At 40.1% G+C, this 144,179-nt stretch overlaps 1 protein-coding gene across 3 annotated transcripts; it reads right to left on the reverse strand.

The window, feature by feature from the left end:
• Positions 1 to 32,146: 32,146 nt before the first annotated feature.
• PPARGC1A (PPARG coactivator 1 alpha) lies at positions 32,147 to 97,308 on the reverse strand. Of its 3 annotated transcripts, XM_041466822.1 has the most exons (14): positions 95,983 to 96,543; positions 93,462 to 93,496; positions 91,791 to 91,970; positions 61,801 to 61,995; positions 60,714 to 60,836; positions 59,615 to 59,819; positions 55,595 to 55,640; positions 55,413 to 55,486; positions 46,627 to 47,539; positions 45,949 to 46,053; positions 45,430 to 45,550; positions 36,234 to 36,355; positions 35,728 to 35,879; positions 32,147 to 32,873 (listed from the first exon to the last, which is right to left on the reverse strand). In XM_041466822.1, the coding sequence occupies exons 1-14, from the start codon at positions 96,074 to 96,076 to the stop codon at positions 32,770 to 32,772; spliced, it is 2,469 nt and encodes an 822-aa protein (XP_041322756.1). In that variant the 5' UTR covers positions 96,077 to 96,543; the 3' UTR covers positions 32,147 to 32,769. The 3 variants fall into 3 exon arrangements, with proteins under 3 accessions (XP_041322756.1, XP_041322586.1, XP_041322672.1); XM_041466652.1 differs by lacking the exons at positions 93,462 to 93,496; positions 95,983 to 96,543 and adding an exon at positions 96,972 to 97,308; XM_041466738.1 differs by lacking the exons at positions 91,791 to 91,970; positions 93,462 to 93,496; positions 95,983 to 96,543 and having other exon boundaries at positions 61,740 to 61,861.
• Positions 97,309 to 144,179: the final 46,871 nt, after the last annotated feature.

Raw genomic sequence — 144,179 nt, forward strand, 5'->3', positions numbered from 1 at the left:
CAGAAAAGTATATGTATTTGAAAGCAAAAAACTGTTCTGAATTTTTAAAGCACAAATGCTCTTGTTAGGTACTCGTTACAGTCAGTCCTCTGCGTGTTGCCTACATCAGATACGTGCTACTGCCCAGGAACCTAGGACTGAAAGCCTCCTAAGACACAGTTCATGTCCCTGCTATTACAGGCTTCATAGCAAACAATTTTTCATAGCAAATCAATCTCCAGTCTGACAATAACAGATATTTTTTCCCATCAGACAGATGGTTCTGGAATAGAGCTCCCCCACTTACTGACCTGGCACCTCTTCCACTTTGCATTAATCTTTCTCAAGCATGTTTTACCAGGGCTGTGCACACCACCCCCCATGACATGGCCTCCATATATGCACTGACATTTGCAATTACTTCACCTCAAACAGCTTCCAACTCTTTCCCTCACGTACTTTACAGAGTGTTCCTGTTGAGTGATCCTGCTGCATCACTACCAGACAGAAAGCAGTAATCTGTGGTGTGGAGACAGGAATGTGTGCCTTGTGAGACGTGGGAAAAGAGGGACAGAAAGAGAAAGTACTGACAAAAAAAAACCACAGAAGGAATTTCATTTTCCTGCACACCAATAGCCAGAGAGTAGCCCCAAGTCTTTGCCTTCTCTTCAATTGTTTCCAAAATATAGGCTGACAGTCCTTGGCAGAAGTTGTTGTTAGTCTGTGACTGCATGACCTTGAACTTTTTGCTATTAAACTTCTTCTATTTCTTTTTACTTCAATCCTTAGTTACCCATCTCATTCACATGATATTTTGATCCTCCTCTACACAGGCAGTGTCACCCAGCATTGTGTCACCAGCATAATTTTTAGTTCACTGCCACTTTTGATGCTCAATTTAGAAGTAAAAATACAAAACAAATACCTTGTTTTTTTTAGCCACATAACCTTCCAGAAGTAACCTCACTCCTGCTTGCCACTACCTCTTCAACACTCAGTAGAGACATGTGCACTTCAGTGAATTTTTACCTTTTGTGTAAACTCGATTCCTTCCTCTAGTTTGACTGATCATTAGTCAGTGAGAATGCATAAAAAATTAGTTGGATAGCTGTTATATTGGTCTTAATTATACACAGTTTTTGAACAACTTTTAAAGTAAAAAAAATTGGCGGTGAGGAAATTCATTTATTTATAAAGAGATTAAATGCAACTTCAGCCAAGAGAGATTGCTCCAAATTCATTTGACACTGCTCTTCAGTGGAAATTTTTTTTTTTTTTCCAGGAAAAGAACCCCAAACAATCAATGTCATTGGCCTGGGCTTCAGTAAAAGGACAGCTAGTGAAGACAACTTAGCCTGTGGAGTTTAGGCAGGGAAAGGGCAGAGAGAGTTAGCATAACTTCATACCAGTTAAAAATAACTGTTGGAACTGAGAGTGACTGCTTGGTTGAGTGATGCCATTTACCACAGCTTTAAATTACTGTGGAATGGTTTAGGCATTAGTTAACTGTCTACCATGAATCCCATAATGGATCTCTTAAGTCAGGGTTAAGGAATGGTTAACCATAGCCTGGTTAATTATTACACAAGCTGTTCTTCACATCTGATTAGTTTTTTGTCTTTCTATTATTGTAATAATGTGATAATTAACTTAATTAATTTACTTACTTTTTTTTTTTAATTTATGTATTTTGTGATTTTAGGACTAGCAGGTTTTTCCTGGGAAAACTCTTTTGTTACAGAGCTGCAATCAATTGGCTGCTTCTGTAGAGCTTATAGTCTCAAATTTTCAACCCAAAAATAATGTATACTTAAACTTTTCCACTGGAATAAAGTACAATGGCAGAATAGGTACAGTGTTTGATTGATTGGATTTACCAAGAAGCAATGAACAGTTAAGACAATATACCACTGAATGTTAACTTAAAAGAGAGGACCATAACTCCTTGAAAGATAATAATTTTTACTGAGACATTAAGCATTAAAGAAGATTGTACAAGACAACTGGAAATATTGATAGACACAAACCAAACAACTGCTTGTAAGAGGTAAGGCATTAAAGATGCTACGGATGCTGTTTGGTATTTTGGTAATGTTTTGCAGTGTCAAGCCTGTAGGGAACACCAGGACCTTCTGCCATGCTGATGTACCTCACCCTGCTCTTTTAATCACTTTCTTAGGAAGCGGCAGAACATGACAACCCCACTGACAAATATAAACACAGGAGTCACAGACTAGAAGAAATCACCAACTACCACAGATCTGTGCTTTGCTGCATGAACCCATGCACAAACTCTGAGTTTGTTACTTGGAGAAAGAAGGAACAAAACGTGGAGAAGAAGATTATGTTGAATATATATCTTCATAAACTGAGATGTATTTCAGAACTGACATAAGCAAAGACATAAAGCCAAAAATAGGAAAGTTTTTATGGTTTAAAGTTGTTTCCTTATTTTATGCAAACTGTAATTCTGGGAAATTGTTATTCAGAAAGTGAGGTACATTTCAAGACACCCATGGCCAAGAAAATAAGGTTATATAACAACAAGTGCAGAAAAGAATCACTGACATCATCGGGGGACTGGGATGATTCATTCTCATTGGTATACCAAAGGGAGTGCTTTATTTATTTATTTGTGGTAAAGCAACAACATACAGTAAAAAAATCACACAGCATTTTGAATTAAAAATGTAAATAAAACTTCTACCATAGGTATACAGAAATGGCTGCACCAATCCATCAAAAAAAAAAAGTTAAAATATTTGAAGGCATCTCTTATTCCATTAAAAGCAATTTCACCTGTTAGCAGGCATTAGATTTATTATCATGGGAAAGCAGAAAGAGCAAGTCTGTGAACAGCAGCTGATACTTTTATTCATTTGGGGATTTTTAGTGCAAAAGTCAGATAAAAATTATGAATAAATACAAATTTCACCTGATATGCATTTACCCAGAGCTAAAATTTCATGGATAAGCCTGTTCCTCTTCTGCCCACTTAAAAAAGTTCCAACAGTGAATCTTTAGTCTGGCAGATCTAATGTGCTCCTTCAGCTCATGGATTTATGCAACCATTTGAGTGCTTTGTAACAAGCTGCCTATAAGTGTTCCTAGCATGTGATGCTAAGCTATGTGGGTCCAGGAGCAGCACCAGCTGTGTCATCCAGCTTGCATGGCATGGTGATAATCCAACAGCCCCAGTGCTCCCCTGGGAAGCAATACCAACAAGCCCACAAGCAGGCCATGAACTTTAACTATGATATTGAGCAAGAAAATATTTCAAATAATTGTCACAGAAAATCACTGAGCCTCAATTCTGGTGCAGCATGTAGGGTAAATTGCAGGAGCTTTTGCTATATCGCAAATCTTGCTATATTGCTATATTGCTTTTGCTATATTGCAAATTACACAGGGTACAGCTGGTTGGAATAGTTTTAGAGAGACTCTCAATTGTATGACCAGCAGAAAGGGGAGATCCTCCCTAGATACACACACACCCCTTCTGTCATGATGCTCCTGGCTGTGTGTTGTCACCATTTACCACCAGAGCTTGTCTGAGCAGACTTGGCTCCATGGCTCAAGAAAAAGACAAAGTAATGGAGTTATCTGCCTTACCTGTTAGTGGGTAAATCCACCCACAGGAAAGACCAAAACCCACTTGACCCAGTGGAAGGGAGAGGTCAGGATGAATGCAGCTGTGTACAAAAGAGGGACAAGGAGACAAAAGAGAGAACAAGTGAGAGCTCTTGTAGCCCTGCATGGTTAGGCTCACATCTGTAAGCTAAAACCATAATAATTATTGACCTCAGACTACTAATACCAGTATTGAAAGAAATGCCCGGTTATGTGAAAGTCTACCATGATATTAGGTGGAATTCAAGAAACCTTTTGGTGATTGTTTGAACTTTCAAGACTATTTTAAGAGAGTCTGTGAGGTCTGTAAATGTCAAAAGCTCTGGACTTCAAAACTCAGCAGATCTGAAAGCTGGACATCTGCAGTTCAGTTTGTTGCCTTATACTACCAAGGGAGAAACAAGTTCTATTTTTAGTTCACCTTGTGCAAGAAGTGAAGTCATTACAAAGATGAAAGAATTGGTCTGTACTAAAAATAGTATGCAAATGAGGCAGTGCTTCCTACAAGCTTATCTTTTCCTTTCACACTCGTAGCTGTGGTCAGTAGCAAACAGTTTTCCTGAAAATAGCCATGGCATAGACACAAGTATTGTTAGTGTTCTCTGCACTCATGAGGAGGAAAAAGGAAAAAAAAACCCCAAAATGACAAAGCAGTGTCAATGGAAAATACAAATTACATGTACATTTATTTAAATGAAAGATAAAATACATCTGCAGCTTCAAAGAGTCTCTTACTTTGTAGACCAAGGTCAAAATAAACATTCTGAAGAAAAATCATTCTTTCAGCCATGAGAAGGACTTCCCTGGTTTCCAGCATATTGTATCAAACCACAAGTTAAATACTTATATGGTCTCTTATGCTCTTTCTTGTCCCTTTCTACCTGAGGAGGAATTACCAGCAATATGAAATTTTCAACCTCGGTGCTTTTTAACCTATTGATTGTCCATCTTTTAAAAGAGATTGAGAAAAAAAGTATATTTCTAGAGAAAATTAGTGTCAGGATGGAGAATAATTGTATTTAGCTTCATCTTGATTATACAAATTAGAATGGTCTTGTTACAAACATCTACTAATAAAACAGTGTTTGGCATAGAAATATTGACACACGCTTGACTATAGTTCTGCTGGCAGTGCCATTATAATAAAAGACTAGGATACAATGTAAAAATGGAAAAGAAAATTAGCATAGGCAATTTCTGTTGTGTTGGTTGGCTGCTGAATAGCTGCTTTAGAGATTGACAGAACAAGATGGGGCTTTTAAATGGGACAAAGACAATTCAATAGAGAAGCAATACAATACAAAACAAAAAATGGAATTCTGTTCATTTACATGCAAGCTAGTAAGTGGGTGAAATATTAATCTTTTTTCCTTAAATTTACAGCTTTACAGAGAAATTTTGGGTTTGCAATGTTTTTTTCAAGTTGCTATCATTTTCTACTTTTTCTTTGAGATTCAGAATTGTGCCCACTTCATTTAGAGACAAAACAAACTGCCTGAAATGGTGAGCTCTTATGTGCCCAAGCTTTATCAATCCTCCTCCATTATTCTTTCTGAACTCAGCTGAGTCAAGAAATGAGTCATAGTTGTGTCATATGGCTCAGCTACTTCTGAGGACATCTCAGTTCCAGAAAGAAATGCAAACTGCCCTTGACATTCACAAGCCAAAGAGAATACTGAAATATGGACAAACTCTTCATCCCACTGGTGTTTCACTGAGAACACTTCCTGGGAAATCAGTATATACCTACACCATGGAACTTCAGTTTTCTCCTTAGTTATCTATTGTTTTTGGGACTCCCTTTTAAATTTGTAATCTGGCATCTTGAATTATTTCTTCCAAAAGTTTGGCCATTCCTGTTCTCTGTATTCTGACTTTAGTTATTTAGCAGATTCTGTGCACTAATGAAGTAATTGAATTTTGTCTCTGATATCAACAGCGAAGGAGTCAGGCCTTCAGTGAAGTGAACCACTCTAAATTTGCTTGCTTGAGTTGTCACCAGTGCTGATACATGTGATGCTGTGTTAGATTAGAAGAAGAGATTGAAATAAGTAAGGGGAAAGAAATATACAGAAAATTATGTATTTCTAGGCCTAGGAAGCAGGCAATTTTCATTTTCAATGAGAACATCAGGAAAGAAATAGGTGTTGTCACTGTAATAAATGTAGCACATAGCCCCTCGCAAGGTTTCAGGTCTTTGTGAGACAGATCTGCATGATCAAATAGAGTACCTCAGTGATTTTCCAGGTATAAACCTATGCCCTTCACACTTGCATTCAAGCTTACATCATTATCAAAAGAGATAAGGCAGCAGCAAAGGAAACAGGATTAACCATGAAAGTCATTAGGTTTTAAATTACTGAAGTAAATAAACCTCACACACTGTGACCCAGAATATCTAACTTTTCCTTAAAAACTGTTAACACAGAAAACTTATCAGTCATTTTAATACTTTCTTCCATCAGGCCTAGAGTAAGCACCAAGTGCAACAGCCTGATGCCTAAATCTCTAATTCAGAGACTCATTCACATAGATATATATTTATATATATACAAATCTGCAGTTGTCACTGTGTCATTGCATTCAGTCTGGAGGAGAAGAGCAGTTGCCCATTCCATGGGGAAAAGGAGGAATGGCATGCTGCAGTCAGTGACCAGAATGATCGTGGTTGAATCTGCACCCTTGCACTCATGCATTTCTCACCATCAGTCCTACCCACCACCAGTCCCTCACTGTGTGACAAGACACACAAGGACTCACATCCATTATACAACTAACACACACAGCCCCCCTATCCCCTTCATGTCATATAGCCTGGTACATCCAAGTTGTTTTGCATTATCAAATAGCTTCATGTCCTGGGAGTCTAGTTCAGAGATATAAGAAGGCATAATCAGTGTGTCCAGCCTTGTCCTTCATGTCCAGCACGTACTTATAGGTGGTCTCTGGTTTCTGAGTTCAGGTGAGTCAATCTTTTCTTGCATGAGCATTCCTTGAGCTCAAGAGCATAACATTCATTCTCTCACAGCCACTGCTATATTAGTACAATGCTGCTATATTTCCATTTTTATTTCTATCCCCTTTGGGCTTTCAGTTCCCTGCAAGCATATGAAAACATTAAGAATGATAAAGCTTAGTTCTTATATATCATTTTCCATGTTTAAGCATAGAAACTAATGATGCTGTAAGTCCCTACAACAGTGCTTTTTAGAGAGTAGTAAGGCAAGAACACCTTATTGGAGAACCAAGAAGGTGTGAAATGACATTTAGTTAAGAGACTGTAGTGTAGATTAAAGAGACATTAAAGTGCTGGTTTTCAGCTAAGAGCAGAATCTAAATTAAAATCCCAAGTTTGCAGGGGAGAAAACAGCACTAATTTGATATATATAAATGTAACTATAAAACCAATCCACTAGGTACTTATAGCAGCACTGCAGTCAAGCCAGTAGTTGGAATATGGCAGAAGGCATAAAAGACCTAGCATTTATATTGTGAACTTGATTAAGAAATGAACTCAAATGGCTTTTTGTGAAGCTCATCCAGCCACTTCATTGGATTCTACCAGTCTGCTATGATGTACCTCCAAGTTAGGTCTCTGGACTTGTAAGCTTTCCTTTGTGCCTGGATTGCCTCCAGCCACCATTTCTGGGTCTAATTCATTCTCTCAAACAGAACATTATGGGTTTCTTGCTTTACTTGTAAATAGGAGACAGTCTTACAAAAGAGAGCTCCTAAACTGATTAAAAACACCCCTTCCCATACCTTTGTTCTTGCGGGCCATTTCACTTTTAGTCTAAAGACTTCAAGCTATTGGAATCAAATAGACAGTACTCACCACACGATTTTTATGTATTTTGCATAGACCAAGAGATACACAGTTTTATGCAAAACATGCAACATGCAACATCTCCACCCTGTTCTTCAGAATCCCAAAAATCTTACTGACCTTTGAGTTCCAGGTTCCTCCTGCTGGAATGAATTACCCAGACTGAGTCCTTTAAATGCTGCCCATTATTTCTTTCACTTTCTGCAGTGTTTCTGTTATCTTGGAAGTACTTAACTAAATCTATTCCTGTATGACTCCCTGCTTCTCAAGACTTTTTTTAAACTTAGCCCTGCCTTCATATGTTCTCTTTCTTTGTTTTGAGTTCCTTAAAACTCTAGATTGTCATCTGCAGACAACTGGAGAAAACCTGTTTTGCTGTGATGAACACCTGGCATGGTTTTGGTTGGAGAAGAGTAATTTTTAACAACACTTTTAATGCTCATATTCAAACCCACTATCCTGCCTCCTTGATCCCAAGGAGGAAGTAGAAAGGGTATTTTGAACTTCGGTGCAAATATGTTGCAAGGCCACAATCCAGAACAGGATTTATAAATGCAGAGAGAAATTCCCAAATAAAAGTAATATTATTATTCAGTGTGGTCATTCTGAAACAGGAGCTGCTCTATAGTACTAAGTATTCAATTGTTTTCTTTCACTGGATTTTTGTTCATTGACAACAATGATGATTAATAACAGTCTGGCCAATAGTGTACTTACACTCCAGAAGATTAAGTGCTACAACATCTAGCAAAAGAGAACAAAACAAAAACACAGACATATGGGTTGTTAAAATGGTATTTTATTCAACAGTTCTGATACTTTAACAAGAAGTACATCCTCTGATTGTAATGGATAGTCAGATGGTTGAAACAATTAATCTGGGTTCCCTGTATAAAAATGAAAGGGCCTGATGCACCAGAAATCATTAGGATTTAAAGTAAGTAAAACCTTCTCTGTTTCAGATTTCAAAGGACAAGGGTGTTTTTCAAGCTGCTAAAATAGCATGGGTTGTTAATACTGCTAAAGACATCATCAGCCTTCTTGTTCCCTCTAAGCTAAAACACACATTTCCTGCTTAGTTTCAGACAAAGTTTCATGAGTTTCTATTTTTCTGGGAACTTAAGATAACTCTTCTGGAACTCAATTTAATTTTGACATCCTATTCATCTTCCCGCTTATTTCCCGTCACTGACCCTGATCTTATTAAAAAAAACCTCAGAGAATGTCAGCAATTGCAGGGTGGGGTTTTTTGACAAGTTACTCTGGAATGTGCTTAATGCCTTAAAATTGTCATTGATTGAAACTAGCAATTCTAAATGAGCAATTGAAAACTAATTTCCCTCTATTATTTATTTCTGTTTCTCTCCAGCCATATATTTGGCACTCCTGGGATGATTTCAAGATGGACAGCCCAATGCCCATTAGGGACACATCTTTCTTTATCCTAGTGCCTGATTTAGCCTCTTTCAGGTTACAAGATCAGTGGATGCTTCTATGGCACAATGGACCAACTAGGGCCAACTGAGCATAGCTCCTGTGCTATGGAATAAGGGCACCACAAGGAAACACAGTCCTCTGCATATGTGTGTGCCCTGGGTTTAATATAAAACCCAGGGAGGAGTGTCAGGACAGGATAAGCTAAAAGCAAATATCTAGACAGTGGTGTTTCCCTGTGGTAAAGTCATTCACCTTCTAGTGACCTTCAGTTTGGACTTTTCAAGACTACTCTTGAGGTAAAAATCCTGGATGATTTCTTTCCATGAGTTTGTCAGGTGCTTTCTGAGCATATGCAAAATTTGGCAGTAACCACATGGTCCGCCTGTGACAATGACGTCCACAGTTTGACTGTTCACAGCATCCCAAAATTTCCTCTTTTTGTGTCTGAGATACCCTAGACAGTTAGATTTTATGTCTTTTATTTTGGTACTATATTACTCAGTGAATAATAATTTTCTACCTATCTCCTCTTTCCATTTATTTTTTCTTCATATCCATCACATCTGTCTTCCTTAGGTCTACAGGCTAAACTGTTATTGCCAATTTTAGTAATTTTTCATGCAGAAGTTGGTTGTCCTATAATCTTTTCTCTATCCATCCTTTTTTATGCTGTGATATATTTTTCAAAACTGAGGCCAGAGAACTCCATGTAATATTAAAGTTGTGGTCACAATAGTTTAAACAATGATATAAAGAAGTTTGCTTCCTTTTAGTGCTTCCTGCCATCCATCTTATTTGTTTAACCAGCACAGAGAATTGAGCTAACATTATGAATATTATGTCTAGATATTTTTTTGAAACACATGTCAAATTGCATTTATAAACTTCAAATATATCTGCAATTTTATTGCTGGTGGAATTGACTCTGTAGAATCCCCTGGCAACAGTCTGCCATTACTCTGGTCTTCCTTAAACTGAATAGCTTAAAATCCTCAGCAAATTTAAGTTAATTTCTAGAGCTTTTTATGCATATACTATGAATCATAGGCAATTTTCCCTTTTTGACACAGATTCTCTTGTGAACTCCGCTTTTTTCTTATTTCTCTTTGTTTCTCAGTCTATGGAAGGACTGTGAAATGCCTGTGAACATAAAGACAGTGTTAGGAAAGTCAAAGCTCACCTGGAGCCAATGCTTACAAGCGACATCAAGGGCAGGAAGAGCTCCTAATGCTGCATTCATAGTTATAATAGTAAAAGGCTAAATTAAAATAATGTGAGGTTTCCACCTTTTAACTATTCACTTTTAATTTTCAATTTCTGTTGTATTTTTCAGTTCAAATGAGGTTTTTGAATATAGGTACATCATAGGCTTCTGTGCTGGTTTACTGGTAGCAAAATTTTGAACCATATCTTCTGGTAGTACAGAGCTGCTTTTCTCCTCTGGGATGTCTGGCTTTCTCTCCACTAAACAATCATTCATTACATCAAAAAACTTAACCTTGGCATCCTATTGTGTCTGTGACATCTTAATTTACATCCTAATTTACTACTGAAGTATCCTATCATAATAGCCTCTTGGATCTTGCTGTTTGTCACAATGAGGTATTATAACTAACTTGAACAGGTGGCTGCTGCCAACAGGCAGTGCAGACATTTTTCTGTGTAGGTGCAGGGTAAATATCTGTACAGAATCCATACTATCTGTTGATAGGCTTAAATTAATCAGAAAATTTAACTCCTTAAATGCTGTCACATACTGTACCACTACTTGCTCTCCAGGAAATGCTTTATCTTTGCTGCAGACTTTGCCCCCTGACAATACATAGCTCAAGCACAAGTCTCATGAGGAGCAGCTGAGGGATTTGGGTTTGTTTAGGCTGGAGAAAAGGAGGTTCAGGGAAGACCTTATCACTCTCTACAGCTCCCTGAAAGGAGGTTTTAGCCAGGTGGGTTTAGTCTCTGCTCCCATGTAACAACAGGATGAGAAGAAATGGCTTCAGATTGCTCCAGGGGAGGTTTAGATTGGACACCAGGCAAAATTGCTTCATGAAAAGGGTCACCAAACATTGGAACAGGCTGCCCAGGGCAGTGGTTGAGTCACCCCTGTTTAAAAGGTATTTAAAAGACATGCAGGTGTGGCACTCGGGGAAATGTCTTGCAGTGCACTTGGCAGTGTTGGGTTTACAGCTGGACTCAATGATGCTAAAGGTATTTTGTAATCTAAATGAGTCAATGACACTAAAATTCTACTTCTTATTCTCCTATAAAGTTTATGATATGCCAAATTCATGTTTGAAGCAAAAAACTCCTCTTTTTTTGGCTTCTAGCATTTGTAAAGCAGTGACAGTCCTTAGTTCAGTTGCCACTTTTCTGGGATGTATTTAAATAGGAAATTATTTGGTCACCTGACCTTACTGATAGCTGGTTTAATTTTTTTCAGCTTTTAATACATTCTAGCTTTAAGATTACAGCATCTCTATGATTTCAGCTGGAAGAACATATCCAGAAACTTGTGATTTTCTACAAATTTTATAATTTTTTTGTCTTTATTTTAAAATCTTCCCAGTCATCTTTCTAATTTTAAGTGCCATTTCACTGTTTCAGTTTTGTTTTTAATGAAGTCATTATTGCTTCCAAAATCTTAGTTATTCAGTGGATATGTGCTAATGATAATATTTTTTACCAGTGGTGAGCCCATATGCTTGCATTGTTCCCAATTAGAAAATAAAGAGCAGCTTACTTAGAAACACAGCTGCAGAGGAGTAGCCATGTAGTATCTGCTTTCCCTTATTCAAAGAATGACATGCTGCCAAAAGGAGACTGAGGATGATAAACATTCAAAATAATGGAGAGAAAAATAAAAAAAAAATAGCAAATCAACATACTTACCTGTAAATTTCATACTGATTCCTTATGGCTTTTGTGTAGTCAAAATCCTCAAAAAGACTTTTCTCTTTCAATTGCTTATTGAGTTTTTTGACAGGGCAGGAGTGTTTCATCTGAAGTGCTAGTAGAAATGTGAGTTCTACTATAGCAGTTTCATAGTTCTTTTACCTTACAGAAACACAATCAAAATCAAGAAATGTGTCTAAATCATTCCCAAACATCAATAAAGGTTTGTTTCCATTTAACTTCTTACAATGTGCAAGAAATTCTTTTGTCTGGGCTGCTTTTTCTATCCAGGATTTTCACTATATCTACCTTTGAACAGAATATTTTGGATCTGCATGAATTATTACATTCTCTTTATAATTTGAACAGACTTTTCTCATGGTATTAGGTAGCAAATGCAAAAGCATCAGAGAGAACATCTTATTAGAAGCTAAACTTTAATCCTGTGTAAATAGTTAACTGCAGAGCTGTGTGTATTATTTTGACAGATATATATACCATGCCTCAAAGCCACCGTTACTTGAAAAATAGCAACATAAATCCATCCCTCTGAATACTTCCCATATTATTTACAGCTTAATACAATACCCAAATGCATTCTGTGAAGTAGGTCCATGCTGTAGCTAAGGTTTATTATTACAGTTATACCACACAGGCATACCCCAGCTATCTTTCAGGTAGGGAAGCTTCAGCAGAAAATATGTCTGCAGGGGTTCAAGGAAACAAGTATCTGAGGATGTATTTTGACAGTAAAATGGCATTGATGCAGCTAGACTGCTAGGCAGACTCTGCAGTTAAAGGTAGACTGGATAGGTTATATCTTAATGTCAGTGCAGATAAACACTAAGAAATGAAAATAAAAGGGAGGAGAAAGAAGGATTAACTAGTGTGGTAGCTCTTAATATTTTTTCCCCATTAGAGACGCATTGATTTTCAGAAATATCTAAGGACTGGCTTACAGGCTGCTAATGGCACCTGCCAACCAGCAATGACAAGAATTGCTTGCATGGACCACCAAGAGCTTACAGACCAGCAGCTAAAAAGCAGTGAACACACGCTGAATCAGGAATTAGTCCAAGGTCTGGAGCTTCATCTTTAGCCAATGCTTTCTGTTCTTCATGTTTATATCTCCTTCAAAGCTGTTGAGGGACGCTTTTCCAACCCTTTTATTTCCTCTTACTTTTTCCTCTGAAAAGAAAATATTGGTCCTTTCAGCATGGGCAGCAGATTCTGTGTCCTTAAAGGGACCCATTGCAGCAGAAGCTCCCCCAGTAGTGCCACAGGATGCCAAAGAGAAATAATTCTCAAAGGCAAACACAGCATATCACTACATGAAGAAAGGAGAGGCTGTGAAGGGACATTATCTGAAATACATTAAAGAATATGTGCACATATGTTAAGAGGAAAAAGAGGGGTTTCCTCAGCTACCCTGTACCAGCCATTCCAATGATCCATTGTTTTGACCTTTCCTTTAAACATTCAGTATATTAACATCTGAGCCCTTTGGTTGTTTTGTTGGGTTTTTGGATAGTGTTTTGTGGGGGCAAACGCTAAATGTTGCAGCTAAAAATGTTGCATCATACAAAGACAGATGAGAGCAAGCCAGAACAAAGCTGAAAGTACTGGGAAGCTCAAAGGAAGTAATAAAATGGAGTATTGGTCTTTTTTTTTTAATATTCACCTTGGGGCCAAAGAGAATGATATTCCACACACACAAATTCACTGTTGAGTCAATGCCATGATGAAGCAAAACTGTCTGATGCTTGTATCTCTTCACAAGCTTGGTGTATACCATACTGTCATTTGAAATGTTGACTTCAAGGACTTTAAAGGTGGATTGATAGTCAAGGCAGGGACTTCTCTAAAGATTAGTGACCTTTCCTCCAAAACCTCCCTTTCACAGTATGACCTAGAGCACTTATAAGAGCAGAACTCTGCTTTGTGCATGAAAATTTTATTAATCAGATCTAAACTAACTCCTACATTCATTTGGAAGTAACTGCATGGCCAGTGGTATATGGCTACCTCCAAGACTGAAATCCATGGATGGGAAAGGGTGCTGGTCAATAACAAAATTCCTTAAAGGTCAGTTGAAATTTTATTATATGATGCAGACTTGTGACAGAAGTTAGCTGCTCTGATTTTTGCAAGATTTTTCCAACCATGAATATTTATCACTAAAGGTTCTATTCTAAGACCATAAGGTCTCTTAGGTCATAAGCTGTGGCTTTCCCTTTGGCAGGGGGTAAGATAAAGGAGAAAAGAAATGTCTGAAATGAATTATAGGAACATTAAAAGATGTATTTATGAGTTATCATTAATAATTATTATTTTGAGTGTTGGGAGTAAACACTCCTTTAAATGCCACTAAACCCACATTTGCAGGATGTAATTCTGGTCTGCTTTGCACTATTCAACTTTAATTTAGCAGAACAAAGTTACTGTCATGTACACAAGAGCAAAAGTGCAACTACCTCTTTATTCCTTAAAAAATCCTCGCTGCAGGGAGACACTTTCATAATAAAGCAAATTGGTATGTCCATTTGTGTATGTATCATAGGTGATCTGTTTATCAAGAAATGAAAGAACATTTCCTTCCAGTTTCTGTTTTCCTTGTGATTGATATTAATTAGGTTTTCTGCAAAGCATGGCTTATCTTGAACTGAACCCAAAGCACATGAATATGTTTCTATGCAGTAAGATTTTCTTTTCTTGAAATGAAGAATGGGATGAAGATGCTTATCTGAGATCAAACAGCCTTCAGGTAGAGTTTACATCAGCAGCACTTTGAAATTCATTGTTAGAGTGTAGTTGGTATCAATAAGGAATGAGAATGGTATCCTGGATTGTGACTGCATTTATTAACTTATTTCCAGCAACTAAAAAGGGAAAGCTGTCACATACCTCCAGTCATAATCTTTTCTTCCTGAGATGAAAGAGGCAAGTATAGTTCATAATGAAAATTAATGGAATCCCTGAGAAAAAAAAAAAATCACTGTTAAAAATAAAAGCTTGTGAATTTTGAGGTCTAATGCTGGTAACAGAGTTGAACAGAAGTTTGCAGTGTAAGGGCTGAGGGTTTACTCCACTGCCCTCTTTGCCTCCCGTCTGTATGCCACGGACAACTGTTCTACAGCAATGCTCTGAGCAGCCAGGGCTCAGGAGATCACCCTGGTGCACCAGCCCAGGTGCTGAATGCCATCCCTGTGCATCCCACTGCCAAGCTACCAGGCCCCATTTCTCAAAGTGGAGCACCACACTTAAGACTTTTCTAGTATTTCATAGAGCCTGTTTATACCTAATGTTATAGTACAGTCTTATTCCGAGCCTTATGTTTTAGGAAGGTTCTAGGTACAGACGCTAAATCTGTATTTTCTGTAGTATTAGCCAATATCCTCTGATGGAGTATTGTGAAATAGATCCAGTGACTTAATTTAATTCTCTCTTTACACCTGATGTAGGTTATTTTTTCCCCTTCAGCTTCCCTCTAATCCCCTGCTTAGTGGTTCTGCAGCTCCCTTCACCCCTCACTGAGCTCATCGTGCCCACACAGCCCATCCAGCTATTGCCCTCTCTTTCCTGTGCTCCTGTGCAAGCCCTGGTATTCTCAAATCACCTCTCTGCTAAAGCTTCACCACTCTACCACTGGCAAAATAGTTTACACTACTCTGTTGTGTACAAGCGCAGCTTATTCCAGTAGTGACACATTCAAATCCCAGGACAGCTAAACCCTTCAATAGTTTGGTCATGTATGACATGTAACTAGATAGATGTATTACCCAGCAAGCATTTCTCCTGCTCCAGGATTCAGAGAGAAAAGCTTTTGCCAGCTTGCAGCATCATTGCTTTTCTTCTTTGGCATACTTTTCCCCTCTTCTCTTTTTAGCAGCATCCATTTGTACCAGTACCAGTATTTTCACCATCACTCTGCCACTTATGGTAGTTACTAATTTCTTAATAAAAGAGAATAGCTGCAAATTAGGGCTGCCATATGGCTTTTATTACTAGAGAGTGAGTCTTTTCCTATCCCTTATTTTTATTGTACTGAAGAAATGCTGAAAAAAAGAAACAATATTGTTTGTGGTTTGTTTTTTTTTTTTTTTTTTTTGTCACAGAGTCCCAGAAAGGGCCACTCCACTTTACAGATGAAAGAAGTGATTTGCTTTCCATGCTAAATCACTCTTCAACTTCTCCTAAGCATAGACAGCCAATTGTGCCTAATCGTGTGTGGTAGTTCAGTGATATGGACTACTGTTCATTGGGGATTGAGCTGCTCATTTTAGTTAGGACCACAAATTGAACTCAAACCAAGGTCCCAAAGAATAAAACATGTGTTTTATACATTAAGTCATTCCTCCTTTCTTACTTGGCCCGTGAAATGAATCAGGGAAAGATTATTTTCTGGGTAAATTGGTAGTAAAACCCTGATGCAGACAGTTCCACAATTTGATTGCAGCCTGACTTCCACTTATTGAATATCACATCAGGCAGTGGTTCAAGGGTTTCATATGACAGCTTTAAAATCTGCAAAGTTTTCAGAGGTACTTACTACATTGTGATCAGGTCACAGATCTAAATGTCAGTATTGTATGCTTGATTTGCACATTTCAAAACGATTTGGTAATTTTTTCATTTTATCTGCATGCATGAAGTGATTTGGAATACAGAAACAATTTGGAATCATATTTAGTTTGTAACAGTTCAATTAACGTAAGTGCTGAAACATGCTTCTTTCTTAGTAACTAGTTTAATTGGTTACTATTGCAAGAATAGGTTTTGAAAGAATGCCTAAAAGGCCAGGGGCAAAGTAAAGCCCACTCTAGAGAATCCATGTTCCTGCATAGGCATGTGTGAAAAAGAAATAGCAAACAGTCTTTGGGGCCACAGTGCAGTGTATGATTGCCAATGGGAAAAGGACACATAGCCTGAGCAAGAAATGGACCTCACAGCAACGGTTTTTCTTTGACATAGTTACTAGCATAACCTCAGCTCCCTTTGGCAAGTTTTATTACTGTTTAATAAGCAAGAATGGTAGAGGACAACAAGGTTACAAAATCTTAATCGTTCATTATTTAAATAATATATTTAAACCTTTATTTGAGCAGTAAATACAAAGATGAGGTAAAATAATATAGTAGTGTGATTTATAGGACATTTCCACGTGCCAATGTCAGGAAGCGTTTGTCAAATTAATTTAAGGAAACATCTGCTTTTCTTTTGAAAGTCTGACTTTTATTTGCTAGAGCCAGAGATCTATTTTTTTTTAAAGTATTTGCACTTTGAAGCTTTTTTTGCTTAGGTTTAAAAATAAAAAGGACATGACTCTTCAGAGATGGTAAATCACTATGAACATTAATTCTCTTCTGTTACAGATGAATAAGGAAAAAAACTGCATGGAAACCTCTATATCACTGCAAAGGAGTGCCTGGGATTTTGGGGAGATTTTAAAACTTTCTTTCTCTCACAAACCTGCGTCATAGCTCAGTGCAATGAAATAATGAATGTCTATGCTGGATTCTGGGCAGAAGAGAGGACTTGAGGCTGCATTTCTGTGTTTCAAACTCTTTCAGCCACAAGGTTTTGCTGCAGTAATCCAGCTGCAGTTTGCTCAGAGCACTGACTGTGCCCACATTGCTACAAGGAAGAAGTGATGTCTCAGATTCCTCTCTGAGATCCTGGGAAGGAGGAACAAAGAGTAATGTCCTTCTCTACAGGGTGGGGACTCCACAAATCAAAACTTCCTTTGCTGCTTTAAGAATGGGCAAGTTATTGAGTGTCATTTTTCATCACACAGAAGACTCATGTTTATTAAATAAATGAGCATGTGTTCTCCACTTTAGGTAATGGCAAACACAGCTACTGCCAGGGGCTGAGGTAAGGTACACCACAAGAGCAGGTGTCATTACGTCTGATTTCATCCGTCCAAATGTTAGGTCTCTAAATCAGCCCGTGTCCTTCCTAAATAACTAGTTAAGAAAAATCAGTACCACAAGTGACAACCATTCCCCCCAAACATTGTAAAAGCTGCATGGGCTGTGGGAGCTGGAAAATGGCACAGAAAGTTCCCTGACTGAGGGCAAGTCTTGGAACCCAGCTAGACTTGTTCTTGTACAGACTAGGTGAACTACAGCCAGTGTACAGCTATACATTCTGGAAGTGTATAGGCTATACACTCTGCAAGTATATAGCCAGTCATTCCTTTAAATGAGAGGATATCTTGACAAAAAAAGGAACCAATATTGTTACCATAATCAAAAGTTAGGTATACTCTGGGCTTTCAGATAGTATGTTAATAGATGACAAAAATGTAATGTTGTAAAGATGTGGTATAATAAATGATGTGGTATAATAAACGATGTAGGACAAACTCAAATTTCTACTAAATAAGCTTGGAAAATGAGGATTATATAGTATGTGTACTTAATTCACTACCAAGACTGATAAATTCAATATACAGGTATTACATTTTCTTAATTCAAGAAAATTAATTAAGAAACTTTATTGTGAATAGGTATTAGCTGTAGGTTGCATCTACATCTGATGAATTTAACTGAAATATCAGTAACATAATTTTGGATATTGTTTTAAAGATTATTTATCTTTTCATTCATTAAAGAAAAAGTTGAGATGACTCTCAAGGAAAAAAGCTTTTTTAAAAAATGAAAGTCTCCTTTTTTAAAAATGTTTCTTCTGTGGTAAGACACAGCTTCAAGAAATCTGTTGGTGGGCTGCCTTTAGGTGATGGTTTTGATCATGAGACTGAGAGAAGTAGGCTTTGGTAACTGGAGCTGCAGGGCTGGGGAGGAGCAGAGATGGGCCTGTGGGTTCACCAGCAATGGTGGGAGCTTCTTCTTCTTCTTCTTCTTCTTCTTCTTGGGGAGACGCTGCAAAACTGTCAACACAGATATACCCAAATGCACAAGCTCACACTGAAAACTGTTATCGACCAGTGGTATCAGTTCAGTTCCCAGCTCAAGGCACAAAGTGAATCCAGAAGCCAACTAACCCAGGAGCAGTGATCTAAATTGGACCAGACTGAAAAATCTGTCCATTCTTCAAGAGAAATAACCCCACCTATTCCATCAGGGGCTGCTTTATGAGATGGGTCAAAAGAGGAGCATTAGATGAGAGCAACAAAGTGCCTGTAGATAAATCTAGGCAAATACCTGATGAATAAGAAGCTCTTATGACCCCAAAGATGAAGACAGATGTCATACTCCAAACAAAAGGCAAGGAGAAAGTGAGGAAGAAATGAGCAGAGAGAGCACTGCAGGTTTTCTCAGCCTGTGGTCCAGGAGCCTCTCAAGTTACTGTGGCCATAACTCTGGGGGATAATTAAGGATAATAAGTAAACATGTAGTGGGTTACATTTAGTTACAGAGGTGCCCACACCTCCACTGGAAAATTCTGAGGGACTGAAAGTTGGCAAAAGCTAAAAAAAAATTGCTTTAGTGAATTTATGTTCCAGCAGCCTACTTTCTCCCATAGCTGAACCCAAGTTTTGATTGTGCTCCTTGGCCTAATATTTGGCCTTTGTTTTCTTATGTAAATCAGGATGTTTAGTACAAATTAGCATTATTGAAAAACAATTGCCATCCAAATTAAAATTCTGCCTTTCATTTTACACCAAACCTGCTGGGCTTTTTTAGATAAACCCTGCATCAACTTAGCTATAGTGTTTATGACTAAATGGATTCATTTTTTGGCACAGTAGCCTTGATTCTCCAATTGCATAATGCCAGTCGCAATTCATATCTATCAGACCATCCTCAAGGGACATCTGGGGTTGTTCCTGTGAAAGGTATTGAGCAGCTCCTTCCAGAATTTGTTCCCCTTATTCTAGCTGGGAATATTTTCAATGTACAGATACATGCACATATAATCACACATATGCATGTGTTCATATATACCTCTGTGTGTGTGTGTGTATATATATGTACCTACTGTTAGGATGTGCCACTAGACACTACTAGTTTTATTTTTGTTTACTTTGTTAATTGCCTCCATTTATATATCTGCAATTTACCCAGATATTATTGGAAGGGAGCACTGCATAATTAGGAAAGTACAAAGAAAGGGAAAGTAAAACAATGTATAAATACAAAAGGATGCCATAAATAAATCCAGAAGAGGTTTTTAATTTCAGATATCCAGCCAAATGGGCTGGCTGGAGACCATGCTTTGCCCCGGTACATAATTGCTATGAGGTTCAATGAGGAGGCAGGAAAAGTCCTTTGTTACATATGCCCTAAGAAATTATGTTTTAAAAAAATTATATAAATTATGTTTTTTTCAAAGTAATATGATGAAAATGATGATATTTTAACTCTGAAGACTTCTGATGAACATTTTATCCTCAAAGAGCACTTAATTAACAAAGGAACATCTCTCTAGTAAAGCAACCCAAAGCCTTGAAAACAATATGAGCATTTGCAAAGATTTTGTAGTATCACCAGAGAGGTTTAAATATGTAGACTGCAAAGCATGAACATCTTTGGAACAAACTTGTCTTTGGGATCTCAGATAAAGCACTTTCCCAGAGCCTGTTTTTTCAGTGATTTCATCAAGGAGGTGATTTCATCAAAAGCTGAAGGAAAGCTAGTGCAATGCTGAAGTGATAAAAACACAAGGAAGAAATTGTAAAGCCATTGAAGAGTGCAGCAGGGCTATCTTCAAATCTTTAAATACTTTTTTCCTTAATAATAGGCAATCAGTAGAACTGAGCAATTATCTCCCTTTACTGATCTGAATAAAAAGATTTCTTAAATGGAAGTAGATAGAGCTTATTAAATAAATAGTATAGTGTCACATATTGTAAATGCAAAGTCAGACATCAACAAAAATGACATATGCTACTTACTCCTGAAGGGCCATGGTACTAACACCAAAAATAGACAGGGAATTTTCAGTGCAGAGCCTGTATGCAGCACAGTACAAAATTTAGAGTGTTACTGCAGTTGTCCTGGGCACTCCTGCATGACCCAACACGCTCCCACCATTTTCTCCAAAGCTGTAATGACTTAAGGTGACCTCAGAAGGCTGTATTGAGAACCTACCCAATGTTGCTACATGTAACATGAACCATTTCAGTTTAGATACACTATTGAAAACAAACAATCAAACAAATAAATACATTCTTAAATACAGGAGCTGAAATAAAGTCTTAAAATGTCATCACTTTTAACTGAATGGGTTGAAGGAAACCATGTACTGGTTTAAGACCAGGGACTGGAAATGGCATTTAAAATACTGCAGCCAGCTATAAATTTAATCACAAAGTGAACATATGAAAATGGGGTAAAAAAATCAACCCCATTTTCAGTTGTCAGATATGGCCTTGTATGAATGGAGAAAAGGGTTCATAGCAGTTTGTTAGCTAAAAGTACCTCTTACCAGTTCACAGATCTTGGACTGGCTGATACACCATCCTAGATTTAAGGAAATGACAATTTCCTTCATGTTGAAGTAGTCCCTGATTGTACCAGCATCATGCCAAGCCTGGGACTAGTTGGACCCTCCGGCCAGTTTCCGTTCCTCAGAAGAAGCCAAGATGGTGTAGAAGTGCTTTGGACTCTACAGTCTTGGGGACTAAGGATATTTGCAGAGTAATTTCAGTGGATGCTAGTACAGTGTGAGTGAAAACCGGGCACTGCTGCTTTCCATCTTCTAGCTGGTCATGGGCTCTTTGGGTTAAACTCGGAGGGTCTCAGTCTACCCATTACTAATAGTTCAAAGAGCACACAAATCTGTTTCTAAATAATATCTCAAGGAACAATTATTTCTTTTTCAGGCAGCCCTGAATTCAGTTACTGTAACTGCAAAGCTATAGACAACTGGTTTGAGACAAATGATTAGAAATCTCAAATTACCACTAGTTAAGCCAGCACTGTGTACTTCTTAGCAGTTTATGAACAATGGTGAGGACACAGTGAGCAGCCATGACCACAGAGCCCAAAGCATTCCCTTTGACTCCACTCGTGATGGTTATCCAGTCAGAAAGGGTAACTTTATTTAATAAGGAAGTATTTTTGCAATACTCTCAGCCAGAGCACAAGCGAAATCAGAACTTCTCGCTGGCCTGCAGGACAATTCTTCTGCAACATCAGGATGTAGGCTATGTCCTTGTTTGGAGAGAAAACTATTATTGTAGTCCATGCAGTCTATGTTTTATAGGTTGTAGGTGACAAATCCCAGATGAGGGGGTCTACATGCATATATACATTTTATATATCAGGGTAATGATATGTATATGTGCTTATACATAATCCTGCTGATCTGGTATGTATGCAGGCATGTGCATATGTTGGCTGAAGAGCAGGCATGACAGAAGGTTTCTGAAGATTAAACACACCTTAAAAGATTAAATGTTAAACAAGTCTTACAGCCCTTGTAAAGGAACCAAAGATCCATAAGACTTTCAGTTTGACCAAAGGAATATTTTCCTTGGCATTACCTGAACCTGTGTGAGAAAAATGGAACAATGAAAATATTGCTCAATGTTTCCCTCTGCACACAAGAAATAAATAGTTTCAAGGACCAGATACTGCCCATGGCAGTATAATATAATAGAGACAGATATAACCAGGAGAGAGAGAGAAAACATCTTCTGCTCCTCTGAGAAGAGCCACTTTAACAGGACTTGACAGTACACTTTCTCACGTTCAGAGGTGCTTGAATTGGCAATATTACCTTTCTGTGGCAAAGGACATAAACTCTGGCACTGACCATACTCCTGCTTCACTATGTCCTCATTATCATCAAAAGCTATGACTGATTCCTCTAGCTGCTCCACTATCCAGCACAATAACAGATGCATTTCCATGCTCTCCATTACTCTGCATCTTTCAAAGAGCTTCAGATTATTGCCTTGACCAGTTAAACCCAGCTTTTTTTTCCTCTATCATAAGCATTTTGGAGTGCTGAACATACTAATTTCCTGTCTTGTAGAGCTGTCCCACGCACACTGTGGCAGAGAAAAAACCCAACCCTAAATCTAAATACAAATAATGAAATCCCTTAATTAACATTACTATTAGAGAATAAGAATAGCATCTGTGTTAGATAAGATAAATGCAAATAAGCCAGAAGAATCTCCAGTCTCGTATTAAGATGTAAATCATCTATTTATTACTTTGTGTATAAATGTTCCATTGCTATTTGCACAATGATTAAGAGTAGTTTTCAGAAAAATAAATCTTTTTCTTAATAGTGCAAAGAATGAGAAGGATGGAGAATAAATGGGAGTTTAAGGGGATGCTAAAGTTCTCCCATGAGCTTGGATGAGATTTATGTGCAATGTGAATAAAAAATGTATAGGACAGCACAGGATTCACTTTGTTGTTGGTTGCTATTCCATTTGTCTAGTCCAACTGTATTCTTTGCCTCCCAGACATATAGTGAGTCTGGCATTGTTGAGCAAGTGAGGGAATAAACTGCCAGTCAGCAGCTATTCGAGGCAGCTTAACCTCATCCAATCTCATCAGACCCAACATTGTGTAGCAAGACCAGTGCCATGAGACTTGGAGTAAAAGCATAAATGCTACCTGCAAAGCTGCTTCTGCTAGGAAGAGGCATTCTACGACTCTCCCTACTGAGCACTTTTTACTGCTATGCCTTTTCCATTTTTAAATGAGTATGCAATTTCTTCAATTATATATCAGCTTCTGTACAATGTCAACCGCTTAGTAACAGAAGCAAGAGCCGGTGGGATTGTGATACACGTCTGATATGGCTCTCCATGCAGTTTCAGAGCTGTGAGACTTCATGCTTGATGCTTGATGTCCATTCTCTATCTACTCTCTTTAATGTTTACACATAAATCTCTCTACAGTTGCCCAGTTGCAAATATGCAAAGGTCCAAATCTGAAACTACTGCATTTGTCTAACAATATCTGGGGGCTAGGAAATAATACCAATACTATTGAGCCATCATAGTGGAGGTTTATTCCATTTCCTGAGAGGATGGGGACTCAGGTGCTTCTGCTTCCTGCCTGTGTTGTTTCCTCCTGGCCCCCATTCTCCAGTATTGTCTGACCATGTCAACCCACTTAAAGAAAAATTTGGTAGCAGGGTAGAAGACTTCAGCATAGAGCGATCTAGCACAGCACATTTTATTTCAGGAAATCAAGGGAAGAGGTAGAGGCAGCAACACTCTCCATTATGGCTGCTACAGAGCCACCTCAGATTATTACAGATCAGAGGATCCACACAGGAATACCACATAGTGCTGCAGTAAATGAGCCTGCACATGATCTACCTCTCAAGGAACTACTTGTGGAAGAAAAATAGTATTTTTTAGCCACAGAATTATTCCAGCTGTTGACTGGGCGTAGAACAGCCATTCCATGGTGTCTACCATGGTTGTATGGCCACCCTCCTGCCAGGGTACTGGCACACTCCACCAGGCCCCTGGAAACCCACAAGTGCCTCATGGTTGCCTTGTGCTCCCTGAAAAGAAAAATGTCATGGGTTGCTGCAGCCAGCTTTGCCATGTTTTCATGGCACAAAGATGCAAACCCAGGACTTCCCATCCACTCCAGAGCAAGAAAAGGCCTTTTTTGCCTACCCAACCCCAGGTCACCCTAACCCTCTAGCACCTCAAATTTCCACAGCTTGGTTGATGAGCTTGATCAGCAGGGCCTTAGTTTCACACGGACAAAAATAGTAGAGATCCTGCCTGGACAGTCAAAGGACTCTGTCAGAGACCAGGAAGGATTAGAGGTTACTGTTCTGCCAATGGTGCTGCCAGCCGTGGCCCCAAGAACCTTGGGACAGCTGTGGCCAAGCACTTCTTGTTTTCCAGATAGCAGGAACTGAGAAAAACTAGATATTTTTCCCCCTAGGATTCAGAAGAGCTGCAGCTTTAGGTTTTAGAACAGCACTTCTGAAAGCTCTTCTTCCTTAGACCACACGAAGTAAAATACATGGCAAAACTTTGATTCCCTGTGCACCCTTCCTAAGTCAGGCAGGTACAAACACAGGCAGGGATATTCACTCCATACAGCAAGTGAACTCCTCACCTTGCAGGGAGGAACTGTATCCCAGCTTCCCATGAAGAGGTTGGACAGGTGTCAGCAAACAATTCCACTCATACAGTCCACACACAATGGGAGCCAAGTTCCTCCCAGAGTTTGCCATCAGGTTTTCACAAGACAACTCTGAAGTTGAGACTGGAGGTTCCTAAAGAAGCCACCAGACTATTTTCATCCAAAATGTCAGCACTACAGAAAAGCAATGGCAGCACTTCAGCCTTGCAGTGACGTTTTGTACCCTCTGGCACACAAGGTATGTAAATAAATGGGTTTCTGTCTAAATTCCATTGTGTGCAGATTTGTACCAAAGAATTGTTGTGATGTGCATCATTATGTCTCATTATGTGATTGCAAGTAACCTTTTGTATAGCAGACACAATCCACGTAACATGCTGTGTGACCAGTTTACAAAGCAGGGCTCCTTCAGAAGGGTGAGTAATTAATCATTATTCAGCAACAGCACTCACCACTCCACACTTGCTGGCAGGAGTGTATAACCCAGGGCATGCTTAGCTATGACAATAAATTATTCATGCAATAGAAAACTAGTTAGCTGTGGTGTTGTTCCAGTAAATGGTTAAAACAAGAAAGCACTCTGTTAGTTTTCAAGTGTGGGGCTGATTTTTTTTTTAATAAATTAACTGCAAACATATTGCATAAACAAGCGTAGGCCTGAGCTGCAAATGCAGTAGGAAAGAATTAGTATAAGACACCAATGTGTGCTTTTCACAATGCCAAAGTCAATAATCTGAGGATGAGAAGATCTCTTGAAGGTATAGTGCAGTAACTTTATGGCTGTAATAATGTTATTACTTTATCAAGTACTAATTTAGTAGAGAATGAAACACAGATTGTCTGTAATAAATAAACTGCAGCAAATATTTTATTTGATGAAAAGTCATAAGAGAAATTTGCATATTCTGCTCCTTAGGACATGTTTTACTTCATACTTAGCTTTGGCTTTCATTTACATTACACCTGGCAGACAATCTATCATGACGCAAATAAGGCACATGAGATTATTTGCCTTTGATCACTGCCCACTGTTTACACAAGCCAGGGTTAATGCAAAAGGCCGATGAGGGTTAGAGTTTAATCACTGATTTTGGAGAGGCTGGAATAGTACCTGTTTTTTCTTCTGTTGCCTTTTCTCAGGGCAGCTCAGTTCCTCTCTACTAACAAATAGCAGAAGAAAAGTCAGTATGAAAGCAAAAATCCTTCTATCATCCTGTACTTCACCATGCATGTCTACCAAAGGTAGATTTCATCTCAGATCTCACTGTTTACCAAACCTGTGAGTATAATTTTTTCAACTGAGCCATTAGTAATTTTTTACAAAAATATTTCCCTTTATATGAGAGTATTTTTCTCCCAGTTAATTCCATTTGAATTAGGAAGAGCTTAATTCACCAGGTCCAGTCACATCATTAAGATTATAGACTTTTTTTATAATAGAGAATCAGAAATGCCTTTGCAAAACTATTATTCCAGAAGACTGTGGAAAGGAAGCTGTAATAATTCAAAGGAATCTCAGAATCTAAACATGTTTTGAGGAATACGTTTCCAGCTGCAGAATAAGTATGTGTAACTTCACCAAAATTTGTCACTGAAGAAAACAACCTTTCACTTTGCTTGGGGTTCATAGGCTACTAAGATTTTGGGTTGAGGTTGTTTGACAATAAGAGCATAATTTGAGGAATGAACACCAATCAAGTGCAACATTTAAGATTTATATATGCATTCCAGCTGGTTTCCTTAATTGCATTGCACAGGCACCAGCCGTTCAGCAGAGCACATCACGTAGCGAAGGATGAGTTGGCTTTCTCTTTTTCCCAGCAGAGCTGTGTAAGGGGAGCACAGCAATGGGAAGCAGAGGACATACTCACTTCCTCTCATGGAGGATTTCATTTTCTTCTTTACTGAGAAGACTAGTCTCCTTTGCCCTGAAGTATTAACAAATATACCAGCTCCCAGTGAAGACAGGCTGCCCTATATCTATCAATAGAATCTATATAGAATCTTTTCCCTTAGGGATTAATTCAACTTTTGATTCAATCTTTCTGAGCTTTAAATTATGATGTTACAAACCTCCAAGGAACTACTGTACTATTTGTGACCTTCTTTATTACTTTCTGCTGTTTGATAAAGTAGAGAAAATTGATTTATAGATTAGTTTGCTTGTGAACATTGAATATCAATGGTGAGAACGTGATTTGCAGAAAAGCAGAAGCTGGCATTGGTTAAAGTTTAATATAGCAATTTATTAATTAATGGTGAAGGACAATAGAATAACTGCACATTAATCTTCAAAGAGATCCTGGAAGTGCAACATGAAATAATAGCGATGAATCAAGGCATCTTGCAAGAGTTGAATTTAAAGTTTTCAAAATATTTTCCTCAAAGAATAATTCTGTCCATCGCTTCCACTTCTCTCCCCTAAACCTCTCTCTCTTCCCCTTAAGACCTGATGGTCGTTTTTGTGTTTTCTGTAAGCATTAAAGGTTAAAGGTGGTAGGAGAGGCAGTTTTCCAAATGGAGCCTAAAATTAGGTGTTGGTTTCTGTATTTGGAATCTCAGGCCCCAATCCAGGAGTCTATTTTTATTCAAAGCAGCCGAGCACTTGACTTCAATGGATCTAAAAACACTCGTGCTTAAGTGCTTTGCTGAATCAGGACAGACTTAAGCACAAATGTAAACGCTGTGCTGAATTGGGGCTCTATATATGTGGCTTGATTTTTAAAAGTGCTGAGAGACAGCAGGTCTAATTGAAGTCAATGGGAGCTGCGAGATGCTCAGCATTTCTGAAAATCAGGCCACTCATTGAGGTGCCTGAATCTGATTTCAGGTGCTCAGCTTGCAATATTCAACATGGGGAAAAATGGTGACCCAGGATAAGAGGCAATGGAAAGCCTTGATTTTATGCAATAGACCTTAGTAATGTAAAAATGAGGAGATGGGAGGCAATAGTTTCCTGGAAATCTAATGTGGAGCGCTTTTTTTGGCAAGCATCAAAAGTGCTATGCAAAAATATGAAATGAATAAACAAATGAAATTAGAAAGCCTAGTAACTGGAGAAATATTGGGCTAAATTCATTCCTTGAGGAACAGCAGCAAGACTGCTGAAATAGATCAGGAATGATTTGGCCTACTACGTTTTGAGCATTAATTTGATCAGAGAGTCAACAATGCAAACCCCGCAGAGTGAGGAACTTCACTCTACCACCCTTGCGAGAGCCAAGCAGAACAGTTTGGATTAGTAAATGGTAAAAATGCAAAAGCTAAACATTTTTGCAAGTTACGGAGCATAAATTAAACTGCAATGTTAGGAAGAGAGATGAGGTGGAGGCTGGTTGAGAAAAGCAATTTTTTCAAGTGAATTCAGTAGTCCTCTCCTTAAAAAGCACAGCCAGGCTGTCCAGCAGCTGCCCTGTGCTGCTCCTCACATCACAGCTGGGTCCCTGCCGAGGTGACATCCAGGAGAAGACTCAGCCACACGGTGCCGTGCTGTGAGCCCCCAGAGAAGGCTGCTGTCACAGCAGAACAGGCCTGCAGCCAAAAAATGGCTACCTGTGAATGAACCCTGGGCAAACCAAACAAAAGTCATTCTTCCCCTGTTTCTGTGCATGCAAAGGAGAGGGGTGTGAATACCCTCTGCCATCCCCAGGCCTACCTGTTGCGTGCCCGTGGCAATGCTGCTGTGCAAGCCCATAGGCTGCACACTGTATCGTCCCCAAAGGAGTCAGGAAAGCCACACTTGTCCTGCCACCTACCTGTCTGCTTCTCCTGATCTGTCTGCTGAGATGGGCTGGCGAAGAACTCTCATGACAGGCTTACTCCCAGAACAGGTGTTTATCATCTCAGGATGGAAGATGCCAACCATTTTGCACTTCTCAGTCCCTACAACCTGCACTGGGATCCAGCATGGCCAGATAGAAAAGTCCTTACATTCCCCACCCCCCTCTAACTCAAACCACAACTCTTAAACTCCACTGAGAATGTTTTGAAAGTTTTCTTACATGATTTATGGCACGGGTCTTCAACAGACTTGGGTACTCATGGCAGAAAGGTACCACTTTCTACCATTAAATATATCAAAACTGGTGATGCTGTGCCCTGTACAAAGTACAGTAATGCAGGCATGCTCTGGCCAATAATGTGAAATAAATTACAACCACTAGAAAGAATAACAGAAAACCCACTACACAACCAATTGCAGGGGGAAAAAACCTGTAATAAGAATGAGAAACAGAAAGGAATTTGAAACATTCGTTTCCCTTTATTTTCTCAGTGAGGCTGATGTGTACTGCACATTAAAAAAAAAGAAAAAAATCACAGGAATTTTCATACAATGAATTAAACCACAAAAGTACATGTAGAATCAGCAGGTGGAAAATAGCCCAGCTTGGGCTTAACTACTATCTCACTTCCCCTGTTCAGCATAGTCCAACCTACAACTTCACATGTTCACCTACTGTACAAATCTTACAGTAGCTCCATCAGGTCAGTGGTTCACATTATTGAAAATGTCTGTCACATAGGTACAAATTTAGAATCATCACATTATATTACATGGCTATTCTAGTTGATTTATAGATCAGATCTTATACTATAGTGATTGAAGTTCTCATTACAGCCATTAAGAAGGACACATAATCATTACCTACTGTAAGCTTACATCTAAAGGGATGAGAAGGAGGTGTGGTTGTGTTTCTTGGTTTTTTTTTTTTTTCAACTGACCCAAGTATTATTACCCCAGAGGCACAAACTTTCCTCTCAGTGCTGCTCATGGTGATGGCAACCCAACTGATTTTCAGAGTAGCTTAGCACTGATATTTTTCTTCAACTCTAGACTCCCTGTGTTTGGATTAGTATTTAGATCATTTTCCATTCTGCAGGAATTACTCAGTTACAGCTCTAGGAGAGACCACAGTTCCTAAGTACCAGTTCTGTTACCTGTATTGTGGATGTGGTACTTACCACAGCATGAAAGCAACAGTACAGTCTTCTTATAAAAGACACACAGAGCTATACTGCAATTTGCCTCTGGTGACAATGTGGCACATGTGCTAATTTGAAATGTTCTTGGGAAAGAAAAAAAGAAAAGTAAACACTGAGTTTATATTTTGATGGATTTCCTACTACAGTGTCTATGAAAGATCCAAATAGCTTTATTTAGCAATCCTAGCTCTATTAATTTCATATTTAATTTGTAAATCCACAGAGGAAAGCCATCTTCAAGATGAAAATGTTTGCCAGGCCAGTGAAAAAAAAAATTTTTACTCACTTCATTATGCCTGCTTGGTGAAAAATAAATAATGCCCCCACATAAGCCCCACACCAATTTCTTAATGTCAGCAGTCTAGGGCAAAAGAGAACATTTTAAAATTTAATGACAGAAATGTAAAGGCAAAATAGGTAATGCATCTGGTCCTTGAACACATAATATGATATACTAAATATTGATTTCTTAAAAATAATTTATTGCTTTTAATATTTTTTTTTTACAACAGAAGATACTCAAAATCCAGAAAGAAAAATTGTAAACTTTTAGTTTGGCATTCACACAAAGTTAAAATACCTGCATTTTTAACCTACAGAGCAACAACAAGAATTATGCAGAGTAAAGGATGTTACATTTGTAACACAGAACCTCCAGAAGAGTTCTTGTCTTTTTTTTTTTATTTTATTGCTATCTATCTACTGAGAAATAAGAAGCCAAAAAATCAAGCAAGCATCCGACAGGACAGACAGTGGAATCTCTCAGAACACAATATGCTGGTGATAAAATGAATGCAGCCATCAAAATCAACTGCACTGGTATGGGGGTAGAATCAGTTTTCTAAGATTTGGAGTGGGAAGGTAGATTAAATAGTTAGGTGTGCCATACCTTTAAGAAGAGTCATGAATGCCAAAGAGTAATAGAATAAGAAATCTATACATTCACAAGCAAATTCCAAACTTTGCTGATTCAGTAGAGACTCCGAGTTCAGATGAAATTCTGATGCTCAGAATAGCAGTAGTTTATACTCTTGTGGTTTTTTTCCTTCCTGAAATTTCTATTTAATTTAACAGAAGCAATGTCATCAGCAACAATGTCATGGGCACATTTGAGGCCATGCTAGTGCATAGTAAAAAAAAGAGGAAAAAACCCAAAACCAACCCACTGCTTCTGCAAAAGCAGAATTTCCAAACAAAGCACTTGCTTACTCCAAACTGACAACCATCATGCATCCTAGGTATAAAATTTCCACTGGCCTTTTTATTCTTTTAGTCATCTCATAATTTATAATAAATAGGATAATTATAACTGATAAATATGTCTCTTTAGTAAACAAAGGAATGAAGGATTGGTATTTATACAGGATGCATAACTGTAAAAAATATAGATAAATACCATCATTAAACTCTGCCAATGAAAAGATTACTGGCTTCAAGAACAGTGTTTAGACACAGAATTACTGTAAAAATCATACTGTACTTAGTACCTCAGCATATTTTTATCAAACTAAAATCACAAAAATTAAAACAAAATAGCATTTCAAAAAGATTTTTGACCTCTAGTTCCAAAACTACCGTTGATACATAAAATAAAAACATTTCTTAATGATTACCCATTTGAGAGACTTTACATAAAATTATGATATTTTCTAGAAAAATTTAGATGAGAAAATTTCATTCCCCTAACAAATTCAGTGTATAAAACTGCAAAAGAAAATCAAGCAATGAGAAAAATGTGGAAAAATACTGCAGAAGGTGGTTAATATCTTTTGGGCTAGGATAATTCTTGACAAAATTCTTATATAAGCTCACCAAAGAAGGGATGAATGTGTATAATGCATTTTTGCACTCAGACACACATGCACACATATGCACACTCACACCCTCACCCACACGCTTTTCTCTTTTTTTTTTACAATCAAATATATATAAGCGTAAGTTCAGCTTTCTACATATGTTAGTGTACAATAATTGTTTCACCTCATATAATTACATTTGAGTATTCTTGATTAAGAAAAATTGAGCAGTTTTTGAAAAGAAGGCTGCATTTACAGTGCATAGCTGTAACAAAAAAGAACGTCATACAGTATGTACATAAATAAAAATACTCCATTTAACATTTGTAAATACTCAACTACTTTAGAGAATGTAGCAAATAAACTATCTGTGCACACACCCAGATAGTTATATCCAACTCTCATTAATAATGTAACACCACGTCCGCTCATTAGAATAAATCGCTGAACAAGCTGCACATTTGACCATTAACAAGGCTTTGAAAATTTTGCTGTGGAAGATCAATGTTGTAGACATTTACATGGGTGTCAGAATTAAAAGATGAAACTTCAAAATGTTAGGGAAGCTTGAGCCTTTTAATTTTCTTTTCTGCAAAAAAAAACCAAAAACCCAAAAACCCAAAAAACAAACCAAACCAAAAAAGAACAATCTTAAAACAAAGCTAAGACAGATTGCAGGCTTCTGGGACCTGTGGTTTCTTCTGGATTGTCATATTATCATCGTGAGAAGAAGCTTCTTTACAAAAAAAAAAATGCAGTGTCTGATCCCCAGACATCAGCAGCCATAGTTCTCACACTGGGGTTTTTTTCTGTTTGTTTTTGTTCTTTTTTTGTTAAAATGCAATATGTACAGATTTTGCAGTTCATCGTTGTACGTGTATCTCTGTGGAACTGCTGCCATGTCTCGTGATTTGCATTGAACGCGCAAGGAACGCCCGGCTCCCCCGCCACCGCTCACCGGCGAAAGCGCAGCTGACACCCATGGACATGCATGTGCTTACTGGACAGCATCCTGCCCCTCCACTCCTCGAGCAGCTGTGTTCATGTAAACCATGGTTTTGAACAGAGAGTGTAAAGTAGGAGAAATTCCTAAGTACGACTTTTTAGTTGTCCGTTATTGAAGGACGTGATGTCCGTGAGGTATTCGCCATCCCTTTGTTTTCCTCGGATGACATGCTTGTTACCTACGCAGGCTCCGCTGTGCCTCTTTGAGTAAACTATCAAAATCCATGGAGTCATACTTGCTTTTAGTAGAAGCAGGATCAAAATCATCTGAGTTTGAATCTGAAACCCAAAGGATGCAAGTTTAAGTAAGAAGCAAGAACTACTTATTTTCTCTGTACATTGGTACAAACAAGACACTGAAGAAACACTCCACTTACAACCACAACTTTATGGGATGATAGAAGCATAGAAATGACCATCACAGAAGCTTTAGGCATTCCTGGTAGGAAGTAGCACCTAACAAAAGTGGTACACATCGTCAGCAGTGGGGAAGAGCCACTAATTGCATAAACTTTTAGAGCAGGTTAACTCAAAACAGTTTCCTCAAGGACTTGAGCACCAAGACACTCGTGTATAGGTCTCAAAGTAGTCCAGATAATCTTGACAGATGCCTTAACCAAAACTCCACCTTTGTCTTGTAATTGTTGTTCTGTAACATGTCCAAGACTTAATTTTCCTAAGAAAGGTTCTGAAGAAAGCCAGGTCAGTCTGTGAGCAGCATACAGAGGACAGAGCCCACCTTGCCTTGGGGCCTTGTGGAAGTCTTTACACCTGCCAGAATCTCTGGTTTTGCTTCAGTTTATCTTTTTGGGTTTGCTTGTTTAGAGTGTGAGCAATTCTGGGCAGGGCCCCTGCATGGCTGCATGAGCAGTCTCAGGTGGGCTCCTCAGCTTTCTGCATCACACGTGATAAGCCACAGCAGCAAGAGCAGCCCAGCTCCTGCAGCCTGGGATACCTGTTCCAGCCTTGTCAGTTGCTCAGGCACGGACATCAGTCTGTTCCCAGCACAGAGGAGGGATTGTACATCTGTGGCCACACAACTCCAGCACAATTATTGACATGGCTGCAAGCAATGAATTTCCTTTTGGAGTCAACCCTGCTTAACACTGACTCTCACCAGTTCCTGTGTCACAGCTCCTTTATGAGAGTGCCCTTTTCTTGCCATTTCTTGTGTTGAATTAATCAGAACTCCCCATCTACCACTATAAGACACACTGCGCATTAAATGTTCATTACAAGTTCTGTTAAGACAATATCTTCTCACAGAGGAGAGGTGTTAAACTTCTGACTACTATTTTCAAGTGTTTTCTTTCTTCTGTACTCAACCCAAAGCTGATTAATTCTCTCTGTCCTCGTACCAGCTCATGAATTTTAAAGTTCATCCTGCCATTTCCTTATGCTGCTCTATCAGATATTCTGCAAAATACAGGGAATGCAGTCTGAAGTACAGAAGCCCAAGCTGTCAGCAGGACAAAGTGAAAACAGTCTGCTCACAGATACTCTGGGAATCCCTCTCACAATGGAGAGAGTTGACAGGGAATACTCCCAGTGACGAATAATGTTCAAGAGGGTTCCCTTCAGACAACTTACTTTAAACCCCAGATTTTCTGAGATACAGAGATGACCTTGGCTTCCAATGCTGAAGATAAGTCAAATCAAGGCAAGACTTTAATCTGGTTTTACTGTTTTTATCAGCCTACATTTCAACAAATGCCTTACTACCTTTTATATTTTCTACATCAACCTTGCATCTCTTCAGCAGTCAATTGCCTTTTCTTAGCTTTACATTATCTGTTTAGCCACTGAAGTGAATTATAGCATATTCATTGTGAACAATGCATATAATCTTCATAATTCATTATGAAAAGAGATCAATTGGTTAGGAAAAATATATCTGTATTCACTTCCTGCATTGTACAAAGCTGAGGGCAGCACATACAAGATTTCATTAGCACTGTGTTACAGGGTTATGAGAGATTTTAATGACTGTGGTCATTTATTCATTAAAAAATCCACAATATCTGATTAACATAGATTCAACAGCAAAAATGTGCCTTGCTATGTAATTCAGAAAATAGTATTTTCCATGCCTTTAGTCTATTTATACAGATATTAAGAAAGGTTTAACATTTAATGAATACTTTACATTTTAAAAGGTAATTAAATAAGAGGTGAGTTTATCCTATATTGTAATATTACAGAGGCTGTTTTGGTAGTCTGCACAGTTTCTTTACACATATACTTAACATCAGTATTCCTGCTGGAAGACTTTGAACTTCTCCAAAAAGCCTTGCAAGGGGAAGAAGCACCACAACCTGACTCGGAGCATAGGACAGAATCACACATTTTTGTCCAGGCAAGACTCAGACAGACCCAAGTGAGCTGTCACAGCCAGCATGCACACTTGGGATTGGAGTTATCACAGCAAACTGGGGGCTGGAGACTGCTGTGCATAAAGCCCCACATCATTGGAACTGCCAACACCAAGAGAATTGCTGAGCTTTCCACAGGTTGGAGTCTCTGACATCATGGCTGGAAGGCCCTGCAAGGAGACACCTTCATACACATAGATGCTTATGCATGGTTTTAGAATCACACTAAGGGTCAGATTTGGCCACAAGCTCTTCTAGCTTTCAAACTTAAGCAACTATGAATTGTGTTAAATGAGTGCCCCTGGCAAATTCTGCCCATTTACAGTATAACTCATAGCAAAGTAAGAATCATAATGAAGTTTTTGGGTTGAGGCCTCTACTTTGTCCTCTGTTTATCTCTCATATACGTAAGTGAGGTATTGGAATCAAACAATTATAGCAATAAATAGTAAAGCATATGGGAGGTTTCTGTGGTGCTATCTTTTCAAATCAGAAATGTATTATTGAATACTGGGCACTTATTTTTGATAATGATGCAAATGGGCTTTAAAAGAATATTCACAGTTTGGAATATCTGAAAGAAACCAGCTCAGAATGCTAGACTTTTAAACGTCTTACAGCAGGTGAAAAACACTTTCTTCAACACCCCTCCAATCATTTAAATGGTATCAGCAGTAAACAAAAAAGAAGCAAACCCTAAATTCTCATGAGTTACAAGATTCCTGCTATGTACTTCAATTCACATAGAGCAAAATACCTACCTAGATCTGCATAGTTAGACTTGCAAAACTGCTTGCGTCCACAGAAGTACAGCTCAAAATCAGGTTCATTTGACCTGCGTAAAGTGTATCCATTTTCAAGAGCAGCGAAGGCGTCACAAGTATAGCGGTAGGTGATGAAACCATAGCTGTCTCTGCCATTGAAAAATACAGTTGTGAACAAAAGCTGAGAAGAGTTAACACACATTAGTGTAACCCCTTCCTGAAAGCAAAAACTTGCTGGAGACCTAGCAGTGGAAATGCCAGAAGTACTGCATCCATTTATCAGCATGATTGTCCTGTCATGCAGCTAAATACTTATTTCTGGGACAGGAAATTTCAACTAGCAAGATTAATAAATAAGGATGAAAGAAAATAAGTAAGGTTTTGAACTCAGCATGTCATCTGTCACAGGACTTATACTGGTAACTCCCATACCAGTAATCTTACTGCCATAATTTTTTACATATGGCAGCTCTCAAACAAGAAGTAATCTCAAAAGTTCCTACCCATCATCCCGCAAATTTACTGTGCACTCCTCAATTTCACCAAAAACTTCAAACCGGTCCCTCAGTTCTGTTCGGGTTGTGTCAGGTCTGATTTTACCCAGATAAATCACACGACGTTCTTCCTGTTGATAAAGAGCAACCGGAAGGAGTTCTTTTAACAAATGTGTAATAGAGATGAATCTGTACATACATGCACGCAAAGACACACACGGATGTGCAGAGGATGCAAAATTATAGAAACACTCTTTTCTGGAAGGCCTACCGCATCTTGCACATACATGAAATAGTTCTCTGCTGGAAAGCATCTGAGGTATTTAAGTGACACTACATTTGTCAGGAGGTGTGCTCCTGGAAGGGTTCACTGATTGGAGTTGCTGTTTTGTACACTGACAGATGCTTCCCTTTGTATCCTACTGCACCTTCTTCCCTCTCACCCTTTCTACCACTTCCCCTCCAGGACTGCAAACTCCTCCAAACTAGGAGCTCCCTTTCTCTTGCCATGTACAGAATAGCAAGCAAAACTCGTCTTAGCTGCAGACTAGCATAAAGTAACAAAATAATTGCATAAGTATACCACAGACATAACAAAATGTATCACAAGCATAACATTATAAATTCATATGACTCAACAGCTGATTCATCCTGCACTCCTTTTTCCCCATAATCCATACCTTTAAATAGAGAGAAAACTTTTTAAGACTGTCACCCCAACCAAAACTAAGTACTACACAGCCCCTAGCTCATTCCCTGCTCGTTGGTGGGATAGGGAGGAAAACCAGAAAAAGGTGAAACACCTGTATTCTGATCAGCTTAATAAATGAAACAAAGAAAGATATAATAACAGTAATAATTATAATGACAGTAATTGTACTGAAAAGGGGAGAGAGAGGAATACAACCCAAAAGAAACAAGTGCAGCACCTGCTGACCAACACCCAAGCAGTCCACAAGCAGTGGTCTGCCTCTCCAGCCAACTCCCTCTGGTTTATATACTGGGCATGATGCCATATGGTACGGAATATCCCTTTGGCCACCTCAGGTCCTGTCCTGGCCATACTCCCCGCAAGCATCTGGTGCACCTGCTCCCTGGCAGAGCATGGGAAACTGGAAAGTCCTTCATTCAGAGTAAGCACTACTTAACAATAATTAAAACATCAATGTCTTATCAACATTAACACTAAATCAAAATACTGTGCTGTACCTACTGTAGCTACTAAGAAGAAAATTAACTCTATGGCAGTAGAAACCAGGACTGGGTCCAAAATATGCCTTTTATTAAAATAAATATTGCAGGGGGAATGACAGGAAGTAAAATATATCCCACAGTCACCACTGCCTTTTGGTTTCTTCAGAATAAAAACCACCTGACTGAAGACCCTAGGCTAGGGTTTCTTCTGCATGTTCTTTCAACACTTGGAAGAAAGCATCAGATACTTTTATAACAATCAAGCTGTGGTCGTATCATTCCTTCCTTAGTGCAAGTGCTCAGCCAAATGAGGGAAGGACTAGAAAACCCTTTAAGAGTCACTTCATGAATTTTAGGATAAACACTTTTCTGAGGGCAGAGCCATTTAGTGAGCTGCAAGAAAAGAAAATGGAAAAAGGAGATCTTTAAAACACTGACCTTAAGGTAACCAGGGCAAAGAAGCACCAGCTATACATGGCTTGGGTGCTCAGCCTTCCTGTCTCCGATTGCCTCTGGCCTGGCACTACTGGCCCTACTGCTCATCCCTTACACACCCACACAGCAGTCCCATAAATCCAACCACCACCACATTCTCAGCTGGCGTAAATCTGTCAGTCAGTGCAGCAATGTCAGTTTAAACCATCAACTTTGGCACCTGAGACTTGTGCAGAATTTAGGTGCCGAATGCCGAAGGAGCTACACTGACTGCTGAGAATTCATGACTATCGTAACCTGGAGGTGCCTAAAGGCTAATGGCACCTCAACTGTGCAACGCAAAAGGCACTAGGGACCTAAATATAGACTTGCATTCCTGCTCAGAAACATTCTAGCCTGAAGAGACAGGTAGTTTATAGTGTTACAATTCAGATATAGCATAAAATGTATCTTTTCCATGAGTCCCTACAGAGGCGTAAAGCACCAGCCACTCTTGGACCACGGACAATACAATTGAGATCAGACCAAAACACAGGTAAAACCAGAAATTATATTGATGTAGCTTCTTTACTTGTTTGAGTATTCATTTGAGACCATCAGAATTCTTAGCTGGGGTGCTGGAAATCTTGTCTTCCTGTTCCCAGGAGAGCACTTTGCTCTCAGGAGCTATTTAATGCAAAATAAATAAATAATTCCTGCAGCAGGAAGCCATCACTAAAATATTTGTCTCCCAACAGAAACTCCTTCTTACTAGCACATTCAGTAAACTATTTTCACTGACTCTTTTCCTGGCCTCACAAATCTCAGGGGCTAAGATCCAGTTAATCTAAGCTCCTGAGAAATGAAAGTTTAAAACTGCAGAAAACAGAGATTCAAGAATCAAACATTTCTACCCTAAAGGCCTACCCACTAAGGAGTGGCACAAGAATTACCTGTGTCCCTTACAGGTCCCTGGTCAGCCCAATGGAGTCCTTGGTTGATCTACCTAAGTCTCTCCTTAATCAGAGGGATCTGGTAAAGATCTCATTTAGATACTTGAAACTACTGCCTCTTTTGATTATGTAAGGAACCAAGGTGAGTGCCTTGACAGTCCTCTGTAACCATGCTGGGACAGACACATCCACTTTTAAATGTTACACCTCCCAAAACACAGGGTCCAAAAGCTGCCCTTGTTCTCTGCCACAGCAGTGCAGTTTGGAGAAGCTAGCGTGGCTAAAAGAAGGAATTGTGCTCATGGATAGCCATACATCTAGGGCACAAGGGTACTTTCCAGACAGCTGCTCCTTTTTATCTCTGTCTCCACTGTGTTCCAGTCCACAGGCCTGACCTTCCAACAGAGGAGTTTGGGCTGGGCTTCTGTGAACCAGGGACTGTAGAGTGCAAGCTACAGAAATCTGCATTTCTTCCATTTCCCCATTCTAATTCTGCTTACTTTCACTATGGTTGGGTGCCATAAACTTCAAAACCAGGAAAATCTGCATATGCACAGTAATTACTTTTTTCAGACTGTTTTACCAAATCAAGGATTTAACCGCACTGAAACACTTGATAAGAAACAATTCCATTGATACTTGCTATTGAACCTAAATGGCTGACCAGATGGAGCAGAACATAACACAGCAGACTGCCTAATATACTTTAGCTGAGATAATACATCTCAACTGAAAAAAACATAATGTTTCACTCACTGACATGGAGATTGTTATATTACAGTGAGATGGAAATATCTATTGCACACTCTTCCATAAGTCTGTCTGCATGCCTGCGCAATTTTTCCTTCTTCTATCCCTCTAATAACCTTTATATCTCTAATATCCCTTTAAGACAACTGTAATAAAACAAAACTGAACAATTAAAAAAAAAGCCTATTAAAGTACTGTTAAGGGAATAAGTTAAACCTGCAAAATTAAGGAAATTCAAATTTAAAGCTGAAATGCACCATATGTCCTCCAGTGTGCACACATGAGGAGATGGGTTCAAGTATTTTTTTAAGCAGAATGCCATGATGGAATAAGATACCCCAGAACACAGGATTCACAGAGCATTGTCTTTGCCTTGATTAATTTTGGATTATTTAAAGCAACTGTGAATATTAATATTCACAGAGATGCCTTCCTTTTATTCCCATTAATAATAAGAGCTATAGAAGCCTAAGAAGATTGCAACACACCTCTAAATGTTAAGGACCTTTTTTTGATAGTAAGTTACATATGCAAATCTACATGGGCATATTAAGTAAAATGTTTACTGCAGTTGTTAGAGGATATGATAGATGACTAGGAAACCCAGAGAAGGGCAAAGAAAAACTTTTTTTCTCAACTTCATATGGGCAGAGGGAACCTGCAGGAAACACCAGAAGCTACTTGTTCATATTTCCCTCCCTAAAGTGCACACGATTTATTTGGCATCATAAGTGTTAAGTGTGCATCCTTGCTCTGCCAGGTTTAAAAAAAGAGAATAATCCAGCCAACTCCCTCAGGCCTAACATGTCTGTCTTATTTCATGATCTTGCTCGTTCTTCATTGCAGCAAAAACATTTGAATAGGAAGATATGGCAGAAAATCTTGAACTAACAAGCAGTATTTTAAGTCTCAAATGAAAATCCTGAAGCATTAGAATAACAAAATATGAGAAAACAAGACTGGGATACACCTTACGCATCTAAGGGTCAATAAAGGGACCACTCATCCTCTAAATATTGACTGATGGTAAGGATCTTTTTGTCTTGCAAAGGATTCCTCCAAAACTTTATTGTCTTTGTGCTTCCTTATTCCTATGTATTTATTCCATAATTATTACACTACACACAGACCATTAGATTTATTAGTTTTCCCTTGGGTTTTTTTGCTTCTTCCCCCAACAGTTGTTATCTTTGCCCGCCTGTGGTGCTGCTATTCCCATTTTTCCTACCACTTTTTGCCTGCATGTCTGTGGTGCCTACCTAGTTCTCCAAGAGTCAGGTAAGGCTTTATGTGAAGCTGAGAGAAGAAATCCAGGAGCATTTTAAACCTGGGTTCTGTTATGGGCTTGTAAAGGCTCTGCTGCTCACTCCAGCCCAGGTGTCTGGCTGGGTACACACTCCATGTCTGTGTCATGTGTCTCCCATGCCAAATGACTTCTCTGCCAGTAGAGACTTTAAGCCATGAAGACTTTTATCCTTAGAGCTGAAGGCCAAATACCATTTTGAAAATGTAATGGGATTGGTTGGGCAGAGTTGCAAAAACAGAAATGTGGGTAGAAATAAGCCATTAAAGCTTAAGCTTCTGATATAATAATAATGAGAAAAAAATTCTTTAGACTGAGTACAGAAAAATTAGTATGGCCTGTAAGAACGTGAGTATGAATGGAAAAAGTAAAAACCAGAAAAACTGGAGGAAAAAAACCAAACAAGGTTATTATCTTGTTCAGAACAGTTCAGACACACTCCATGGTGACTGCCAGAAAAATAATGATGGACCAGTAAAACTTAAAATTTAGGTAGAAACATATACAGCAAAATTAGAGTATCTGGGATCTAGGCCATCAAGATGAGCAACAACAAAAAATCCAAACTAAATATACAACATACATTGAATCCTTCATAAGTGGAAATGCATTCTATTATAGGCTAACTGTGGTTTCAGACTTTTGAGAAGGCAGGCATGCATTTATGAAACCACCTTTCTCCTGCCTTCCTGTTTTAGAGCAATTTATTTTCTTTGAAAGCATGTGTTTCTTTCTGATACAGTGGCCTCACAGCACATTTATCTTTTTATGTCTGTAAGCTCTCTGGGACTGGGACTCTTGATACTTGTCTGATTTAAGCTGCCAGCGTTTAGGAATGAAAAGTAGTAATGTTAATTGTAATTTTCTACTTGAGTATAACCTGGTTTTGTTATACCTCTTGGCAGTAGCCAGTACACACAGTAAATAAGCTGCATGAAGGATTGACTGTAAGTCATTATCATGGCCAGAGTGGCAGAGTAGCAGAGAGCCACAACACCAAGGTTAAGCTCACCAGACAGCTTAACCTCCAGCTCTGGTGCACCATATCAATGAGGAACCACCAACTAGTGACTCCAGAACTGGAATGTGCTAACTATTTATGGTGCCATGCTTCGAAAAGTATTTGCTACATGATCTAATGAACTGCTGGAGTAAAAATGCCACACAACTCAGAAATTTCCTGGAGTGTATCAGAAGAAAAGAGGGGTCTTCAGACCTCTCAGCAAGTCACTGTGGTCTGCCCTGGTTGGGGGTTGGATCCCAGTTTCTACAAACACTAAGTAGACTCTGCTGTCCTGCAGTCCTCCTCATGTCATAGTCCATGTGTCGCCACTATGATCTGGCTTACATGGTTAAGCAAGTCTTGGTGGCAGACCACTCTTATAATCAGTGAGTATCCATTAAAAAAAAAAACAACCCGTGACCCAGTGAAATAAAACAAAACAAGATCAAACTAAACTATGCTAACATTTGGTCAGTTAGGAAAGGAATCACAATCAAAAGTATAAATCAGTGAATGAATGAATGACTGGCAAAAATTTTTTTTTTAACTCTCTAAGTACCTTGTAGCCTCACCCTGTATTTTTCAGGCATGCCTGCTCAAAATTAAGAACTCAATCCACAAAAAAGGCACTGAATCTCCAGTAACTGGAGAGGGAGAAAGAAGAAAAAGAAGACGAGAAGAATATCACAGTACCTTTTGAAGTCAAACCACCTGTATACAGTCATAAGTCTAGACAGGAATTCAGGAATCTATACAGCAAAACACTATCCCAGGCTTTTAGCTCTGAATATTCTACAGTGAAGGTGGTGTGTGCAAGACTGAAGGGGCAGTATTCAAACATGCTTGTGCCACACAGCATGACCACAGGCTTCTAAAACAAGCCTCCTCAGCATTCTGTCAGTATGTCTTCGCATCTGCCAAAACACAAGCTGTCTGCACAATCAGAGGGCATTCCTTCACATATGGTTTTGACAGATTAAAAGATGTTAATTTTTTTCCCCCTCATTTCTTTTTTTCTAGGTTTCCCATGCCTGTTGTCCCACAAAGACTAATTCTAGATACTGCTTCCACAATAAGTAATGACTTTTGGCTCTGTCACAACTTCTGCTCCTTCATTACTGTGCATCCTTTCTAGAACTAACTCTTCAGATCTCAGAGCAGTGCTTCTCATGAAGAAAGTCACCTGCCCTGTGAAATAACTGAGGCATTAGTACTGCCCAATCTTTGGGCCACTTTTCTAAGAGTATCTGCAAGTATGTGGCCATAAATCAGATCTGGCAGCACGAGAATGGGCTAGAAAGAAAATAAAAAATTCCCCAATACAGAGAGCAAAGAAATCTAAATTTATGGGACTGTAGAAAGAGCTCAAGAAAAGAAAGAGAGGACATTGTTGTGGCTGAACAATAAATGAGTTGAGTCCCTCAAGATTGAAAAGAGTAACAAAAAAGAGACCCATAAACAAAAAAGCATAAGAAAAAGAACAGAGAATGCTAGAAATTATACAAATTTTGTCACTGAATTAATGAGATTGGAGATCCTCTTTCCCTGCTGTCTCCTACTCCTTATATGTTTTCACAGGATATAAACAAGCACAATTCAATACAGACTTTTAAAGTAAAAGTGCTGGCAGACTTTGGATAATGCAGTTAATATGAATTAATCTACATTTCCTGCAGAACTCACACAGATGACTGGATTTTAGATTTTTTGCCATGGTCTCTTTACTGATATTTATTTTTAGTTTTGATTTATTTATGTCTATTAATAAATAATGCCATTAATTAAGTTAGTTATAATCAAAATGATCACTTTAGAAAGAAAATAAACTCAACCTTGGTTTTGAATTGTCTAGAATTTTTAATGCAGTATGATGCAGCATATCTGGAGCTTTTTAAGTTTCTTTTCTTTCCTTTTTCCTTTTCTCTTGATTAGGTACTTACCAAATATTTGTTTGTTTTAAACTAAATCAAATTTTCTACCTCCTCAGCAGGGTTCATGTTTATTTATACGGGTAAGGTACAGTAATTGAGAAGTAGCAAGATACACCCATGACAGAAGTCTACTTGAATCTCTAATTTGTGGTAGCTCTAAGAGAGAACAGCAAGTGTAAGTTATGATTGCTGGAAGGTAGCGTTCATCTCTAAGCAGATGGAAGCCAGATATTTTAAACTAACTGCAACAATTGACTTAAATACGGCCCTGTCTGAAGCCAAACAAAATTATTCTACTGCCGTCACTGTGCTTCAGAGCAGCACAGCAGAGCATGTTATAGTTCTAAATCTTGTGCTTTACAAAATACACCTATCACCCACACTTTGTAGACAGTGAAATGGAGAAAAGTGAAATGATTTGCTGAAGCTCACTGAGAACAACAGAGACAAAAAACAGACCATAAAGTTGTCTATTCACTCCCAGAACTCCTCATTGCTGTAGACTACGCCAGTCTCTGTCAATCTCTACAAACTCCTGGTTCTGTAGGTGCATTAGGGGAAATGCTGCCAAGTGTGTGACAAATCACCTTTTGCTACAAAGTCCACTAATGTCACTGGGAAAAAGACCTATTAATTTTGGTGACCTCTGGACAGAGCACTAATGGAAAACCTGAGAACAAAGATGAAGTATCCTGGTCTGTACCAGGTCATGCAAGAGCCAGAGCACAGCCGGAACAGCCGTGCAGGTACAACCGAATGGAAAGAGCAGGACAGAGAAAATCAAAATGTTAAGGTGAGCCACCAAATGGGCTTAGCAACTTTTACAGCAACTGATTTACAGCAGCTCCCAGTTTAATTTATCAAAATGCAGTTGCCAATGGGGAACTCAAAAGGGGAAAAAGCCACCCATCCATTTAATAGCCATTCTTCCTTCTGTCCTACTGCTACAACAGCCAAGAGAGTTGCTTATCCCCACATGGGTTATTTTCTTTGATTCAGGAATTTCAGATGTTTCATAGAGACCTCTGATGAACAAAATAATTAAATAATACATATTCATTATGAGAGAGCCAGTGCTAAGTGACATTTTTAAATTGCATCTTGTCTTCAGACTATTTTGCTAAAAAAAACCTAAAAAATTAACCAAATCACAGACACTGAAAAAAAACATAATTCAAGCCAAGTCTTTGGATCCCAGTTTTGAGTTCTATTGCCTGTACCCTCTGTACAGACAATTACAGCCTCTCTGAGAGTTTAGCAATTGGTTTATCACCTGACTCCTTATTTTGCATATGTCTGGTAGGTGAAATACAGTATAAAAGGCAGGTTCACTCATACATCTGTATAAGAAATAGATTAGTTCTCTTCTACTAGTCTACTGTCTGGGATGACCTCTTTCTCTAGTAAGTTCTCTTATCTGTTCAGTGTGAAAAACTTGGAGTGTTGCAATTTACAGAACCTGAAAAAATTAGTAGTGTCACACCAAAACAGAAATTATCATGAAAACACGTATTTGCTAAAAATGAAAAATATTAAGAAATACACGTAAATTTTTGTATTTTTATAAAAAAGAAATAAAGTCTGAATTCGAGCATTAGAATCCATGAAAAGAAACAGAGATCTATTTCAATATGAAAGTTATCTTTATAGTGCTTACAATTGCTTTCTGCCTCTGTCTCTCTCTTTGCTTGGCCCTTTCAGATTCCCGTTTTTCATACTCTTTGCGGTATTCTTCCCTCTTCAGCCTTTCATGCTGATATTCCTCATAGCTGTCATATCTAGGAAACACAACTTCGTCATCAAATCAAGCACCTGCATTTGTGAATATAAAATCAAAATACAATGTCTGGAATGCTTTACTATCCCAGGCAGTTAGAGAAAGGACTAGAGGAAATGGCTTCTAACTCCACCAGAGGAGGTTCAGGTTGGACACCAGGAAGAATTTCTTCAGTGGAAGAGTGGTTAGGCATTGGAATGGGCTGCCTAGGGAATTGGTGAAGTCACCATCCCTGGAAGTGTCCAAGAAATGAGTGGACATGCTATGGTTTAGGTGATGTGGTGTTTAGCCAAAGGTTGGACTCAACGAACTCAGAGGTCTTTTCCAGCCTTAATGATTCTACAGTTATCTCCTGAGGAGCAGCTGCAAAGCATACCAAATGCAGGCCGAAGGCACTACCTGGGTCTGCGACTGTACGGTGATCTGGACCGCGATCTTCCACCTAAGGGAGAACTTCTGTATGCTTGGTGTCTACAGTGGCTGGACTCACAATTGCAACAAGATCTGCAGGAAGAAACACATTCACCTCTGTCATTCCATTTGAGTCTACTGACACCATTTTCTACCTCTTCCCTGAACTTACAATTTCTTCTAAGCTACCGGTGGGATTTTCCAGTGACAGTTTGCAATCTCCTAGTCAACTAAGGGGCTTCAAGTGATTTCTCCCCTCCTGGCCCTTCAGTAATTTTCCTTATTGAGGCTAACACAGAGCAGACAGTCAGCCATTGTCAACTCCATCTGACAGAGGCCGTAGCAAGACTGGCACCAGGCAGCTCACAGATAATGGGGTAGGTTAGTTGTGTACATCTCTCATCAGTGCCTCTGACCTGACTGCCTCTGACCTGACTGCCTCCACTCAGAAGGTATAAACCTGGCAAATTCAAAGGATATTGGAAACAAGTGTTTCTGTAGCAAACCTGTAACCTTCAGAGTTAATCAGCTCAGGAGCAATAGAATGAGTTGCACTGGATTAAGTTATTTCTTGCTTTTTTTTCTTTCTTTCCCGTAAGTTTCTTACTGTTTTTGCTGTTTATCTTATTAGCTACAATGATCATACATGAATTTGCTGTACCATACCTTGAAGAGGATCTACTACAGGGCGACCTTGATCTCGATCGGGAATATGGAGAACGGGAACAAGACCTGCGTTGAGGAAAGGACCTTGATCTAGAGCGTGTCCTTTGGGATCTTTGAGAAAATAAGGATTTGGGTGGAGACACTGAATCTCTGCATGGAGAGTTAAAAGAAGAGCAAGAAGGTGATTCATCAAATAATGAATAGGCTTGTGTCCCATCCCAAGGGTAGCATAGTTTATCACTTTCATCTTCACTGTCATCAAACAGACCATCCATTGCTAGTCCTGAATTTATAAACATAGGTAGTTTGGAGAATTGTTCATTACTGTAATCACTGTCCCTTAGTTCTCTGCTCTTATCTGCTTCTTCATCAAAAACAGCTTGGCTGGGGTGACCAAAATGCTTATTCAGTTCAGCCCGAATTTCCTGGTCTTGGAGCTGTTTTCTGTTATTACCATGGGATCCCTGCTTATTTGTCTGTAAAGTCTCTTTCTTGAAATACTGGTCTTGTTCTAAAGAAGAACAAATCTGACACTGCCACCCAGGTGAAGAATCCTTAAATTCTGGTTGTCTGGAGTCCTGAAGTTCCTGGGATATTTTAATGTGTATTTCCGATTTTGAATTCACAGATTGACAGTAGTCATGGTCACCAAACAGCCGCAAACTGGGCCGTTTTGTCTTTCTCGCCTCATGTCCACTGGACAGTACTGTAGTCTTGCTAAGCTGTGTGCACAGCTCAGACTGGTCTGGACCCTTCTTGATTGGGTTATTTCCTGGAGAACCGGAAGACTCACTATAGCGGGGCTTTTTTGAAGGTGGTACAACAGTCTTGCATGATGACTTCAGTTTAGGTGAAGTCCTAAAAGGATTATCTTGGTTGGCTTTATGAGGAGGGGTCGTAGGTGGAGTTAGGCCTACAGGGAGTAAAAGGAGGTACAGAATGCTTTTAAGCACACATACAATGTTTATAAAAGATGGCTCATATGCTTCTTAAAATAGATACAAAGCAAGACCCATTTTATGTCACTTCAACACTGCCAATATTGAGAATAAAACTACCAAGGTCTGGTAACAACAATAGCAACAATACTAATGCATTGCCATCAGTCTCCAGCATAATTTCTGCCCCTCCCCTTCCTCCACGACATCCGCCCCTCTCTCTGTAGGTTTTGATAGAAAAGATCAAGAGATAAAACAACAAAGACGTTTTTGTTAAATACAAAATAGATTTTGATGTAAAAATGAAAAGTCAAAAGACTGGCACCATCAAAAACATAAAGAACCTGGCAAAGAAGAATCTGGATAAAAGCACAGCCAACAGAAATAAATGAGTGGTACCAAAGGATGCAGAATTTAAACGCAATGAAATACAGCCACCCTAACTCAGTGGCAATGACTTTTTGTTTCCAGAGTTCATTAACTTAAAAAAACATTGAGAATATATGTCTAATACACTCCTTGAGCATAATTAATACATTTTGCCTGAAATGTGGTTCTGCAACTGAAACCCAAATGAACAATAATACAACCACAAGTGTAAGGAACCCTTGCATTTAGAACTACATCTTGGTGAGAATCATGCAGTAGGGAGTCAAAATGAAACAGGTAAGTCTTAGTATTAGTTATTAGGTTCGCATTAGTATTAGATTAGTATTCAATGACTAAATATACTGCTAACTAACAGGATTATTTACAGAACTGCAATAGATTGTATCACTGTGATGAGACAAATTGCAGGAAGGACTACAGCACATTCCAGTAAAGCCTGGGAACTGAATCAGCATCTTCCCACTATTTTTATAAGGGCGGAGTATAACTTTCAATATTTTCTACAGAAATCATAGAATTTCAGAATTACAGAAGGATAATCCCAGACATCAGGGCAGAGTAATAGCAAACAGCAAACACTGTTGAGGAAATAATTTCTCTTCAGGAAGGTACTTAGTATGTTAGGTTTGAAAAATTTGCTTCTGTCCAATTGACACTAATATAATTTAGTAATATATGCTTAAAATTTAACTAAATAGATGAAGATTAGGGAGTTCTCCAAGGTAACCCAGACCAAGCAATCCAGACTAAGAAATCCAGAGGCTCATGCTGTCCAAGAGTATTTTTAGCCCAAGCAATGAGCTTTCCGTTAGTTCTTAAGCAAGAATGAAAAGAGAGGGCAGACAGAGTTACAGGAAGTGTGTTTCAAACATGGTTATAGAGCTCTGGTTTGTATTTTTACACAAGCAACACAGCTCAACAGATCAATGCAAATGGAACATGTTTTACAGTGTTTTGCTGCAAAGAAGGAAAAGCATCCATCAATGCACAGTGCTCCCTAAGGAGCATAAATGGAGACTGGGAGTCCCATTGCATTATCTGCAATGACTTTATTTCAGAAAATAAGAAAATAGAAGTACCAAGGCATGAATACTTGATGTGAGAGACATGCTTGATTTTTTATGAATGTTTGGAAAAAATGTTTATGAGCTACCCATGGCTATGCAAATACTTTGCCTAATGCCACAAAATTCAAGGAAACTGAGGTAAAGATTATGGCACATAAAACATTAGTTACCCCAAATTTAAATTTAATACTAAAAAAAAATTTTGTGCAATCATTACTGTTCAATTATTTCCTCTAAGTCCTCCATTTTTTTCTTTCTTCTTCCCAAACAGTCACTTGAGACAGCCCTAATTATTTCTTACCTTAGGCACCTCCTCACTGACAAATATTTTTGACTATCTGAATTTTTGCTAAAATTAAAGAGAATGGTCCTATTCAAATATCTGTAGTAATACTTTCAAAGTTAAAGCTTCAGGCTCAGATTGAACAAATACTTCAGTAAAGAACTTTCTAAAAAAAAGTTAAAGTTTCACTTTTACTTGTGAAATTATACAGTCCATGAGAAATTCTGGGGTTAAGTTACTGGATTTTTGGTTGTACTTTTAAAGAAAGAATTAAAAATACAACCACTCCACAATGACCATGCATATTTAAAAATTTCAGGCAAAGAAAACCCAGAGATAATCCAATATTCAAAATAAAATCTTATTTCAAATTCCACTTCTTTAAAGCTTGTCCTGGAAATAAGCAAGTAAAACAAGTATAACATTTCCAGAAACCTGAGAAAGAGCCCAATAATCTTCAGAAAGGCGGGGGGGGGGGGGGGGGGGGGGGGGCAGGGAACACCAAAAAAAACCCCTCACGAAAGTACAGCCTGAGCTAAATTTACTGGCACTTCCCTTGCTGGCAGAACAGGGCTGGGACAGCCTAAGAAAGGGCTTCCTCATGGCATCCTGGCTTTTTTCCTGGATTTTAGCAGAAGCAGGAAGTGCACAGGCAAGTAGAAACAGATAAAAGATGGAAAATGTTCATTTAACTTTTGAACAAACCTACACTGGGCGATGGAGGAGGGAGTGAAGTTTTGAATGCACGTCAGCACTCCAAGTCCACCTCCAGAGTGCCCCCTGACCCATCTCCAAATTTTGAATTCTGAGAAAACCAGTTGGCTGCACACTTGTTCATCGTCACTGTAATCCTTGGTAATCTTCACCGAGGGCCATGATCCCACATCAACGGCATTACAATATTCTCTAACCACGGGATTATTTCACACGCACTGATTTCTCCCCAATGTGTACATTTGGGCATTGACAGTACAAGGTATATTCTGTACCCTCTCTTGAACTTAGCAGGTTTTGACAGATTTATGGAAGGACAGATGGCCATTACAGGCTGAAGGCTGACAAGAGGCAGTTCAGAGCATTGTTAACACACTTGCACAAACTCTCAGCAGTGCAGCGCTGTGCAGAATGTAATTCAGACTATAGCTTTTTTATTGCTGCCTATTTTCTTTTGTCAAAAGAGCCTGCTGTGCACAGCAACAAATGGCTGCCATTACCCAGAATGTAATGGGTGTCAGACAAATCACGTAACACAAACAATCAAGAGTATGTAGGTCATATTTCAACAGAGCACAACCTTAGCAATATTTATGATTACTGCATTGAAATGTGCTCTATAATAAACAAGTACCTCTACATCACTCACACTTATGTACTTCTGCACAGCAAATCTGTTAGAAGTGGTACATACTCTACAATCATCCCCCTTAAACAGTCTTTTTTCTTTTTAAAGTAAAAGGCAAGTATTTTTTCGTGACATGCTATAAAACCATTTTCTTTGTAGGGACTTTTCCTTAATTGAATAGCTTTGGTAAATGGTACATTTGCACTTTGCCTTGCTCTGTCTATATACTACGAGCTCGCTCCGTGATCTTTTGCTAGAAAACAGCATATATCAAATTGCCAGCACTGCTGCCAAAGCAGCACCATCCTCCTCGTGCAACAAAAGGTGTTTCCATATGTGCCAACTCTGCCACCTTGGCCAAGCAACTTCTTTCCAGAAAATCTCTGGGAGGGTGAAACTACTTTTGATACATTCCACTCCAAAACTCCACTCCAAAAAAACTTGTAGTGTAACTCATTTAGCTCAGCTAGGCTGATAAGCAGAAATTAGGGGAGTGCCTTTGCATTAAAAGTGACATCTGGACTTCTGACTTAGGACTGATTTTCAATACTGTTTTACGTAGACACAGATATTTCTAAATCTCTTCGGTAACTCAGCGTTCCAATGTTTGCTGACGTTTGCTTTGTTTTGAGTGGGCTGATAATCAGTGTATTTTGGGGAATGCAGCCTTGGAACCTTTCTACATATGCTTTTGAGAGGCACTGAAAATGAATTCTTTCATACCTTTTGAGTTTGAAAATGGATTGTCAAGGGAAACATTATTTAAGGCCACTTTAAAAACTGACCACAAGATAACAGCTCAATTCAGTAGAAGGAGTGTTTGTATGGCACTAGATTGCAGAAGCTAGGAAAATGTAATAAAATTAAATAGTCATCATATAATAAAAAACTACATGTTTGTTGAATATTCTGTTTAATCCTATTGTCAGTGCTGGAGAGAATAAACACAGATGCCTGAAAACATCAAGTAATTCACTAGATTTTATTCCCTCTGGACAACTCTCTCCATCTCACATCTCATTTTATCAGAAATCATTCTGAGGTCGAAGAAGTTCTTAGATGACAGATTTTAAGTATTTGTTCTGACAAGTAAGAGGTAACACAAATCTAGAGGTGGGCAAATAGCAGGGTATCAGTATCTTCAACGATGGTCAAATTCCAAACCACTCTTCAACTTGATTGTCCACATCAGCTTTTCTGATGACAGAAAATATAGCTTCTTCTGATATCTTTTCAGAAAAATCAAATTTTTCCCCCAAGACCAGTGAGCAGTTTTACACTACAATAAATTATAGGGATCTGTATCAAATTAGAGACTTTTTACCAAGAGTGTGGAAATAGTCTTCTAGTTACTGATTGAGCCATAAGCACGTAAACCAACTTCATGTACATAAATGGTGGCTTTGAGTATTTAGGTGTGAAGGTTTAAGACACAGGGAACAGAGAGAGATTACTTAGAAGCCATGCTATCTAACATCTGGCATTCAGAAGTTTGTCTAAGACAATCAAAAGTCTAAAACAATCACTGAGGAGCCCTTGACTGCCAAGAGTAACACTGCCACCTCCAGAATGTAAGCCATCCTCCCAGCCCCTGTGCTTCCACAGTCCACAGTCCATCCCCACCTGAACCTCCCCCGTCATTCTGACTGCCAATAAAGAGGAAAGAGGTGACACAGAACCATCCCAGATTTCTGGAAGACACTGGAGAGGTTCAAGTCCACAGCCTCTTAGCAAGGCACTGGTAGTGCAGATGGCTGTGGAAACAGAGATGCACCTCTTCTGAGTCTCTTACTCAGAAGACTCATCTGACACAGGAATTTCATTCACTGCATTATCATCACCTAGGACTCCCTCCATATCATGATGTTCTGGTCCAGCTTCTTTAGAATAACACGAGAATAATCAGCTTCAAGAGACAGGACTTTATACACCAATGGACTTAGGACACTTACTTAAAGTGTATTGAAAGAATTCTTATGTGTGGCATGAAAACACTTCAAAGAATATTTGTTCCTTGTAATTTGACAAATCGATGTTTTGACAGTTTTAGGGAGGACAAAGTTACGCTCATAACCACTAACAAATCTGTTGTAAAGCAAGATATAGCACTGGCAAGAGAATGGCTTCAGTTTGACTTCAGACACACGAATCCAAAATATGTGTGTGACGAAGATTGATGGCTCATGTGGGAAATGTTTTTATTTATTTATTTTTCTGCTCTATAGTTAATTCATCAGTGAGGGAAGCAATGTTGTTTTCAGCAGAGAGATCAAGGGAGTTGCTATTTATATTAAAATACTTTGTGCTTCGATAGTGCAAGCAGCACTGCTAATGGTCTTTTCAATTCAGTAGTGAGATCAAGGTAACTCCTATTTAAATTATAATAAATAGTGCTTGTATGGTGCAGGCTGCCCTATATAAGGACAATGAGCAATGCGGTTATCTGGATATAATTTGGAGTTGCCAGGGTTCTCACTAAAGAACTTCAAGATATTATTAATCACTACTGCCACTACTTTTTTCCTTATTTTATTTTTGGTTGTTTTTTAAACTGAAGTGGGTCCCAATTCTGCCATGATTTGCACACACACATATGCTGTAAGTTCTTCAGTACTTCAGGTTGTTTCTATTATGTACTTTGCTTACAGCGCAAGCAGACTCAGGACACAAAACTACTGCAGTACAAATTACTTAAAAAGCAAGACATGCATATTTTTATGGGTTTACATACATACATGAATATAAAAATAAAAACCATGTGTATATGCAGGCAGAGATTAAAAGAGCTACTGCATGATCTCCTGAAATCTCCTCACCAGGCATTGTGAAGACCAGAGCAACTGCAACATGAAGTCCAAGAGCCACCATTATGCACACTGCTTGGTAACACTGCCCAGCTCCCTGGCCACACAACACTCCAATTCTTATTCTCCCTGAATATGATCAGGTTATTTCCTAGCTAACTTCTTTTACTTCCAGAGGGGAAAAGAAATCACAGAATCATAGTAGAGCATTCCTGTTTACATATGTGGCCAGTTGTGCTGTTTCCCAGCTTCTGCTGCTTTTTTTTTTTAATGCACCAGTTCTCCTGATTATGTTTTCCAAGCAACTACAGTGCTGTTTTGTTTCCTCCTCTGTGCACAGCTGATGGAGCGGAATGAATTTGGTAATACCAAGCCCATTCCTGTTGCCACTCTGAACGCAATACTAGAGGACTATCCAGGGGTCAGACTGACTCCCAATTTCTGTCTAGTCAGCTGATGGGAAAAGCAGGCTGCTGACTTTTTGGCTGGGAGAAAACACTGCTTCCTTCACTGATTTCAACGGCTGCTTGTACCACTCTGCTGTAGTCACCTCATCTGCCCCTTTCTTTTGGCAGCACTAAGCATTGACTTATCCATGTGCTTACAAATGGGCACCCTTGTGCAGACTTGCTGTCCAGTAGTGATGGAGAGGTTTCTCCATGCTTCGCTTCGCTTCGCTTCACTTCACTTCACTTCACTTCACTCATTGGCACTGAACAATCCTCCTGCATACAGTGAATTTTGCCATGTTTATGTTGGTCTGGCAAAATGAAGATGTGTAGGAAGAACGCTTCCTTTTGCCATGAGAGGAATGATTAAGGCTGCAGGCTTCCCGGAGACAGCAGGGAAAAGTGTTCATGTTTTAGTGCTGAACTAATGAAAAAGCTTCTGGAAAAGTACAATGATGGTTGTAGGAAGGTGAAAACCCAGTGTACCTATCCAAACCCAGCCTGGGCCTGCTGCCACTGAATTCAGGAGCATCAAGCTAATTTGTGGTACCCGAAGACATATTTTGCAATACACCCCTTCCCCCTCAATGCTAGAGATCAGATAGTTTACAACCTACTGCTATCCTGAGAGAAGCACATGCCGAGTACATCTCTTATTTTTCAATATTACACAACTGAGAAAGAAAATGGTCTTGGCAATAGCTCAGGTGGAGCTCAATGTGTTCTTTTGTGCTCGGCTCTGAACATTTGAAGAAAACAGAGGCAAAACAGAGTTCAGAGGAAAGCCATAAAACAGATCTGAGTCTGAAGGAATTGACTTCAGCAGAAAGAAGAGTAGATGAATTAAATGAATTATTAAATGGGCGATGCACGAACTAAACCACTACATGATAAAAAAAATCCTACAAATCTTCAAAAGGTACAAATCCAGGGATCAGAAAGGAGGAGGAAGATAAAGGGAGGTCGTGTGAAGTGTGTTAATGGAAGAAAAAGAAAAAGCAGGAATACAAAATGAATACCACTTTTAAAAATTACCTCTAAGCTATGGAACGATTAGCTGTTCAGTGGTAGAGGAGTAAGCTGTTATTTGTGACGTGTTAATCTAGAAATGACAAAGCACTGAAACATGCAGCCATGTGCAGCCCTAGACCAGCCTGGAGATAAACTGAATGACATAACTTTTACACCTGTAACATCTATTACACCATGCTGTGGAGCTTGTCTTTGAAAGATGGTGCTCAGCAATGCACAAATCTATGGAAAATGAAGAAATATAACAGATAAATGGTTTCATTCATATTTTCTCAGAAATTATGCTCTCCTGTGTAGGTTCGGAGCCGTATTTTCAAATATCTTTCTTCTCAGGTAGCTGGATAAAAAAGTAATGCTGAACTGCACTGAAATGAATCTACTGGAGACTTCTGTGAGATCTCAGCATACCTGTGGTATATTAAAGTAAACAAACACACACAAGCCATGCTTAAAGGAAGAGCCATCATTTTTCATTTCTCACCTGCAGTTCCAGAGAGTTCCACACTTAAGGTTTGTTCAATAGTCTTGTTCTCAAATGGGGAACCCTTGGGATCACTGGAAGACAGGGCACATTTATAAAAACAAGCTGAAATGGAGTTGCTGTAGCCAAAATCTACTGAATCCCCCTCCCTTTTATAAATGTTTGCACTTTTTAGTACTTACTTTGGTGACTCGGGTGTCAATGGAAGTGATAAACTTGTTGGTTTGGCTAAAGGAAAAAAGAAAACAATATTAAAAGAAAAAAAGAAAACAATATTTAAACACTCTGTAAAGTACACTGTAAACATTTCTTTATACTTTGGCACTGGGATCATGTGGTAGTCAGTTAGGGCCAAGCTCTGATAGTTCAATTGTCATTTCAGTGTATCTCAGATAGATAAAGAGACTCATCCTGATTCTTTATTTACTAGTACCAAAAGGGCACCTAAATTTCAACAATTATTTACATCAACTACTGTACCTCTGAAATACAGTACACAATGCAAATTACAAGAACCTTTCAGAAGAAGAGTGGTACATGTTAAAAATCAATGAAGAACTCTACAGGATACACTGTGAAAATGTTACTTCTCTCAGTGTTCATTTCGACTACAGTTCACGTTTTATTTGGAAACAGGAGCAGCAGAATAACTACAAAGTAACAGAACGTTATGAATATTCAGTTAATTTTACTTCTACAAGATACAATTTTATATACAGCAGTGAGAATAGGTTGTTTCTATGAGGCCAGAGTCCAACCAGTTATAGTCCAAATTTTTGCAAATTATGCTGCAAACTATGACAAACCATGGACATAGTCACAGATGGTTAAAAATGGGGTTGAAGCTCTCAGCACTACAATCCCGACATACGCAAAAAACAAAGCTCTGGCTATAAAAATGTAAGTCTTTGCAGCTTTTACTCATGCAAAATTGTATTTTCTCAGAGCAAGCCAAGAACCAGGATGTTGTAATACAACTAAGATGCCTTTAAAATTAAAAATTATAGTACTTGCAAATTTTACTTTTCAGAAGTCAGATTGATGTTTTAAACACAGAGAGCATTGTAGCAAGAACAACAGCAGGGGATTTCTTCTGCAGATTAATTACTTAAGACAAAATGTTCCCCTTGAACACTCCTGCACTGCAGATCTTTTGTCCAGAGTGTCACTACTGCATATTTCATATTCATTACAGGCTTGGAGCTCCCATCAACATTAAGGGATTTTATATGCAAATTGATTACTTTTATATGCTCTAGAGCATTCCTGAAGTAATATAACGTTTTCAAAAATTAATTCTCAAAAGCTGCATATTGTTTCTTCTCCTCCCCTATGAGAAATGGACGCTCAGGTGTTCACCTCAGGTTCACCTTCCTCAGAAGTCACTGCTGGAGTGAGGAGATGCACCTCAATGAGTTATTTGTCTGGTCCAGCACAGCCACCGATTTGTGCATTACACCAGGTGCAGTAAAACTGAATATAACCTGACACATCTTTGTGTGTAATTTATATATATCTAGGAATACTAATGTTTGCCTGTGGCTACCTAGAGGTAAAACTGGCTTTAAAAAAAGCAGATCTTGCAGCAAGGCTCTGGAATAAAGTTTTATACAAAGGCTTTCCTTTTTTTTTTTTTTTTTAAATAAAAATCTGCACACTCTTAACCAATTTAGGCTAAGGAAACTGAATGTGTAAGAGCTATTTACATCTCTAAAAAGTCTCTTTCTAACTCTTATTAGTCCTACAGAATAATCCCACATCAGAATATACACATATTAAATTCTGAAGCACTGAGGCACAGTGCAAATCTGCCAGAGATGGGCACAGAACCAAGGCATTATCTCACACTCCCATGTATTAATTTTAGGCAGATATCACTGAGTTCTCCCACTGAGAATTTCACATACCAAAACACCCATCAGTTTTCTTATTGCTAGACAAGAGCTTGACCAAACACTCTTTCTGCAAAGGATTCATACTCACATACAGCTATTGACAGTGTAAATATTTAGCCAAGACACTGTCATTTTCCGTGGTGTCTGTTTATTAGTTTTAAGGTCTACTGTAGTGTGGGGATTTTTTTTATTAAAAAGAGTTCACTTTTATTAAAAAGAGTTCACTTAAGTGAAGAGTCACTTAAGAGTTCAATTAAGTTGCTTGTCCCTGTAAATTGAAAACATTCAGGTTCAAAAGAACTACATTTCCTCATGGGCAAATTTCAGTGCAAAACCACAGATGATCTTTGGCATGAATGCATTTGTGGACATTCCCGTGGGTTTGCAATATGTTTGCAACAGTATCCCTAAAGGAAAATAACATTTGACTTATCCTTTGTGAGCTTTCCCTAAATTTGAAAGAAAATCTCAGAAAACTATCTGTGATAGTTTTTTAAAACAGAAGGAGCCAATTTTCTTGTACTTTTGATTAAATCTATGAACCAATGACTGCAGGTCTGCAAATATCAGTTAAATTTGCAAGGTTGATTCTGCATGAATTGACTGTCCAAGCTGAAAGCATTATATTCTTGTATTTGCATTATATGCAAATCCATTGATATTGAAGTTATATATTGGTGTATGAGGCAAATTTGCTGAAAAAACATTTCAGAAACCAGTAAATTAAACAGGAAAATTAAAGAAGGTAATTTCTCTGTGCCTGCAAATTCACCTGCAAGACCACAAAAATCACAGTCATCTGTTAAGCACAGTTGTTAGCTATATGTATCTTTGGACTTTCCTAACTTCTCCTCCATGCTGTTTCCACAGCTCAGTGTGCCCAGACTCTTTGAACTGAATCTACACAATTGCTTAGCTGGGGGGAAAAAAGCAGTTCTGATCTGAACAGAAAGACTTTATAATCTGTATGTATGTTTGTGTGCACACACATCTCTGTATGGGTATAACATATATGTTCATAGAGCATGTTATACATGATGCACCTTATCACCTTAACATCCAACAGTGTTGATAAAGCTCCCTGTAACTTCTGACAGTTCTGCTTTTCATTACCATTGCAGTAACAGACTCAAGTTTCACATGTAGAGCTCAGTCTGGATTCTGCTCTGAAAGCAGACTGCTGAAGCCACCCAGAAGAAGTAGCAGTTGGCATAAAGAAGTTTTAGGGGCAGCTGGATTTCCTTCTTATGAGAAATATTGTTCAGATAATTTGAGACCATAATGGAGAAAACCCATGCTTAGGATGTCAGAATGTACAGCTGCAAGAACAATATTAAGTGACAGGAAGGGAAGATTATTTTCATTAAGTTTGCTTATACTTCCTAGTGCAGAATTAGAAAACAGATTTGACAGAGGCTGAAATGACATACAGTTTACAACTGTTGCTTTGAAAATACCAAACAACACATTTAGGGTCACAACCTGATCTCTGCTGCAGACAGGCAACTTCCATTGACTTTAGTGGGGGCATCCATGATTGGCACTGATGTGTCTGAGATAGGCACATAGCCTTCCAGATGTCAGGTCAACATAAATACATAGATGTATTTTAAAGTAGCAATAATTTTAAAAAGCTCCCTTTGGGTTCGTAAGCTTTTACAGCTTTCCCTTGTCGTGGAAAAGAGAGGGAGAGAAAGTGAGAGGCTTTAAGTTCTTGCATATCTGTCACAGAAGCTACTTGTAATATAGACCAGTTTTTCACACATCAGGGGATACTAAAAGTCAACACAAGTGTTTAATTTTGACCATAAAAAATCCAAAAATGAGAGAGAAAGATCAGGATGGCATCTAAACTTTCAACTATTTACAAAATAAAATTACAAACCAGCATTCCAGCTTTAACAGGAATGACACATTTATTGTTTTCTCTGTAGCAGTGAGAGCACTATTTATTGTATCTTACGGGCTATGTGGCAGGTTAACAATGCCCTCAGTTGTACTCCAGCAAAACAGAAAGAAGCTCACTAATGAACTGGCCTGCCGAACTTGTTTAGGGGTATAATGATTTCTTAGTGGTACAGTTCTCTGTGAATAAGTATCTCCAGCTAGCTAACTAATTCTAACTTCACTATACTGTTTTAAAACTTCATTATACTGTTTTAAAATTCTCTTTACACAGAAGAGATGCTGGATTTCCAATACTAATCCAAAGAACAGAAGAAGTATTGAGGTATTCCCAACCATGGTACTTCAGCTTCCCAGCGTTACTGCTGGTTCCAAAGCTGTATTCTGCAGTCCCACACCTACCCTGCAGATGATTTGTCTGAGACTGCAGATGGGGCTTCCTTTTGGAGGTGCATTTCTCTTTGCTGCTGTTCCTGTTCTCTGCTGGTTTGGTCTGAGGAGGATCATCATTCGTAGTCAGATATTTGAGAAGTTCAGAGCAGGGACGTCTTTGAGGCTTTTGCTGTTGACAAATGCTCTTCGCTTTATTGCTCCATGAATTCTCAGTCTTAAAACAGAGTAAAATAAAATGAAATAAAATAATAAAATAAAATAAAGTAAAGCTAAAATTAGTGAGCTGAACCTTATCAGAATGGATATAGGTTTTCTGAAGAGATGAGATTCTCAATGAAGTGTTCAGCCTAAGTGTACTAGATCTATGAGCTGTGAATAACTGTTTGCAGAACAAGGAAAGAAAATTACATTTAAAATTCCTAAATGACATTTATGCAGCTTTTTATTTCATTTCTTCTACATTGCAATGTTCTTACTCAGCAACATGTAACTAACAAGACCCTACAGCGCCTTTAGTGTGAACAAAAAAATAAGCTGGTTTAAACCTTAATTTGCTGCTGATTGCTTGGGCCCAGTATTCACAACTCTCTTAAGTACCCCTAAATGGCCCGTTTTCAGTTACACTGAACGGCAAGACAAACATTGTTTAATACTGCCTGCTAACAGAATTATGTCTAAACCCCCATTCCATCCAATCAATGTCTAATATACATCTTTTGCCAAGAATCCAGTGTCATTTGTCTTAGCTCAGACAGCTGGGGAAATGGCAGTCCCACATTGTGGAGTCACTCATAAACAACACCAGACCATCAGCAAATTTTATCACACCCCATCCTACTCTGTGTATCAGTGAAGTAGGTAAGAGCAACAGACGGTATGACTACATCTGAACTCTGCCAAGAGAAGGGGCATAAATGCAATATTCAGAGCATAAAAGAGCTCAGATGATTTTCTGGAACCCAGTCTACAGCTCACATTTTTAAAAAATTAGTTAGAAGATAATAAGCACATACAATATATTCAGATCTACTCCTTGCTTGATTGCTAAAAGCATAAAAGACCTTATTACACATTCTTTTTTTCCTTATTATAAAAATTAAGTTTGTACCTTAACAACCACAGGGCTTGTTCTGATCCTGTGATTAGTGTTTGCATGGTTTTGTGTGCTGAGACCACTGCATTCATTGTAATTTAGCTGAGTGTTGGCTGGAGCCAGCAAGAGCTTCTTAAGCTACAAACACATGAGGGAAAGGGAAGTGGAAGGAAAAGAGTAAAGTTATAAATTTTATCAATTAAAGTGACTTATCTACAATTTTGCATAGTTACTTAAAGTTAGTTATATCAATTTCAGCAAGCAAAGTACAGTAAGACAAAAAGCAGGACTTGATATTCCTCAGAGTAAACAGACTTCATTTTCTTCTGGCTTGGCAGCACATTTCTGCTCCCTTTACTGCAGCATACTGCAGGGCAAGCAGAAGTGACAGGGATCTTGGATTTCTGAATCCATGGCAAAACGAAATTCTCAGTGATCTGTTTGACATGAAGAGGCCTCTGATCTATACAGAGACATAAACTTTAACAGACTAATGGATATGGTGTCAAGATTCAGGCATCTGGCCCTGCTCCCACTGAAGCCAGTGATAAGAGGCTTTCAGCAGAAACAGAATCACATCACAAACCAGTTTTACTAAGCAAAATGCATATAATGTTTCACCCACATCCTCATCCAAGATTCAGTTCTGCCCTGGTTAGCACTAAGCTGGTGCTTACTGGTCAAATCAATGTTAAAGACACAAAATCAGCACTGCATTCCAACAGAATCATTGGGCCTTTCTTCAGAGATCACCAAAAATGATGTCTAAACATACACAACAAAAAGCGCCCCGAGAAATGAAATACGAGTTAAGACCCATTACCCCGACTTATTTGAACAGAATGATAAGCAAAAGTGTCAGCCCCATTAGCGCAGGAGTTTCAAAAACAACCTTTTCAACAACTTTTTAATAGACTGCCATATTAATCATCCTATGGCTATTTGGTGGGGGGGTTTCCCCCGCTTAATTTTCAGTTCTTTACTTGATTTTCCTCTCCAGTCTAAATGAAAAGTCCAGACCTTACTGTGACTACATCATACCCATGCAGCGGGTAGCCAGAGGCACATCCAATTCCTGTTAAACAGTAGGAAGGGTTCTTACTAGAGACGGCTCTTCTGCCTCCTGAGTTGGAGGGGCGCCGTCGGGCACTGGGGAGGGGCTAGCGGCATTTTCGTTGGTCACATCTCCATCTGTCAGTGCATCAAAGGAAGGCAATCCATCCTCATCCACAGGGATGCTGTCCAGTGTTTCTGTGAGAACAGCTAGCAAGTTTGCCTCGCTCTCTTCATCTAGTTTCTGTGGGAGAGGACAAGACAAAAAGAGGAACCAGGTGAGAGAAGGAACAAAACGATGCTTCTGTGTGTGAGCAAGCAGACAACACATAGTCAAACTGGCCCTTGAAACAGTAACCTGCAACAGAATCTCAGACAATGTAATTAGGTACAACAAAATGATCCATTTCTGTGCAAAGGAAGTCTCTTTGCACTCGTGGTGTATTGCTGGTTTACTTTTCTTCCACAATTCTTTTTTCTTTGTCAGGTGTTAAGAATGATAAGTGATCACTCAGGGATTGTATTACAGGATGAGCCTAAGATGCTGACACCTAATGATGGTGTCAGCCCAGGCTGTCCCTTTCTTTTGCTCTTCAACACTGAACACCACCTAATTGACGTGACAAAATTACAGCAATCAGACAGCTCATCAGGACATCAAAACGAATCACCAGTAAAATACAGAAAACTTCATTCACATATATGGTCCAGCGTAAGCAAGAAAGGGTTTCTCTTCCACATTTCTGCAAATCCTTGCTCCAAAACCAAACAGCTTCTTATTCCTGAGTATTCTGGTGTAAGAATAACCAGCAGCACTCATTTGGAAAATGACAGGTTGTTTGGGTTTCTTTTAAAGAAACATATTAGGCAGGTTGCCTTTGAAGTTGTCCTTTCAAATGATGTCTTTTGAGTGCTCAATACACTATTGTATGCATTTATCAAATTCCGACTGCAATTATAAAAAAGTAGATTAATTTCTAATCAGAAGTGCCTGTAATATTAATTTATATCTTATTTCAGCAGCAAGAGTTCTTTTTGTCAAATTGAGTAAATTTAAGTGCCTCCTGATTTTTAATGAAATATAGTCCCTACTGTATATTAAGATACAGATTTTTTGAGTGCTGAGAGTTAGAACTGAGAAATAGAACTGTGTAAAAATCATTATATTTATTTTTCAGAGAGATTGGAAATTGATCTTGACAGATCAATTATCTAGGACTCCTAGGCTGATCCTAGTGCTATTGAAGTAAATGAAAAGCCTTTCACTGATTCAAGTGATATCAAATTGGGAGTTTCTCTACCAGCTTCAGAGTAGCTCATCATGTTCCAGGTCCCCACTGTGAAAAAATTTCAGCTACGTTCAAATCTCAAAGTAAGAAAGTGAACTAGCAGGACAAATAATACCAGCAACACAAACAAACAAGTAAAAAAAGAAGTTAAAAAAGGCAACAGCAAAACATTGTCAAGTTACACTTTGGAAAAAAAAAATCAAGTGAATCTGGGTATCCCCTTAGCATGACTTTTTTCAGTAATACTTTTATCTAGCAGACTCTGAACAGAGATGATCATAAACCATGCAGATAATTGCTCCTGCTAGGCTTCTCTGCCAAATCACACCTCACAGCTTCTAACATAAAAGCTGTCTTTGAGCTAGAAAGCTAAGGCAGAGCACTGTTCTGGTGCTTACAGCATCATCTCCAAGAAACAAATAAATACTCAGGCAAGCTAATGCTAAGGAGAAGAATTTACTAGAAAGGCCAAAGGCACTTATCCACTGAGAAAAAGTATCCAAATTTTGGTATCAGGTGATTTCCACCATACTAAGCAGACATACACACACAGCTGTGATAATTCAGTGTGTAGAGAATGAAAATGGCAGAAGGGAGCCAAATTAAACTTAATTCAGCTTTTCACAGCCACTTTCTGAGAGAAAAAGAGGAAAAATTACTGTGTCCCTTCTAGAACAGTAAAAAAAGGCATTATTGAAAGTGTGTACCAGTGTTTTTTCCCAATGGCATTTCAAGTCTCTCAGGTGGTGGGATGAATGGCGTGAGACCTAGCCCTCGAGCCTAGGGTGTCCATGAGATGGTTTGGCTGCCTGACCCCAGCCCTACACCAGGAACATTTTCAGCAACCCCATCTGGTGGGGCACACTGCTGAGCCTTGAAGCTTATAAAGCTGACAATGAAGCTGGAAGTGTCGCTATTTCTAACAGGGAATGCCTTCTTTAATAATAGCATGCCAGAAGAAAACCTGATATTTGCTGTTAGCTGCTCCACTCTCATGCTTTAAACAGACATTCAAGTGCGCTGACATTCAAGAACAGAAAGTTGAGCGGACACCGGTCCTCATCACAGCAATTTCAATTAGTTTTGTACAAGTTTCAACATTCAAACACCCCAGAGAAAGCAGAGGATGTGACAAAGAGGACTCTGTTAAACAATTAATGTCACTTTCCATTATTGCTTCAGTCCCAATTTACAGAGCAAATAAATCAAAGTCACCACAGATGAAGCACACTAGCTGGCTAACACATGTCTATTCACAAACGACACGGCAGCAGGAACACATTAGTCAAGAAAATGACATTGCTAGATAACCTCTTAAAGGTTTAACTATGCTATTGCTAAATAATTGTCCTAAATCACTGTTTATAAAGAAACACAATTATTAGATACAGCAGAAATGGTGCTGAGGAGAGATGCAGAGGGAGAGATGGTTGGGTACATCAACGTCTGAGCAATAATCATTGAAGCAGCAGTTTCCCCCTTTGCTGTTGCAGTCTGAGTCTTGGTGTTGACAGCACTGGGGAGAAGCGACGCCATGGCCAAATGCAGGCTCTTTCACGGTTTCAGCACTGTCACTGCAGAAGTTCACATTTCAGACTGGCATCCAACCTGCTCACCACACAGGCTCGGTGGAACAGGAGGAGTCGAGCACCCTCCACCTCTGCCAAGGCCAGAGGATGTGCTGTGTGCTCTCTGGAACTGACTCCGCCACGTCCCTAACTTCAAGCAGGATCTTACAAGAAGGATTTGCTTCTCTTTACAGGAGCAGATCCTAGGTATTTAGACTACCCAAATGAACTACAGCGTGTAAGACAAAGGACCAGAGGATAATCTCAAATGTAAAGCTGCATGGCAAATGCAATTGTTAAACTTTAATGAAAACAATTCATAATGACTGCATGTTGCTAACTTGCCTTTTTAATGCAGAAGCAGTTATGCATCACTTTCAAATCACACTGTTATGTTAGCATAAAGACATTGGGGCCAGATATGTTTTGATCCCTATAATTTTCACCCAGACAAAGGAGGCAAGGAACACAAGTATGCCAATGAATGCACTTCTGTGTTTCTGACAACAGAAATTTCCAGCATATCCAGAATATCATTAGCTCTGAAAGGAAATAAAATTTGGAATTTATGTCACTCTTTATGGGTGAATGCCACAGAGGTAAACTGCCATAATATCAATCAATCCTCAAACATGAGTCCATCTACGAGTCCAAAGACCATGGAAAGTTTCTAACTGTGCTCTTCTCTGCTTTTACATGTTTTGCTCTAATACTTTAATATTTCTACAGCACTAAAAATAATTCTCTGAAAACCCTGTAATAGTTGTGTAACAATCTAATTGCATTCCTGTCTTCAGTAAAATGTCTCCAGAGATATTCTCTCTTTGGCCAGTGAAATGAGTTGATAATTTACCCACGCAAAGGTATTTAAATCCTCTACCCCTGATGATTCCTTCTCTTTTGCTCATTCTGACTATTGATGGAGCTGGGCTTACCCTGTGGTTGGCATTTTATATCTGTAATACCCGTTACTTCTCAGCAATCCACAGAGGCCAAAGATTGAGCTGTAACAGAAGCTTGTCCATCCTGTCATTCACAGGCATCGCTTTAGGGTGCATATAGGGAGCAATGCTGCAATTTATCCTCAAATTTTCTTACTTTAAAAAAAATCATGCAACATTTTAAAATCTCTGTCATTACTCTCAGATTGGATTAGAGAAAAGCTAGGAAAACGAAATCCACAAGTCCATGGGCACTGACAGAACACATCAATGAATGCTGCAGAGAGCTGGCAGACATCATAGTGAGGCTGCTTCGTGGTCATCTTTGAAAGGTCATGGAGATCAGGAGAGGTGTCAGAGGACTGCAAGAAAGCAAATGTCACCCTAGTCTTCAAAAATGGCAAGGACTCATGAGTGGCATCATGAGTGGTGTCCCCCAAGGTTCTTCAATACTGGGCCCAGTACTGTTTAATTATTCATCAATGACTTGGATGAATGTTCAGATGCCTCCTCAGCAAGCTCATGGATGACACAAAGTGGGTAGAAGCTTTGGACTGATCCCCCTGAGTGCTGTGCAGCCCTTCAGGAAGACCTGGGCAGGTTGGAGAGATGGGCAGGAAGGGACCATTTGAAATTCAACAAAGGCAAATGCAGGATCCTGCACCTGGGGAAGAATAACCCCAGGGACCAGCACATGCTTGGGGCCAAACTGCTGGAAAGCAACTCTGCAAAGAAGGACCTGGTGGACACCAAGTGTCCATGAGCCAGCAGTGCCCTTGTGGCCAACGGGTTGAGAGAGGTGATCCTGCCCCTCTACTCAGCCCTGGTGAAGCTCATCTGGAGTTGTGTGTCCAGTTCTGGACTCCTCAGTCAGTACAAGAGAGACATGGAATTCCTGGAGCAGGTCCAGAGAAGGGGGACAAAGATGATGAAGGGACTGGAACATCTCTGTTACGAGGACAGACTGAGGGAGCTGGGCCTGTTCAGCCTTGAGAAGAAACAACTGGGAGGGGAGCTCATCAATGTCTGTCAGTGCCTGAAGGGAGGGTGGCAGGAGGATGGAGCCAGGCTCTGCTCAGTGGAGCCAAGCAACAGGAGAAGAGGCAGTGGGTAGAAACTGATGCCCAAAATGTTGTACCTGAACATGAGGAAGAACTTCTTTACTCTGTGAATGACAAAGTACTGGAACAGATTGCCCAGAGAGGCTGTGTTGATTAGTTTCTGTCACTGGAAAGTGACAGCAGAAAAGAACTGCCTGGACACAATCCTGTGACACATGCTCTAGGATGGCCCTGCTTGAGCAGGGAGGTTGGTCCAGCTGACCCACTGTGGTCCCTTCCAACCTATCTATCTTTGTTTCTGTGATCCCTTCTTGAAAACCCTGAAGCCAGTGTGCAGATATCCTGACTCAGGATTATCCTGTAGCTCTTGTCATCAGCACAGGCATGCTGATCCATTCCAGAAGAGGATCAAGCCCATCTTTTAGAAAATATTTTCAACATATTAACAGTATCTCCAACATCTTCCCTTTGGGTGACTTCTCCTCTCCCTTTCAATTGTGATTAGTGCATGCACAACTTTTGCTGACTGTATCTCAAGGAGTGAAATCAGCTGATGAATGATGATGCTCTGAAGCTTCTTTACTGACAATTTGAATAGCACATGGGCCCAGTGTGATTCATACTGAAAGATCAGGGTCTAAGCTGCATTATTAATCCACTGCCCCAAGGAGCTGGGAGCAGTGGCAGCTTGCCACATCTTTGTAAAAAGCCCAGGAAACTTTGGGACAGATCCACAGCTGGCAGAAGCTGTCACCACTCCAGCAGCCCAGCTTGGTAAGCAATTCAGAGCAGCCAGGTGTACACCAGAACTCACAAGGGATCACCATTTCAACATATCGACTCATTTCTCCTCATCAGCCTAAGATCTATTCATAGCACAATTAAAAAGAAAATAAAATATTTTCTTTCAGCTGAAAATATGAGTGATCTAAAAATACTAATACATTATGGCTCTACCTTCAAACAAACAAAATTGACTTGTGAGCACATCAGGGATTTCCAACAGGGCTTAATTCCTTAACTACAAATTTTGGAGTAAGGATGTCCTTAAGACTGTCTGTTCCTTAAGAAACGAGGGGTACAGATTCACCCTTTTTTTGCACATAAGGATGCAGAGGTGCTGAAAAGCTCATTAACACCACTCAGGCCCTGAGCACCTCCTGTCAACAAACATGCAGGAGCAGGGGCAGATGCTATCTCAGCCCTGGCCCCACAAACCAAGCTTTGCGACAAGAGGTTAAGGAACCACAGCCTGGGCAGAAGCACTGGAAGGGTAGGAGGTGTACAGGGATTAGGATGCAGCCTGGTTGGTATTCCTACTCCTGACAGAGAAAAATGAGAACTAAAGTCAAGGACCATGAAAGGGAAGAACTACAGCCCAAGATTTCCCTTTTCTGGCACAGAAGGAGCCAACCTGCCATGGCATGGCACAGACAGAGCTGTCATGTTGATTTTGCTGCATTTTCCATGTGCTGTCCAAGGCAAGCACCTCCTTTTCCTCAACTCAGAGCTGGCTGTACCCAGGGCCAAAGATGAATTAGTGGTCCAAGTGGTGAATCACTTGTTCCATCTTACCTGCTCACAATCAGTCCCATGCCCTTATATATCTGAAGAACTTTCTTCACTTTTATTTTACTGTTCAACTGCTTTGCAAATCCTTAGGTATCCTGCGTTGTCTTACAGCAAAAATTCACATGATGCATTTGCATTAGAATATTTTTCCAAGGTCTGTTAGTCTGGTCCCCAAGAGACACTCCCATAATTGAAATGCTTAAGTCCAGAGCTATCAATTATCTTTAAAAACAAAATGGAGTCCCACTAGGAGAAAATTACAGCCAGATTTCTTTATATGAAGTAGAAATATGGGGATTAATTATCACCACCCCTGTGCAAATGCCTTTAGGGTATGGAAAGGAAACAAGATATTTTCTTTCCTTGAAGGAGACAGCTATATTCATACTCCTCACATGCACCTGCAGGCAAAGACCACTTGAATCCAGAGCCTGCCTTCTGATTTCAGCAGCCCCACTGCCCTTCATATGGAATGTGGATATATCTCAATTGTAGGACCAACCACTTGCCCATATTTACGTAAAAGCTTCACTCCAGTTGGATTTCTCCAGATACAGACATGAAGTAATGTGCTGCACCACCTCAAAATGCTCTCCCCAAAAAACAATATTAAATAAATATTGTGATTCTACGCAATACAGAAACTGCAATGCCTAATTTCCAGAGCTAGGTCCCAGAGGGGCACAAACCCCTAGCATTGCTCCAGGAACGTTAGGGCACCACCGGAGGGACCTGCGAAATGTCTGCAGGCTGAAGGGGATGGGAGCACCAGCAGCATCCATTTTCCTCCTCCCCTCTTTAGGGTATAACAATAAAATAAAATAAATTAAAATAAAATAAAATAAAATAAAATAAATAAAATATAAAATATAAAATAAAATAAAATATAAAATAAAATATTATTTTATTATAATCGTTATCAACATGTTGCTTATTTCTCAGAAAGTTCTTATGTGTAACCTTGGTAACTGAACTCAGATCGCTTTCTCTCTGCAAGATGCTCTCCTGACACTGTAAAACTTCTGTCAAGTACTTGGTATTAAAGCATCACAACTCAAAACCACAGAACAGACCACTTGCAAATAGGTTTTTCTTTAAGATCATGCCCTTAGATCACTGGAAGTAATACTGTGATAGTTCCTGTGAGATAACTACCTTCACAAGTGAAAAATCTAACCTTTCTTCTCTAACCTAAACATGTCAGTTTAAAAAAGCCTACTGAATATTCCTCTACCAAAAAGTCACCTTTTTTTATTACTTCTAACGAGTGGTTGCAGTTCAGAAGTTTCCATTACAGCCTGGAAATTAAGTTTATAATAAACTGAAGAGCTACTAATTGACTTACTCATCTCATGAACTTGAGAATCTAGCTAGCAACCCATGCTTTACATCTTTTGACCAAAATTCATCCACATTTTGCAAACCACTTCAATTTGATTTGTGTAAACTGCATCTTTCCCCTCTATCATAGTAATCTTTGATTCTGAAGAAAAGATAAAACAAAAAACAATCTGCAAGCAAGCTGTTGTGCTATTGACTGTATTAAGGGGACCAATGACAAGATATTGTGCTGGATTCCATTTCAGTGGTATACCAAATATCAAAAATTTATAGTAAGTGAAACCACAGAATCTTTGCAAATGCAGTCAATTTAACTCAGTATCAAAAGGTCACTCTATTCAATTTATACTTGATCCTGAGCACAATATTGAGAAAATACTTGAAAACAAATCATCTTATCATCAGTTTGGACCTCAACATTGCTGACTTTATGGACCAATTTGCTGATTACTAAATAAATGCTCTAACCATGTTTCTTACTGGGTTAGCTCATCAGGGGGCCTTTTTAACTTCTACAGGACTTGACACTGTAAAGGAACTGCATGTCGGTATGGTGAGGCACACCATGGACCTACTATGGTGCTGCTTTGTCCAGTGCTAACAAAGGCCACCTGGTCTTCATGGGTGGGGAACTGCAGCAGGAGAAGATCTGGCATGTCTTGTCCAGCCCACAAGGGGCTAGGTTTGGGCTGAGCTCCACAATGAAGCACAAAACTCTCTCTGTGTTTCTGGTGGGTAAAACCAAAAGCAGGGAAAGTGCAGAAGTGCAAAGGAAAGAAAGCCCCTGATGAAGAGCTACAATAAAAAGAAAGGCTGTAATTTTCTCTTCACTGTACAAGAGTGAAGCCAGAGAAGCTGGGCTGGAGATGAAGGCTCCTGTCTGCAAGAACTGCTGGGGCAGCACAGAGTGATCTGGGGAAGGGGATGCAGGACAGGTAGCCTGACCTGCACGAGCAGCTCAGTGCCCAGCGTGCAAGAGGTTAGGCTGTCTCTGAGCTCAGCACCCAGAAGCTTCACCCCTTGGAGCTGTAAATGGCACCTCTTACCCATCCTCCCTTCCCCACACAGAGACAGTCGCTCATGCCTGTCATAAGGTCCTGAGCAACAACTCAGACAGGGATTTTTAATTATTATTATGCACCTAAATAATATAGAGGAGGGTAGAGAATTAATGATTCTGGGGCCCCAGTCTGGACAAGCTCTAATACAGAGTGGGTACTGTAGGAAAAAAGAATAAGGGGAAGGCAGGGTACAGCATAAGGTAGGAAAGACATTTGGGACTCTCCTGTTGCAGAGCTTTCAACGACAGTGTCAGCAGTATTTTAGTCCAAACAGTCAAGCACTGCTTGCTCAGATTTATTTATTTACTTGATTTATGGTCCATGCCCACACTAATCTCTCCATGCACTGACATAAGATTTTTTAACATTTATATACCTTTGTAAGACAGCATAGCATATCCTGGAGGGAAAAAAAAAAAGCTACATATATTTTACAGTGATGATTTCACCTATGTAATTGATGTAAAAACTTGTTTGTCCTCTTTATCATGACAAATAAAAACTGCACTTGAGTGGCAGTATGGACTCTTCCTTTGCCAACAAGAAGCACTATCTTGTAGATTTTGTTCATTGTCTATTTCAGTGTTGCATTTCCTTTAGTTTTAATTATATTGGATATGTCAGGATGTCTATAATAATCCCTACTTCTTTCTTGAGATTTATGAGTCTAAAGAGATATAAATTTAAAGCTAAAATTGTACACAATATAGCAGAGAAGAGTTTACACAGATTTTAAAATTCCATTCATTTATGGGGAGACTGTTTTTGTACAAATGAAACGCACACTCAAAAATTACTTTTTAAGCTACAAAATAAGACACTTCTATCTGGTGCTTTTACTTTTAGAAAATTGGAATTTAATTTGACCAGGAAATTAGCATTTGTAAAGTATCAACTTCATTAAATGCTTTTTATGATGTTTTCATTTCTCAGCGTGTTCAGCTTCATCAAGCCTAACACAAGCCCATTGAACAGGTATGATAAACACAAGTCATGTCTCACAGGAAGAAAAGCACTGGTTTTCCTTACAGGTGAATTATGAGTGGATAAGTACATCATTAATACACCTGGACTTCCCATCATTTTTTATTGTAATTTAACTGGATGGCAGCTATCTGGTTTGAGATGGTCAAAATAGGTTACTCAGATACAACACAAAAACTTGTTTACAAGCCTAAAGATTCATTTTCTCTGTGTAGCTCTACATTATTTTTAGGTGGCACAGCAACGTCCTTCAATGTCCTCCTTGTTTGTACATACCAGCAGATGTGTTGACTGACACACACAGCATTTAGAGAGGTGGTTTAGATAGACAAAATAAACCTCAGGTACTTGTACTCTAAGTGTCCTAAGCTGAAAGCAATAAAGACTCCTTTATAATGAAGCACCAAATGAGAATGTGGTGATCCTACAGTAAGGAATGTCCTAGCAGGTACAGGGATAACAGCACAGAAAACAGGTGACTTTTGCCAGGCTCTTCAGAGCATCTTCACAGTCTCATGAAAGCCGCTCCCAGCAAGCAAATAAGCCCTCACCTCAAAAGGCAGTGACTGAACAGTGCAACCTGGTAAGCCCCTACAACCACCAAGAATACTCTTCAGGATGAGGAGATGCATCTGAATTTTCCACTGGTTAAACACTTGGCTATATACATTTTTGATAATATCCTCGGTTACATATCTCCTGATTTTTCATTCGGTGCTAAGAATTTATTGTTCTTTTAATCCAATTTTGTGTATAAAAATAGAATTGTAAAGAGATGCTGATTTTCAAACACTAAACATTTAAAAAAACAAAACCATCACAGAAAAGCTATCTGTTGCAGTCTCCTCTAGGGCACGCCTGCTGTCGGCTTGTTTCTAAGTTTCTTGGAACTCACTAGTCTTCACAGATCATATTAATAAAATGGGGTTGACAATAAAATGTAAAACTAATTTACTAGTTTACATTACCATGTCCATTACCTCTCAACCAGTCTGGCAGAATTATGTAGTGCATGCATACTGTGGTGTACACTACAGTTCCCACTGCAGTTGCCTCTCCTCTGTTTACTCCTTAGCCAAGACTGAATTTATTGCTCATTCTCTGCTAGCTTTTTAAGAGTCTGCATGTCCCTGATCATGAGCCCTCCATCTATGTGATGTAAAAGACTGCAATTTTTTTTAGCGAGGCACTCATGTTAACCAGCCCCTTTTTCACCAGAAATGGCAAAAATCAAACTGGGCATATTTTTTTTATCCTCTTAAGAGATGACACTTGGCAGATGTACTTACTTACCAATGCACAACGTAACATTATTAATTAGGCTGTAAGTTCCTTTAGACAGGGACTTTTTGTTATTTGTTCACACAACCCCTTTCATAACTGTGCCCTTTTTTACCACTGGGCTTTGAGATGCTGCCACAGCACCAGCAATAAATAATTTGGGGTACTTCTATTTAATCCTTCTGGTAACCAAAAGACAAAGAACTTAGACCCAGATGTTCAGCTGCAGTAAATTAAGGCCTCTCCACAGGTTTTAACAGAGCTATGCAGATTTACACTGGCTAGGGACCTGGTCCTCTGCTCTTAGTCTATTTTGATGCTTAAGCCGAGAACAGCAGCTCCTACATGGTGTGTCTGCACCACCCTGCCCCAGGACTAAGAGCAGTCCAGCCACAGGCGAGCAAGGGCTAATTCCTCCTCCTCACCAAGTGAGTTTTGCAGCTGAGCACCACATTGCTATGACTTAGACACTGAGTGTAAAAGTGTCTCGGGCTCATCTTGCCTACAGTGTGGTACATGCTGTGTTTGCATTCCCTGCTGGAAATACACTGACATTTGTTCATGTCAAGTGCATGTTCAGTTTAAAAGTTATCCCTGCTGAAGTTAACAAAAGCTGTAACTTGAGTCTGTGTGGTGGCTACATGCACAGCCAAAACCCCATGGGATGTGCCTAACCCCAGGAACAATAAGGAAATTGAAACTATTTGAATCCTAAACCAGAGATGGGACCCTGCAGATCACTGGGTTCAGCACGGTCTACATTTTCCTGGCTAAGATAGCCTCCCTTTGTATTGAGATTTTTTCCCCTGCTCTTTCAGCACCCAAATTGATAGGGAAGAAAGAGGGAAAGGGAGATCGGAAAGAGCCCAAGATGAAAATATCCAAGTCTTGCTCAGCTGGCTGAGAGGAGCGGGTGGGACCACTCATGTTTAGGAAGCAATAAAATCCTGTTTTGTAAACGTACATGAGGATTACACACACCACCAGGAGGTAGGGAGGGGAAGGAAGGGGAGAGAGGAAGAGAAAACAGGGAGGCAAGAAAGTAAACATGCTTGCACTCGATTCTACACATGAAGGAGCAGGGGAAAGAGCACCCCACTACAGAGTATTTTAAGTCAAAAAGAGCTAACTACGTGTAAGTGAGCAATATTGCCAAGTCTTATGCACCTGAAGCACCAAAACACCAGAGTGCAATGAGCAGCACAGTGTTTACAACTGCATCTGGCTTTGCCCCGTTTTGATGGCAAAGAGTGCTGTAAATCTGAGTGCTGGGGGCATAGGGAGCACAACGCCAACTCCAGCTTGGCTTTCCCTGGATTAGAGCAGCACCAACCAAGCATCACCTGGCAAAGCTGATGGAGTTAAACAAGGACAGATTAAGTGTAAGTGAGAAGGAAATCAGGCCCTTTATGTCTGCCCTTCCTTCCCTGAGAAAACTAAATACATTCCTTTTTCTTCACACACATCAATAGCAATAGCTTAAACTGCCCTAATCAGGTTTCACCATTGGCAATGCGGAAATGTTTATTTCCATTAGGCTGAGTCTATAAAATCTTCCTTTCATTCCTGCGCTTCTACCATTTCCAAACAGCAAAGCCTGACAATTTCGTCTCTGACAAGCAAGCTTAATACTGAGACGTTTGGAAAAAAAAGAAAAATCCATACAAAGAAAGCCCTTAAGACAAGATAGGCTGAGCGTTTGCACCACAAATGGTTTGTTTCAGCTATCTCTTTGCCTCCTGTAAGGCGGAAATCAGACAGCTTACTGGCTTAGCTTGTTAGGCCAGGTTAAAGGGATGCAACGCTGAAAGGCTCTTACAGAAGCTTACCCTTGGACTAAAAATAGCAGGCACTAGAGAATTATCTTAAATACTACCAAACTTGTTCTGCACTGTGAATGCAGATAACTGTAATATGTTTCCATTTTTGGTAGTTTTAGAGCTTTTTTAAGTTATGCTCGCTTTAGCTGACTATTTAATTAGTTTCTGATTCTATTTGCTACTTTTTTTCTCAGAGATATAGCCTGAGGGGTACTTTGCCTATGAATCCTTTGTATTTAGCACTGTTGCTATTGTTAACATCTAATGAGCTGTTGGATTTGCCAAACACCCGGTATAGGTACAAACGCTTCTTTGAAATATAAAAGTTTAACACATAGCAAATAGCAAATCAAAAGATACTCTAACGCAGCATCCTCACTCTCTCATTGCTTGTCTCATCAAAAGAGAATAAAAATAAAAATATCCTTTATTACATTTAATTCTGAAATTCAAAAATGCGTATTTGTACGTGAGATGTATTTGAGCGAGACAATTTTAGCTCCTTGTCCGTGACTTTAGAAGAAAATGAAATGATTTTTAGTACCATAAGAAGACTTGTGCATACGACTAAAGCTCCCCAGTCTGACATGGATCCCCGCCAGCTGAACTGCGGAGCTAGCAGTATTTTCTTTGGAGTAAACTACAAGATCCTACAATTTTTAATGAAGTCATCTCATCTTTAAAACACATAAATTGATATTTTGGTAGGTTTTTTAGGCTACAAGCAGTTTCTCTTTAAGCTCTGTTAAGCAGGATACCCATTCATCTGCTCCTCACTGAAAACCATGACAAGATATCAAAAAAAAAGAAACTCCAAAGCAAAGCACAAATGTTCTCTGTCCTTACATACATCTCACTCATGCTACAGCCAGTCTGAAAGACATCACCACAGAAACCAGTCATGCGGTGTAACACCCCTGCTGCTGCTGTTGCCTAAACTTTGCACTTCTGCAGATAACACCACTGTGGGTACTTGCTGTACGAGCTCAGATCAGAACATCACAGGATTGAAGCAGCAAGGGCCTCTGCACACTGATTCCTGCCCACTGCCTTCCACGTGATGCCCCCGGTACTACGCCAGTCTTGGCATTCAGATGATGGCTGTAACAGGAGTACCGAATGGAAACTGATTCAGACACACATTTTGGTATGTTTTCCAGTACTTCTTCCTGCCCCCTTGCAGCTCTTGAGTATGTAATTTTTAACATAATTTAAAAATCTCACCTTGAGTGAGGCCAATTTCTAGATAGAAATACTGGGAAGGTCAGGCTAAAAGCCACCCATGCAGCTGAACAGAAGTGTCTGCCCTTATTGGGCAGACATCACATCCGACTGCCTAGGAGCTGGTAGAGCATGTCCTCTCAGACACAATTTTTCTTTGACTTTCTTTTCAGGGTGAGGAATGTTTTTACTTTTAAATAGCGGTGGCATTCACAGATTCCCTCACCAGATATACGCCCTGTTGTCTTTATAAGCTCACACATAGTGGCATAACGCAGACACTCGTCTTGCAACTGCCATTAAAACCCTCCATATGCCTTCATTTGGGAAATAAGTTTTCTTTTTGAGAAAGAAGTTCACAGCCTCTCTCTTGAATAAACAATATGTCTGTTGTCACCTGGCTGCTGATCAACTCCTGTCTTTGAAAGTATGCACTCAGTGATTTTAGATATCTACCTCTCAGCCTTTCCTTCTGCTGTCATGCAGCAAAATCATGCTCCATCTTCATTATGATGATTAACACTACCATCCATCTCCTGCAATTTGAATTTTTAAGTAGTATTCTAGCACTACCAAGGAAACACCCCCATTGCACTGAATGATCTCCAGTCACATATCAAGAAAAAGTATCTGCAGAAAGTACTCACAGTTCAAACAGACAAGATCAAGAAAGGAGGATTATAACCCTTGCTTTATAGAAGGGGATTTGATGCTCACAGATTAGTCAACTTCTCAGGCCAGAGTGCCTGTAGGCCATAGTCATGGTGGGAGAGCAGGGCTCCAATGAGCAAGACCACCACCCCCTTCTTTCCAGGCAGGGGATATTTCACCAACACCAACAGTGCACACATTCCCCATCCCTAAGTACTTTCAGCTGAACTTCTGGTTGTCAGAAGAAGACTGAAAAATGGTTGTCAAGAGTGTTGGAGTCACAGCCCACAGCTAAGAAGCTAATTTTGTACATTCACAGAATTTGGTGAGTTTGCCAGTATTTGTAAAGAAACTGACACCATAATATCTTCTCACTTAATACTAGCATTCCAGAACGGAAATTTCCAGAGAAAGCTGACACAGAGAGAGTAGTGAACAGACACATAGAACAAGGCTTGCGCGTAAGATACAACTCCATTATCAGAAAGACAAAGGTATCTCTATGATGTACTGGATGTTAGGGAGAAGAGCAGGGCTACAGCAAAAGAGACAAGTTTGGACCACTGGAAAAGAACACAATCACGACTGAGTTCAAAAGTGAGCAGGGAAGCCATTCATTTTAACATGAAAAGCCAGGCCAATCCCCTAAAATGCAGGAAGAAGAGGGTATAATAGAACAGCAACTCAGTAAGTGTCTTGGAAAAACAAAGGGCCCACAAAACATATTGCTTGAGTGGGGCCTTCTCTTTGCATAACTTACTTTGGGGATATAAAAACCGGAAAACATCCAAAGCCTGTAAGGTAAGTCTTCACCTGTAGAGATAATCACACGGACTTGTTTGTCCCAAGGAAAGACATGAAGGAGAAAGTGAACTGATGATTCGGCAGAGCTTTCATCTTGGAAGATTCCCAAATTACTATAAATCTATGTAGGAAAATATTTTACTTTAGACTTTGGATGGCCCTTGGAATCAAAAACAATCACAAAAGCAATCGCTGTTGATCCCCGTCAGGCTGCCATGATGGCAGCTGTACTGAATAAGGCTCCCAAGGTGCAGAGCCTGCAGGAGGGCAGAGCATGGCGTGTCTGCAATGCGCCTGACCGAAAAAGAAAGGGAAAAAAAAGCTGTTGTGTTACTGCCTTCTTTTTTACTGTACACTCTTTCCATTCTTTTCTTTGCTAGTGAAGAGACTGCACCTTCTTGCTACAGCAGTAGCTCAAGACCAGGGATCTGCTGCCAGGGACCTTTGGAGCCAAAGTGACAGCCTGGGATGTGGCACTCCTTTACGGACTTTCGTATGTAAGCCCGTGTCATCTACCACAGCCTTCAAAAGGTCATTATGAAGTCTGCAGAAAGTCAAACAGCAGTGATGAAGGAAGAAAGTGTCTTTGGCACAGTATCAGGGATAAAATGCCTTTCTCAAAGGCATTTGTGGGATATCAGGCAGAGTGAATTGGAACTAGGATGAGGAATTGTGCCATTAACACCAGCAACAGATTAAACACTGATGATTTTCCTTGTGTATAAGGTGGAAGAAGACAAGTTAGATATTGTGTGTTTATTGAAGCAAGAAGGTTAGAGATAAGATATAATCTAACCAAATCATGGAGTGCAATATGGGAAGATAGTCAAGAGTTACTGAGTCTGAATCAGAGGGTTTGTCTCATATCTCTAGGTACAATTACCCCAATGCAAAACAATTACTGGATTTCAGAGGAGAACACCAGGTGAAGAGGCCCTGATCCTTCATTAGTTGAGTATCTTTAAAAACCATAAAGGACACCTGCACATATCCAAAGCATTTAAGCAGCAGGAGGAAGACATCTCCAGGAATTTTGGAGTGTACAAATTGGGCAACAGGAATTGCATTTTCTTCACACAGAAACAGTTCAAAAGGATTCAAACATTTAAATATTTTCTAGGCTTCCATTCCAAGTCTATGAGCATTTTCACTCCTTTGCTATTGAGAAAAAAAAAGCATGTTATTATATTACAGTACTGTCTGTGGAATGCAGAAGTTTGTAATGAAATCTGTTTTTCTTTTTAGAGGTCATTCACACTCAACTCTTAAAGAGTTGACTCTCTAGGGACAACAGAGGTGAAGACGAATGTGGACTATCTCCAAATCCCTACAACTTTGATTTTCACAAAGATTTAAATTTTTTTTATTTATTTACTTTTTTTACTTGGAATACACCAGCATTGTTGAGGACAATTCTAAAGAAATAACAGCACATTATGAGCCTGAATCAGAAATTAATAGAAAGTATAATGGAGTTCTGCACAATACATTTGAGGGATATCTTTGTAAGAGTTCTTTTAAAGATGGATTCTGAGGAGGAATTGGGAAAACCTAGCCACTCTGTTGAAAGGGATAGAAGGGCAATGAATTCTACTGTAGGATCATTTCTTCTGCTGACTCAGTGAAGACACATTTGTCATTCAAAGACAAATTAGAAAAGGGCATGGATAGTGCTACATAGATGCTTTGTCTCAGTTATCAGCCACGTACAGGCAGCTTCCAACACATCTACCTCCAAGTGCATCTGAAAAAACAGCAATCTCTTCTGGTGGATGTGGACAGAAAGCCTTTGTCAAAATATGAGTTTGAGCAAATACGGCAAAGCGGTTTAGCACAGCGAGGATTTGTCCCTGCAGAAATTGACACAAATTCCTTTAGGACAGGGGCAGCCACCCCAACCACATAGCTGGGATTGCCAGCAGATAGAATTAGGGAAACTGGAAGGTAACACTGTGGCCTAATGTAAACTCTTAAATCTGCTGTAAACACAGCAGTAACACTGGTACACAATGAAACTGGTATCTGTCACTGCACTCCCAGAAGCAGGTGTAGGGAAGGACAAGACACATGAGTGGATTTTTGTCATCTCTGTGAATTTGTTTTGAGGAAAAATCCAAGCTGAAAGAAACTGTGGCAAACAGGTAGCATTCTAGTGATGGAGGGTAGCTGGAGTGATCATGCAGGAGAGAATAATGGGAGATCAAGTGGAAGGGTCCAGTTTGAAGTTCCTGCTATGTGCATAGTGCAACATAGAGCAGCGGCCCTCAGAAGGCAGCATTCCTGGATGTTTCAAGCTGGAAAGACCAATACCCACAAAAGCAATTCATTCGGAAGTTTCTGACATGCATATCTTTAAGAACATACAACCATCATTTTCAAAGACATAGTTTAGGCAATAGCTATTACAGACTTAAGTTTAGGGGCATGTCTCTTTCCTTCTTTACCTGTGGGCTTAAAAATCAAAGTTTCACAAGTCTTATCTAGTGAGAGATCCTGAAAGAGAAAAACCTCTGCACATCATGGGGCTGCCCATAACAAGCCCTCTTGGGGCTAGATGGAATAGAGAGAGGCAGCTCATCTGGACAGTATTCACAGAGATGCACATGCCAGGAGCAGTTCTGTAAAGTGATGGTCCAGCAAAGAATTAGCCCTCTGTGGTCTATTACCTCTGATCATACTGGACTTGAACTGACCAATGTGGAGGCCCTGACATGATTCCAGTCACAGTGGAGTGCAGATTCCTGGAAAACATTTGTGTCTGTAGAGGACACAGACAAATAGTCCTTCCCAGCACAGTTTTGAAAACACAATACAGAGATGCTAACTAACTCTGCAGGAACTTCTTTGACACATTACGGTCATCTTCAGCCAGAGCTCACAGCCCAACAGGATCCCAACTCACTCTTCCAGATCTACTCCAGTATCCCTTCATCACTTTCTCTGTGTGCCTGTGTTCCTCTGAGAGAGATTTGCTCTCAGAAGAGAGCATAGGAGGGACATTAGTATTGAGTGAAAGCTGATAAATCCCCCCACAGCAGCCATCAGCGCTGTGCAGAGGCACACATATGGCCTTGCAAGAGCTCGCCCTGATCTGGCTGAAGAGCACTGTATCAGAGCTAACACACCCTCTCTGCCCAGTTACAAAGGGACTAGAGCATCTTCCAAATTACAGCACTTCTTAGCTTCCTAGTCTTCTGTGGGTTTTTGTCCAGTTGAGTTTTTACATTTTTTAAAATGTAATTTTCTTCTTCATCTCAGGTTTGGAGATAAATAAGTCTCCATGTTGGAATATACTACTTAAGGCAGCTTCTCCTTGGGTTTGGTAGTTCCATGTCACAATGGCACAACTGCAGCTCTGACCTGTGGTGTTTCCTGGACTAGGCAAGCTCAGCAGGCTGTAGCTGCCTCCAGCTGCCTGGGAGGAAGAGAAGTCTAGTTAAAGAGCAGTGCTCACAGACCTCCAAAGGAAAAGTAAGCTGGGTTTATCTTCACTCACAAACCCCAAGGACCAGCTCTTTCCTTCTTTCACTACCTTTGCTCCTTCCAAGGACTTCAAAGTGCACACCATAAAACTGGGATGGGCTGGTCACTAGTACATACAGACTCTCCCCCTACTACAGGGTTTTTAGGAATTATCACAAAATAAGTAAATAAAGACAGTGTTTAATAACTGAAGGGGAAAGAAAAAAAAAAAAAAGAGTATGCCCCAGCATCACAACCAAGGCATTTCCCATGTCAACTGCTAAAAGGCCACATGGAAGTACCGAAATTACCCTTAATTCATGGTATGAGATTTTCAGGAGGGTTAGGTATCCAGTGACAATGTTTAAAAAGTAAATGCACAAAGAAGTAATATGCCTCCAGAACTGTAACAAAAAGATTGCATAGAAAGTTATGCATTATGGATGATTTAGCAATATCATAGATAGCAAAGGCTCCAGCAAAAAGAGTGAAATCATCCCTATCTTTCCATTTGTCGGCAGAATTTTAACAAGGGGCTCCTGGGAGCTCTTGGGGGCTCCTCCATGGCTCAACAGACAAATTAACTCATCAAAGGGAAGGTAGGGATGATTAACTAACAAGAGCCCCCTCCAGCCCATCACTGGTACATGGTTATTTCACCCAGATGGTGTTCACCTACCTGAAAGTGGTAATGACAGTCTCAGATCGGATTTACAGAAAAACATAGATAATAAAGTGCCGCAGGAGTGACATGATAGGAGTTATTGGTCTGTGATGCTCCAGACTGCGCCAGAGGCAGCAGAGCTGTTTTCAATGTTAGTCTCTGTTTTGTAACATTATCCTCTCCACCCAAGAGATTTCCTGCTGCAAATGGAAGACTTGGTCTTCAGAGAAGCATTTGACCTGACCCTTCCTATAGGAGAGTGGGATCAACAGCAAAGAAAATGACAAGATGTGGACACACTCCCATCACACACAAGCAAAAACACTTTGACACCCTTTCAGTGGTAATAGATGAATGTTTCTGCAGTGTTAAGGAAAAAAATCCACAAGTTTTTTTTGGCTTTTTCTCAGATGCAATTGATGTGACAATTGCTAATGTTTTGCCTGATGTCTTCATACTAATGTGAAGAGTGATTGTTGGGCTTTTAAGGACAGTCAATACAGCCAAGAAAATCCACACCAGTCCTAGTGAGAGAAAAAACAGTAAAGCAAACACAAAGCCAGAGAAAGAATTTCAAAAATGCATATGTTTCCCCCAGACAAGTAAAAATAAAAGCCTATTGCTCCTTTGTGTATGCCTGGAGGGTCAAATGCCTAACAGAGCACTTCCAAGCAGAGGTCAGGAAGCATGCACTTACGTTTTGTTTATGAAAATAATTGCATATGTATCCATTTCAACTAGACAACTTTACAGTTCCACTAGTCCAACAATAAGTCCAGGAAAATGGACAAGCTCAGTACCTGTGCAAACTAAGATTAGCCCAAGAAGTAGGTTTCCTTATATGAAAATCTGTCAAGAAAACCAAAGCCAGACTGCGAACCTCTGACTGCCACCCATCTTCCTCTGAAAACTAGCATTTGGCAGTAAGAGGCTTCTAGCTATATAGAGGCATGTCTCAAAGAAATTCCATAGCTGCTTAGGACTATGGGCTAAGATTTCCAAAATGGGATCAGAAACTCCTTACCAGTACTAATAAAGTAATTTCAAGGAGGGAAGAAGCAGCAGCAGAGGAACACAGAAATATTTCCTCAGCTTCTTGTTCCATGTAGTTCCTGAACAGGCTGGGTTGGGCTAAATGGTCTTGAGATCCCTTCCCACTTCATCCCCTCTGATTTTGCAAACCCCTCCCCTGCTCTAAGTTCATTCTTGATCCTTTACCACCCACACTGTCACCTGCACTACCTGGCTGCCTACACCTCACCCAGAAACACACTTAAAGTGGATAACAACAGACCAAAGATCCCGTTCACTCAGTCTCAACACACAGGGCCTGGTGAGTGGAGAACATCACTGCTAGATCTACCTAGCCAAGTGATACATATTTACAAGCAAAAAACCCCCCCCCAAAAAAGCCCCTAATACTGTAAGAGTTCTAAAACTCCTATAATACCTGCTTTTCACATCTGGTCACTGACTGCTCTGTGGAAATATGCAAACCTGCAGCATTCTCACCAAAGCAAAAATTCCAGTGAGATGTCTCACGTCCATAACATTTATTACCTGAGGTCTCTGATGTACTTCCTGAGTCATTATTTAACTGCTTATACAGCAATATGGGAGAAGAAAAACTGGAATTTTGCAAAAGTTTTGGAATACTTTGACAAAGAATTTCTTGTCCTCCAGGAGAAACTACCATTCCAGGAGAAAGCTCCCACTGTTTCTTTTAGCAGCTTATGTGGAAGTTCCTCTGACCAAACCAATCCTCTAGATAACCATTATCATCACCTCCCTGACAAGAGGTGAGAATCTCTTTTACCCATTTTCTCAATGTTTATTCAAGTGTACCTCCTGTAGGAGAGATCTGCATTCCCTCACCCCATTTGATGGCGGCCCCTCCAAATCCTGATAAGATTTAGTATCACTGAGCCTTCAAGGAGCAGCTATGGCAGCAGCCAGAAGCAGAAGTTCTCCCTACCCATTTGACACCTCCAGCCCCATAATATGCCTGGAAGGGATGATCCTCCTAAACTTTATGTCATAAGCTGGATGGCTGCGAGCAGTTCAGGGAACTCAAACCTGTCATAAATCAACAAGGCAACAACACTTGCCAGAGGCTGCCACCGTGGCTCCTCACAGAAAATACTCTTCTTCTGATTATCGTCTTAGTGATTAGAAGTGCCCATTATGGACCAGCACCCCATTGTGTTACTCACAGTAAAGCACAAAAGCACAGATGTGTGTGAGGAAATGGAAGTATTATTCTAGTGCATCACACGGCTCACGCTTCATGACAACACCAAAATCTCAATAGGTTTTGGGTTTGTGCTTTCATAAACAAAACCCAGTGATTACTGCATGTGGTAAAAAGCAAACTCCAATCATGGCCCTTCAGACTCATCACTGCCACAAAGTGCTAATTAATTTCTCAATCATTATGAAGCAAGACTGGTGCTCTGTTGTGTCAGAACGGAAAACTCAGCCAGAGCAACCAGCTATGCGTTGCAAAGGGGATGATTTCCACCGAGACCCAAACCCAGCCTCCACGGCTGAGTGTGCCTGCACGCTCAGTCAGAGCTCCGTGCCTGCCAAGGCTGCAGCCCATCACTTACAAAGGCACCAGGATCCTGTATGCACCTGCACAAAGCTACCAAAATAAAAATTAGACACTGGAGAAAAAGAGGCCTATAAAGCTGGCAGAGGGCACTCCTCCAGAAAGGCTGCAAATTTCCAGTGCATCTGAGGATTACCCACAGTAGTACAACAAAAGCTACAAATAGGTATGTTTTCACAGACACACATAAACTCTTCTTTGTATTTTTCTCCTGTTCATGGGGAAAAAACCAGTTCATCATGATTCAATACCAAAACTTTCTCCCTGCAACAAATATGCTCTGTGCAATTTCCTCCTCCTGACCTACACATGCACAATAGGTTAGCGGCACTAAGGAAAAAGAATTCCTAAATGAAGACTTGTGATAATTTTATCCTTCTGTAATGGCATGGGCCAGAGTTAATGTTAAGTGGGATGGGGCAGCAGGGAAAGAGCACACCAGGGTTAAGATGGACCGTTTAGTAGCAATTAGCAATGATGCATTGAGCAAAAATAGCAACAATGAAAAAAAAAGAAGTCACAGTAGAAACAAAACCATTAACGGAAATAAATTTAATATAACTAGTTAGCATTTGTCTACGAAAGGCAAACTTTCTGTCACTGTTGGTAAGCCAAGGGGGAATTAAAATAACAGAAGAATCTTATCAGAAATATTTACTTCCCACTAGCAATCAGTCCAGGATTGTTTTTCTAACAAAAGACAGAGCTACTGTCCCACATTTTCGTGACCCTTTCTGCAGTTCCAGGGAGAAAATATTTAGTTCAACATTATCGTAAGCTAGAATATGGCTCTATTTATGTGACAAGTTGACAACATACAATTTCATGCTTGTTGAACTGATCTGTGTTATATATTCACTGTGAATATTATGAAGCCTCACCATTATAAATATGAAACAGTATACACTTATTCAAAATAACTCCAGCAGTAGCAATTTATAGCTCGGTTGTTTGTGTGCTTATGAAGTCCAAACGCCACCTTAAGAAGCTGCATCTCACTAAAACAGATGTGGAGTGTGACTGTGACCAAACTGGATTTAAGATGACCTCTGTGAAAGGAGGTTATTACATTTTTGTTTGTATGGCAGCTGACACCAGTTCATATTTAGCTACGTAGCCAGTGGGAACACAGTGTAACACAGTGTCCTCAAGGGCTGGTTTTAACACAGGCCAAGACATCCGTCTAATGACCTAATTAGCTTACTACTGTTCTGGTGAGTGCTACTCTTCCCTCTTAGAAAAAGCACAGGTGCTCTACAGAGCAGCAGCACAGTGAGCATCTCAGGCCATGGCTGCTCTAGGTGAAATGTCTCCTTAATGGGACCATGAAGTGGATCAGTCACGTTTTCTTGATTGCACGCCTGGGGAACAGTCTTGGTGGCCACATACATCAAACAATAAACTCTCAAAGCAATTGTTTTTTTTCTCATTTGGGACTTCTTTCCTGCCTGAAGGTTTCAACCAGCATGCCAGGTGGTTCTTGCATTAAAGCATTATAGTTTGTCCAAGGGAGAAAGAAAAAAGTAGCAGCAGCACACCGTGGTAACACTAGATACAGAGCGTTTGCATAAACTCTTTCCAATTACGTAGCAGCTGGTTCAAGTAAAATAAATTCCACTTACTGCTTGAGTCTTATTAAATGTCAGCATAGCTAATCATAGATTATCGTTTACATACATCATCCCACATTGACAGGATGTTATTGTGCTGGTCTCCTACTTAGCAGATACAGAGCCCTGAGTCAGGCCACAGACACTGCTAAAGGTGATGCATTCAAACACACAAGAAATGTGACACTGCTCCATTAGGAACATAAAAAGTCCGGCACTTTTGTCAAGTGTCTGCTATTTTCCTCCCCTGGAAATGAGGGACTTCTTCTAGTTTCACAAGTAGGCTTTATGATACATTGTTACCTTTTATCATCCTTATAAAGTTTCCTATCCCAAATCTGCATCTTTTGCCTCTTATGTTTATTGTTGTATTAAACCTATGATGTTGTCTGTTTCACTACTAAATCTATCCCATAACCACATACTGTACATTCATTTCTCTAGGACCTCAGTAGCTCTTATCTGTTCGCTTTTATGATCCCTTATGAACTGTTAGGAATAGCAACTTGCAGGAATGTTTGTAAAGTCATCTCAGACTGAACCCAGCCTTCCCCTTTTTTACCATACAGTGATACTCTCTGCAATGAAATCCAATTTGCCATAAAAGCAGTTCATTACAGGCTGCTTTTCAGAAGGACACAAGTTCCCAAATACCCAAGTGCATGTGCTTATCATGTAAAACATTCAATCTGCATGAATCCGAATATCAAAGAAGCCTACTCATTAGAGCAGGAAAGTACATGTTGATAGGACTTGGTCCTGTGTTGCTGCCAGATTCACCAGTATGCTCTAAGCTACTGCCCAGAGCTATTTTCTTCACGCCCTCCAGGGCCTTAGACAGGCTGCTATGTGGTGCACACAATCACAGTCCTTTCAAGCACTTTGATAAGCTTTATTCTGCCATTATGCCATCTAGAACATTAAACACAATGTTTAAGTTCTATGTTAAATCACGATCAGCTCCTATTAACTGTTCCAAGCTCCTCATTTTTATCAACAGTTACTTTATTAAATCCTTAATAATATAGATGGAATAGTTAGTTAATTTGTGTGTTGAGCCATGGATGTTAATTTGTAAACATAATAACATACTGCAATCATTTGCATAATAGCATTTTAATCTTTTTAGTAAAAGCTGTAATTCCCTACAAAGTACGCTGCAGTAGAAACTAAGTGACTATTGGTAATAATAAAAAAGGCCTTAAAATTCTGATCCTATTATAGTGTTGGAACATACCCAAACTGCTACCATAATCTCTGAAATGTTACTGTTCTCTGATTTAGGTGTCTGTGTCAAGAATAAAAATGAAGTATAACTGGTAGCAGTAGACTATTTCCTAAATGTAATTTAGTATTCACTAAGCACCAGCACTTTGCAAATAGCTCTGAGGCTTTCCTTCAAAGTTCAGAGCTCTAGTTATGCATATTGTGTGAGGTACACCATGCAGCTCACCTCCAGCCTCTGTTGTGCTGAATAGATGGCTATGATAAATCATGCTGATTTGGCACTGAAGGGCATCAGCCATCAAGGATTTGACTACTATGTCTTTTTTTTTTTTTTTCCCTGAGATTATATCTCCTTGAACTGCCTGCCCTGGGCTACTAGTTTTGGAGAAAATTAAAAAGTGGAAAAAATGCTAGGGAAGGCTACTACAGAAAGTCTATACAGGCTCAGTTCTCTGGAACCCATTAACTCCAGTCACAAGACTGGCAAAGAAAACATTGGTGGTTGTTTAAAAGTCAGGCCAAGTCATTTTACGCAAGATCTGGTAATTCATTAATCAATCTGGCTGCAAACCTTGAATGAATAACCTGCAATGGTGAAAGAGACTGGCAGCACCACAGAACTTGAGGGATTTTATAATCTGAACCAATGCAAATTACCCTGGTGATGTTAAAGGCTTCCCTCAACACTCATCATCTCCCTGATACAACCCCTTCCAAATAAATAAGAAATCATTTATCTCCATGCATTCCCCTGCTGCCAGGGGAAAGACAGTCTGCATTTCATTGTGTATTTCTTTCTTTCCTCACATTCTCATCGCTTGTAATACAGCCCTTTCTGGCAGTCTACAATAAAATGTAGTTATCTTTTTAGGCTTTCCAGATACATGGCACATAGAATGGCCTTGAGAAGTAACGTGGGATACACCTATGTAAAACAATTAAAAACAAAGTCATCAAACACTGCACGCATCGCTTTGGAACGTAGATTTATGTAAAAAAAATTAAATCTGCATGAGGACAAGCAACGTGGGTTTTCTGAAGTCTTTCTGAAGGCTAGAAAAAGTGTTTTGCCAAGTACAAGATTTATGATTTTACACAGGTTCATTGTAGTTTAACAGGTTATTGCCTATCTACAGGCTGAATTTTCTCTTATCATCAGCTGAGTTATTTGTAAAAAATACCAACAAAGAGAAACATCCACTGTAGATATCCTCCCTCTCCATATTGCTAGGTATGGATCATAAATAATTTTAAATATGACTAATCTTACATGACATGGTACAGTATATTTCAAGAAGCCTCAAGGGACAACAGTTTTCATGAACAAAAAGCCTTCTCACTCATGACACATCAAGTTGCATGTTTGTTCACAATTTCACATAGCTTTGAGAATGAAAATTTAACCATTTTGATTTCCTGAAAGTAGCCAAATTAAATTTTTTGCAAATACCATTTTTTTAAGTCTAGTTCTTCACAAAAACAAATAATAAAAGTGAATGGTTCAGCAAACCATCTAAATAACTGGTCTTGGGTGACTTGTTAACTGTTTACTTACATGAACTTGTGTCAATAGACAGCAGCCTGAGGGGCAAGAACTCCTTCATTTTATCTTTTCAAGCAACAGGCAAACAAAATTAGGTGAAAACCAGAAGTGATTGAGCTGTGAATAGAAAGAAATCACCCAATTCACAATGTACATAAGTACAAACACTGGTAAGAAGAGCCTCTGTGCTGGGGCCGTCCAGGTTTGATTTGGGACTCGTATGGGCATGTGAACAGAATGATGCAGAGATGAATTAAGTGTGTCTGCAAAATATGAGTGTGTTTTAATCCTCGAGTGAAGGCCAGTATCACATCACACCTAAGCGGATGAGAGCAGGGATTTCTACTTAACACTTACATACTATCTAGACTAATTGGACCTTTATCTCACTTGGCTCCTGGTTGCTACCATAACTATTAATAATTCCTAGTCTGTGAGACTCCCAGTGCCACTAAGCTTGTGGGTGCTCAACTCAAGTGAGCTTTCAGGAACATGATTTGCAGAAAGATTGAAAATTCACTTTATGAAATACAAACCTTTCTTAAAAAAAAAGTGCATCAGAGATACTCAGGAACTTTGTAAAGGGCTTTTGGACACTGTCCCTCACGTAGACAATGCCTCATGTACTGCATTAATACCTCAAAGGAGAGTGTGTTTCATTCAAGGCTAGATTTGGCAATGTACTGTACAGCTTGTGCAAGTAATACTGCTCGTGTACTTCCCATCATTTGCTTGTCATTCTGGTTCCTTCTTTTCCACCCCAAACAGGCTGTATTCCTATTTTTGTATGACAATGCCTCATCTGGAAGCTTAAGTTAGATAAAACATACTACTCCCATAATGACAAAAGAGAAAAACAAAAGGTAAAAAAAAGGTAAAAAAAGACATTATTTTCTTTTTTAAAAAGCTATCAATATGGGAAAATCTAGTGATTACCAAATGAGAAACTGCACAAAACTTCCATTTTCTCAGCTAAAACAAATAGCTCCTCACAGAGTATGTGAGGTAGTCCCTGGAGGAAGAAGACATCTTCTGATCTTGAGCACCCCCAGTCGTCACATTACTGAGCGGCAGAGGCAAGAAATAGTGCAAATATCCAGCTGTACAGTGCAGAATGGGGACAGGGTTAACGCACAGGAGGAGAAAATAACTGTTTCATTACCATCTTCCTAGGCCAAGCAACCAAGAAATGTAAATACAACACTCTAAGAGGCTGAAAATAGTCTAATTTTGCACTGCAGTATTGTAAAATACCATTAGGGCACAATTTGTCCCTACAGGTAAGTATGGGCCAAGCTGTGATGAGACAGCAATGCAGCCTGCAGCTGAAGTCACTGAGTGTGAGGAGAGAAAACAACAGAATTTGTGTGTTAGATTCATTCCCCCAGCTGCATTGCCTCTGTCTCTCCACACATACTCCCCTGTTTCTTCACACTGGGGCAGCTCATCCTCAGACAGACCCAAACTTGCCCATGAGATGTTGTCCTTGCCACCATCTCCCAGCGAGGTTAACTACCAGCCTATCTGATCGTCCTACATGCTTTGATTTTCAACACGGGAATTGCTTCCTACACAAGGTGTGCAGGGGAACGGTCACTACCTATCTGAGACAACTTTGTACTCAATAGCTGTGGCCATCAGAGCAGACAGGCAGTAACACACGGGACAAGAAATGAAGCCAAGTTCCACTGGTTATACTGGAATAATCTGTATGCTTAGATTTGGTAAATACCTGATTGTGTTACTTATCTGGAACTTACACTTTGAAAGTCTTCATCTTCAACTGATTTTTCCTAAAGGAAAATGGTTCTGCATTTGGCTTTTGATGAATGTGAAAAAATATGTGTTGTCAGTTATAAAAAAAGCAAAACAAGCCTCCATCACAGTCACTGCAAACGTGGACCCTGCCCCCCTGCCGCCACCAACATGCCCTACCCTGCCTGAGGCAGTACAACTGCAATTCAAGAACCAGACAGGATTTGGAAACTTTGTAAAACAAAGTGTGGAACATTATACAACTAAAGAAAAAAGAGGGCCTGAGCACAAGGCTTTGTGGGGCTGATTTGATTAAAATAGAATTAATTCCAAGTTATTTGGATTTAAATTACAGAAACTAAACAGAGAAGACCAGTTTCTGCTATCAGTTGCACTGGTTTAAATCCAGAGCAATTCATCTGCATCAGGGAGATCACTGCGAGTCTAGAGTGGTATACAAAGGAAGGAGAATGTTATTCAGGACATCACATCCTAGGCAAGCATTTTACTATACCATTTCACTTAATTTTTTCCAGCCTTTAAAATTCTACCATGATAATCTGGGGCTTTCCGGAATCAGAGGGCTAGCTGTACTTCCTGGAGCTGTGGTACTTGGTGGGTGAGAAACAGCACCCATAGCTTGCTTTTGTACAAGGTCTTCCTGCCAGCTAATCAATTTATTGTTCAATTTCCCAGTCAGTGAATGATCTATGGCCTCTCCTATCAACAAGGAGGGAAGGAGGTTAGAGTTTAGGAGGGGCATGTCTGCCCAAAACCACAAGGTGGAGAATTATGAAGGCTTTACACAACAAAAGAAAGAAGACCCGAGACAAAGAGACAGTAACCCTCCTCTCGTACACCCTAACCCCCAATGCACAATTGGAAAGAAAACAATTAAATCTCTCCTATCACCCTATGACTTTTACTTTTAGATTGCTCTCCACCAGGAGATCTATGAAACATCAGAACGCTGAGCTGGTCCCTGAGCTACTGACAGCCCTCACTGCCTTCTACCACACTCATCCTTCCTCTCCCCTGAACATAAACAAATCACAGACCTCCCAATTTGTGCACAAGTAACTTGCACAGTAAGTCTCTGAGTGGCAAAAATCTTTACTAGAAATGTTCCAGCTACTCATCAGCTAGCTGCTGTGCAGCACCCTGCTTCTTGCTGAGGAATTCCAGTGGAAGACACAAATGAGCTTCAACTCCTGTCTTGCTTGGTAGCCGACAACAGTGCAACTCCTCATCATGACACCACAGGGCAGTGTGCTCTAGGTATTCTTTAGCTGTTTCCTCCCAAAAATCACAAGTTCCATGTAAATCCTTTTAAGGCTTTCCCGCACACACCCTTCAGATCGCAGGTCTGGTTTTGATCATGATGATTAATGACGCCAGTCAGAACCCGTAATACACCAGCAGTTTTCTTGTCTCTTAATGGTGGAAAAATAGTAAACTGTTGTGCACCAGGCTAATAAAAAAAAAAAAAAAAAAAAAAACAACCCCACCAAAAACAAAACAGAAAAAAGCAAGCAAGGACTTTGCAACATGCATCTGCATCATCTTGCCTTACCTCGAATATATTGGCGGGTTCATTGCTGTACTGATTGGAGATGATCTCTGACTGGTCGCTGTACCACTTGAGTCCCCCCAGAAAGCTGTCTGCATCCAGGTCGTTCACATCTAGTTCAGAGAGGTCAAGTTCTGGGAGATCTGGGCAAAGAGGCTGGTCTTCACCAACCAGAGCAGCACACTGCAGGATACAGCAACACAGAAATAGTTTCATTAATTACGAGGAATCTATTAACTAATATCATGTGATAAGAATTAAGCCTCAATTAAACTATGGCACAGGGTCACTAGGATTGACTTTGTTCTCTGAAAAAATAGTATTTGGTCACTGTTAGCTCTAACACAGGTATGTAAAAGGGCAGAGAAAACAGCAGGGCATAAGCTGTCTTCTCTACCCAGGGAAGATGACTTTCCTTCTCCCTATACCATTTGATAATTATCATAGTCAAAGCTTTAAATCCAACAGCAGAAGCCAAAGCATGGCCTTATTCTCCTTCCAGAGTGAACCAGTGCAGGTAGAAGTTACAGATGAATACCTCTGGGCAAGGTCTGTCATGCATTTCCTGATACATTCAGGTTAAAGAGGCACAGCCTGTTACAGCCTTCAGCCCTGGAGGCTAGCTCAAGCTGGAGACAATCACACTTTCACTTCTACAGAACCTTACTGTAATCCTTACAGCCATTCATGATGGTGGCTACCATATGGGCATAAAAAAAGTATGGGTTAGTGACCCTGCTGTACTCTTTTCCTGATGCATAAGGGTCCTGGCAAACAAGTGTGGCTTGAAATACCCCTATATTCTCCTCTCAGTGATGGGCATGGTTAGTTCACGCAGCCTTTCACCTGCTTGGTGTGAACACATCTATTATCCTGTCCAGTTTCCTAAATATCCCCAGAGAGAAGCTGTACTCAGAGAACCAAATGGATTTTCCTCTTCTAGCAGCCTCTGATTCAGTAATCCTAAAAGAGGGTCTGTGAAACATTTTGGTTGAGGCAGTAAACAAAGTCTAGTCTGCAGGAATCCTCTTCAGCAGCGCAAAATGTTTTTGTCTGCGCAACTTACGAAGGGAGTGAGGATAAATAAAAACAAACCTAGAGTAAGTATCCTTTTATATGCCAGTATGAAGCTAGATAGGGTATTGACTGACCTACTAAGGAAGAAAAAATTAATAACATACATCCACTTCAACACAGCAATTGAAATGTTAGAGTATCCACCAAAACCATTTCCTAATTATAGAAAACATGTAGTAACAGTTTGGCAAATAGCTGAGTCCCATATGTCAATGCTGCTCAATTAAGCAATTCCTACTGCACTGTTCCGTGGATCCTTGTAACTCATCTCCGAACATCCACGTCGATATGGGCACACTGCAAAGCACACATGGAGCTGCAGAGGCACCTGAATGGTTAAAAGCCATCTAAAGTCAACTGAGTCTAAGGGCATCTACCGTATTCCTAGCGCTGCATTAAGGATGGCCAAGAGCAGGACCTCCACAGCTCCTGTCAGTTGACTGGGTGGCTTGAATGATTTCCCAACTTCTATTTGGACTGAAGTCAATGGAGAAAGCGCCGCTTTCTGAAGGCAGATGTCTGTAGGGCACTAGCAGTGTCCATGGATGTGAATCGCTCAATACTGGTTATGTCACTCTCGCAAGGACCGCCTTTAACAACAATGTAAGCCAGAGCTGCTGAAGGTGCATTTCATTGATGTTTCTGTCCCTGGAATCTCGGTGTGTCTGCAGTGCACGGGCTGGATGCAGCAGCGCAGCCGTGAGCAAAGATTTTGTCTGTTGGCACAAAGACTCGGTGCAGCTGGTGTGAGCTATAATTTACCAGACAACTTCTACGTCTACCAGGACACTACAAGATAATCACAGAGTAGGCCAAGGGGCAAGGAAGCTGAGAGGCTGCAAAATGAGGCTCTGAAATAGCATTTGTTTTTCTTCCTATTATTTAAGGGGCCGTAGAACTATAAGAAGTCAAAATCCCACTTAAGTAATGTTAACTTTTTTTTTTAAATCTGAATTTTTTAGCATTATTTTGAGTGTAAGACGAAACAAAATTAGAGAGTTTCCTCTTCTTTAGTGCGAGACACAACCTTCTGCCAGCAGTCTTATAATACAGAGATGACCTTTTTTGATGCTTGGCCGAAATCTCTGATCTCATTAAAGGATAATCTAGTTTTTGACTGAAAAGGTAGATTCTCAGCATCATGCTCAGGTTTGTGTTCTGGAGGTCAGTAGCTTATAACTGATGCCACAGACTTCTAAAGTATCCTGCTGATCTGTTACTGCTTTCATTTATAAAAATAGCTTCACCCTGTGCACCACCTACTTAAACATGTTTACTTTTGGTAATCTGCATTTTTTAAGTTCCTACAGTGGGCTTTTGAAGTAACATAAACAATGGTATTAAAAAAAATCCTGCTTATCACAGCCTTCATTTACCTATAGTGACTGCAATGTCACCTAAAAATGTAACTGCTGAAATGAAGTATATATGCCTTGCCAATGTTGACATGATAATAAAATCAATGTTTCTGAATATGACATTATGCTTCTGAGCACACAGAGCACATTAATCTGAGACACATTAGCAGCAAGTGTTCCTGTTATTAATTTATATTTGGCCTTTGGATGATGCCAGATTTAACACTCCAAGTCCTAAAACTGTCCTCATCTGACACGCTGATATTTGCTGTTTGCCTATACATCTGTAACAGGTGCACCTGCATTGCCAGCACACATTTTACTGTCTTCCCACAGTTATTTGATATGATAGCTATTCCATAACTATAGCCCTAATTTTACAGTAACATTTAGGAGGATAAAGCAGTCACTAAACACAAAAGGCTAATTACTGTGTGTTATTTCACTCCAACAGACCTTTTTTCTCTTAGTTCAGACGCAAACAGTAAATTAGCTTAACTGCACTGATGGTAATGAATCATTATAATTAAGTATAATTCTCCATTAACCTTTTGGCTGTTTTTGTGCCTTTGAAGGTAAATTAAAAAAAAAAAAAAAAAAAAGAAGAAGAAGAAGAAGACTGGACTTATGCCATATTAATTATATTAATGAAAATATAATCTTTGTTTTATTTTTAACAAGTTTTTCAAAGTGCCAAGGGGATGAACTCAGGAAAGAAAGAGAGACTTCACAAAATGTGTGTCATGTGGATTCTCTCTATCAATCTTCGCAACCTTACTGTACATCACCTTCATTAAGCTGTGAAGCACTGGGGACGCAGATCAGCTACAGTGATGCAGGCCTTTATTAAACAACACGCCATCCTGTCATTATGTGAGCGAGAATATAATACATTTAACATTGACAGCAAATATTAATGATTCAAAGAATGAAAGCTGCCTCCAGTGCTTACTGCCTGCGTTATTTTAGCTCAGTAAAGGTGATCCCCTGAGCCAAAGCAGCACGCAGACGCTAGTGTTGCTACAGGAAGTGCAATGCAGGAGCACACTGGCAAAATCCTACCCACAGTTAATCCATCCACCACACAATTAATATTAAGATCAAACTCTTTTTTTGGTTCTTTTTTTTTTCTCTCTGCACTATGAAAAAGTCATTGACATAAATTATCTGTTCTGTTACTAGCTTGAAATTACTGCAGGAACTCTAGTGATTAAAATAAATCTTCAGTATTTCCATATAAGCTGGTTCCTCAATCAGTTCCTAGCAGCATTAAGAATAATACACAATGGAAAAATGAAGCTATGGCAGCTGAGACCCATGCTACAAGCCAGACAACAACCCACAGGATACTCCAGCTACTCAGAAACAATTAGGACTTTGGAGCCAGAAAGTCATCCACTTACTGCCTTGACTCATAATAGCTACAGGACATATGAATTATCCATATCTATTCCACTTTACCAAGAAATCAAAACAAGATAAGACCAATTACAATATGCAAACAGAAATCTGTGGATACAATGGCAAGCTGCAAATATTTAAAACATGACAAAATGACTTGAGAATCCACACACATGCTCTGCCAGATAGGAAAAATTTACTGGAGAACATGGAAACGGTTCACTTTAGATGGGTAGCTCTCTACAGCATGAACATCTTATTTAAAAAGCTTTGCCTGTAACCTGTTTTTCCCTCCCCCATTGCCCAAGGGAAGCATTTTAAGCACTCATTCCAAGCCTGAATCCAGAGGATTAGTTCCTTTGAGCAGGTCTGTATTTGGGATTCCTCTTCATGGGGTCCAAAGAAAGTTTGCCTCGCTTCGCAAGTTGCCCAAACTTCCAGGTAATGCTCCATTTTGCTGAATGCAAATATGCAGAAATCATCAAACCTCACATTATACTCCAGAGATTACCACGGGGCTGCTTGCCTTTTTTATTTTTTCCTTTATGAATTGTAGCCAGCAGAAGCTGTGGATTTGATGTATTGCCGTCTATTTTTACACAAGCAGCAGCAGCGGCGGCAGCAGCAGCAGTTCACACAGTCCTGCATAAACTCTATTCTCATGGTTCATCCTGTTGTCTCTGCTGTACAGTGGGATTTAACCATTTCTTGGACTACTCAGATTGACTGCAAACCCTGCTCTATGGGGCATTAGCTACAGCGGCAGCATTCCAATACCACAAGTAGCAGGGAAACGTCTCCTTCCAGAAATCTCTTTTAAAAGCATCTAAAGCCAAACAACAGGGTGTTCATTCCTGTGTGCATGTTTGTATTCTGTAGCTGATAAACAAGGAAAAAACCTTCGACAGAGCACAGTGAAATAAGGAATTAAAACATGATGCCATGAGTTAATTATAACTTTTTTTAAAAAATAAATATTAGTCTTATTCTAAATAAACATGGCATTTTTCCAACCAGGCCACTGAAAACGCCACTGGAAACGCCACTTCAGACACCGATTCATATCAATATCTTAGAGCATAAATATTGCATATGACGGGAAAGCGAGCCAGAGGCACATGAAAATAGTTTCCAACTGCAGGAGATACTATACTGATGACAGGAGCTCAGCTTTGATTTGCTCAAGGCATCGCAGAGTAACCTTAAAATAGCAAACTTACTGGAGTTAAGATAAGATACGGACTTGTTTGCAAAGTGCGCTGCCTCGGCCGTCCTGGCGGTGCCCCGCCGAGCCCACGGCCCCGCCGGCTGCCGGCACCCCACGGCCGCCCACGCCGCGTCCCCTCACCTCGAGATCACTCCATACAGAGTCCTGGTTGCACATGTCCCACGCCATCCAGCTGCGGAGCGACGGCAGGAAAGCTGGCAAACTACAGTCCAGAGGCAGGCAGGCAGGCAGCAGACACTCATGCAGGCAACGAGACCCTCTCTGAGAGTGAACCGAAGGCACCTGTCTTACTACTGTTCCCCGTCACATGACAAAGCTATTAAAAAGTAGGCTGGGCTGTCACTCATCCAGCCTTCTGGAGCCGCTGCTCCAGCCCGTGACGTCAGCCAGGGGCAGACCCAGCCTGAAGTGAAGTAAATCTTTGCAAAACCCGCTCAGACCTCGGCGGCCGCGGCAACACGCTGCGATTCAAAGGAGATTTCCACGCCACACCCCCGGAACACTGCTCCCGCCGTAACACAGCTCCTATCCCTCCCCATCCTTTTTAATTTCTTAGCTTGCTTTCTTTGTCTTCCCCCCACAGCCCAGCACACAATGGGCAGAGCTGCGCTTATAAGAAAGAAAAAGTGAAGTGACTCCAGCCGTGGCACAGCCTGCGTGCTCCGAGCAGCCCGAGCGCCTCTCCCGTGCCTGCGCCGCTCCCCCGCCTCCGCTCCGAGAGGCTGTCCCAGAGTTCGGCAAAAGTTACACCACCTCCCCGCATTTTTTTGTTGCACTCGGGGTTTTTGCACCTCCCCGAGTATTTTGGTTGGGTTATGGTTTCTCACAGACAACTGCAACTCGAGTTAGTTTTTCCACGGAAAATCTATCGGCAACCCCGCCCCCACCCCAGCATTTCCCTGACATGGACTCAGCATCTATAAAAGATGTTGCTACAGTTATCTCACCTGCTCCGAGGGGGAAGCCTGATCCTGTTCCCAGATGGATTGCGGTACTTCGAGCTGCTCTTTAATCACTCCCCTGTCTCCGTGCATTCCCCAAAAAACCGTGGCTGTGACCAGGAGCTGCCTCCGTCCTGCCCGCCGCCCGCGACCCCCGCCCGCCTCCGCAAGCTGCCTCAGGGCGCACCCGCCCGACCTGAACCCACTGCTTGTTCACTGAAAATAAATTAATTAAAAATCTCCTGTCGTGTGAAAATCCAGACGCGCTGTTAACACCTGTCTCCCCGTCAAAGCCTTTCCCAGACAATAGGGGCTGCTGCATGTGCAACTGGTTTACGATACCCCTTTGCATTGCGTACGCAACAAATTCCATGTACAAAGCTGAACTGCAAATTGTTGTCCAGAACAGGGAAAGAAAATCCAATAATAAAAGTCTTGTTTAACTATCCCCACCTGCCTGCATATTGTCTTAAGCTACAGTTCTTTTAATTATCTGGGTGCAAAAATTCTCATGAAATGTAAATGCTGGCTCCCTTGTGCTGGGCTACCAGTCAAAGTTACAAAACTATAGCTTATCATCCTCCATGCCATGAAATATTCATTTTCATTGTTACTTGCAAACTTGAGTATTCTAAAGACTAAATGAATTCAATTATTATACAAGGCTATGGCAATTTTGCTGAGAGGAAAAAAAAAATAAATAAGAAGTACAATTCTTGAAATAGCCTTTTCCCCGCAGACACTGGAACCTTCAGAAATGGTAGGAGGTCTCAGATATATTCTCTGCTTATTTGTGTTTCCTTGTAATTCATTATTGCCAGTCCTGATAAAATGTACATTTTTCTGAGTTTGTGCTTAAGTTGCAAATCACATCACAGTCACATTTTCACCAAGCACTGATGACAAAAATGGCATTGTTTTTACTTTACTTAATTAAAAGAAAAAACACAGCAACATACCAAATAACTACAGAAAGCCTTTCCTACAAATAATTAAATTAACGGTATTGCTTTACTCTTAACAAAAAAAAACCCCAAACTAATTTCCTTCCCAATTATATGCTGATTTAATGATAAAACTGCAGTAAATTATTAAGATCTGTAGCAAAGGTGAGTACCTCTACCCCCTGAACAGTCAACTGTGAAATAATACTGGGCACCTGCCTGCCTGGAGTACAGTCGGTTCTTATTAATTATTATCTGTGGATCCATGGTTGGTGGAATACTCTCCTTCAATACCTACTTATAATTGTGTTCATTGACTGTGCCGAATCCATCATCTGTTTTTGGGGTTTTTTTTGAAGTTTCATTCACACCTTTTATAGAAATGTATTTACACTGGAACATTTCATATTGCTGTTTTGGATATTGTGACCTGCTCATGTTGTTTCTATTTTCTGCATTTCCACTTGAATGCTTTCCCTTCAAATTAACAAGTTAACTGATAAATATAAACTGTGACCTTAGTGGTGCTCTCACCATACAAGCTTTAGAGATTGAGGAACTTTTCTAGTGCACTATAGATGGAGCAACCAAAAGTAGTAATTACAGAGCCCCAGAGCTTTTCTATGGCTCTGTCCACATTATAGCTTGAACTTTGCTGTCAGTTTCAGCATTACCTGGAAGAGATGCAAAGCAAAACACCAACTAAGAAAGACTGGGATTTCAACAATTGCTTGGGAAGAATTTTATTTATTTTTAACTGAAGTGTGTAACCCCAGCCATAGTATAAACTTACCCACTAGGGGTTTTTTTTCCCCATGTTTTACTGTGGGTTTTGAGCATAGTGCCCCAAGGAGGAGAAAAGCAAGGAAGACAGCTGCAGTGGTGGTGTGGTTTGGAAAGGACACAGCCTCCACATATGCAAATGAAGCCTGTGAAACCCAGCCAGCACCTAAGCTGCTTCCTCAAAGGAAACCTTGTCTTCTGAACATTCCCTAGAAGCTTTAGCAGTGCTCTTCCCTCTGTTTTGACAACACTATAGAATTGCACAAACATCTTCTGTGGGGCAATATCTGAGTGCATACACACACGATATTTGGTTCCATAACAAACACACAAAGAAACCCTCCTTCAGCTGGCAATGTCTGCAGCTCCGTTGGACACAATCTGCCCCGTTGAAATGTCCTTTATCAGACCACCTCTTCAAACACTGCATTTCCCCTGCTTTCAGATTAGTCTGTACCAGGTCTCAGTAATTCCCAAATTTTGCCTTTTCTTGTTGAAGGGCCATGATTCAAGAAAGTTCTGGTAAGCCTTCCAACAACATTTGGGCACTAATTCTCAAATCCTGATACATTTTTAACAGGACTGGAAGGTACGACTGCCTGCAACAACAGGAAATACGAATCAAAGACCAAAACCTTCAAGCTCTCAGTCTTTGACTTTTTCCTGGATTTAGCAATCATTTATCCTCCTCTTTCACCCACATTTTTTAGCTATGGGTCAGGTTTTCATTCCCTGTAATTTAGGTTTCTCAAAAAGCTACTGATTTTGGAGACCTTGTGACCAAAAATTAGTCTCTTGATTATAGCACTGAGGAAGAAATGTTTTCTTTCCTTGCCCCCAAGACTATGGTACTCGCTGACTTTTGGGTAAGTTTGCTACTTTCCTAGGGGAGTAAGGACAAGCAAACTTGAACATAAAAATAGTGCTGGATTTTCAGACAGATGAGGTTTGCAAATCAGTTCTTACATCAACTCAATCCTTTCTGCTCAACTCTCCAAGAGTTACAGCAAAAGATCAGCCAATGCTGTATACAAAAGAACAAACTGCACTCCAAAGATGTGTTAGTGTGAATGATGTTCTATATAAAGTATATGTACCCTATTAATTTTTTATTAAAAATCTTCCTTCTGTGCATCTTTACTCTTATTTTTTGCGCAGTCCTGTATTTGTTCTCCTGTCCATTGTCTCTGTTCCACTTCTAGCCTATTTGTTTGCTCTTTCCCCCCCTTCTCATATTCTTTTCCTTATTTATCCAGTTCATTCTATCCAGAATACACCCTCAATAGCATAAGCCAGTGAATCAAACTCCTTGAACTTCTGGGTTCATTGATGCAGTAATTCTACAATGGAATAAATCCATCTGCTCTCTCTAGTTTTGTTAGGGCAGTTACGATTGGAGATTTTTTTTAACAGAGAAACCCAGGATAGTTCTCTGTACCAGCTCTCCAAAAAAATCAAGGGCCAAGTTAATTCCTGGCCCAGCTCCGGGTCACAGGCTGCTGTCTGAGGAGCTGTACATTCGAGAGTCCAAAATAACTTTCTCTGAACAGCAATGCGTTACTGACATTACTGACACCAGGCTGAATTTTGCCACACCTGCCTCCACAGACTGAGAGCTCAAATAAAGAGCACTGAATGCCAGGGGAAATCACCTGCTTGTTTCATGTGCAACTGGACCTGACTATGACTATTGACTATCAGTGCAGATTTCCTGATTATCAGTGTTAACCAGGCTTGCAGACATGCGACTCTTTGTAACTGGGGGCTTGCAGTGAAACCTTCCAGCAGTGTTCAAGTGAAGCAGGAGGATCACAGGCACCCACTACAAGAAATCTTATCATTCTTCTTATACCTTCCTAAAGATCACTCTCTTTATAAGCATGTTTCACTTACTCATTATAAACAAGAAAAGCTAACCCACTCCAGCTGATTATGTAAAAAATATATTTGTCACTTGTTTCCCTCCAACATTTGGAGCATTCTCCAGAACCCTCATTTGCTATGACTTGCAGGAAAATCCAGCTTGTCAGGCTTGCTAAAAGGAATATGAACAATGTCTTTCACTTGGGTGTTACTGTTTCTCAGAAGGGCTGATCTGTAAAAGAGTATCTACCTTTAAATTTATGACCTCTATATGTTTGAGAAACGGAGCCATGTAAACACATCCGTTTCCTGGGGAGGCTGTGCTGCTGTCTGAGCACAGACACCCAGGCAAGCCAAGGAGACAGATTCCAGTTTTGCACTGTCTTGCAGGTTGGCAGAGCAGGCAGGACCACATCAAAATCGCAGACCGTTGCAGATCTTCATCATCTCTCCTTTACTCACCTCACTGCTGATATTTCCTTGGAACAAAAGAAGTCATAAAGTTCTTATTATTCCTTTATCCTTCCACACATTCAAGTCTCTGGGAAGAGACCAAAACCTGCTCATATTTGATATTGTCAGACCCAAGGAACTGGTTTCAGACATTCCTGTTCAGGGGTCTGGAACATCTGCCCCCACTCTGAAATTGTGCCTTTCCTCTCCCACTCCCAGCCTTGCTGGGATGCTCATGCCCTTCTGATGACAGGCAATTGTCTTCTTCAGCTTCAGCCACACAGGGCAGAACATGGGGAAGCTTCAGGAACACCTCTTGTATTTGGATGACTCTGCAGAGCTCTGGAACACCCCACCCAGACCTTTCTCATTACACATATTACCATCCACCTTGCATCCTTTCCCCTGAGCACCTAGAGAATTACCCTGGAACTCTTCTTCCCTGACTTGTTCATAGATTGCCAATCTAGTTTTTATTGGCTTTTTCTGAGAGGGATCTGAAGAGGACGATTCTATAAACAACCACCATGGATTTCTTATCTTAGGGTACAGAAAAGATTCCCTGGTACAACCATAAAGAAGTTCATGGGAGCTATTAGCCTTCAAAGGTACCAGCCTTCACTAAGGTGACCACCCAGCTGTCACATTGCATTTGGGGTTTGCTTTGCCATTTAAATCTGGCCATTTAGCCACCCAGACAGGGCCTCCCAGCCTGAAGGGGAGCTGTGATGCCCTGGCTGCCACAGCAGCGCAGGAAAGGGTAGTGTGCTCTGCCACGCCGAGGCTCCCACTAGCTAGAGGAAGGAAAAAAATCTCTCATTTCCATAGCATAGGCTATCTCCCCTCTAAAATGGCTGGTAAGGCAACTGCAGTGGAGCACACACAAGGCTGCAGCACAGCACTGGAGAGAACAGTAACCTTTAAATACTCTAAAATCAAATCTTGTTTTACACAAAACTGCTGTGGTAAAGTCGACGTGAATGAAGCACCTTTGAGTGAAGGAACAGAGGGAAAGGCAGTGGACAGTTTTAGTGCCTCCTAGCAATTCTTTTTAATAAACTAGAGATGACAGACAGCCTTACCAACACATCTCTCATCTTCAAATATGACTTTTTTCAGACAGAGCTCAGTGGAACTGAGTCAGCCTTTTTTCTTGGGCCTAGCTCTTGGCATTTTTCATATTAAAACAAAGTATAATGCAGAAATAATTCTGGACTGTAGTAATCTGATGGGATTTCAGTAACACAGGCCACAGATTTGCAACAATTTTAGGCAAACAAAATAAAATTAAGATATCACACAAAACACCTAGTGTGGGGTTTTTTTTTAAATACACTTACAGATCAAGTTACCCTTTATAGGGTTATGCCTGCCTGTGGAAGAGTGTGAGATTTCATGGAAACTCCTGTCAGTGGAGAACATAGCTCCACTCATGCAGCAGCCAGCAGTCACTGCTTGGCCGCTGAAGCTCTCAGGCTGCAGCAAAGGTCCCCTTCCCCAGGTCCCCACAGCCCCTGCACCCTGTCTTCCTGAGTCAGCCAAGGACAAGCCAAGCAGAGATGGCATCACCTCATTGCAACACCCAACAGTATCATGCAGACCAGGCTTCTGAAGGATCAGCTTTGCCTGACCTCTTAACTAGTAGTTCCTGCCAGCCAAAATTGAGCCCTGGAGTTATTTTTAGCCAGAACCCTTTATGAATTGCAGTTAACTTGTGATATGCAAACTAGTGACTAGTGCTAGAGGAATCCCTATGGGTTTCATGGTTCCACTCCCTGCTCAAAAGTCCAATTATTCATTTTTCTTGCAGCTGCAATATTAATCTAAAAAAGTTGCACAAATGGCAAGAGATGTCATCCTCCCTCCATCCCCAGTTCAGATAACTGAAATAAAGGAAGATAAGCATTTAGCCCAGGGCTTATTAGCTATACAAAGTGCAGCTGTAAACCTTTAGAGGCTGACCCTCCTCCAGCGATGCTTTTGACAAGAAATTTGTCAGTACTTTCACCTCTGACTCAGGGCCAAACACACCGGTGCAGAGATGGAATGGGGGAACTAGCCACAGAAAGGTATGAGTGAGTTACTATTTTATTTTAATTTAATTTTATTTTATTCTATCCAAATCACTTGCCTCAATACCTGTATGAGAAAATGCAGTAAAGTAAAAAGGGGGGGTTGAAGTAGCTGGAAGGGGTGACTGCTCTAAATCCTTTGGAAGGGCATGGAAATCTTTAAATGGATTTAGGCAGGCTTTGAATCAGACCTTATCACAGAAGGTAGCACCAAGACAGTTCAAAGCAGAAACTTCTCCACCTTTTTTTTATTTATTTTTTTTTTTTTTTTAATTTTCATACTATTCAGGCTTCCCCAGCTTTCCCCTGTGAATACAACAGGAATAAAGCACATAGATTGCATCAGCTATCACCATGTTAGACATCTTTGTTTCCAAGAAATTTAGTATTTGCTGAACATCTTTGCCCTGGGACACTGATTATATATTATTTTGTAAGTGGGTACCAGGAAGATTCATACTTCCTCCCCAAAAGAGCTCTAACTGTACTTTCACTACTTCATGTCTATCAACAAATAAGGCAAGTTTGCTACTTCTGTGTTTGTCCCTAATGGATCTCTACCATTGTAAAATTACCCAACAATCTGGCTCAATTAAATCCTATTGGTTGTTTCTGCTCTTTTGAACTCCACATGTGGAAGTGCAAGTCAGGGCAATGCATTTAACCAAAACCATTGAAAGGACTGTGTAGGATTCACACTGAAACAGAGACTCCATCAGAATGCACAGTTCTCTTTTGCCCACTGCAGCCTCCCTCTTCTCTCTGAGAAACAAGTAAAAATATGAAACTGTCAGAATGGAAGATTATTTTAATTTCTGTTGCAAGTTGTTATCTAAAAAAAACTTCTGATAAAACAGCAAACCAACACCAAACAGCACTTCATCACAATATTATTACCAATTTATTAAACGAAGATTGCATAGACTGGAGAAATGAGTGTGACACATCCCCGGGGGGTTTCTGGAGGTAGACCTCCAGCTGTTTCATTCTCACATGCACTCTGGTTTACAGGAACATGGAAAAATATTTGCACTTCAGTTCAATGCAGCACAATTTTATATTGTTTGCAGGTTTTCTTTAAGGAGGGTAGAAGCATGCACAGCAAGCTGGAGATGTACACTTTGGGAGACAGGGTTACCATCGTCCAGGGAGAGTGGGGGAAAACACATGGTGGTTGTTAATTTATATCCTGGACAATGCTGTAAATCGAAGCATCGCTGACAATTCCTGCCCAGTAAACATGCTCAATTTCATCTCCCGTAAAAAGGCGAGCAGGCACTAAATAGCAACACATTTTGATTTTCATTTAGCCACTTTAATGATAGGTGATGTTAGTGGAAAAGATCATTTATCTTCAGATTTATTTTATATGAGATAAAAGGCCTCGCCAATTTTTTAAAATTCATTTACACAAGTGAATAAATCTTCCCAAACAATAAGTAGGAAAGTCATATTTCTTTAACTTTGCTAAAATCTGAAAATGCTGATCTTGGAGTGAAATAGACAGCACTGGCATTTTAATCAAGAACATAAAGACTCCTCTTCTAAACAAGAAGCACAGCTATACTTCAGGAAAAAAAAGATCTCTGATTCAGAGGACAGCCTTTTTTAATGCATTTTGTCAAAAATCTCTGATAAATCAGGAGAGTGCAATTTTTATGTCCCCTTCATTTTTAGATCAGTTCCAATGTGAAGGCTACCTAAAAATAGACAGAACCTAACCTTTCAAATATCTATACTGCTGCATACCATGAATGCAAGCTTTCAGTGCCTCTCTTGGCTTTCAGGAGCCTTGTGCTGTGCCTGTCTTCTCCTCTAGCACATTATCCCATGTTGCCGACCGCACCCAGGCACGGGACAAGCTGCAAGTTGCAATGTGCGGTGCCCTGCAATATGTGGCACGTGTCCATCTGAGACAGACAAGCAGAAAGATCATGAAAACCAGCCTCCCCTTTTGGCAACTGGATTTTTGCCAGAAAAAGGACACTGACAACATTGAACCTAGTATGTGGGGACGTGAAAATGAAGCTGTGCCGGCTGCCCCAGCAGCTCTGTTCAGAAAGCACAGGCTGGTTTGCAGCACACCACTCTTAAAAATATGAAGGGGAACAATAAGCTCTTTTATTGTTTTCCACAGTGCTTGCAGACACAGTTCTACCCATCTAAAGAAGAGATTTTGCAACAGTGCACTGAACTGAGTGACTGGTGTAGAATTACAAGACAGCAGAATACTCGGTAACTATTTCTTTGCATTACACTTTCAAAACTGCGTTTCTGTTTGGCCTTAATGGCATAGGTCAGATTCATCCCAAGCACAATCCCAGCAATTTCAGGTCAGTGGTACCTGAAAAATCAATAGCATTTAAGTTGATGAAGTTATAACAAGGGGGATTTTGGCCCAGGCTGTACAAATACTTACTTTTATTGTATATATATTCTTCACTTGGTATTATGCTGTATTTCATTTTTCTCTAATGCTAAACACTTTACTAAGCAGGTCCTAAGGCCACACTAGGAGCTGGAATAGGAGAAAGCTGTACTAAAATCCAGTTGTGGGGCTGCCCTGGAGGCTTTGAGTGACTATGACTTTTGCTTACACGAAATAGAAAATCACCCTTGTGCCAGTTGTTAGCTAGCTACTCCTAGCAGGAACGAGCTCGTAAGGACTTGCTTTTCTTTGTTTACTGTCATGCTCTGCTCTAACGGAGTCAGAAGTTTGTCAAGGCATTTTACTCTGTCAAAAAATGAATAAAATAACTTACACTGATAAAATAATGAAATAAAGCAGCATCAGACTAAATGAATTCCTTCAAAGAATTTTGGATGGAAAATGTCTTACCTGCTGACAGGAAGGCAAGAATAGCAAACAAAGGCATAGGAATAAAAGCTATTCAATAAAATATCGATTTCATTATCACCACCTATTCAACTTAATTTTCTTGGCATCCATATCCCTAACACAGGTTTGTGATAGATCGTACAATCACTTTTTAATTAAGCCCTACTGTGCCTTGTATTAAGAACAAGACAGTATACATTATGGCACAATATATCTACCAAAATATTTAATGCTCATCCTTTTCATTTTGGTATTTAAAAGTTGTTCTCTTAGGAGGTGGTATCAGTATTTAACAACATTTTTGACAGTAAGTATAAAAACAAAAAGCTTCATACTTGATCTAGCCATGTCAAAACTGAAACTCCTTAAAATAATTGCTTTCTGAATATATAGCATTTCTATTGCATCATTTTATTATTTCTCAGCTTTCAACATCTTAAGATGCAAAACTTGTTCCTTCTCCTACATACTGATGAGATGGGAAGTGGCACAAGGATAGAAAACTCAAATTTGACCAGTTGAATGGTACATGAAACAGATGTTATCATGTTACAAGAGATATTTAATGAGAAACTGTAAAAGACTGGCAGCTTTCTGGGTTGGTAGTATTTTTTGTTTCAGGTCTCTTTTGGTGTATTGCAGTTCTGCCACTTGTGATGGGGCAGATCCTCTGTAAGAACAGCACTCATCTTCCACTGGGGTAGTGGCACTTTCCAGAGGGCAATATTCACTTTAATTACTAAAATGTACCCACCTTCTTTCAAGTAAGAAAAAGCTGTTGTTGCATGTATAATATGGTTTTAGTTTTTAGTGCCAAAAATGAATCAGTAAACATATTTACATTATGGTATACCATTTCTTATTCTGTACCCATAGTAACCAAATTAATCTCAAGGTACTGCTAGTATTAATTCAATCTGAAGTTCATACTTGGGATTTCACATAGGTGCCTTCATCCTATTCTTCTTCTCAACTAATAAAATGTTAATATATGGCAATATATTTATTTCTGGTTCAGTTCAAGTTGAGGTGTGCAGTACTTTGCAGAAACCTAATTAATATGAATCATACATTAGAACACTCTGTTTAGTATAAAAAAAAAATGGTGCTAGCACATGAGGATGAAACAGAAGACCCAAGCATTCATTACGAGCTGTAACTTCTCTGTCTCTAGCATAGGGAAGGCCAATTTTCCTTACCCTTCAATTTCCATTAAAAAAAATTCCCTAACATAGAATGTAGTTCTTCGCTGAAGAACTACACTAAACAAATCACAAATTATTAAAAAAGAAAAAAAGGAGTAAGGAGATCTTGGAAGGTGAGAAACTGACATCTCCCCCTGTACCACCATGAGCTTGGTGCACACCAGCAATGAACTAGTTCCCACAGTAATCCAGAAATACTGTCTTCAGCAACACCCACTGATACAAGTTTTCCCACTGGAACAGCCTTTAGCCAAAAATACCCATCCAGCTGATAGTGAAAACTATCTCCACACCCCAGGAATTGTGCCTGAACTGCTCAAGAGACATAAGCAGCTCAACAGCTGTGGTGTTGTTTAGATCTTCTCTAGACCTCAGCAACAAATCCAGTTTTGTCAGAACTTAATTTGGGCAATCTGATACCTCAGGCATGCTACTATCCAAAATGTGCTCTTTTACTTAGGTTTTGCAGCAACAGTTCACATTTCTTGGAGCCTTTTTTACCTAGCTGTTTCCACTCCCATGGATTCCCAGGAGCACTAGTGTCCCCAAGTATTTTGGTGTTTTCAAAATGCCCGTCTAAGAGAAATTACTGCACTAAATGGTGCCCAACTTGATCCAACCACTGACAGAGCAACAGGGCCAGATTCTGCCACCCTTATTCACCACGTACAGCAATCAGTCCCATCAAAAGGCTGAGCTGATGTGAAGAGCTGAGGCAATGCTTACGGACGAGCAGAGGGAGTGTGGGTGAGCTGTGGCTCACCAGGTGAAGATCCCCACTTTGAAAAGAATCACCATTGTGCCAGTGCTGCTCTCCGTGGAAGGTCAGCCCCACGCCCACCACTGCAGGACACAGAAGACCCTGTGGGTCTCTCCAACAGGCACATCACATCACTCAAGGCTGCATGAAGAAAAGCCCAAGCCCGGCCTTTGCAGAAGGACCTACCTCAAACAAACCTCCACAACACAGGACAGCATCAAACAGCTGGAGTTCAAAGAGCTCCCCTGGTCATTTCAGGTTCTTGCCTTGGTAGCCGAGCAGCAAAACTCTCAGGGGGGCCCTGGTGTGCCCCTGGGCACTCCCACAGGGCTCCCACTGGCCTTGAGCCCTGCCTGCATACTGCATCCAAGGGCACAATACAGTCCTTCACTTTTACCAACTGCTACGGAGCAAGAATTCCTAGAACGGCTCAAACACATACCAGTTCAAATATGGGTACTTTCAGACTTCTTTTCTATTCCAAATTATGTGCTTTGCCAGCTTCAAAAAAACAGATGGAAAATACGTCCCTAAATGTGCACCCTTGTGATCATTCCAAAAGGAAAGCAGCACCAAGTAGCTTAAAACATTTGCTAGAAAAAATCTTTTCCATATCATGCAAATAGCAGACAAAAATAACTGCTAGGCAATTTATATACATACAAATATTGGTTATTTTAAACAGTAATTTGTTATTGAGGACATCTCACTGAAATATTATAATATTCAATTTCCTCTGCATTTGCATGGAAAAGGAGCTGGAGAGCACATGATCATTCATTTAACTATTACATAAATACGTCTATCATAAGATCACACGGATTTCAAGCCAGAGTTCAAATACATGTTTAATGCATGAGAGTATGATGAAGAAACTTGTGAACTCACAGGTCTCATAGCACAATCTCAATCAGATGCAAGCTTGGTGTAAATATGTACAGTATCGTGTGCTTTCCAACAGCACCATGTCTCCAGGCAGCAGTCTGACATCAGCAAAGGAGACAGGTGGTTCCCTTTCCAACCCCGGAGGGGTGAAAAAAATGAGTTAAGACACTGTGTAAATATAGCAATATTTTTTCCTCAGTGTTTTGCTACAGTTTTCAACCCTTAATGAAACTGCAGTGCATGAACAATTCTCATAACATCTTTGCTACAAATCAGTGAGTGGATGTCATGTCCTAAGATATTTATAGCCTTAAAGGTAGTGGTAAGTGATACTGTTTGGCAGCATTGGTTTAGAAGTGCTGAAGTTATTTGCCTTTTGGTTTTGTAAGAAAGGAGCTCCAAAAAGCCACAAAAACCCAGTTTCCTTGCTCTAAATGTATCCCTTTCCTATAGCAGATCACTGTTACTAATAATGCCTGTAAGAATGACAAACAACAGTCAATCACAGGCACAGAGCAGGTCACAACTGCTTTTAGCTAGCTCAACTTTGTAAACTCTAACACTGTGAGATATGCTAAACCCTGCACAATCCACAGCAGTTTGATTTTGAAACTCACATTACAAGAGTTTACAAGAGTTTACACGTATAGTAACCTGCATATAGAATAACCAAATCTGGCCTTTTTTTCCCCTATCTGTACATAAATAGATTTTTTTTTTTTTTTTTTTTTTTTTTTTTTACACAGTGACAGCCACTGCCTCTTAAACCATTTTCTTTTGTTGCATTTCCTTAGAAACACAAATCTTGTTCCTTGGCAGCAGTTGCTGTAAGTGCTGTACCACATGCCCAAACTAGTTCTCACTCACAGCTTTAATTCACAGTAAGTGGCACGAAAGGAGGTCAACACTTCTCAGAAACCACTTTCAGTTCTTTGCTGCTTCAGTATCTATTCTATAAAGCCATCCGCCCTAACAGAAAGAAAGTTGTTTCTTATATTGTGTCCCCTGCTTTTTTATTATTGTCATCTTTATGGAATGGGCTGCAGAATATATCTGATGGAATAAAAGAAGTTTATTCCTGAAACCACATTCCTTGTCTCCCTTTTGCAGGATTCTAAAAACAGAAGTAAAAACAAAAAACAAAACCAAAAAACTTTCTGCTACAAAAACAAAATGGCCCTCTCTTTTTCCATGCAAAAAGACTTTAAATGAATGGCATCTTGCAACTCAGTGTCAATCACCGGGTCTGACTTTCAGTTCAATTTACTTGCTTACAGAATGATTATTTTTTTATCAATCCAACCAAGACATCATGGAGGTTGAAAATCAAACAGCCTTCTTTTTGCTATGATGCATCACTGGCAAGAGGAACAGCCTTGCTGACAATATTTTGCTGTCACATTTGCCTCTACAGCTTCACTGCTTTCTCTGTGATCAATGAAAACAGATTTTGACCTCATCTATTTCATTTCAGACCATATTCTGCCCTGAGGCACACGAGTACAACCTATCATAGTTATAGTGGCAATTGGGGCAGAATTTGTTCCTTTCCTGACAATTCAATATGTGATTCATGAACCAGAATTGAATCCAGTTCTCCTTTCCTAGAGCTCCTCTGGTTTTTGGCATCAGTAAAAAAAGCAGCAAAGATGAATTTATGTTGGTCATATCAGCAGAACTGGCTGGGTAGTCAATAATCTGACTGCTCAGCAAGATGCTACCTGACCAAAAGTTTGTTACTGTATTTTATTTACACATTTTATTCTGTAGTCTGCTTGCTTGCTTGCTTCACTTCTCTCTCTGTTGTTTAACCAATGGGATCATAAGACTTGGAGAAACACCTAGTTTTGAACATTTCTGATTGGCTTAATAAAGCAAACCTAAAAAAAAGATAATCCTCTCCACAACCATCACCTTAAAAAACACACCCCTGCCACTAGACATGGAATACATGGTGTAGTCACAGGATATGCAGTTTCAGGCCATAACCAGACGATCAAGTTTCTCATTAATCCCCAAGACAATGGACCACTTTTGAAACTACAGGCTCCATTTGTATTCGCACATGACTCTACGTGCCAACACCTGCGTGTGCTCTTTCATGCCCCTCGCTGTACAGCTGAGGGGAGCAGGCTTCAGCACACACAGTGTCACACGGACACAGCAATGCCATCTGAGATGTGCAGCATCCCAGCACCCCTCTGCTGTGGGGCACTCCCTCTGCACCACCTACAGACGTAGAAGAGTCTGTTCTAGACCACTCTGGGAGCACCGGCACTCCAGAGCCGATACCAGGAGCTCTTTTTGAACCTTGGAAGTCCCCAGTGTCTCAGTGTCTCACTCAGGATGACGGGCATTGCATGCATAGATTGTATCATGATTTTCTGTAGGACTCAGTTCTCAAGCAGAGGCGAGGTTGACATCGCTTTGAAAACCACATCCAAGACATCTAATGAATTGCATACAGGAGCCTAATCTGTAGTAAATCTGATGTACAGTAAAAATAAACTCCTTAATATAACAAAAGCACTAATCAACATATTGCATATTAGGCCTGCAAAGTGCCAATTATCTGATGAAGAGAAGTAATACTACATAGTTCCAGTTTCCTCAGTTACTTAACTATTTATGAAAATGGAAATCAAGGAAAACAATGCCTGTGGAACCATACATGAAAACACACATGAAGGATTTCAGCCAACATTTCAGTTTAGATTTGAATGTAAGGAAAAAAAAATTATTCAACAACAAAACAACAAAAATATAGCTCAGGATCTCCAAGTCCTGCTGCATACTGCTATTGTACTGGTTATGAGAAAACAATTTTTGGAACCAAATTATTTTAATTTCCTTCACCATTTAAGAAAAAATGCATTCAAAGCAAAACACAGAGCCTGATCCTGCCCTTCTGCAACCCCATCGATAGCAGCCTTACCACAAACTCCAGTGAAGCAGGATTTATCCTTTCCCATGGGCCATGCTTTGAGTCCTTAATTCAACACCTTATTCACCAACTTGTTCCATGAGATTAGCTGTGGTTTCAAGGGTTGTTCATTCAGAGCAATGGGTCTACAAACACCCTCTTTCTCTGTATTGCCAAATTGAAGAAGATATTAACAATTTGGGGAACATTACCAAAGGCTCAGAGAGAACGTCAGTGTCTTCTGTGGTATTTTCTTTGGAGTGAGAGAGCTTCCTGAGTTTGAAAATCAGGCTTGTAATGAAATAAATAGAACTCCCTTCTCTTCCTTGTTTTTTTTTAGGTAACATGACCTAAAAAAGGATTTGCAGATGCACTTGGAGAGGAGAGAGCAATCTTGCGTTTATTGGATTTTTGTTTATTTTCTGCATTTATTTCAGACAGTTTCTCAAAATTTTCAAACACCTGTCAATCTTATAAGGTTCACCTTTTCCAAGTGCAATGTGCCTAGCTTAATTTTCTTTTATTTCTTAGGATATTTATTGCACTTCCTAATAATTACCAGAATGCCCACACAGTGCTTTAAATGGGGCTGCAAATATCCCCCTTGATCACCATCAGCAAAAACCTTCTCCTAGAAGGAAATAAAACCCAGCGCAACTTTTCCATCTACTATTTGCTGGTTTTTAAAACTGCAGGAACACTTGTGTCCGAAGGGCCGAGCCCTGTTCCTTGGGCAGCCAGGCAGACCAGGAAGGGTCTGTGTGCCGCACCGGAGTCACGCTTGGAGGCAGAGCATGGGAGCCAGGAGCCTGCCAGAAGTGCTGATTCACTGCAGCCACTGAGGAGGCTGCTTAGAACCTAAGCTGGGGGGGGAGAGGTGGCACAGAGCAGGGGGGCATCTTCATTGGTACAAATAAATAAACAGGAGGGAATGCCGAAGCTGTTGCAGGGATTCCCTGAGATCTCTGCTTAATACATGTGTGTTAGTTCATTTATTGGAACAAAACCCGTTAATACAGCTCTAGCCATAGGGGGAAAAAAATACTTGCAAATGCACAGAAGTCATGTAAATCAGAACTGCTGCTCTATTTTACAAGAAATTTTCTCCATTAATTAATTTCATGATTTAGAGCAAATGAGCATGGTTGGAAACAGGGGACCCTGCTGATACCAATCTCACAGCATAGGATACTTTCGTTTCCCTCTCTCAGATATATAGCAGATGTACGCCCTGGCTCAAATCCAGGTGTGGACTAGGTACTTTTGTGGCTAAAACACCACCTTCTAACCTGGTTAAGTCTATTAGTAACTTTTTCTGGTTTGGAGTTATAAAATATCCCATAAATCCCCCCAGATTTTAAAATCCACATTCCCAGAGTTGTCACATTTATAATTAGAATGATCTGATACGACTGGCATTAGTGTGAGGTAGGAACATATCACAGAGGGCCAAGCAGACAAACTAAAATATTTCTCACCGTTAAAAAGGGAATTCTTCCAAGTAGAAATGTCAGTTGAGTCACAAGGGCTCTGTGCAAAAGTAGCACCTCTTCATCCTCATACCTACTCTTAGAAAGTCCTGTACTGCTGCCTAACTTAGCCCAACAGACCACACCACCTACCAAAGCCCTGTCAACAGCTCTGGCTCCCTGTGCTAAAGCAGATCTTCCTCCAAGAAGAAGATTACTTTTCTGTAAGTGCAGGTTGTTTCAGAGCTACCTGTAACACCCCCAAACCTTACAGACAGCATCCCTGTTGATACTGCACACAAGAAGATATGCCTCCACACTGAAAAAAATGATGTTTGATAAAACACTTTGTCACAGTACTCCTGGATGAAGAACTTGTTGCAAGAGTAACCTTCCTATGTGCTGATGAAAGTGCTTTTCAAGTTTTTTACCCTCATACTGGAGAAAGTAGGAAAGCAAGGGAAGAAAGGAGAGAAGGAGGAAAGGATGGAGGGTACACTATTGTAGTTACGGAATCAGCAAGCAAGCCAGAAACAGACAAAATGAGAACAGCTGTAAGGAACCTGGCAGCACCAGCATTTTGAGGAAAACAATAAAGAGGAGCCTGGAAGACAAGAGAAAACCTGGATGCAGATGCTAACTTTTTCTTTTTCTTCCTGGAAGAGGATTTATGATGCTAGATTTTGGTTGACTCCTAATCCCCACACCTGGATAAATACAAATGAAATTAATTTTACAGCTGCAATCTTTCCACATTTTGAACATGGTGATTTGCAGTAAGAAACCCTATCATGAGGTGTCAAAAAGGAACATAAAACATAACATGCAATATTTTCTGAGAGACATCAGTTGTAATTATATGAAACCTTAGCAGGCTGCTCCAGGGAGAGGTGGATGGAGTCGCACAGCAGAGTGCCTGCCCTGCGGTGCAGATGGCAAAGCTCAGTCCAGGCAAATGCAGTGGGAAGGCCACAGGAGCTCACATATATCAAATAATAACAGGAATGTGTCTCTTCCTTCTGCCATCCCGTCACTGAAATCAGTGTGAAAGCAGCACAGAGATGAAAATGCTGTGGTCAGGTATTAGGTTAGACCTTCCTACATGACCTGAGATTACAACCATCATCCCTCATCCCTCTTACTTCCACATGACAACCCTCATCCCTCTTATATCCTAAACTAAGTCACTGGTCTCAAAAGTTTTACTAGCACAGTATGGCCAGTTTTCATTCTAATGCATTTAATTTCTCTTGAAAATCAGTAGTAACTGATCTGTAACACAGACTTGGCATTAAAACATACCACTGATGTGTGAAGACATGGTGATACTCCTCAAAGAAAATATGAAAAATTTCAGAATACTATGTCTGAGAAACAAGGTGTGATATTTATTTCAGAATTAGGTCAGGAGCAGTTTATCTGCCTACAGTCCTTCCTCTCTTACCCCATGACCAGACTGGCAAATTTTCCTGTTTCAGTGCTTGGGAGAACCAAAAAGGGTGCTGTCCTTTAGTCTCTGCACCACACTTACAAAATACATCTCCTGGAACGCAATATTTTCCTTGTTGGCTTCTGCTGGTGAGGGCCATATTATTAACGTATTTGGCTCACCTTCCTGCTGCCAGACTTTCCCACAACAAGTGTGGATCCCTACAAACTGGTCACATTTGTACCAAAAAAGCATCAGATCCTTTACAGCATGAATTCCTGGCTTCTGCTGGTGAGGGCCATAGGTATTTGGCTCACCTTCCTGCTGCCAGACTTTCCCACAACAAGTGTGGATCCCTACAAACTGGTCACATTTGTACCAAAAAAGCATCAGATCCTTTACAGCATGAATTCCATGATTTCATAAAATGGGTCAGTGCTGAAGAAAAGTCTCTTTTCTGGGAATTAAAATAGGCAATTTGCTTTCTGGTATTTCACCTGCCTCCCATATTATCACAAGCATGACAAATTAATGGCTATAACTATATTATAGCACCACTGTGCTCTACACTGCCTTGAACACTTGGAAGGATATTGCCCCTCTGAGAAGGCAAACCACTACACCAGCTTTCCTGGATAAACTAGAGGTAAACAGATGCCTTTCCAACTATGAAGAATGACAACCAATATTTATAAATACACTGAAGAAAACTCTTTGTCAGGTTTGGGTTTTTTCTTGCTTTGGTTTTCAGTATTAACACTTTGGGCACCTGATATTAATCCCTCCCATATTTCTCAGCTCTCGTGTAGAAAACACAGCGCAGTGCTACAGCTGCGGCATTTTGAAGTCTGCACAACATGCTGTACATGCCATTGCTTGACATTTTATTGACAACAAAGGCCCGCAGCACAGCAGCGCTTTTAGAGATGGGATTAACATAATGAACTCCATCTTCATGGCTTTTTCATGGCATTTCTTTATGAGAAAGAGTGAAAAAAGACCCAAATAAAAAACAAACTTTTTTTTTTAGTCTTTTAGGACACAGTCCCCTCTGAAATGGTTGTATAGTCCTGAAGGACAGAAAAGTCTGCAAATAAAGGAGCACATTTGTACTTGTAAAGAGAATATAACTGCTGAAAAACTAGGGTGAAAAAAAGATACTGACCTTTCTATACGTCAAGAAGAGCTCAAATGTGAGGCCTGGACTAGTACAACATTATAGCTGATAGAGTAAGCTCTATCGTGACATAGTAACATGAACAACGCTGAGCCTTCATGGAACCTTCTAGTACTTACTCAGGGGCAGGCTGAAAGGGTCTTGCAGCAAGGCAAACACCAAGATTTCAAAACCCCTAAAATACATGTACAAACCATACCAGATAATGCTTATTTCAGTCCCAAGTCAAATGGTCCTCATGCATGAGTAGTCCAGACAAACACAGCCACTGAACCCAGCCTACGTTTGCCAGATGTCCAGCCCATATTTGCAAGATGGCCCTAAATGCAGGAAAAAGAGTAGCACTCTGAGCAGGAATCAGCAATTTTGTCTGCAAACTCTGATCTTCCCCTCTTAAAGCTTCAAGAAAACTCTTCAATGAAAAAGTTCTTGGCAGAGTTTCCATCTGTTCTTGGCTGGACTCGCTAGCCAAGTGTGAAGTACACAGAGCTTTGCTTTATTTTTTTCCTGGTATGTAAGTAAAACTCCACAATATTGCTGGTTTTTACAGAATGAAGTAGAGCAATCACACAGCCATCAGTCCAGCCCAACTGTAGCTGCTAAAAAAATAATTTAGACAATTAGGAATTATGGTTTCTGATTTTTGCAAATTTCCTCTTTCTTTCCCTCCCTCCCTCCCTTCCTTCCTTCCTTGTCTGTTCCTTTTTTGAAGTCTTCCATCCCAGCCTTCCTTTTTGTAATCTTCTACGAACACCTAAAAAACTACCTAAGTATCTACATGAGTAACTTATTCAGAACCTTTTCTGGGCAACAACAAAAGAATACAGCAATTTGGTATGACCTCAAACAACTTAATCAAATTAATGTTGCAAAGGTGCCTTAGTAAGAGATCAAAGAAAAAAGATCACAATACTCACCAATTGCAGCAATAACCTGTCTGCAACTGAATTCTTGGCTTTAAGTCTAACATGTTATATCCACTTAGAAATTAAAAGCTGCAACCTCAACGTGAAAACTCCTTGCAAAAATGGGGCAAATTACTCTGCTAACTGCTGGGTATTGAGCACCTGTCCTAAAAGTTCTGTCAATTTGCAGAATCATAACTCTAGGAAGTTCTGAGATGCTTTCTGAAAATCATGCCTCCACCCTGGTTCAGAACCTTTGTTTAAGGAAGACAAGTAATCTACATTGTGAAAAGAGGCTGTGTTCATTTTCCTGCTGTACTTTTCTGTGACCTGAACCCTCAGTTATATAAGAGTGGGAAGCATGGACAATTCATTCTTAATGCTAGCTCAGTCCTGGCCTCTCCTGGGCACTGGCTGAAAATAATACTAAACCATGCTGAATCATTTACAGTAGCTTTATGATGTGGATTATCATTCAGCAAGGACTGACCTGACCCCATCACACTCATTTCATGCAGCAACACAGACTGGACTCCAGACTCTAACAAATGCCACCCACACTGGCACCAACACAAGTCATGCATTCATGCAGAAGGTTCACTCTAGAATAAAGTTGCTTTAAATTTATCCTGGTACTAAGACTTCAGGAATTGTCATATCCATGCCTCTTCTGTCGGCACAGGCAGTGCTTTAAAACTATAAGCTGTCAGACATATATGCAGGTTTTTTATTTCAAGCAGTTTCCCCACTCTTACTTTCAGAATAGTAAGATAAGAAAATATGAGAAAAATTATGAGAAAATATTTTGTGAATCAATGCTTCCAGCAGTTACACAGATTTCTAATGATCCTGCTAAAATAATGGTCCTTTATTCTGCTTCTTCCTCCAGACAGAGATTCTGGTCACAAGGCATGGGAACAATTTACCTCCTCTTGGACACACGAGATACTGTGCAATGCAAAAATGTGAGCTCCTCAGTCATGCAGGACCTGGTCATATGGCTGCCCACTGAATTCCTTTTCTTTCCACCATCATAAAAGGGAGTACAAATGCCGTTGCCATTTATATTCCACTGATTACACAAGCTATTTTCATGGCAGGACTCTGCTACTGCATTCCATCTCACAGGCTGAACAGATTGAGCTTTTTTAGTGGATTCTATTAAAATAGATGTTTGTTCCAATAGGACAAATTCATCAGGTAGGGAGCTTTTACAATGAGTCATTTTAAGGTAATCTTTGTACACATCCTTTTCAAATAGCCTGAACTCTTTGAATGATAAAAGTGCACAAAAACAATAGTGGCTGTGAGTGGAGAAGAAACATTTTAAAAGCTGGATTTGTTAAATGTTAACCCAGAAAACAAAACTCTGTCTGATTTTAGATTGGATTTTTCTATGTGTATTCCCATCTCTACTGTTTTCTTTCTACTTTTAGACAAAGGGAGACAAAGGATTTAATTGCATTTTTACTCATGAACTGTCATTATCAATCATTTATGTTTTCTAGTGAACTCTTACACTAAATAAAAAGAGAATATAAGAATAAATCTTTTAAAAGGAATCAATTTTCTGCACATCAATCCCTGCAGGCCATGTGCTCATTAGTCAATAGTTTAAAATGAAAACATCTGATCAAGGTAATACACCTGTTAAAGGAGCATAAAATTCCAAACCCAGTGGTAAAATATAAAGATTATGAACCCTCTTAAAGGGGCCATCAAAGTAAACTATTACACAGATACATCTGCTTCATACCAGCACCCGTTCCATCAGTGCCAGTCACGATAAATGAGCATTAGGACAAACATTTCATAGAGCATCTGCAGAAAATAGGTTTTTTTCCTAAAAGTGAGTAATTCAGCTCAAGAAAAGAAACAAGTAATGATTTAGCCTTGTGTGCACTTTCTAATAGAGGATCTCCAAGCAATGCAAAACTATTACTGATCTGAGCTCATCACAAATCTGTGCATTAGCAATTTATCAATCATGTTTTACAGACAAAGCAACTCCCATACACGATAGGCAGGGTGAAGTGACCAGCATGCCTGAGTGTGTTGAGAGATGGGCTCAAGCACCGTCTGAAGCTCACAGGGAATCAGTTCTGTCATAGCTACTATGATTATTACTGTTACACAGTTCAACCACTTGTTCTCTTGTTTCCTACTCCAAAGGCTCTGTCTTTTGCAGCTTTGCTGGAAGAGGGAACAAAGCCCCTCACCAGCACAGGCATTCCTGTACTTTCACAGTGTGTCATTCTGCCTACCTCTCAATCAATACAAATCCCACATGGATGCTCTCTGCCAACATACTTATTTGTGTATGTGCTGTTGGTAGAGCCAAGGGAATTTTTGTTTCTCTTTTATTTGACTCTTTTTTTTTCTTTCTTTCTAAGTTTTTAATTCAAACAAAGGGTGCTCAGGGCCCCATCTAATGGATTTTTAACCCCTTTCCAAAAGCTTATGGGCCTTTTGAGTCTCAGCTGTAATTAGTCTCCACCATGTTTTGCAGTGCTTGTGATCACACTTGGGTTTGGTGAAATGGAGGGAAGGGTTGCTACCTGATGCTCCTGCTCCAGACTTTCTCCACCTTTCTCCCTTTTTCCTTCCCAAGCTTTCTCAGACAGGAGAGGAAGAGAAATATGGTTTCAAAGAGAGGGCCAGGGGAGCAGCACGATTTCTTCTTCACACAATACTTTTCTGTTGGCCTTCCTCCTGGCTCCCAACCAAACCAGGCTTTCACAATGCTGAAATCACACACTGATTTCACAATCCCCCATCTTCCCTTTGTGCAAAAGAAAGCTGATAAATTAATACCACCCTGCTCCCTGCTCCCGGGTCCTGCTGGAGGGGCACAGGCTGGCTGCAGGCAGCCCCCAAAGGGAGACAGCGAGTGTCTCATGCCCAGCAGCGCGTGGGCCCACGTGGGGAGGTCACTGTGAACCCCATCCCACCACTGTTTCCCTTTTTACTCCAGAAGCTGCTGGTGTAATGTTACCACATAAGTAATGCCACTCATGTGACCAGGATTTCCAGGTGTGGAATTTAAATTCTTCACACCTTTGCTGTTACTTCATGAGGGGGAGACACCATGGCCCCAGTCCCCACCAGGAACCAAGCTTTTTCGCCCAGGATCCTCACAACACAGCTTTCAGCAAAGTGGCTGAACAGTCAGGGCCAGTCATGCTTTATATAACACTGCATTTTTTGCATGGTTTTTGAAATGCCTGGTGCAGGTGTCAGCCTGTTTAAAGGGTACAGTCTGTGTGCACACCTCGCCTTCACCGCGAGTGCACGAATTGTTACTGCTCGGAACGCATTGCCTTGGCGCTGCTGACATTTATGTAGAACAGTGAGATCTATTTTACCAGCTATGACTTCAGCGTCATTCTCAATACCTTAAAAGATCAACCATAACAAAACAAAAAGGCTTCTGAATTTTATTGGCACGTGCTGACACAGGAAATATGAAATATGGGTACCTGTCATAAGTGATCCTTCATATTCTGAAAAAAAAAAACAAAAGAGAAAAAAAACAAACAAAATAAAATTTCAAAAAAGAATAATAAAAGAGCAACCATAGAGAACTGCTCTGGACTGTAAGGCCACTTTGAAAGAGAGGAATGACTCAAAAACAGCCTTGTCTGAAATAGAGCAGCCAAGGTAAGTGTGGCGAGGGAGCGCTCCCAGGTAGGGCAGGGCAGGTGCCTGCTGCAGGTGTCGCTCACAGGGTGAGAGAGCTGCTCTGGAAAGAAGGGGTTAATATTAGGTGCGTGTTATACTCAGCGATGCCTTAAATAATCATCACATGGCTCCTGTAATCTGTTCCATGCTGTCAGCACTGGGTTAGTCATAATAATATCAGATAAGAGCTGTTCAAAGTGACATACTAACCAACATGAGAGCCACATGACTTTCTGGCTCCATGGCTGCCCTTCACCTGAACTTTGGCTCAGATAGTTTTATACCAGCACAAGGCGTGCTGGCGTCGGAGTCCCTTCCCTGCACGGGCTGTGGGACACCACCTGCCCCCCAAGCACCCCACAGCCATCCCCTGCAGAGGGGATGTTCTCCTGCTGGGACACCCTCTGGACATGCCCCTTCATTTTTTCTAAGCTGGCTGCAGGGTAAGAGAAGCACTTTTGGCAAGGGGCATGCAGGGTGACTTTTCCTTTTTTTTAACAGTACTTCCTGCCTCTCCCCTGCCTCCTTTGTTGCGGGCTGCCAAGCAGAGGAGCAGAGAGGCACAGCAGCAGGAGGGACCCGAGCTGGGGAGGAGGAAGGAGGCAAGAGCAGGGGGAGAGGAACATGGAGGAGTGCAGGTGCCACAAGGAAAAGCAGCAAGGCTGTAAGGCTGTGAGGATCTGCAGAAGGAAGGGCAAAAGTGGGCAAACTGTAGCAGTCAAAAGAGGGAAAAGAAATATCAGAAGCAGAAAAATTGGTGCAAGAATTTGCGTTTAAAAAAAACCAAAACACTGACAGAACTGGTTGTTGTATGCCTTTAAAGACACACCAAAAAAAAAAAAAAAAAAAAACAGAAAAGAAAAGAAAAAAAAATAAAAGAAGAAAATGCAAGAGCACTCCAGCACTCAAAAGGTGCCCACGGCCAGCCCCAGAGACAGGGAACAACTTCCTCTGTACCTTATGAAGCAGCTCCTACTCATCACTTAGCTGCCACGTCAGCCCAGGGGGAGTTAATGTGATCTCTCCAAATAGCTGTCTGCTGTTTTCTTTTTTAGGCAAGAGAGTTGCCTTTTTTGTTTGAGGGTGTAAAGTTTCCTGCACAATCATGCTTTGGTATTCCAGAAGGATAAATAAATAAAAATAATTAATAACAGCAAGCCCAATTCAGCAGCAGGCTATAAACTGGTGCTGAGCAAACCAAGGAAACGGTACAAATACCCTGTTTATAGAAGAGATGAAGGGAATTCCATTGCAGCATTACAAGAGATGTGAAGACATCTTTCTTGACAAGTATCATATTATCCTGCCAGAGCTCCAGTGGCACAAGACTGCTCGTGTCCTACGGCTCCACTCTCAGGCTCTACTAGGGTGCATCTCAGTAAACAGCAAAGCTCCAGCAGCTGCCAGCTTGGCCACACGGTGTGGAGCAGCTCTCTGGAGAAGGCAAGGGGGACAGCTGCACCACCAAGAAATGAGAAGAGCTGAGCAGGCTTGTACAGAGGATTAGCTTGGGGAAAGGGCAAGGGGAGGAAAAGGAAATGTAGAAAGGAGCTGCTGTGTGAAGGAAGGGAACTCAAGGGAAAAAAGGTAAAATGAGTGAAAAATACTAGGGGAAGAAAAGAAGATAGGGAAGCACAGCATTAGAGAGAGGCTAAAAGAAAAGAGAAAAACAGTGCCAAAATGTATTTTGCTTTATTTTCCTGAATTATCTCTTCACTTATAAATTGCAACACACTCCACCTGTATGCCCTAAACCAGCAAGTTTTGCCGCCTGAGGAGGAGATCTGGATTTTGAATCTTACTGCCAAGTGCCCAGCAGGTATTCATCTCTAACATTAAACTGCTGTGAGCACCTAACACACTCCCAGTAAGACCCCTTTAGGCCAGAAAAGGATGGTGTCAAACAAGCTTGGTGAAGCTAGGGCGTTCCAAAGAGAAGGGAGAAAAAGGTACCCATCTGCCAACAGTCAGCTCAGGCCAGCTGCAGAGGCTGCTCATACAGATCTTGTCCTGAAGACAAGGAGTGGCTGGATTAGGCCCTGGCTTGCCAAGAATGATGATCAGTCTCTCACCTATCCAGCAAGAAGACACCTTCAGCAGACAGAAAAACTGCATAACAGAAAGACATTCTTTCCCTGGCACTTGCAAATCTCTTGAGTATTATGTAAATACCTGCTCTCCTGGGTACTGGAGTTAAGGAAAAGGGGCATTCACATTAAGAATTAGGTACAGAGGCTGGGTTGCATACGGTCAGTGGACATAAACTGGCACCTCTTGGCTCAGTTGGAGCTCGAATCACTTTATGGACGTGTCTCGTTCTCTTATCTGCACAGGGAGCAAAAATCAACTGTGCTCTTAAGTCCTTAAATTAAATTGAACAAATCTAGAGCCATAAATTTGTTTCCTAAGATTAGGTAGCCTCAGTTCCTGCATTGTTTTTGTGAACAATCTCCTCTAGGATGCAGTCTGGATACCATGGAGAGTCTTGCTGGTGCCATCTCCGAAGCCAGCAATCTTTTTTTCCCTACCTAACTGAAACCTCTGTGTGTTTTCTCTTCTGCTAATGCAGGTCAAAACCGCTGTTACACAACAGTGAAATGGCTGGAAACAGCTCCCTGCTTTTTTAAGACCTCTAACCCTAGGCAGGGTGCTAGGATGCACTCACATCTCCCTCCATGAGAGGTAGAAGGTATGTTTGCCCACTTCTCTTACTGAGCTGTGCAGAATTTTGTTCCAAATGATGCCATTTATTATTCATTATTATTTAATGGGACCAAAGAATGCAATATGTGTAACCAAGAAATGTGCCAAGTAATGTTCTTTCTTTTAATGGCTAGATCAAAAGGAAGTTTATGAGGCTGGTGCTGTCTAAGACAGTAGTCACATTTGCCCTCAGTCCTCTGCAGCACACCTTACTCAACCACACATTTTAAATCTTTAAAATCAGGGACCAAAAGGTGTGCTAGACATCTTAAGTTCACTTGCCTTTATCAGCTTTTTTCCTTTTCAAATAAATGCTTTTGGAAGACATTTCTCTAAGCCAACTTGCAGTTGAGTGCTTAACATAGCATCTCGAGTACTCAAACAGTCCTTGGAGAACACTCTTCCTACTCTCACTCTAAATGCATGCAGTGGCTGATGGAAAGGCTCTTAGACATGCCAGAAAAGGGATGGTTTTCTGATTTTTCCCTTTTCTCCTTGAGTTACCAGCTGCTTTGTCAACAACCAGATATCCCCCGCTCCCCTCCCTGCCTTGCCCCCAGTAAGATTTGTAAATGTCTCTAGAAAAGTTGTAAAACTAGCTCTAGCAGGATATGCATTCACACTAATGCTGAAGACTCTCAACTGTGATAATTTAGCAGATCATTAATCCCACTCTCTAAAGGAGGCTGTAAAGCAGAACTAAATATGCAAATCCTCTTGTGCTTTAAACTTGCATCTGTCTGTCCGTCCATCCAACTATCTATCTATTGTAGTGAATTCTCCTAAGATCATGCTGTATTCTAATCCATTAATGTAGCTCAACTGGAGCATACAAGATTAAATAATAATTAAAAAAACAGATATAAAAATAACAGAGAGGCCTCTGTACACTGGGCAATCTCTCAGACTTTATGATCTCCACTGCACGTGCAGAAAGGGGGTGCGCCCAGCACTGGGGGTGAGTAAATTAGCCTTTTATCACCACCCACTGACATTCAAGCACCTATTACTGTAAGGCACAAGTGCAAATGAGGTGGGTGGCCTCTTTCTAGTCCACTTCACTGCACTGCAATGCAATCTGGCATGACCTCCAATTCCTATTCAGGACAGCGAATGCTGTGGTATCAGGGGGTTTGGGTATTCTGGCATGACTGCAGGTGGTATGCTTGCGCAGTAACTACCTGCACAGCGCCTGGGGCTAGACATTTTGCTCACATGAGCAATAAACTCTCTCAATCAAATGTAACTAAGTGTATAATTTACTATTTGCAGCTATTCTAGCATGGAACGATTCCTGCTTTAACTTAGATTCCTTTAGGTTTTTCTTCTGGCTTTAAATCAGAATCCTAAATGAACATTTAAAAATGTAATGATCTTTGCTCCTTAAAAATTGCAGTATCAACGTCTATGGGGCACCTTCACAGTGAGCACTGCAGTGACTTTTAAGATGCAGCACAAATAAGACTGCTAAAAAATGCAAAGCAATATTGCAGGTGAGAGCTCAACAAGCAGTCCTGGACCCTACCACACGTATGCCATGTCCAGGTGGTAAGAACATCCCCCATCTCTTGAGCAGGTCTGCAGAGCAAAATACAGGGAAAAGAATATGCAAAGCTCACAGAACCTAACCCAGTGGAAAATACCAGTTCCTGCTTGAACCACAGGAGCTCTGGAAGGCAAGAGATGCCTTATTTGTGTTCAGGGGAAAAAGGGGCACTGTGCAGATGGGGAAGACCCAGCTTCAGCAGTTTGTGTCAGAGAATAACAGATTTATTCTTGGTTGGAAAGCCCTGTGGGGAGTTGCAGCAATCTTAAGGCTGGAACTAACACTATCTCTCCAACAGCCACAGGACTCCACTCCTGTCTGGAAGTGCAGCTGATGCTCCCATATGGGATTTAGCTGCTGGCAGAGAAACTCTCTGATTTGCTACAGAAATCTCCACTCTCCTCCCTCAGCCACTTCGGTGAGGAGAGCTACTCATCTAGGGAGACCTAATGGACTGTGTCTGCCTCTTACACCTTTATAACCCTCCGAATTCCCTCACTGAAAAGCTCATGTCTAGAATATTCCTCTGAGAGGCTTTTGGTCTAAGGAACTACTTGGGCTTACAGAAGGTCCACTTCTGGCTCCCCACTGCTCCAGCAGAATCTGGTATGGTGCTGTACAGAGCTTGCCACTTCTAGTACATCAGAATCCAGCAGAATAATGGCTGAGAACTGTGCATATACCCTGATGTCTTGAACACAGAAGAAATTACCTACACATGCTGCGGGGCATTTGTGTGCATGTGTGGGCACACAAGAACTTTTGTATTTTCTTATACATACAGTAAACCTGCAAGCACTCCAGAAACCAAGCAACATAATCTGAAATATCATCTAGAATTTTTTCCTTCTCTCCAGCCTGCTACAGGCAATTTCCTCTTCCCACTGTTCATGCCAAGATCCCCTGGGTTCAGCTCAGCTATTTGAGCTAGACCAGGAACACGATTTGCTGTGCCCACTGGCTGGTCCAGTGACCACTAGGCAATGGAAGTAATGCAATACTTGAATCATTTAATGTCAGACATACAGGACAACACAAGCAATTGCTTTACAGTGGCATATAAAGGTAAACAAACAAATGTAGATGGCTATTGTTTTGGCTACTGAAACCACAGATTAAAGTAACATACAAATATGGGCCTTTGGCATATTGACACTTCTAACTAATGAAGCAGGACATGGCTTTTGTTGGAAGTGTTTGATGAGAGGAGAATAAAAAAAGTATATATAAATGTATGTATATATATATGTATATAATCTAAAAACACACAAGACAGCTATATTCACAAGTAAGAAAAGGAATAGTAGAAGCAAGCACTATAATTAGTTTTGAAATTAATTTCAATATAGAATGACAATAATGCTAAACCAGCTCCTTAACCTCTGCTCCAAACAATGTGGCTATTGTCTTCTGGTAATCCCATGGCTCAGGTCAGGAAGCACTGGGCTGGGTCAGCACTGATTTATGAGCTCACATGGAGTTTTGTATCTTTGCACCTTGCATCTATATACACACAAAGCAAAGAATATAATTTGTTTAGTAAATACTTCATACTGGGGGGAGGGAGATTGGTACTAGAGAGGGAGATGGAGAGGCAGAGGGGAAGGGAAGGGAAGGGAAGGGAAGGGAAGGACCAAAAAGTCTGATACATATGTGAGTATATCTTTTCTCCTACCAACTAAAATTGCAATAGAAATCCAACCAGAGCTGCAAATTTTCAGTGCTTAAATATTATTGTTGTTTCCCATTGTGCCTGGGTCTATTCCAGTATGAAACAGCTCAGAAATTAAAAATAGGAACAATAGGGACTTTAAAAAATTAAATCCTCACTCACAATGCACACAAACACATTAAGCTATTTATTTTTATGATATGTCAGCTCTGCATTGAGATAATTTCACAAATAACTCTGAATGTGTCCCATGCTCTATTTCATGCATGGGGTATTAAGAAGAACAAGAGTTTACTAACCAGACACCATTATAACCACAAGAAATTATAGTGGTTTTGGTGTTTTTTTCCTGCAATAGTTCAACATTATTTTAATTATATATGAGGCAAAATTTGAATAATTAGCTTTATAAAAAGCGGCCATTTACTCCAGTAAGTATTTAGCTCTTTTCCTCAGAAAATGAATCACATCCATCCAAAATTCAGACTCACAACAATGAATCGCTCAAGAATACAATGCAACCTATTCTGAAAGCATCTTCTCATTGCTGAAGACAAGGAGTTTACAAAGGGGACAGTAAAAGTAAGCAAACAGCCTTACTTGGTCTGCTATCTAAAGGATCATCCCCAAATCCATCTACTTGGTGCTTGTGTGCCACAAGCATTATATTGAGGGGGCATTTTATAGATTACTACAACATACTGCAGAGAGCTGCATGCAGTATGGCTGAAAGCAAAGTAGAAGAGCTAATAATTCTGCTCTTATAACACCAGCATAAAATGTACCCCTGCAAAGGAAAAGATTAGCATTAATTGCCTGTTGTCAAATTTATCATTTCCCACAATTTATTAGAAGTTTTGTGCATTGCAGCACCACCAGAACAAGTTTGTGAGTACTGCAATACACCAATCTTTATTCTCCCTTTGGCAAATTAATGCAGATATTTAGCTTTATGATAATTCCTAATTAATAAGAGGTTTAGGAAAAGTCCCACTCATTTGGAACTCCAGTGCTACTATCATTCATTTGAAATTCAACTCTTAAGTTAAAAAAAAAAATGCAGCTCTCTTTACCACATCCCATTTATTGCAAGAATACTTAATATTAGTAAATTGGTCCCTTTGGGAATCTAAATGTAGGCACATATAATAATACAGGCTGAAAACCATAATTCTATCATAATCATTTCTCATTCTGTGTTGTTGGTTTTAGGTTTGGGGGGGGAGGTTTTTTTGGAAGGGAGGAGTTGTTAATTCAAAAGGGAGACTTTTGCACAGAGGATGTACAGTAAGATTTGCCTATTTACATAAACAGTTTAAGTTTGAAGTGCAAGCTCATTCATGCACAAATAACCCTTTCACATATGAAATTCTTACATTTAAAGCTAGAGAATTAAAAAAAACTTCTGCACTACAGATTCAATTCAGGTAGTCTGTACAATTTTCTGCATAAAAGACCTTTGGGTCAGCCTGAAAACCACTTGTGATGGATTTAAAATATCGGAAAAATAATACAAGCCTGTAGATCAAAGCCCAGGGCTATATTTTCAAAAGGTGTTTAGTGTAGGTGACTCATGTACACAGTATGTTCTTCCACGTTTTTGAACAGTGGTAAAACCAGGCAATTTTAACTCATTCTGAGTCTGCAACTTTAATAAGTGAAAAAAAAAATCATGAGGTGGATGCCACAGTCAGCTAAAGCTTTCCACGTAGCGCACTCCATTGAGCAGGAGAGGAGGGTATGCGCAGAGGAACGACAACCGTGAAGAGGCTTAACCTGATTTCCTAGTTTGTATTTCCAGCCCTGCTGACGCACGCCCGAGAAGGCTGCTCGCAGGAGATGTGCCGAGGTGTCGCTGCGGGGATCTGTCCCCTGCCAGCCGCTCCCACACCCTCGGCAGTGCAGGGAGCATCTCCAGCCCATGGCCACCAACGGGGGCTGCAAACCACCGCTGAAGCAAGAGCAGGGCAGCAGCTGGCCTGATGCGCTTCTCAGAGGCACTCTGCACTCACATTTTTAAATAACCAGAGGAAAGGAGGGCAGGGGAGAGTATTGTCTTTCTTTAAAAGGATAGTACATTAGTGACAATGTTTTTTTGTTAGATCCCGGTTTGTCTAGTTGGGGAATTTATGGACTTTTAAAAATAGATTTTGCCAAACAATTGTGTGGGCAACTGCTGACTTGCAGTCTGCAAGATATCTTTCCGTCAGCCTCAGGAAGATTAAAGCAGGTTCTATTTTCATCACAAGGGAGCTAAGGATGTAGGCACAAAGGAGAAATTCACTTTTTGTCCACATCAAGCTGAGCCTCTTGCCAGACGATGCAGCATTCACTGCAACAATTGCCAACATAATGTGTTGCCTTCTATAGCTCCTTCAGGTTGAAGAATAGCCTTGTACTGCTACATGTAGAGAGCAGGAGAATTTCCCAGTCCCTGGGTCTATAGTTTAACACCAGGACAATTTCTTTCCTAATTTTGCATGCCAAAAAGCTGACAGAAAAGTAGCATTGGCATACAAAGGAGTAACATCTCCCTGCATCACATGTGTGTAAGAAAGGAAATAGAGATGAAAATAAAACACTCTCTGAAAAATCACAGCGTTACGTATTCTTGTATATTCATTCATTTAAGTCCTGATTCTAATCTCAGCAGTGTGATGCTCAGAGAGAAAAGCAAGACATAGCCTGGTATCTACCCCTTTTAGATGGAAGAGGGGGAAAGGAGCCCTGCCAGCATATCTGTACAAGACAAACCTTGCACTAAACAGGGCAACAGTGATTCAGGAATGAAAATGATCTTCTCAGTCATCAAATCCAGGCCCCTGGTGTCACAGGCTACAATGTGATGCATTCCCTCTTGGAAAGCAATCACCAGCTTCCATAAAAAAAATCCCCTGCTACCATCAGCAGCAGGCTCTTCCAGAACTTCACTGTTCATGGTCTGAACTTTCTCCAGTTTTCAACCTGCCTTTACTCATGGCTAGTTTATCCCCTTTTATTCTTGTGGCAACATTGTTTTGTAGCTTGAACAGTCCTTTCCCTCCTTGGTGTTTATCCTTCTGAAGTATTTATGGTAAGCAATCAGATCCTGTCTCTGCCTTTGTTTTGCTAGGCTATCGGAGCCAAGCTCTTTAAGTCTCCTCTCACAAGACAGGCTCTCCATTCCTCTGATCTTCTTGGTACCCATTCTAAACCGAATTTATCATTTGTGCACACAAAAGGCCTGAATTGTACAGTGTTTTTGATGGGGTCACATCACGAAATAAGCCATGAAAATAGCATAAGCAGGAGAGATATGGTACCAGATCTCTGTGATGTTCCTGTTATTCTTGAACACATAGACTCATAAATGTATTTGGCATTTACTGCCTCAAAATAAAGACATAAATATATTAAAACACAAGTATTTAGACAAACAAAGACAGGAAGATTTCCCTTTGCTTAGCAAGGAAAAAAACATTATTTTACCCTGAACCTAAATGAAATTTCAGAGAAAAAAAGTTTACTGTGCAATCTACTGAACTTAAACCACAGCTGTGCACACATGAAATATCATCCCCCTGTTTATAACAAAGTAAGGGCTCTGTGCCACAGTTCCTATTTCAAGCCCTGATATATTTTGCATGAAGCACAAAATGTAAAAGCAAACTTGGGGAGAAGACCAGCATCTCTATGTTAGCAGCTGTATCTTTTTCAGTTTGATCTGAGCTGTTCTGCTGCTGCAAGAGAAGCAAACACAGAGACCAAAAAGCAGAGCAGCTCACCAAACTCCTGATGAGGCAACTGAACCTCCCTCATTTGCAAGAACATGAGAAATGGATAAATTTAAGAGCCTATTACTAAGGACCCCAAGCATAAAACTAAAGTAAAACCAGGCAGTACCATACAGGTGGGAATCAAGGTATGCCAAAAATCAGCAGGATTTCAGCAACATCATACATACGGCTGCAAACACTCGTGCCAATTAATTAGCAGTGGCATTAAATGAGAAAACGGACACTGAGCAGGACATTGGGGTTAACCTTACCCTATGTGATCTGTGCCATATGATCTTTTATTCCATCTGTTATCAGCATACTTCAAGAGATTAATCCAATACTCATAATTTTGAATGAGCAGATACCATTTTGTTACTCCATATCATACTTCACAAGTCTCAAATATTCAGAGTCTGATTGACAGCTTGAAGAGGTGTCACAAGGTTAAATGACAGCCTATCAAATTTTCAAGGGCAAGAAACCCTTTATGAGACATTCAGAGGTTTTTCCTTCAAGCATTTTTCCATTGTTTGCCTAACCTAAACCTCAAGCATACACCAGAGTTTAAGGACATGCTGCTGTAACAGAAACCATCAGTCAACAATGAAAAAAAACATCTCAGAAAGATGTACCATATGCCCATCCTGAAAACACACATCAATTATGGTAGTCATACGAGATCTCATCAGCTCTGTTTCTGTGGCAGAGCCACTACTGTTAGTTACACCATGCCCAGTGTTGGCACCCACTCCTGAACTCAAGCACAGCCCTCCCAGCAGTTCTAGAGGGGACTTCCATGGGCACCACTCACCACAAAGGCACTTTTCTGTTCTAACCCTGATAAAAAGCTTGACACCACACCAAGGACAGCACAAGAAAACTGATAGCTTTACTAGGCACAACAATGGAAGGGGAAGATGAAGCTATGACAACCCCTGGGCTCAAGGAGCCACTCTGCTGGACTGTGAGCAAGGGGAACCAGACAGAAACACACAGCCAGGCACAGCAGTGCTGCTTTTCTTTATAGGAGGAGACAAGTGATTTCCTGGCACATGTGCCAGCGCCTTGGAAAGTACCAGCAGGAATGTATGAACACGCCTGGTAGCTGGCAATGCCTGTGAGTGTGGGACCCCCACTGGAAGGGAAGCTGGATGGTGCCCCTTGTCCACCCAAGTGAGAGTCACTCCTGGCATTCATGCTGGGCACTGCTTCCTGCCTCATCTCGCCTGGCACCCAGACTGTATGGGACAGGAGCTGGACAAACATCAACAGCAGCTTTTTATCAGCCACTGGAAATAGGGCCAGTTAGAATCAGCAAGTCATTAATCTGGTGTTATGTTGTAGGTCAAAATGTCCTTCTGTTTAGACCTTATTGTCAAAGTCTTCTGCTTCTTCAGCAGCATGATTTAGTGTTTGGAGCAATGTAACTTCATGTCACTGTCACTTTTGCTGCATGTGTTCTGCTCTTTGCCTCTGAGACATCTTGACACATTGATATACAAACCAGAGATGCAAAGATGGTTGTAAATACTGCACTAGGATCCATTCCTAGAAAGTTGAAGAGAATCTGACACAACTAATTGCACACGTACAAGGAATAGATTGATGTGATAAATTCATAAAGAAAAAAATATTGCATTAATAAATTAAGAGCTGCAACATGTCTAAAGTTCAGCTGTATCAACTGGTAGAACATCTGAATGATTGCTGTAATTACTGTAGATACCAGTGCCACTTTGCAATATGGCCTCTCGTGCGTGCATTGTCTTTCCCATCTCTGCAGCAGCATTACAGCTTCAAATGCAACTGTTGCTGAATTTCAGCCGGAGTGCCTGGAAGGCAAGTGCTGTATTTTATACCGCTATGCTTCTGGTGCTTAATTGGGTCCTAAACTAAATATGCTGAATATATACTTAATTAAATGTGCTAAAGAAATATTCTAGGTGCATTTAGAGAAGATTTGTTTGGTCAACTAAGATGTTTTGCAACTGTAATTGCATCATTGTTATTGGCATTTCTAAATCACTCTCTGCATTTCCTTTGGAATAAATGTCTTAGTAGCTCAACAGTATAATGTATTGCTATGCTACATAACTGGAGGAACACATTATATATTCATGTACACTTGGCTTTAACCACTTACAGTATAACAATGAAGTAAAGATTATTATGCAGTAAGTTTGCTGAACCATCATCCTTTTAAACCATAAATATACTTGGCATATACCACAACATCCACCCAGTAAGAAATTGGGTAAACAGACCTCACTTATATTTTGAAATTGAATGGACAGTTAAAACTGAATTAACTTGGCAAATAATAGCATTTCAAAAATATAAAGTATGATTCACAAACAATGGTATAACACAGCCTATTTCTCTTGCAGTACAGGCAAGAGAGAGTTAGTATCACACATGCTTCTGACACCTATACATTAATTCAAAACTAGGTTTTGATAGTGGACTTAAATGGCTAAAATTATAAAAATATATCAACTCCCTTTATATTAAATTTTCTGAAACATCATCAACACTGCAGCAGAGCAAGGGAAATTCAAATCCATTTTGTCAGCTTCTAAATGTAACATATGTTATCTCTGTGATAATATCTTCTGTCAAACTGTATCCAGGACGTTTACCTTCTCAAAAACTACAATCAAAAACAAAACCAAGGAACACAGGGCATTAGAACAGAAAAGGGATGGCCTTTAGAAGAAACTGACTGTGCTGAATGTGGATGGGGGAAAAAAAAAAAAAAGACATGTTTAAATTTGGCACTGTAGCAGCTTTGTAATGTACAGGGATTTTTCACTGTTTCTGTGTATCGCAGTTTTGGTAATAGGCAAATTCCAGGCATATGCTTGCATAACATAAAACACATTTGGTTTTAACATTAATAATTTCTTTAATTACTTTTTTATCACTTGTGTCATATTTGAAATTTTCCCTTACATCATTCACTTTTTATACTTTTTAATCTCTTGAGAACCTTCCCTTCAATATTTTGGGGTATTTCACATGGCATGAAATACTAATAGCTACAATATAAATTAGCTGACAAGATTCAAGTTCAGAAGGCACGGGAAGCAATCCTGCTGGACGTGGTACATCTCTTGACAACAGATCAGATTTTGTATGGTGTCTGAGGGAGGGGGACAGGCCATGCCCCAACCTAGCAAAGCTTTAAAGCACACACTTAACTTTGAGCATATGATTACTTTAAATTACTTCAATAGGGTTATTCACATACTTAAATTAAATGCTCTTCTAGATTTCAGACCTTATGTGTGGCACAGAGGCTGTCTCTGCAGGGGCTCCCAAAATCCAGAGGGTGTGTGGGAGAGGAGGATGAGGCACCTGTAGGTATTTTCAGGAACTCATACAGCACCCAGATGAGACAGTGTAAAGATGTCTCTTAACATCAGTTGGAAGCTGCAGCTGCTTTCCATTGCCATGATGGGTGCCTCCGGGGTGTTTTTTTAAAAGCCTATTAAAAATGTATTCATAGAAAGTCATCCTTTTGTAGAAATAGAGTTATTGATCAGAAATCTCTCTTTTCAACACACATTTTATCCAGACAAAACCTATTCTTCTTATGAAGCTACTCACTTCATTGTTTGGTAGTGGATGCTTTTCAATAATTTTGGGATGGGGAGGTGGTACTTTGCCAAGAAAAGATAAGAAAAAAAGCCCATCTGCTGTAAAGAGGAAAACCTTGCCTATGTTCTGATTTCAGGACTTAAAAGTATTAAAAAACAAAAGAAAAAACTTTTTTTTTTCTCTTTTGCTTAAGACAGAATATCAACTCTATATATTTCATGGCCAGCTTTTGATTCCTGATTGTTCACAGCAGCTCTGTTACATACCTGTGCAGACCTTGGCAGACCAAAGGCTGGCTGGAGCAGGGAAAGTGAGCTGCCCTTTAAATTGACAGCACAACTGCATGTAGTTTGGTTGGGGATTTACATAGCAACCCCTGTAACGATAATAATGGGAATTTAAGGTGTAAAGAGATACCAACAGTCCAAAGAGGGGGAAAAATCTTTGGTGTTTCTTCAGCATCAGGATGAACACAGAACAACAGCATGTACATCCGTAGCTTTCACAGGTAAAATGAAATATAAAACCCTTTTATCATAATATACTTAATTTCTCCCAATGAGAACTACCATTTTGAAGATGGTTCTAAAAAATAAAGACATGTAGCCATGGTGGTTTAAAATTAGGCCTTATTTGTCTGCAGAGAGTATGAAGGCATTTGTTAATTTTGTACTACTGAAGATCCCAGAAACCTGCAAGGATCTGTAAGCTCCTTCAGTCAGTACAGAATGTGCCAAAAGACCATGCTGTATTCCCAAAACCGAGGCAGAATCATAGAGTTTTGCTGCAGTCTTGGTACTTTCACTATGTGTCACTGTGCATCAGCATTAGCTGAAGAACCGAGAGCAAGGCTAACGGCAGAGAGAAAAGTAGAATCAGTGATTTTTTTTTTTCTGAAACATTACATCTCTTTTCCATATATTAGGAAAAGGTTATGCTCCTTTTGCTCGTAATTATAAAACAAGAATGTTAATACTACAAAGGTTCAGCATAAATCAATTTCAAACTGCTAAATTTATTAGGCAGTGCTTGTAATGAATTATATGAAATGGGTAACATATCCAAGGCTAGGATTTTTTGCTGATACTTTCTAATTGTATCAAAAACACTAGATAACATTTATGTTTCTGTTAAGAACTGCTAATTTTTTTGCACCTAACAACCCCTGAAAATACATTTTCTTATCTGCAGTGAATACTAAACAAAACTGATTTATACAACTAGAATTGTGTTTAACATTAATAAAAATTACTTATGATGGCATAAAAATCTCAAACTAAATTATATTTAGAATTTTTAAATGTTCAGGGGAGCTATTTTAAAGGCTATCCTAGATTAACAGTTGTTACTACTCCTGTTCTTGTAATTATTGTTACTATTAGTATTAGTAGCATCACCATAATAATATACAAAGAAGGGTTGGAAAAAAAAAGAAAAAAAGAAAGAAAAAAAACCAAACCCAGAAATCCTTGAAGTTAGCTTGTTTAGGGCCTGAACCAATGCCTACTAAAGAGGTCTCAACAAATATTTCAGATACACTATTAAGAATGAATTACAATATCATGGTGATTTATTTTCAATTCTATAATGGTATTTTAAAGAGTACTGATATATTTCTATTATACAAATATGTATATGTATGCATTTCTAGTTTAGAATTAACACTTGAATGCAGCAGTTCACAGAAAATCCCTTTAATTAAGAGGAAGGAAGGAAGGAAGGAAGGAAGGAAGGAAGGAAGGAAGGAAGGAAGGAAGGAAGGAAGGAAGGAAGGAAGGAAGGAAGGAAGGAAGGAAGGAAGGAAGGAAGGAAGGAAGGAAGGAAGGAAGGAAGGAAGGAAGGAAGGAAGGAAGGAAGGAAGGAAGGAAGGAAGGAAGGAAGGAAGGAAGGAAGGAAGGAGAAATATTGAGAATATTTCTGTAAAAGTGCAAAGGTCTAGGTATTTTTATCTTGATGCACAGGAGTTATGCAGAAACCTCAGGAGCTCTAATGAGAAGATACCTAACCAGTTTGTTGCAGGGATGTGTCCAAAACCCAAAACTGCTGTAGCTTGTGTCCCAGTATTGGCAGTTATCTGTTGGGCAAATCGAGAGGAAGAAAATATGCAATATGAAGAAGTCTTCCTTCTCTGTCTGATCAGAGAAGAAAGGTAAATAAATGGCATCATGGTGATTGAAAGGGAGGTATCACACACTATGTGGTCACACAGAATGAATTCTGCAGAGAGTGAGAAGCTCTTCTTTTTCACAATGAACTAGGCAGGCATGTGAGGGGACACCTGGTCATTTCAAATGCAGCAGGATTGGAATGTCAGGCCCATTTGCCAAATTACTGCTGCAGTTTGGAGCCAGAAGAAGTAAAATGTGTTTCCCTTATGCATTTCAGCTGTTGTGCTGTATCAGAAGGCACTCTGGGCTGGAATGTGAAAACAAAGCATTGCACTGGATTGTTTTCTCACAGTTCCTACCAGCTTTCACACTGCAAAAACCCATCTGACAAATACTGCCATTAGTGCATTCCCTTCAAATTAGGACTAATAAAGTCCTGTCCCAGCTTGATATAAAACAATACATACTTTTTTTTGTTATTGCATAAAGCACACTGTTAATTCCAGCAAATGCCCAGGCAGATGACAGATTTGTGGGTATGGTTAAGTACATCCAATATGTAAAGCCCAGCATGTACTGGTAATGAAGGAAAGCTTGCAGTTTTTCTTTGTCTGCCCCAACTCACATCAGCAGTATACATAACCCATACAAGTCACTTCCTGCCTTTTTTTCACCAATTGTTTAAATTCCTCAAAGCTGACTATATGAACAGTGCCTGACAGAGACCACTAGCAACTCACACAGCTTTCTCATTGCTCCTTATCCTCCCAGTCAGAGCCACTGCATGACATGTTGGTGCCTTTGGCATCTTCCACCCAATGCTTGATCTGTCTGGGCTGCTCCCATCTCCTGCAGCACCTCTCACCTGGCCCTGTGGCATCATCCTGTGTGAGCCCCACTCAACCTACACTTCATATGCTTCTGCCACTTCTCACCAACAGCTGGTTGCACTTAAGATCAAAAAGTCCCAGTTAAGACTCTTTCCATACACAGACACTGCTCACACACTTTTTGTAGAGAAAACCTCTTCATTATTCAGCTGCATGTTCTACAAGCGAATATCCAAATGCAATGGCATTCATCAGAGGGAGTTACGGGAAACATTTACACTAATTACGCTTCTGTCTAAATTAGTTACTAGTCTTAGATTATAGTTAAACTATCAGAAGGATTTCTAAAACAATAGATTTTTTTTCTACTTAGTGGTTTTTATCAGACAGATAATGGGAGACAAGAAATAAATAAACTCAGGGAGGTACAATTACATCATCTTACTCTTTCAGCATGATAAAGAAAATGGTATTCACTTCCCTCCCCAGAGTGCTATGAGGCTTATTCCATTAAGGTTTGTCAAGTGCTTGGTTGGAAGGCCTTGTAAGTGCATGGTGTTATTAGTAAATATTAAATAGAAAACCAGATTCTAATTATCAGGATAAACAGGCTAAGTTCTGCTTGGCTAAATGTACTTGGGAGAGGAACCCCAGACCACCAGCGTGCTGTAGTACTGTGCATCCTTATCAGATCCAACTCCTCTTAGCCTCCACAGGATCAGGTTTGCTCAGGTGCAAACCCACCAGAACTAAAATTCATCATCCCTATCTCCTCCCAAACACTGAATAAAAATTTTACTCCCACTTTAGGGTGTACTATGCATAGTAGACTGATGTAATTTATTTTTCAGGCATCCCCATACCTGCTGATCATACTGTACAGCTGGGACAGAAACACAGCACACAGGTAAAGCACACAGGACTCTGCTCCTTGGCATAGTAGGGATCTCCGCCTCTCTGAGTACAAGGTTCACAGTTTTGTCTGTCACTGGGCTTGTGACTGTCTTGCCCCTTACATCCCAGCACCAGAAGGAAATTCCTGTTTCATGGTCTTTCTGCCTTTTGCCACAAGAGAAAGAAAAAAAAATATCACCCTGAAAACATATCACCACAGATAAAAGAGACATATAAAGCATTTGTGTAACACTGCATGAATGAAGCATAATTAGAGATAAAACTGCCCTTAATATCATGTGTGGGTAAAGGTTTAAAATATTTTCTGCATTGATCACTCATGATTAAAACTACTGTCATCTGGTAGCTTTGGCAGTGGGTTTTTTTTTTTTAGCTTTGCTGTCAAGTCAAGCCTGCGCTGGGCACAGCCATCAGGGGCTTTACATCTTCCTGAGCATGCTATACAGTCTGATGGCATCTCGTGCATAAAAGGCAAAGACTGACAGGGATTCAAAGGAGACACAATTGCTGCAGTAAAGAAGCTTCTTTCACACCAAGGGAAAAAGGTGGGGATGGATAAAGCTCTGGAAGGTAACAGTTCTGGTGGATAGAATAGGAATCCTAGTAAAGATAAAAGGCCTTTCACAAACAGGGTCGTCCAGATTTTGGGGAGCAATAATTTTACCAGCTTTAAATGACCTTTAAAGGGAGCCAGACAACCTGTGCCTACAGAACTTCTCCCACAGACTGCACACAATACAGAGCCCCCAAACTGCAGGTGAGGTGTATTAGCTAGTTCCTAGTTCCTAGCCATGCATTTTGTTTGAAAGGAAAACTGCCTTCACTGTGCTCAGCATTAACAATTTCACCACTGCAAGGGTAGTTAGTTTTTTCCTACCAGGAATAAGATCAGAGATATTTTGAAAATGTCACTTTTGGATTGTAGTGGCCTCTCCCTAGTGGGGACTACTTACTGAAAGCAACATTTGCGAGACTGATGGTTTGGGCTTTCATACAAAAAAACTGGACTTTTAACACCAGCAAAACAGCTGGAAACAACTGGAAGCACAAACATTAAGCATGATGGTTTGCAACCTTTCTACCTCTCTTCCCCAAAATCCATACCAACAGCCTGAATTCAAACAAACAAACAAACAAACACTCTGTAAAGATGTAACATCAGACTCCATCAATAATCTGCACTGAGTGATTCTCAGAATGGAAGACTTTCAGTCCCACCCCTTCCCAACTGAGATGGAGGGAGACTGGGAAAGCTGTTTCAGGCACACACCAGTAGCCAAGCTGCATGGAGAGCTTGGTTTTAAGAGAGCAATCACCATGGATGGCCATTTATTATGTTCTCTATTCACAGAGTAGCTATAGATTCACTACAGCCCTTGCAAGCAAGCCCTTGTTCTGCAGCTACAATATAGTTAGGCACGAGCTGAGGCATCCTGAAATGGTGACACCATCTGCTTTTCAGAAACCACCTTCCAACACTAAGCAGCCTGAATTGGGAGTATGGACTGAATTGGAACCATGCAATTTTTAATGCGTCTACTTATTGAATTTTTAATCTGCAGATTATTGACTGTATGGACTGTAATGGCTTTGAACAACAGGGTGAGTGTGTATGCCAGACATCTGAAGTAATTCTATGTGAAAAGAGATGGCAAATTGCTGGAGCCTTTAATTACACAATTATTTAATAGTATTAAGGGTGGGCCTGAAAAAACAGAATATTCTCCCCCTGCACATTTATCTACATCTCAATAAAATGAAATGCGATTTGAGTGAGGGGAAGGGAGCAGTGGCTCTGAATATATATTCTGGTATGCAACATCTCTGAATGGGTTGGTATGAAAAGATACACCATTAAGAAGTGATTGTTTCAGTCCATGGGATTTTAACACTTTTTGCTTCTGTTCTCCTATAAACCCTCAAAATCAAGAAGCCATTAAATGAAAAGTACTTAGTTTTCTGACCTGCCTTTTTCTACACATATGAAGACCATAAAAAGAATTATGTCCTCACTGATCCCCACATCTGTCTGCATATTGTGTGCTTTATAGATATAGGGCCTGCTATCACCGCAGAAATGGGGACTCCTAGTTTTTTTGGGCAGGCTCCTGACAGCACATTCAGCACACAAATCAGTTCTCAGCAAAGCAGCAGCAGCCATGGGCTGGCCTCTTCACCACAGCCAGCCCCTGTCATGCCAGGCACTCCTTCCCTCCCTGGCAGCAGCTCTTCTTTTCTTTCCTCATGATTTTATTTGGAAACAAAAAGAAACAACATCCTGTCATCAAACATCAGTAAGCCATAATTATTTTACCTATGTTTAACTTAGCACAGTGAATGTTATTACTATGTGAGGATCACAAATATCAAGCCTCCAGTAATGTCACATGAGAATGTCATAAGTAAGCCTATGTCTAAAATAAACACTGAAAAACCCTTCTCAAAATCACTCTGTCTACATACATGCAAATGCATGTTACTAAGGGCTGTTCTTTACAAGATTAGAGAAATAACTTGTGGAAGAAGAACTCTTTTATTTCAGGGGCAAAACCAGCAACTGTGCAGAGCTAAAATTTTATCATGACTTCTCTCAGACGGGTGCTGTTGGAAGAAGTCCTGAATACCGGCAGGCTACAGCTCAGCTGAAACCCACTGCAGCTGCTCAGGACGTGCTGCCACCAGAAACAGGTCTGAGGCCTGGCTCTTCTCTCTTTCATGCCACCAGCTACGAGCTTGACTCGTATTTCTGCTGCCCTTTGCCAAACGCCACATCTCAGGCAGGGAACTCAAAGCTCCGTGACAAAAAGCACCTTTGCTAAAATTTAAATAAACTGTGCCCAGCAAATGAATGTAAAACGAGTGAGTGTCAGTGGCTGCTTTAGATAGACACATTTTTACTCACTGCTGACCAGCTCATGCATTTAGGTCTAGCAGTGTTGAAAGAAGACACAGGGATATATACCTCACTGGAAACAGAAATGGCACGCAGCAGGACAGGGCTTCTCAGTGCCAGGATGAGCCAGGGAAGGGAATTTTACAAATTCCTTTCAATGTCAGGTCCTTTACTTTGCAGTGTCAGTTCTGTATGCTGAAGTTTTGTTTCATGCCCTATATATATTCCCCTTTCATAGAGAGAAGGCTGGTGACTGTGCTTACTATTCTTGGAGTGCTGTCGTGAATGGGTGGAATACTAAGAGAACCACATCTGAAAATGTACACTCACAACGTCTTATCAGTGTTGGACATACATAATTTTTTTCTTGCAAAGTTTTTGCTATGAAATTGGTTGTCACACAAATTCATGTGCTTCTCCTTGCTGTTTTTTTTTTAAACCCACTACATTACTGTATTTTTTGATGTCCATTTTAATGTTCCTTAAAGATAAAGCCAGCCGTCTATACTGAAATTTCATGCAGCCTTTTCTTTGGTTGAACAGAACTCCATTCTCACTACACAGTAGTATTTCACATACATTTCAATAACTGGGTACACTCCACACAGTTGAAAATATCTACCTGTAAGCATGCAATATTTCTGCCTTAATTTAATGTCAATGCAACCTTCTCCAACACACCTTCTCTAGGTGAAAAGAAGTGTGTAAACATAAATGTAAAGCACCACTGTTTAATTTGCTACTGTGGGAAGTAAGGATGATTTAGTCGAATAACTGAAACACTGGCCCTCACTTTTTCAATTGGAAAATTGAAATCTAAGAGTTTCTCTCAGCAAAAGTTCTTGATCAATCATAATTTATTGAAATAAGAAGACGAGCATTTATCTATTTGATACAGAGACTTCATGGAATGGTTTACAGGAACAGAATGTATGGAAGTTTGAAGTGTTCATGGAGAAACACAACCTTGAAACTAGCACTGATTGTCCACAAAGCATATTGTTCTTCTAGTGAACTCCATTTTTGAGCTGAAAATCACTACAAATTTTCAACCCACTATAAATGAGACCATAGCAGCATTAGTTTGCAGTTTTGTTTGAAAACATGAACTATTATCATTTACATGTGGAAATGCTGAACAATGAACCAATAACTTTGATCAATAGCATCTTAATCTCTTGAGTTGTGCAAGGTGCTCAACCAAGCCTTTGCTTTCTCTTTGCAAGACTCACTGGGAAGTGACTGGCGCACAGTGCAAAGAGCTGCAGCGCTCAGAGCTGAGATCTAGATAAGCAATGCAGAAGAAACCACCAAAAATATCCTATTTGGTGTCCTGAGGGTCTGAAAATGAGGATTGTTTTGAGCTTTGTGCATATTAAAGTTCTTCGTGGAGGCTGTCTGGGATCACACCAGCTTTGATAAAGCAGGGCTAAGAAAAGATGTACAGGCTTCAGTCACAGAGGAGCGAAACACAGATGCCTTCCAGAAAAATTTTAATGTTAACGACTTGGAGTAGAGCTGGCCACCACTAGGACCCAGAATTACAATGATGGTGATGATGATGACAAGGATGATACTAATAACAACAGCATCACCTCCTGCAAATTCTTTATTACACAATAGATACTAAAGTAACTAAAGCCATCTAACATGCAAGTGTAAGTTGTTTTCTTTAAAAGCGAAGAGGAGAGCTGCCTCTGAATCAAGATATAGCTACTCTGATTTCAGAAAATAGCTACATTGGACACAGCAGTCAGCAAAGCACCTCAGAGAAACCATGAGAAACCAAAGAATTAAGACAGCTGAAGCACAATGGAAAGACACAGTGCTCTATTAATAATGTTCACCTTTAAAGAAGCATGATAGGACCATGGCATTTAATATCAGTGCTTATCACAAGCATCTCAAGAGATTTCAGCCCTTTTAATGTATGTCTTACAAAAGAAACATCACTAAAGAGTGCTGACTTCAATGTTTTCCTACTGCTAACAGCTGCCTTTCAGGCAAGATCCCATGAAGCTTTCCTCTTCCACATTTAACTGACTGTGGATTTCTATGTTTAATTGAATGGGATTCAATAGCAGGAGCAGAGAGAGTTCAAATTGTCCCTTTGGGGATTCGCTCAGGAGAAATTACTCATTCATGCCATGACATTTTGAGGGAATATCATAATGTCGTTTTGGACACAATGTCATAACTTAGAAGAACAGAAGAATAAGATGGAAACATCAATTACGATAAAAGAAAGGGTCTAAAAATTCATGGTTTGCCCTGTGTCCCTCCTTTCACAGGGAAGTCCCAGTCTGAAAACAGCTGCTGTGCATCTGAAGTCACTACACACATCCACTGGGTCAGCACCATCACCCGTGACAGGGTTGCCTGCAGGCTGTACCCTGCTGACTCCTATTCCTGCCAGCCACTCCAAAATCCTGCGTGGCAGGACAGAGGACAGCAGTGCTATGGAGACCACTATAGCAGGAGACTGGTATTGGCTGGGTCTAGCCCTTTCCCACAGCACAACATTGTAAAACAGAACTGATGTGGACATGGTGGGTAGAGAGGTATGACGATACCACAGGGTGCAATCAGAATGCAAAACCTTTCTACACACAGATACACATGAATAAGTACATGCACATGTGTACATAAATATGTTTTTATGCATTAAGGGTCCAGCCAGTTATTTTTCTAATTCTGCGTCATGGGCTGATACTGAAATACATTAGTAATACCATTCTACAGTATAACATCATGTCCTAAAAACACAAAAAATAAATGTGAAAAGGCAAATTCAGAATTGTCATGGGAAGACTTGGAATTTGAGGCCTTTAATACAGGGATACAACATCTTAGAGACAACCCAACAAGTCCTCTATGTCCTTTGTGAGGACAAAGGCTTGAAACCCCTTCCAGAAATACTCCTTGCATAGCTCATAAGTTGGGACATAAAAGGGCAGAGGAATGTCCTAGCAGG

Source organism: Pyrgilauda ruficollis, unplaced genomic scaffold (assembly GCF_017590135.1).
Source record: "Pyrgilauda ruficollis isolate IOZ18807 unplaced genomic scaffold, ASM1759013v1 scaffold1, whole genome shotgun sequence".
Lineage (NCBI taxonomy): Eukaryota > Metazoa > Chordata > Aves > Passeriformes > Passeridae > Pyrgilauda > Pyrgilauda ruficollis.

Excerpts from the sequence above, each read along its gene's own strand:
- PPARGC1A (XM_041466822.1), bottom strand. The coding sequence starts at position 96,076 with ATGGAGCATTACCTGGAAGTTTGGGCAACTTGCGAAGCGAGGCAAACT. Across the intron at positions 46,054-46,626 it reads TGTAGTAGATCCTCTTCAAG|ATCTTGTTGCAATTGTGAGT; the intron begins GTATGGTACAGC and ends TTCTTCCTGCAG. Across the intron at positions 45,551-45,948 it reads CCGTACAGTCGCAGACCCAG|ATATGACAGCTATGAGGAAT; the intron begins GTAGTGCCTTCG and ends TGTGTTTCCTAG.